The 121,896-nt window shown below is 39.9% G+C and overlaps 3 long non-coding RNA genes across 3 annotated transcripts; 2 read left to right on the top strand and 1 right to left on the bottom strand.

Moving 5' to 3' along the window:
- Nucleotides 1-3,610: 3,610 nt before the first annotated feature.
- Nucleotides 3,611-101,300, bottom strand: LOC308064999. Its single transcript, XR_013928617.1, has 2 exons — nucleotides 51,225-101,300; nucleotides 3,611-8,966 (listed from the first exon to the last, which is right to left on the bottom strand). It is a non-coding gene; the product is annotated as an uncharacterized lncRNA (long non-coding RNA).
- Nucleotides 6,982-17,208, top strand: LOC308064997. The gene is made up of 3 exons (XR_013928615.1): nucleotides 6,982-7,108; nucleotides 8,587-8,657; nucleotides 15,141-17,208. It is a non-coding gene; the product is annotated as an uncharacterized lncRNA (long non-coding RNA).
- Nucleotides 34,451-53,320, top strand: LOC308064998. Its single transcript, XR_013928616.1, has 2 exons — nucleotides 34,451-44,649; nucleotides 47,522-53,320. It is a non-coding gene; the product is annotated as an uncharacterized lncRNA (long non-coding RNA).
- Nucleotides 101,301-121,896: the final 20,596 nt, after the last annotated feature.

Genomic DNA, 121,896 nt, shown 5'->3' with positions numbered 1-121,896 from the left:
TGCCCTACAATTTTGCAGAGCATTATTGATTACTGTTAAGTATTTATTGTCTACCATCCCAGCAGTGACTTCACTAGAGATGCAGTTATTAAAGCCATCCACCAGATACGTAAAAATTAGTAGTATATTATTGTGGCATTTACCATCAAAAATACTTGTTAGTCCAAAACTTTTAGAGCAAGACATGTTTCTAACCCTGATTAGGTAGTACAATAACGTGTGACATAAATCAGCAAATGAGGAATGTTTGATGATGACTTTGATACAGCAGTATAAGAGAATCACTGTGGGCCCCCTGTACTGACACCTTCACACTGTGACCACTGTTTTGCTGTAGAAGCTGACAAGTTACGTTGGTGGGTGAATTAGGGTGTGTTTATGTAAAGAGAGGAAGAAAATGATCTGGACCATCCAGCCCACAGCTAAAATCTGGAGAGGGGGAGATGAAGGCTGCTCCCTTGGTGTGTTCACTGTAGGTATGAACTGTGCAGGCAGGAGCTGAAACAGCCCGGTACATTCTGGGGAACTTTTCCGCTTCTCCCTGATAATCACAGCATTTCACAGCTCCCTCCAGAAGTAAGTCTTTTTTTTCCCCACATTTCAGCACACTCATTCAGTAATGGCAGAATTGAGACCTGTGAAGCTAGTGTTAGAATGCTAATTTTAGCTTTTCTTTAATTTTACCATGTTACAGAAAAAAAATATCCCTTAATTTGCATGGTCCTTTTCCTGGCAGCTCTCAGCCTTTAACACATTCAGTGTAGTGATCCAAAACCACTGCTACTTGCTTCCCCTGAAATTATACCAGTTTATTTGATTTCACCCACCCAGACTATTACACCCTGGAAGGTAGCTCTGTGTCTCACATAGAGAGATGCCAGACCTGGTGATCATGTAGATGCTTTTGGGTCAAGGTTAGGTCTGAGCTGCCTTCCAGGACCACCTGCTGGCTGGCTGCAGGGGGGCTGAAGTCAGTGTGGACCCGGGGAAATCCACCCTCCATAACCGGAATTGTCATAACTTGACTAAATGACACCGAATTCCTGTCTTGGAGAAAGGGGAGAGTTTTTTTGTGGGAAAGGAAGGAAGGCAAGGCAAGGCAAGACAAGAATATTTTATTCTGTGGCTGTAGTTATGGGGAAACTGCTGAATATGTTAAGAATTTACTGCCCAGATGCAGGAAATTCAGCTAAACAAATCTAAATATGAGCTAACGCAGATGCTGGAAAACTAAAATAATGACGTATCTGACCTTATTCTGTATGTTTCCTGTAGTGGAAAATTCTTTGGTAGATCTGAAATGCAGTGGGGTGTTATCACTCAGCTGAGCAGTAATGGCACAACTGCAAAGCAGTAGAAAAGCTCAAATTGGAGTGAAAATTTGATCTTGTCTTTTATTCCCATACCAGTCTTCAGGTTTGTTTAATAGCTGGCTTGTTTTGTCTGAGATCTGATGTCATTATGTGCCCACATTTAAGTGTCATTGATGTAAACGGTTATTGTTGCTCGATGCCAGGAAAGAAACAGCAGAGCCATTGGCCTGTACTTCCATAATGAAGTCAGGTGACGGAGGAAGGTGAGGGTGCCCTCGGTGCAGAGGAAAGAAGGGACCCCAGGTCTGAACCATCCACGCTTTTAAAAGGAAGCAGAATTTTGATGGTTTTGGACTAAGAAATCTAATTGCCTCTAAATATTAAAGTCTGCTTGCTACTAGCTTAGCTGCCAGATGGTGGATGCTTATGGATACTCCATCCCTCCTGGTTGTTTTCCTTTCCTCTTCTTTTCCTTTTTTTTCCTAAGGGGATGCTAGAGCTCATATGGGCCTTCTCAGTACACTGAGGGCTTCAGGAACGAACCTGAACAGTTTTTGAACACAGAACTGAGACAATATTTTTCTAAATTACATATTCAGTTCAAAAATGTTTATGATGTTTTTGTTTATTCAATTTACAAGTCTATCTATTCTGCTATTTTGACCTGAGCAGACAAATGTTCTGCTACTTGAAACATTTTCATGTACTTTGATAATGCAGGAAAAAGAAGGTAAAAAACCATGATTTTTTTTTTTGTTTGTCTTCTTGAGATGCACCATAACTCACACAGCAAACATTCTAAGTTTGTACCGTTGCTAAGCTTCATCTACGTGTCCCTGTTTTTTAGTATTCTTTGGAAGATGTTAGCACTAATAGTTTTCACAATTCCATTGCTTCAAAATTGCTTCATATCTCATAAATCAAATGTCTTTTCAATTTTTCTCTGTTGTGGATTATAGAAATGTCCTGTAACTATCATTGTCTCTCTCTTGACAAACACCTGGAAAGATGCTATTTGTTTTGTGAAGGAAGGGTATTTCAATCAAGAAGCCAAGGAACAGCTCTCTTTTTTTGTTGTTTTTGGTTTGGTTTGGTTTGGTCTTTTTTTTCATTTAGTGCTGGTAAGAAGAACATTCTCAGCAAAATTTTTAAGTACTGTACTTTCACCAAAAGTGTGAGTACTGATTTGTCCTTTTTAATGCTTATTTTTTGCTGGTGGGCTCAGCCTGTTTTGGTCCCATTGTATGTTTATATGTATACAGGTGGATGCTGGTAATCTATTGTGAGATTTGAATTCAAGCAGAAGTCCTGTACTTTCAAGTTTTTTGTCTTTAGACACCACACCCCTGAAAGTGGAGCCCATGGGCACTGCCCGATGCAACAGACCAGGAGATTCCTCATTCTATTGATGTTGCACCAGAAGCAGAAATGTTAAAAAAGATGTAAGCAGAAAGTAGTAGAATAGGCAGTGGCTTCACAGAAGGACATGATGTAAATCTGTGAAGACCCCATTCCTACAAGGAAATGGTGGTGGTGTGATCACCAGTGTGATTAGCTGTTCCCTTAGTGACATCAGTAGAAGCCCAGAGTTATAGCACTAGCTGGTCAGCAGGCATGAAGCTTGTGCCACTGCAGTGGGAGAGGATACCACATTGTTGACTCATACTCACAGGATGCTGGGAACATCTCAAAGTCTGTTGTGGCTGTCAGCACTTGATGCCAGGGCTAATGAGGGGAAGTGGGAAGGTTGGAGAGTGAGAGAAAATGCTGAGGCAGGACTTCCAGAGGCGGCTGGCCAGCCCCACCAGGAGAAGACCCTCTACCATGTGCTTCACCCTCTGACAGTGCTACAATGTGGAGGCAAAGGAAAATAAAAAAGTAGCTCTTTTACCAGCAAAGAACTGAGAACCACTTGACTGGAGCTTAAGAGACGGAAGAGAGAAAGAGGGAGACAAGTACCTTAAGAAGCTACATCTGTGAATATTTTTCCTGTCAGTGTAATATTTCCTCTTTTGAGAGAGAGAATGTCAAACCAACAGGTTTCAGGAGCAAAGGAAAAGGCCACTCTTGTTTCCTGCTCAGGCTTGGGTCTCCCCTTCTGCATGTCCTCTCTGCCTGGGCTCTGGTCACCCTGCTGAAAGCCAGGAAGGGCAGAGCATGGCCAACAGGCCAGGATTCCTCCCAGGATGGCTTGCCTTCTTTGTGCTGGCCTGGTGCGTGACTGTTGCTTGTGCCTGCTGAAATGTTCCACATCCTTCTTAGAAGCCCCCTTTAATTATTGAAAGGCTGCAATAAGGTCTCCAGGCTGAACAACCCTGCCTTTCCTTATAGAAGAGGTGCTCCAGCCCTCTGATCATTTTTGTGGCCCTCCTCTGGACCCACTCCAACAGGTCCATGTTTTTCCTGTGCTGCTGGGACAGGAGCCCCAGAGTCAGACGCAGCACTCCAGGTGGGGTCTCAAGAGTGGAGCAGAGGTGCAGAATCACCTTGCTCAACCTGCTGGCCCTGCTGCCATCTGTTTGGCAACAATGAGCATTTCCCCTTTGTACAAAGAGAATGATTGACTTGAACTTTTGGAGAAAAGTCACATTTTCATCTAATAAATAAGGGGCCTGCAGCTGACTCAGAGATTCCCTTGTCCTGCCAGTCTCCCTCCCTGTCACTCATACACTGCTGAGCCCACCATTTAATCACTTGCAGGGGAGGGAGGAGAAATGGGATGCATGGAGTGAGCTTGGCTAATACCAGAAAAGAAAAAATTTTCTGCGCTACGCCAAAAAGGGAGAAGAAAGAAGAGTCCATACAGTAAGGTATGTTTTTTCTTCTACTACGTTATAAAGGAGAATGTAGATACACTTTAAATTTAAACAAAATAGTAGATCTTATTTTTAATGTAATTCAACTCTTTGGACAGATTAGTGCAGCAGGGCACTGTGTGCAACCCCAATAGTTTGGTCATTCTTCTGGCATCAGTGGGGCTCTGTAGGGATTTGGCCTGGACGTGGTCTATTTATTACATGGTATCCTAAGAGCTGCTGTTCCACTGATGACATCTGGGTGCACATGAATGTTTCAGAAATGGTCTGTCTGCATATGCACATGGCTGACTGGGTGCAGCTGTATGGCTACTGGCTCATTGGCCATCCTGATGCTCTGCAATGCTGCCACTGCACCAGGCTCAGCTTTCAAGAGTTCATTTGACTGCCAGGTGTCACGGCACATGGGAGACACAAGGCCAGCCCACTCTGCTCACAGGGAGGGTTACATGGGAGGTGCTAAGCACCATAGCTACATGGATTTTCTTAAGGCAAGAGGAGTCTTTTCCAGGCCCCAAAACCCTGCCATAGGACAATACCCTAGTATTATTGCACAAAGTCGTTTTCGTATAGGCAGGGCAAAACCATAGCCTCCTTGTGCTTTGCTGTTTTCAGTCCACGTGAGCCATTAGTTGCTTTCTGGTTCCCCTTTGACAGACATTTACAGACATCAGTGGAGCCATTTTTCTAAAGAGATCATTCTTCTAAAATATGCCTCACTACAATCTAAAAACCCAGATAAGGCAAAGTTTTATTAGAAGTACTGACTATGAGATGAGACCTGAGAAATTGAATTGACCTGATAATGGAATGAAAATCTTGGTTACAAAATGGAGATGGAGTGGGGGGTGGGGAGGAAGGGCAGAATTAAGTTTAGAACTTAATTCCTCCATGCTCAACAGCCTCATTTACAGGAAGAATACAACAAATCTCTTGTTTTTGCAGCACAAGGGCTTTATACAGGTAAACATGTTGAGAATGTTGCCTGTAGTGTTTGCCCAGCTAGACCATAAAGGATTGCTGTGAGCAGGGGGAGCTAGTGCCATTGCACAGCGCCGGTGAGTTCTGCTTTCCTCCTGCCTCCATCTGCCCCAGTGCCAGGGAGGGAGACCACTGGAGTCGTACTGCTCCTGTGAAGCCATCCAGCACGTTTATTCTGAGTACAGACACAGCGGTCTTCCATTTTGCAATTACAGAAGCAAGAATATCCTGTCGAGCTTTCTCTCTTTCCTTCCTTCCCCACTGCCACCGCTTGGTATGGCTGTAGGGAATATAAATGGAACAGGAAATTTGACTGCGTCCAGGATCAATGTCATTAAAGACACATCTTGTTTTAAAATCTAATTTTATATAACTGCTCTGTTATATAATATGCTTTTGTTTGTCGTCTTGATTTTTATCGAGGTAGTGTACATTCCCCTGGACCTTTTCATGAAGGAATGTTTATACCTGTGGGCAAGCGCTAATGGCAGTGAAAGGCTTGCATTCATGGGAACAGCATTTAGCAATTCATGGTTGCCAAGGTAAGCAGCAAAGGCATGCCCTCTGCCACTCCACTGCCTCTAAAAGAAACAGTCTCTAAGGTAACAGGCTAGCACCCCTTGAGGCCAAAAATCTTTAGCTTTTTAGACAGAAAAACACATTAAATAATACCAATAAAAGCATTTTTTTGTCCAGGCAGTTTTTCTTCACAGCAGAAAAGGGGCTCAAAGTGTTCTATTTTTGGTTCTGCACAGGAATTTAATTCAGATGCTGCCCAGTGCTTTGTGCACTCAACACCCCTTTGACAGTTTAGTTTCAGGGGCACATAGGACTAATGAGCCAAGGCGTGACTGCAGTTGGAGGTTGGCGTCTCCCAGGCCTGTGACTGTTGTTCAAAGTGAATAGGCAATTTCCCTGATTAGCTTGGAATTTGCAGCATTATCTGGATGGTTATTTGGCATGAGCCCTTTTTCCAGGATCATAGTCAGTGTGGGAGATTGAGTCACCTGAAGAGAAGGTCTGCAGAGGCAGCGCTTGCTAGATGCTGCTTGTCATGGGGCAGGACAATGGGCTTCTCTTCTTGACTTCATCTTGCTCTGCAGTCACTTGCCAACCTCTCTTATCTTACTGTAGCAAAAGGGAGAAGCAGGTGAGTCATCACATTTTCCCAGTGCAAGATTTTAATTAGGGGAAGAAACAAATAGTAGAGGGCTGTTTTTAAAACTGAATTCTAACAGAAAGTAAAATGCAGCAGCCAGATCACCCTTCTGGCAGTGTTGGTGCATCAGAGACCTGTTGCATACAGAAGACAACTTGTCATCTGCAGGATATTTATATGACATAACATCAGTACAGTCTGCTGGATGTGGGGAAAAGCAAAACAAGCATTTTCTGGATTTTTTTTTTTTTCCTAAATGACTCAGGCTATTACAGTTGCTTGACAATTATAAAGTGACAGTTTATAGACTGTAACTGAGTAATACAGGACCTGGTGGTAGTAATATGTCTTCTTCTATCTGGTGCAGTTCCTGCAGCTCCTGGAATTGTAACAAAAGTCTTAGAGCTCTTCACGAAAGTAGAGGTGCCTCCTGGAACCCTTTTGCAACTTCTTCAACAGACTTGTTGCCGACATTAATGTGTTTTTACTCACCCACATTTCAGTAAGCTTTTGGGAATAAACCTCATGTTACTGAGCTGATTTATAACAGTGCAGGGGGGTTAATGATTTGCTTACTTTCAGTCTGACAGAAAGGATACTGCCTTCATTGCACTCAAAGAAAGGACATGTGTCACTGACAATACACTTCTCCATTTACTTTCATTTCATGTTCTACAGGCTAAAGTAATTATGGAACAACTATGGACTTCCTAATGGTTTGAAGCATGGTAACATAAAGAACATTAAACAAGGAAATGAATTAGTTACATCATCCACCCCAGAAACACCCACAGTGTGACAATTTGTTACTATGCAAAAGATGCAAAGTCAAGGGCAAGGTAGGAAGTATCCAGACACTCTTTAAGTTCAACACCTTGGAATATCCACATTTTGATGCAACATACATTTGCATGATGTTATGCAAGAGAAGTCCTGCTCCATTTGAGAGACATATTGGCTGGGGCTTACTAAATAAGCAGCAATTTGTTATTTGTTCGTTACACATCTTGCTCTTTATTCACATCTCAGATGCACAAATGGACTTAAATGCCTCTTCAGGTAGGATGGAGACATGTAGCTGTCAGAGCAATTTGTGAGAAATGGCCTCTGCTGGGGCAGAGTCTGATGGCACCTGAGCAGCCAACACAAAACATCCTTATGCTGTCTCAGTTCTGGGGGTTTCTCTGGGTTGCCTGGAGATAATGGCCTCTTTCTGCAGTTTTGCAAGCTAAGCAACCCTGTGCCGAAGTCCCATGGGACTGAATGTTGTAAGCAATAGCTTTGCGTGCCTAGCACATGCCCACAGCACTGAATTCAGCAGTCACAGCCACCTCCATCTAAAGCATGACCAAGTTGTGAAATGAGTCTGGTCAGGAAAACAAAAGCACTGAGTCTCTTAAGTTCCTGCATATTGTCAGGAACATCCCTACAGATTTGGCTGAAACATTTCAGCAATGTTCATCTTGAGGAAGATAAACGATATGCAAAAGTTCAATTTGATACACTTTTAACTAACAGAAAGTAAGTGCTTGAAATGTGATGTTTCAGACAACAGTAGTAATAGGGAGCAGTATTAGATTCATCTATGAACTAGTAAATAATAATGACTAGGGACTGAATTACAAAACCCAGCTTTTTAAAATGCTGGCTTCAGTTAACTTCCCTGAATTTAGTGTTGATATTTTTGTTGACTCCACAAAATAGGTTAACATGAGAACTCTACTCTGTATCTATAATTATAAAATATTATTTGATGTCTAAATTCTTTTATTCTCCCCCCCCCCCCCCCCCCCCAAGAACCATTGTGCTGTTATAGTGAAAAGGCAAAACCATGGGAAAATTAAAGTAAAACTTGATTGCTCATACTTTGACCATGTGGTTTATAAAGCCTGTCTTTCAACAGCTATAAAATACTTGCATTCCCATGTTAGAAAGATGAAAATATGTAACTTCCATTTGCTTAGCACTTCTTAATTTCAGCTGGAAATTGTATTAGTTAAATCTGACTTAATCGCCATCACATTTGCCTTTCTTTCCAATCTGTATTTTTTTATCTATACTTCTGCAGATCCTAAGGCACAGTGTACACATGCATTTATATAGCATTTATATTCTAATGTACACATAAACTGACATCTGAGGGGCTGATCCAAAATTCAGCAAGGTCACTAGAAAGACTCCTAGATAAGCATCAGCCTATCCCCCTGGACCTCTGAGCAGGACTTTTCCTCATAATGTATTCCCTAGATCCCGGCTGCTGCTCTCAGAGTATGTACAGGGACTGCATTAAAGAGATTTTTCTTTTTTTCACATTCAGGTTTTATTCAACCATTTAGCAAAAAGTTGACTGATAATGGGATTTCAAACGATCAGCGTTTCATGCAGCAGGTAGGTATTGGAGCTTTTAGAATATTCTTCCTATAACATTAAAACTTACTCAGTGCCCAAATGTTTTTGTCCCAAAATGTTGGCAGCTTCACTTTAGTCTGTGTTTTCAGTTTGGGCACATGTTGGAGAGCAGACTCTTACCCAAAGCTTACCTGAATAAGTCAAACATCTTGATACTGCAGAACTGGAGAGGAAGTGATTTGAATATAAGGCTTTCTTGACAGATTTCCAATAATTCTAGTCCCAGTTGGCACTAAAAAAAGCTTTGTTTTTGTAATGTTGACATTTATTTCCATGTCTATCTCAGACCTAGAAGAACAGAAGTAAAAATATTTGTGAAAAAGAAAAACCTAACATTTCAGGAAGCAAGGCAAGCGTTGGGTAGTACTGATTCGAAGAGCAGGCAAAGATCTTTTATTTTGCTTGAACTCCTTTGCCCATCTTCACCTCAGCATTTGCCAGGAAATCTCAAGATATTAAAATGTAGACTTCTTACATGGATACAGACAAATGTAATGATGCCTAAAAATACATGTATTAGCAAAAGGAAAATAAAGGTGAATTGTGTTATCAAGAATGGATCCATTGTATTTGCTAGATAGTAGTAGATACTCCCTGAAGAGGGAGAGAAGACCTTCTAGTGTATTTATGGCTAGATTGAAGTCTAATTTCTGAAGTGTTTCTTTAAAAATACTGGTATAGGCCATGTTTTTTGTCTCCTTCTGGATTAAAAAATAATTAATCCATTTACAGATAAAATATTGTTTTTCTTTCAGTCCCATGGGTCATAAGTAGATACGATAAGTAGAAGATAATAATCTTATCCCTGTGCACTGCCCCTTACCCCACCACAAATAACATGCCTCTGCTTCATTGTTAGAAATAATTTGCACTTTGTGGTGCTTTCCTGGCATTTGGGCTTCTGAAGATCTCCCTCATTTTCTACATTAATGTCTTACTGCAACTGGGACTGGTTTAGAGGTGATGATACGTGAGCCAGGAAGAACTCCACCTTGTTTTCGAACCAACAAACAGTTCATTGACCTGACAGTTAAAACCACCAGCATCCTTTTGCTTTGAAACTAAGGAAAAGTGATGGGAAGTCACTGAAAGACAGTAAACGTGAACCACTTTTAAATGCCAACCTGGTTTTAAATAGTGTTTTGACAACACACAGAAAACTATTTTGAGACTTACGGGACTTCTGCAGGAGCTGGTGCAAATACAATGAAAATACAATGTTTACATAATCTATAAATAGAACAGTAAAGAAACCCAAGTCCCACCAGGATCACAAGTCAAAAAGGAATAGGAATAAACAAGATCATTAATACACAGATTGATTGATATTTTTTTTTTCTTGGTAAACAATGAAGTTGTTGATATACACATATCTGCAGATATTTACAAACATGCAAAACTCAGAGAAAATGAAAGTGTTTATCAAGGCCCATTTCCCAAAATACTACTTAGAGGAGGCAGTTGAAGGTATAACAGAAAGGAACCACTTTTTTTGGATTTGTAACTAACGTTTTTAAAGTGATTTAGATCCCAGAAAGACACTAAGGACACTCAGATAACATATTCTAGAGGTAAAATTAATTGTAAAATACAGCCTAGTGCAGACAGAAACACAGCCTGGCACTATATGTGGGAAACTGTCCATATCCATCCCTGGAAGTGTTCAAGGCCAGGTTGGATGGAGTTTTGAGCAACCTGGTCTAGCGGAAGGTGTTGCTGCCCATGGCAGGAGGGTTGGAACTGGTGATCTTTAAGGTCCCTTCCAACCCAAACCATTATATGATTGTATGATTCACATGTGCATGCTTGCTCACTCATCCAAAATGTAAAATCTCTAAAAAAAAGTGACTTCATTATCATATATGGTAGAAAGATAACTATTGATAAACTGGGGTGGAAAAATATCAACTTCAAGTGTTTGAGAGAGTAGAGGGAACGACGTGCTATTGTTAAGCTTTCTCAGGATTATTTTTTGACAATTCATGCAAAATCAATGGAAATGCCTCTTGGTCCTTTGGGTTCAAAGCACAAGTCTCTTTCTCTTCCTCACAAACTATCACCTATAAAAAGTCAACTTTTCCATTTCTAATCTTCAAAGTGAATTACAACTGATGGAAAGGTAATGCAATGAGCTTCATTAGTCTGATTTCCATAGTCACAGTATTAAATAAAGTCTATTTTTCTTGTAGACATACTAATATCTTTATGCTACTAGTATAAAAATAATCTTATTTTTTGTTAAATACACCAGTGAGGAAATCACCAACCGTACAGATATAGCAATGTTTGAAAAATGAAGATAATTTTAGTAGAATTAAAAAGTCTGCTCTGGGATTTAAGGAATCTAAAGTTAATGATCCAGAATCCTTAAAAGTTACTTCCACTTCCCACAACGTTGACAAAGAACAAAAATACATTTTAAAAGTTACACACACAATCCTGCTCCCCCTGTTTTCCACCACAGGGAATCACTGAGCTAACATTGAGCTGCACTGACTAATTTCCCCCTATTTCAAACAGAGGGAACAATCATTGGTATTGGGGTAACTGGCTTTATTCACTTAGATGTTAGTTAAGGATTGCGGCCACTGAATTTCTGCCACTGTCTTCCTGCAACCGCTTGTAATAGATTGCTGTGTGGATGAGTTAGAAACAATGTCCTTTAAGAGCTATTTAACCAGGTATCCCAGCTGATCCTCCTGCAGTGTCACTGAGTGCTCTTCCCTTTCTCAGCACTTCTGGCTCCTCACACTGTGCCAGACTCCAGGATGTGCCTCTGCACTCTTGGCACGTGACTGTCTCCATGCAGGCACCTCCATCCCTGGCTGGCAGAGCACAGTGTTTTCCAGGTGCAGAGACCCAAATGTAGTTTTGACACCATGCTAAGTGTGGGGACAGATATATGCCTTAGGGGTCATGTCATGGAAAAGGTGGGTGAACACCCCTCAGTTTGGGGCCAGATGAGGATATCAACCCATTAACAAGAAGTTGATTGCACTGGTATGCAATGTATGTTGGAATAAATCATCTTAGGGAAGGTGTCAGAGGACCAGTGCTACAGGAAACTAACCCACAGATACAGTGCTTCTCAAATAGGGGTGGTTTAGCTGGTACAATGCAAAACAAATATAAATATAAATATGGAACTCTTTTACAATGTCCATGAACAAAATAAAGGGTGAAAATTTGCATTTATGTTAAAAGCAATGTGATTTGTAAAACGGTAAGCTACAAGAGGGAATTCTTTTACTCTGCTGAGCTCCTAGTTACAATAGTGAAACAGCTTTTTGCGTAAGAGTTTGGAAGAGACCAATGGAAATTATAAGATTAGAAAACATGACACAGAGGAGAAAGTAAAGGAAATGGGTTTGTTTGTTCTAGAAGACAGAAGACTTGGAGGGAACACATTAACATAATCCTCCAATACAGAAAATGTTATAGAGGGGACAATGTACATCTGCTTTCCTTTTCTCTTTGGGAACAGGATGAGAAAATATCTACTTAATTTTTAGCAAACAAAGAAACTAGACTTTAGGTGAAAATACCTAATTGGGTTATTGACATATTGGAACAGGTGCTAAAGCAGCTGTGGAGCATCCTCCATGCAAGGATTTCTAAGAGCAGTTGTAGACAGCCATCTGTCAGGCAAGGCCTGTGTGTACTTAATCCTGCTTTGCTGCTGGAAGAGAGACTGGGGGCTTCCTTCTAGGCATTTTGGCAGCTTTGGATGACTTTAACACAACATCTAATATTGAGTAGCTGATGTTCAAAGTGAGTTAAGGATTAGATTTTTTAGATAGTTTGAGTTGTTTTGTGGTTATTACACTGATCTTTTCCTTCCTGCTTCATCTTTGTAATTTTTTGCGTACTTACCTAATTGAGTGTATTTAATTGAAGTCATCAGAGGTACTCAAGAACTTACTCAACTTTTTTGACAATGCAGCTATTGCACAGAAGAGTTTACAATTTAACCTCTGTTTACCTGGAAGTTCGGAAAGCAGAAAGAAACAGTATATATATTAGATATTTTGGTTTGAAATCTTAAGTCTACAGCAATAACAACTTTCTGTTATACTCCATCTTTTATTTGTTAGTCATTTAGATTTTGTCAGGGAACAGAAAATAGCTAAAAATCCTCTTCTTGTAAAAAGTTTCTAGCAAAATTATTACTAACATGCAAGTGTGTAAGGGAGTTCTCATTAAGTGTCTGCAGTTATTTAAACTCTATCTTTTTCTACGCAGTATCTGTATGGCTGAAGATTACTTCCAGTTACAGGGAGCTATGCAGAATAAGAACATTCTTCTGTGCTTCCTACTAGTATTACATGGTCAGCTTTAAGGAAGGCATACTGGGAAGGATTTGGAAAGGTGCATTTTGCTTTTCAGTGGACTGCTAGTGCTTGGGTTGGTTAGATGAGAGACAGATCCTTGAAGTCGCAGGCTGTATGCCAGGATTCACAGATTAGGCAGGAGTTACATTTGTATATGCAAGAGAGTGGCTACATTTGCAGACTTTCATAAGAATTTATATAAAAGCACCTTTTCTTAGGCTAATACCAACAGAGAAATCCAGAAGATGATGACAAGCTCTCTAATTAGCTTAAACCATTTGGTCTAGGAAGCTTACTAAGCGCTTGCCAGGTTTTTTTATTCCTTATCACTGCATTTTCTAATATCAGCGAGGAAAACTCTTAACCATTAAATAAGGATTCCAGCTTTCTAGCCTTTATCAGCATTCGCCTACTCCTGAGTAAGTGTTTAGGCTTTACACCTTCATTGGTGCTGACTTCCAAAAGCCCTGTGTGACTGCCTACTTACTTGCATGGCAGTCAGGGAAGATTACCTTCGGCTTTAATGGGCCCTGTACAAGGCTGATTTAAGTGGCCTCCTGAACCTCTTTCTGAGCCCTGATTCTCCAAATAATTTTTTGCACAAACTCAAACCACTGACTTTGCTGAACGCAGAGTCAGGCCCCTGAAGTTTTTGGAGTTGTCAGGCCAAACCTAATGTGGCTGAGACAGCTGGAGGCCTCTCAGAGCATCAGTCCCAGGCTCTCAGTCCCCTCTCACCAGAGCAGGTACTCGCTCGCACAGTAGTGATCAAGATTAGAACGACCCTACTGGGATAAATATAAAAACTGAAGGGAGGAGGTCTTTGTCACACTAAATTCTAATCAACTCATTTTTTAGGATATGGAAAAAAGTTATTTAAAAAGCCCATTAGTTCTCACTTTTGTGTTGGTAAGAAGGAATGGAGCACAGGCAGCTGCCCTCTCCCCTGAACCATCTATCTAAACTTTTGGAAACTTTCAGAAATCATGCAAAGCCTCTCAGCAGACAGGGATGTTCTCAGCTTTCATTTGCACAACCACTTATGGCTAATTAGGTGGAGGAGCTGAGAGAGGTAGGGATAAGTTAGAAATGTCAGAGTCCATGGATCTGTCCACATTGTAACTCAGGTGCTCAGCCTGTTCTCAGGCACCAGATGTCTATTCATTTTCTTCCATTGATGCAAGAGTCCTAGGCTGCCCTTTGGAATAGATCTATTTCCCTGAGATTAAATCCACATTTTTTTCTGGGGATAATTTACTACCAGAAAACACTAGTTCAGCTTGTTCAGCTCTATGTAGTTTTTCTATGTTGTTCTAGCAAACTCATGCTCTTAAGTACCTTCACGCAGCCTCATACCATGCTCCATGGTGTGCATTAATTTGAAATCATGTTATAAAGACACCGCTGCAGCAGGCTGAAATGTTCTGAAAGGTCATAACATAAAATAATTAGGTCTTAGGGCAACAGGGGCTTCCTATAGGCTCCAGAGGAGACAGCAGGTGAGGTGCTGTACAGTATAGCCCTGAGCAGTATGGATACAAGTCACCCAATACTACCTGGTGTAGGATCTCTCCCTGGGAAGAAGCCTCTAGTGATGTGGTTGTAGCTGGTGCTGCAGAGATAAAATAGAGATTTCCTAAAACAGGGAAGACATAGAGGTATTATTAAGTATTCTCAGAAGAATGAGGAATACCTAAGAGGAAAAAATATTTACAATCTAATCAGACAAGAAAAGGGATGATGGATGAAAAGCTCATTCTACTTCTGCCAGTACTTCATTGTGATATTACTCAGCCAAGCTCCCAAACAGTGATTTGCTCTACCATAATCCCTGCATTCAGTTACCACTGAAATGTATTTATTGGTGGTAGTTAGCATCCAGCCTTTGAAAAGGTACACTAAGTGCCTTGGTTTTATATTTCTTAGTCAGAAAAAGTCACAATTTAACTTTGTTTTGCAAATATTTGGACAGACCAAGGAAAGCTCTTTTTGTTTTGGTGTCCAGTGCTTGGATGAGTTCCTTGCAGAATTTTTGGCATCCAAAACCCATTAGTTAAATGCAGCATCTTTTCTCCTTGAGCAGGGTGATATACAGTGAAGGTTCACCCCTCCTTCCTTCCCCATATTCCAGATCTCTGGAAAGAGAAGAAGCAGAACAGTTCCCCAAACCAGCATGAGGCTTTGCTCCAGAGAGCTCCAGAGACACTCTAGCAACAATTGTGACATTCTGACAGGAAACAAAGAACAATTTTTCTTTCTGTTCTTGAACCTTCACTTCAGAGAAAAAGACAAAGACCTGGGAGATGAAAGATCTCAAACTCTAGACCCACTGTGGCTGGTACACAGCAGAGCCTCTCAGCATGTCACCACCTGGGTTATGCCACCAAGTATAGGAGGCATCCGCTCACAGGCTTATTGGAAAATGGCAAATATGTGACAAATGCAACAGTCTTTTTCAGGAATTTCTGCTTCCCAGAGAGCTTTGACAATCCTGCCTCAGCACCAGTTGGTGTGTGCCAGGCAATCTGGCAAGGAATATTGGCAGAAATATGGGCAAGCACCATGGCAAATCCGTTCAGTCCCATGCTTGGCCTTCCAGCAACCCACATGGAAGCGATGCAATGTGGCAGCCCATGAGAGCTCACTGCAGCAGCGATTTCCCCTGCAGGTACTGGTGCTTGGCAGCTTGCATGTCCCAGCCGGGTAATCTTGGGGTACTAAGACAGGTCTGATTGGTTTGGACAGATCTGATGGGTGCACTGGCTATTTTATTGTCCTCTTGGGCTTTCTTAGCAACAGAGTTATAAGGAAGTGAAGGATCTGTTGCACATCTAGAAGAAATCATATGCATTGATACTAAACTTTAAATCTGAAGCTATTAACATAAAAACTTAGACCTCTAGAGGAAGAGCAGTGCAAAACAAAGGAGCTGTATTTTTATATCACTTCACCCCCAGGACAGCAGACAAGAAAAGGCACAGCCTCTAGCTTCTTCTTTGTGCATTCCCTCCACTTAATAGCTTGGATATTTCTATATTGAGCAATATCAAAATGCTGGGACAGCAAAAAAAGAAAAGCCTCAAACTTTTCCAAAGACTGTTGTCTTAAAAAATTGAGTACTAGACTAAATAGTGTGCCTGCTAATTCCCTTCAGCTGTGATAAACATGTATAGTTAGGTGCGCAATGACTTTCACTAGCTATCACTTTACCTCTGAAGTAAAAAAAATCATCCATTTACTCAAAGTCCGTTTTAAACAATGGTCCTAAACTAATGATAATAAAAACCCAGTTCTACAAGCACTGTCTGCTCTGGTTTTAATTGTAGAGTTCTTAATTTATGTGCACAATTTTATTTTAAATGCTACAGTCCTTGTTCAGGAAGGCTTTTCTTCCTCTTTGGACAGCTAACTCCGTTGTAGGGTGCATGCATAAATGCATACATGTATTACACACACCAAAGATCTGTTAACTGGTTTTATGTTACCTTATTTTATTTTATTTTATTTTATTTCACTTTATTTTACTTTTATTTTTAGCTTCTTATGCTTCTACATGCAAGTAGTTCCAAATCGAGCAAAACTGGTGAGATGGCTGTCTCGTCTGGAGAAAGCAAACAGAGTTTAAACATGCATAAGTTCATTCAATGACCATCGAATGATCATTGATTGAAGGCTGAAGTCCCTACTGCTTTCTTTGCCTCGGTCTTTACTAGTAAGACCGGTTGTTCTTCAAGTACCTGGTCCCTTGAGCTGGCAGACAGGGACAGGGAGCAGAATGAAGCCCCCATAATCCAAGGGGAAATCATCGATGACCTGGTACACCACTTAGACACACACAAGTCAATGGGGCAGATGGGATCCACCCAAGGGTACTGAGGTTGCTGGTGGAAGTGCTCACCGAGCCACTTTCAATCATTTATCAGCAGTCCTGGCTAACTGGGAGATCCCAGTTGACTACAAGTCAGCAAATGTGGTACTCATGTACAAGAAGGACCAGAAGGAGGATCCAGGGAACTACTGGGCTGTCAGTCTGACCTCGGTGCTGAGGAAGGTTGTGGAGCAGATCATCTTGAGTGTCATCATGTGGCACTTACAGGACAACTAGGTGATCAGATCCAGTCAGCATGGGCTTATGAAAGGCAGGTCCTGTTTGACTAAGCTGACCTCCTTCTATGACAAGGTGATCTGCTTAGTGGATGAGGGAAGGAAGGCTCTGCAGAGGGATCTGGATAGACTGGATCGATGGGCCGAGGCCAGTTGTATGAGGTTCAACAAGGAGAAGTGCCGGGTCCTCCACTTGGGCCACAACAACCCCATGCAGCGCTACAGGTCTGGGGAAGGGTGGCTGGAAAGCTGCCCACCAGAAAAGGACCTGGGGATATTGGTCGGCAGCTGGCTGAATATGAACCAGCAGTGTGCCCAGGTGGCCAGGTCCAACAGCATCCTGTCTTGTGTTGGAAATAGTTGGCCAGCAGGACAAGGGATAAGATCATGCCCCTGTACTCGGCACTGGTGAGGCCACACTTTGAATCCTGTGTTCAGTTTTGGACCCCTCACTTCAAGAGGGACATTGAGGTGCTCAAGTGTTCAAGAGAAGGACAACAAAGCTGTTGAGGGGTCTGGAGCACAAGTCTTATGTGGAGCTGCTGAGGGAACTGAAGTTGTTTAATCTGGAGAGAAGGAAACACAGGAGGAACCTTATTTCTTTCTACAGCTACCTGAAAGGAGGTTGGAAAGAGGTGGGTGTTGGTCTCTTCTCCCAGGTAACAAGTGATAGTACAAGAGGAAATGGCCTCAAGTTGCACTAGGGCAGGTTTAGATTGGATATTAGGAAAAATTTCTTCATGGGAAGGGTTATCAAACACTGGAACAGGCTGCCCAGGGAAGTGTTTGAGTCACCATTCTTCCAGGTATTTAAAAGATGTGTAGATGTGGCACTTAGGGACATGGTTTAGTGGTGGACTTGGCAGTACTAGGTTAATGGTTGGACTTGATTATCTTAAAGGTCTTTTCCAACCTAAACAATTCTATAATTCTATGATCAGGGGATGGTCTGCGCTGCCACTGCTTTCCTTGTGCCCTCTTCCTCACCTTTCTTGAACATATACTGTGGCACATCCTGAAAGAGAAGCCTCCATCCACCATTCCCTTGACATTGATATAAAGGCAACTTCACCTCCACCCAGATTCCTCCCTTTCCCCAGTAACCATGAAAACACAACATCCATATTTCCCTCTCTCTCACTGTGTCTTTGGACTTAAAGCCAGGTAAGAGTATGAGCTATAAATCGAAGTGAAATATACAGCTGGGTAAATAAAATGAGACGAAAGGGAGAAAAAGGGAAATGTGTTTCCTATCACAGAGTTTAAAAAACAGACTTGGCACACAGGGGAAAAAACAAAACAGGAAACAAGGTTCTACATATAAATTAAACTTTTTCACCCTGAACCTTTTTAGATAGCCCAGGAGTAATAAGAACGTGTGTTTCTTGGACCAGCAAAGCAAGCATTCCAACACTAAATGGCTTCCTGTTCAACATGTTCAAAGCCAGGGACTGTTTTTGGGGGTTGGTTAGAAATATGTGTGAAGTATGCACTTTTACTTCAGGCCAAATAAAATGTTTTTAATCTTCACCCCCTCCCTCCCCACCCCCCCATCCCCTGATACCCTTCCCCCCTGGAAAAGAAAAAAAAAAAAAAAAAAAAGTCAAAATGTGACCAGAGTTTCCCTCACTGAGGAAGTTCAATGATTAGCTTTTGGTTAATCTGCAAACATTCACACTTCCCAGCAAAGATACTCAAAAAGGAACTGGTCAATGTCATTCTGCGCTGGCATTTGAGGGTGTTCAGCTATAATGAGTATATGTATATAGGAGCTCAAGAACTTTGCCCCATGCAAAGACAGGGAAACTGAATATTTGAGGGTGTGAAGTATGTTACAGCATTTTCCCCTATTGGTGTCAAACCTATAATTCACAAACTGTTGATCCATCTTCTTCTTCTACCGCATTGGCCTCAAATGTTGTTTGGTACTTTATGTTCTTTACAGATAGATCTTTAGGTTTCGTTGGTTGTTTTTTGTTAATGTTTACAAGGTTTGATTACATGGCCAAAATTCAAAATTACACACATGGGAAAAAAACATGGAGCACCATATGCCGTGAATGCTCCAAGATGAGAAGGTTTTCCAGTTCGTCACTGAAGCCACAGGCTACTATTTGCAAATAAAATCAGAAAAGTACAGACTTCCCCCCCCCCCCCCCCCCCCCCAGCTAGTGGCAATAGTTAAATATTAAATAGTTACATCTAACTAACGTAGGCCTCAATTTCTCCCTTTCAATATAATTTCAGAAGTCTAACCAATTACTGCTCTAGTAACATTTTTTCTCCCAACTCCAAACAAACAGAAACCGTATAAGTGGTAGCCAACTATTTTCTTTAAATATTTTTTTCATTCCAGTGTTTTTGAGCAAACTCGGGATCTAAACACTGTCCTGTTTCAATATTTGAAGAATGCTATGTACAGAGTACAGTCCAAGATGGTATGTTGTTGTGAGACATTGGTCTTGTCTGTTACTGTTATGCCACCTTGAATGAACTGAGGTGCATACCTTGTTTTGGTTCTTTCTGCCTAATTTTTACAAAAAAACATTAGCAGGCCCTTATAAACATATATTTTTGGGTTTTCACTTGAACAAAATGCATCCTAGGAAGATATCTGGATCTCCAGTCTCACCTAAGTCAGTAAAACTCAGCCTGCGCTGATTTGGACGAGACTAAGCAATGATTTTCTTTTGACCCAGCCAAATAGCGTACTCATTTTCAGAAGTACTGTTGAAGTTAGAACTAACAAAGACAGTGGGTCTTAATGAGTACTAGACTCCAATGATGACTCATCCCTGGACCTCCAAGTTCTTCAATATCATATCATACTTCATATCCAGAGCTATTGCTGGGGGGAGTGGGGGAAACAACCAAGGAAGGACAGATTTCCCTCTTTGAACATCCAGCTTTCCCAGGGAGAATCATAGGAGTTCAGTTTCTAGTGATTCTGTGGCAGCTGCTCAGTGATGGTCTTATGCAACCTCCTTGGTGCACCACTTAAATTCAGTTTCAGTTCAACTCCATGTCTACATTGTCTTCTGCCCTTCCTTCCCAGAGGCCCATCCAAAATAAAAGTGTCAGGTTTGTTGGCAAAGTCTGAATCCTGCAACTTCCTTTCCTCTGACTGTCACCATTAATAATTTTGAGTTTCTGTTCTAGATCCCTCACACCTGATACCATATTTCTACACACCAGCTATTTTTCTGGTGTGTTAAATCAGTATTAGCAAACTAACATGAATTCTCAGGAAGGGGAGTAGGTGTATGTATGTCCCATGGAAACTGCAGGGTCCAAATTTTCTGAAAAGTCATGCCAGCAAAACTACAGGCTCCCACCAGCAATTAGAATCAAGAGGTTAAAAACCAAAGGCATACACTTCGGGTAATCAATATGTTTTTTGTAACTCAGCCTGTTTTAAAATTGACTTTTGCAATACATCCTTTCACTTCGGATGAGGGAAAGTAACTATCTGCAAAATGCTATGAAGATACATGTGAATTTTATGAGTAAGTCATAACAGTTACTACACACACACTTTTTAGGATACAGATATAGAGCACGATAAAAAAACAACAAACACAAATGAAGGATAAAGCATGAGAAAGAGAGAGAGAAAGAAGGAAAAAAGAAAAGAGAAGATAAAAGGAAAAAAAAGAAGAGAAAAGAAAAAAGAGAAGAAAAGAGAAGAAAAAATAAAATAAAATAAAATAAAAGAAAAGAAAAAAAGAAAAGAAAAGAAAAGAAAAGAAAAGAAAAGAAAAGAAAAGAAAAGAAAAGAAAAGAAAAGAAAAAAGAAAAAAGAAAAGAAAAGAAAAGAAGAAAAGAAAAAAGAAAAGAGAAAAGAAAAAAGAAAAGGAAAGAAGGAAAAGGAAGGAAGGAAGGAAGGAAGGAAGGAAGGAAAGGTGGTTGAGAACAGAAATCCAACTAAATATGGAAAAGAAAGCCGTTGCAAAAGAAAGATTTCAGAGATAATTTATGGTAGTTTAAATCCCTATTTCTTTTGCCAGGTAGAGAAATCCTAATCCTGTTACATGATCCTAATGTCTTTCCAACTGCTTCAGTGAATCATTGCCATTACCAATATGGGCAGAAATTTACTATATCAGCTTCCCAGACACTGAACATAATGTTGGCAGAGCTGATAGGTATTAACTCAGTGAGTCAGATAGGCTGTTCTTTTTTTATCTCCAAAGCACACAGCAGCAGCTTCAGTCATGTTGCCACTGCAGCTGCTGCCGAAAGCTGGGCAGCCAATGTGTTAAGAGTGGGGTTGCTGATCTGTGGTACTGCAAGAGTTGCATGGTAAGTGCAAGCTGTCCCAGCAGGTAATGAGACTGTTATTGACATCCTGGAATACTTCCTCAAGGTCATGTCAGTCATATTCAGGAATCTAGAAAAAACCTTAACAAATAATAATGCAGCTGTCATTATAATGAGACATAGTTGCAGGCATCATTATCTCAGTCGATAAGCTTTGTCTTGAAACTATCTTTTTGAGTCTCATGATGATTCTAAGTCTCCCTCACTGGAGCTTTGTACCTATGACATTATTTACTGTGGACAATTTCACATTTTACTGTTTTTTCTTGCTTGCTTCTAGCATATACCATTTTCAGATAGAGCTGCTTAAGCAAAGTGCTATTTGTTTTGTGGAAGCAAAGTCCATACAACTGCTCTTTACATACTGGAAATAGGTTTTGTTCCTTGATAGGAAAGACTTTGGGTTTTAGCTAGGGCTGAAGGTGATCATGATAGAACAAAACAAGGAATACACTCTGCACTCAGTAGAAACACATCATGCAAGCCATCTGAAGGTGCTCTGACACAGTCACATGTGCTATGGAATCATTATATGGTTGACTTCTGCCAAATGTCATCATGGGATGAAGTAACAGCCAGAGGTTCATGTTGCTCTTCAAGGGACATTAAATGTTGTTTTCTCTGATTTTTCCATTCTTCTCTGCTTTCAGTGTTCCATCCTTTGAATCATTTAAGTCCAAATTTCAAAACTAATACTCTCTGAGAAAGTCAGGCTATGCTGATCTATAGCTAGGAAACTGCAGTCATTTCTTCCAGATGGATGCATCACTCTATGCTTGTCTTTTCCTTGTATTTTTCCCCAGTCTTAGTTGGCCACGGGTCAAGAATGAATGTAGGGAAATGGGTACATCTCTCCCTATGAGCAAACCTACCTACCAGAGTCCGTCTCTTCTCTGCTACCATACTGCATTACTCTGAAGCAATCTCCTTTGGGCCACCGCATAGTCACCTCCGATTCGACACTATGGGGGTCTGATGTTTTAAGTGCTAGCAAAATGAATACACAGGCACTGGTGTCCAGCTGCAGTTTCTTTCTGTGATATGTAAACATCAAACCTATGGGACTTGTCTGAAAGTTTAGCAGAAGGAACTCTTGGGGATTTTTTTAACAGCACTTGTGTTCATCCCATTGGTGTGTATCATTTTGATGAAGTTGCACTTCAGGGATACTCAGGACCAAAGGCTGGATTCATTAAGTGATTTAGGCATTCTTATGTACGTAGTAATTGCATTTTCAACACAGTCACAACCATATTGACCCATCACATTTCTGCTAAACAACCAGATGGGTATCAATGCACTGCAGGGAGGTCTGGGGTGTTGTTCTGTACTGTCTGAATAGAAGTTTCTGTGAAAAGTAACTGAGATACTGTTTTGTAGTTGTCTGGTGCAACTTTGAGCATTCATTCTTGCAGCAAGGTGGATAAAAGGAAGACTAGACAACCAGCTAATACAGTTGGGTAATGCTTCTGTTCACCCACCAGAAGTGTTATTTGTACAAGGCTACAGTAGCCCAACATGCACATCTTTGCTTCAGAAAGTGAAATATCTGGGTTTGACCAAATTGCTAATGCACATGATACATATTTATACATTTATGGACACCTAGTCAGCTTGATTATGTACATAATTCGCAGGTAGGACCTGCCATGACACAAACATTAAAAATATGATAAAATACAGTAGGTAGCTTTTCACTTGGCACAAAGGAGTTTGTGCTTTCTTTTGGTGTAGTCGGAAGTTCTTTCCTCTGGAAGAACTTTATTATTTGGCAGAATGCTATATAAAGCAGCCCAAGTGGTCTTCCCTCTCCTCTCCTCTCCTCTCCTCTCCTCTCCTCTCCTCTCCTCTCCTCTCCTCTCCTCTCCTCTCCTCTCCTCTCCTCTCCTCTCCTCTCCTCTCCTCTCCTCTCCTCTCCTCTCCTCTCCTCTCCTCTTGTATTGAAATGCCTTGTTTCTATAGAACAAAAATTGAATAATTGGAGAGTCCAGTTATCTTACTGGTGAAAGCAAGCTCCTTAGACAAAACACCGTTCTGATGGCAAGACAGACTCTGAATTGTACTCAGAAGAAGGTTTAAAACATGCAATTTCCAGCTGTTTTCAGCTTACAGAACATTCCAGGCTCTTTTGCAGATCACTTCAGTTTTCCTTGAGTGCTATACTGCAAGTACAACAACAGGTAGGCCAGCAATGGACTAACAGGAAACATTGCAAGCTTCAGCAGGAATCTTTCCTAGTCTGCATAAGTTACTGAAAGGCTACTCTAACATTTAAAAGAGCTTGCTTGACTATTATCCAGTGGTAGATATTAAGGCTTTGGGTGCAATGACTGCCCTGTTCCATCTGTACCAGGCAGATATTCTCTGCAGTCCTCCTCTTCCCCTCAGGGCATCCCTCAGGTGTACTAAGTGCCCTGATGGAAGATCGAACTGAGTTCGAGCACAAAGTCAATCTAAGTGATTGATTATGAATGATGTTCCGTATTTATTAGCAGTCAAGCTTTTTCAGGAACCATACTAATTGCAAAATTGCAACTCTTTCTCCCTTGTTCTCTGTCAGTATGCACACACACACATGCACACACCACACATGCAAAAGAATCCAAATTAATTTCAGGAATGCCCAGATGTCACTGAGTGTGCTGGAAGGTGACATCAATGCAGGGCTGATACCGTGAATGTTATTACATTTGAATGCTGCCATCACTACAGGAATGTTTTAACCCAGTAACTGAGAAATGGAAACTAAACCATTTTAGCCAGCTTGTTATCAAGACACAATATATTCATAGTAGACTAATTAATCAACATTTTATCAAAAACAAGGACTGGAAATTTGCCATATGACTTAGTGGTGCCTGTGAGTCCCTTACAATGCTTCTGGGCCACACAGAGCAGCTCTGTCAAAAGGTATTGAGAGTGGAAAGATGCAAGCAAGAGCAAGCAGGAGGGAAAGAAACCCCAGAACCCGACCCTTCGGTTGTGTTGGGGGTCTTTTCCCCTTTCTTTCTGTGCATGCAGAAAGCAGCTGATCAGATGCATTCTGCAAGTAGATACAAATACATGCACAAAAGCTAGGAACATCTTGTACACAGATGTGAGTCAGTACTTGGCAGGTGGCTAACTGGAGTCAGATTTCCCAGACAATAATTACATTTTCAAAAAATGAATTAAAGAGACAAGAGAAGAAGGACTCATTCCCACCAGTCGAAAGCATGAGCTGTGAAGTGAAATTCCCTTTTCTTTCCACATAGTTGATTCTACATCGTTTCATTTGTTGCCTGCATAAAACATCCAGGAAAGATGATAAATCTTATGAGAGCGTCTTTTTCTAAATGGGTACAGGTTAGACTTGAATAATTGTTTCTGTCCACCAAGCTGCCCAGCCAGTTCTGATCCGAAAGCTGTACAGACATAATAACAATGCAGTATGGTGTTCAAACATGTCCTGTGAAAAGGTCACAAGAACACCCCATTATCAGTATAGTTGGCCAAGGAGAATGGCATGTGGTACACCATTTGTTTTATTGTTGGCTGTGGGCCAGAAAAACATTTTTGTAGCAAGACATCAAATGCACCTTGAGGACTATGAACTCAGGCATGTCTGCTGCTCCTATGGCAAACAGCATTCAGCTTCCTCTTAGCCCTGCATGACTGTGTCTCAGGCTTACAGCACATTTTTTAATTTCACTGTGAACTACCAGATACGACCAGAACTGCAGAGCTGTAGGTGGGTTATGATTCTGTGTGATTGCAATTTGGTTTTTAATTGCTGCTGATTTCAGATTTTGCTTATTTTCTGATGATCAGTCTTTTTATAGATGTTTGAAAACTGCATTTTCAAAAACAACAATACATGAGAAAATGTTTGCCTTTGAAAGAAAATCTGTTTGTCTACCTACCTGCCTACCTACGATTGCTAGCTATGGAAAAGCAGAATGCCAGAAGTCAAGACAAATTAGTTTTGGGCACAGCAGTATAGTTCAACCTTTGCATTCAAATTTTCTGATGAAAAGGTACACTCCTGTGTCAACCTCTGGCTCCTGTAATAAACCAGATCTCCTCTCCAAGTGAGGAGGCTGTGGTGTGCCCTGGAAAATGTGGTTTAACCAGAGACCTGTGCCGAAAGAGGGAAATATAAGCACAGAGCCCACCAACTATAACATGTTTAAGGTATTATATTTCCAGTGAAGGACGAAATATTCTAATACTTTACTGCTTTTTGTTAATTTGTTACCAGACTTTCCGTGGAAGGTCTTTGCTGTCTTTATCCTTCTTCATCCTCAGTTCTCAGGGCAGCTCTAGATGTTTTCTCTGTTTAATGCAGGATAGGGGTGGGCGATGGAAAAGCATGATCCATGTAGGGTTGAGTCTTCTCAGAAACTACATCTGAGACAGTGTGAGCCACAGAAACACTGTTAGGCCACGTCTTCGCAGGATTTTTAAGCTCCAAGCTGCTTGGTGTTATCATTTTTGCTGTAATCATGTCCTCTAGCATGCATGCAGCAGTCCAAAGAAAGCTGACTGAGTAGGAACCGCATCTTCATGAGAGCCAGATATCACCACAAAACCAGTGGGGTGTAATACTTTCCAAGTCACAGAACTGCCCCACCTTGAGAGGGAACAATAGCTTAGAACAGGATATATTTTTAATCCATTTTAATAGGAGGGAGAGGGATTTAGTGAGAGACAAAGTGCAGAAGCTATGATAGGTTATATACAAAAAAGTCTCACAGAAGTACTTTGCTGGGAAATGTGAGATTAAATATTGCAAGAGATAATTCATCTGTTGTGCTACTTGAAGACTAAAACAAAGGGATTTTTTTGTATATATCTTCAGCTTCCTGTTCCTAAGCAAATTCCTGGGGATACTTATGGCACATAGTGTTACAGCTTCCAGTTGTTTCCCATGATTGAAAGCTTCCAGGTTACCCAGCAGCTGTTAAAGGAAATGCTGCTCTTGGCAGCGAGCATCATTGTCAGTTCAGTCCTGACTATGGCTAATGGGAATCTGCTGGCTAACTGACATGCAGCTGGATGGAGCTCTAAGGGATTTAACTTTCTGAGACTTATGAGGATGCAGAAGTTCGTAAGCATACATTTGTCTTTGGAACCATCATGTGCATGACACGTATCATAAGAAACAAGTTCCAGCTGATAACACCAGCCTAAGGCTGCACCTAGGATGTACTCGAGGGAGAAGAGGCAGTCCTTTTGCATATGGTGCTCAGGCTCCCTCATGATGCTGTGAGGACAGCTTCCTGAGGTGGTGACTCCATACTGTCCAAGCAAAGGACACCCAGGGTCCACTGACAGCCTATAGAAAGCTTCCAAAATGCTGGGTGTATTTAGCAGAAAACTCTCACACTTTGTCCGTACCAGTTCTCACTGCTGAGCAGAAGCCCAGTGTGGTGGGCTGGAAGCAACAGTCTGGCTCCTCTTGTTGCTTGCTTGCTTTTGGCCTTTCTGAGGATGCAAGCTATTTAAAGGGAATATGTACTCCAAGGCCTGAAATAGTATCTCTTTTACTGGGCCCCAGATGCAAAAAGACGTGACATAAAAAGCACGTTGTAAAAAGAATGAAATATTGATCTGTTCCTATGGTGAATGCACATGAATAGGCTCAAAGCTCTGTGTTGTTACTTTTGTGGATCTCTGAGTAGAGATCAGTGTTTACAAAAACAAACAAACAAAGAGCTAACTAAAAGTCTTTAAAATCTAATCGTCTCTGAGCTTCAGGAGTCTGGATGCCAGCTAGTTGTGAATCGGGGTGCAGTGTTCCATTCTGATTTTAAGCAATATCTTATACTTTGATGGACATTTAGGGTAGAATTTATCCTGCTTTACTTAGTCCTCAAGAAGTTACTTAATCTAATAGTACAGTTTCCCAGTCTGTGGGATGTCTGCTTTCAGATGACCTTGAAGAATTTCTTAATCATCTGGCTTTTGGAAAACTTGTTTTCCACAGCTTCTGTTAAAGAGGAAACCTTATGCAATGAGGAATCCAGCACTTACTGGGCCAGGAAGGGAAGGAGAGGGAAAACGACACTTAAGGGCTAGCAGGTTGCAGGCCAGTTTCTGTTTTACCCTATGTTTGCATAAAGTGACTCACCCTTCTTTGGGCGTTCTCTGAAAACTTGATGAAAGCAGGTACCAAGGTTCACTCTGTCCCATCTGACTGGCTCTAGGTAGCTGTGAGTGATGGGGTACAATTGCTTTAGTGTTCAAATCCCAGGCACCCAACTCTGCTGAGGCATAGTACAAAGGAAACTGAAGATTTAAGCTTTTGGGCACAGCCAGAAAAATTGAATGTTGCAATACCTGTCTTTTGAGAACTTAGTTTTGCTTTTGTACCTAATGTCCAGCTGACCCATACACACTGCATGGGTCCTGTGCCTCAGTCTGCACCTGCATCTATTTCTCTCATTCCTCGCCTCGCCATTCCTGCTCCCTTACAGGTTTATTTTTATTTTGACCTATGACCTTTAGAAAGCAAGCATTTTTGCCTGGGTTGAGTTTTGTATCAAAACACATTTTCCTTTTGGAGCAAAAACAACAGAAAAGACTATAATTCTCTCTAACGTCTTTTCCCCTTAAGTGGTCACTTGAACGATAAGATGTCCACCAGTACCAAAGTTTTGTTTGTGCGGCACAGAATAAACACTTCTGCATAGTATTCATGTACTTCAAACCACTTCTCATTAGTACTGTTTATTCTAAATTGGGCACAAAGTTATAAATGGAAGGCATACCACTAGCATCTATTAATACTGGGTCAGATTCTAAAGCACTTGCTATGTCCAAAAAGTGCTTACTTGCACCATCAAGTTCTGTTTAAAGTAATGGCGCTTTAATTCCTTTTTGGCTGCCTAATCTGGCCCACAATTAGGGATGCAACAAGATTTTTTACAGCATTGGTAAGATGATAAAGACACTTTATGGAAAAAATTCTAAGCTCTTGAAGAAAGTGATAGCTGATGTCATGTCATTGTTTCCATATCCTTCTTATAGCAGTGTAAAGTGGGGACCTTTGCTGAAATGGTTGCCAATATTTCCAGTTTCACACTCTTTTTCAAGGGGTTATGACCTTCTTACCAGTAGTTTGAGCAGGAGGTTGTTGTGAAAATGTTTTTTCCTGTCTTGGAAGAGAGACATAGGGTTTAAATTGCAAACAAATATAATTCTTTATGTTTGTTATATACTTTCCTGAGACATTCGTTCATGGATTAAAATGACATGTGGCAGCAGTTAGAAAAATCTTCACTTTAAAAAGAAGGAAGCATAGACTGGATGGAGAAGTGATGAGCAGTGTTATTTTTTCACCCCTTTAACCATTGTAAGAAATCTGTTTTCAGCAGCAGTATGTGTTGTGTCAGTACCCAAAAGGGGCTTGAGTACCATGTAATTAGATGTGTTCACAGTACCTCTTTCAAAAGACCTAGCACTCTATTCCAAGCTACTTTCTGTTGAACAGAGAGCTCTCAGCCTCCCTCCTGTTATCACACATAAAGCCAAAAGTTAATCACGCATCCAGAAAGTCACGCTGCTGCACTGCTCTGACAGTGCCATTCTGACAACTGTCCTAAATGTGTCTGCAGTCCCTGTGTTCCCATCTAGTCTTGTCAGTGCTTCTCTTTAATTTATCTTGTTTCTTGTCTTTTATTTTTATTTTTTTGTCCTGCATTGTATTTGTAAAAAATGGAAAAATACTCCCTGTGCATTGTCTTGCTGAGCAAACCAAACTGTGCTAACTCACCTTCAGTGTAAATTTTTTAGCACTCCTGATCTTTTGAGATGTCTTCTTGCACTTCATCTTCACTTGAATACAGGTCACTGTATCTACATAAGTGCACAATAAACTTGGAGTCTTACCTGGGCACACTGCAAAAAAAAGCTTTAATGAAATTTCTTCTGTCCTTAGCCTTATCACATTAGCCCTGGAGATACTTTCAAATGGTATGATAAGAATCTGTGTTGAAATTTATCATCTCTTTGCTTGAAAACACTATTTCTAGTGTAATTCTTTGCTGTTCACTGTGTGCTTAGGGATCTCAACACCTGTGACCAGAATTCAGCTTCATTTCATCTAATGACTACCACCTGAAAGCTGACACCTAGTCCATGGCAGCTGTCTAGGGTGAGGTTCTAATTTAAGGCAATTTAGCTCACTGATCTTAGGGTGGAAAGACTTGTATCTTGGCATAACATTTTCTCTCTTAACTACAGGAGAAACCAGAGGAATTGACTTGACCAGATACCCTAATTTTGGGATGGTTATGTGAGATGAATCCTACTCTAAATTTGGATAATTGAGTACTAGAGATGAGATGATGGAAAAATGTTTGAAGGAAGAGGCAATACTGTATGTCATCAGTTTTGTTTATAAGAAAGAGGGTGCATACCTAAAGCTGCTGGTACTACACAGTATATTAGCAACAAAGCGCTCTCTGTGCTAAAAAAGGTGGGGAGCAAAAGGACTCCTGAAAATTTAAGTGAAGAGGTGAACAGAGAAATATGAGCGTTATTATTAGTGGTTCAAATTTGTTTATCAAGACTCTTAAAATGAAGTCATCCAAAGATTTATAGCAAAGATTTCAGTTTTGGCCTAAAGAAGGAGAAAACTGTTAGTCTTTTTTCATTGTTAAAACACTGTTCAAAGCTCATGGTCTATCAAGATTTCCTAACCTTATCAGGAGAACCTCAAAGAAAATGAGAGTGGGTGTGCCCAGACAAAAAGAAATAAACAGGGGCTAACATAACTATGAAATTCAGCATGTGAAAAGATACTAGGCAGACAGTCAAAATTACAAGAACAAATACACAAGAGGGCAGAATTCTTACTGCCAACAATTACAGCAGTATTACATACCACTTGTGTTCTCACTTATGCTAACGTTATGCTAGTACAGCTCACTTGATCTTTCTGGAACCAGTCCCTATTTTCAGTGATGTGAAAGCAGAATCATCCCACATGTGTCTCTTGCTTTTACTTCTCCTTGGGACTAAGAGCTGAGGGAAATGGAAACTTCTTGTGACTGTTAATATTATACCCTACAGAAGGTTGGGCTGAGAAGCAGGAGTTGAATATCTTTGTATATATTCTTCTGTTACACAAGAAATTATTTTTGAATGCAATAAAAACATTGACCCTGGATCCTATTGCACTTAACAGTGGTGTAAAGAGTTCTCTGCAAGCCAGCTGAGCAAAAATAACGAAACTTTAGTGAGAGTTCAAAGCCAGGCCTCTTGCTTCTGATAGGAAAATCCAGCAGGTTCTCCAAATCTTGGCTTTCTCTGGTTCTGACTTTGATAAGTTAATATGTTATTCAGGATATTTTAGAATACTTTAATTGGATAGATAGCATTGTATCTTACAATTAATTTCTTATGTGAAATAATTTAGAAGTATTAGAATAAAAGTTTCTGAGTGTAGGGATAATTTTTACTTTTTTGTGTGTTTCAGTGCTGGTGAATAGGTCAGCTCTATGACTGGCTACTACAGTTATTACTATTGCTGCTGCAGCTACAGCTATGCAATGGAGAAACATTTCAAGAAAAGGCAGCTGCATCACTATTAACATAAAGAAATCTTAATACTTGAAGGCCTTTTTATGTAAAGTCTAGTACAAGCAATACAACCCTCTCGGTATTAGCAGGCCTTCCCAGCTGAGATTTAAGATAGGTATAGGGAAAAAATGTCAGTAGTCCAGGGAGGTTGTTTTTCTTCCTTCTGAGAACTAAGGCAAAAACCCAACTGGGCTATTTGCTGGTATCCTGAACCATTATTATTCTCCGAGTCTCATTAAAACTAAAGAAAACAAAACAAAACCCCTGCCTTTGTCTCAGGTCATTCCAGAACATTTGCCCTCCCTTGTTATGTATCCAGGCAGGAAATGTTTTTCCTCTTTTAAAATGAGCAATGCAAGGATATTGTGGAGAATGCATGTAGGGCAATATGCTATCAGCACCCTCCAGTTGTTTATTCATGGCCATTTTCAGCCCAGACAGGGACACTAAGTTCTCTTGGATTCTCACTGTGCTGGCAAAGTCCTCTGTATGTGACAACAAAAAAGCCCAACAACCACTTCCTGGTAAGTTTCAGATGATCACTTTTCCCAGCCTCACCTCACAGCTTCATTCCACTGCGGAAAAGAAATGCAGAGCTCTACAGCAGACTTGTCTCTACTGTATATTTGTCAGTGATAACCATACAGTTTTGCCTTCTCACATGTTTTGCTTCTCTCTGGAGGAGATAATAACGAGGGTTTACTCTCCTTTGCCCTGTCAGTTGATGTGGCCTGTGTCTAAGGTCACTTCAAAACAACAGGCCCTCAACTGCAGTCCTTGGCGAGGGACCTTTTCTATAAAAACGCATTGTTTTGCTGGAGGCAGCAGACTGGGTAGGGTTATGGCATGCCAGAGATGCACAGGAATGCGAGGCTACTTCATAAGCACAATTTTCAATCTCAGCATGTCTCTCCACAGCAATGTTGTGTTATGAAATTAACATGGATGTTTTATGCAGGAAGTTTTACATTCTGAAGGCCAGCCATGGTGCCACTTAGGCGAGGAGGGTTTCTCTCGGTTAAGTCATGAGATCAAGAGCCTCCTTTTTGCACACAGAAAAAGGAGAGAACTGACAGCAGTGGAAAAGTCCTCACATTTCCTCAGTCCTTTTTCTAGAGAAAGCAATTTCCAGGGTATTCAAGGTTCAGTGACATTGGCTGCTTGGTTATTTTATTCCCCAGCTTGTGACAATTCCCTCCTATGCATATTTTGCATATGTCCATAACAAATAGCAATCGTAATTGCACCTTGAACAGAAAGCAATGCTCATTTTCGAAATGTGGGTGCCAGCTGGAGATTACAGGGCTTGTTTTCTTTCTAAAACAGACTTTCTTTTTAGCCTCAGCGACTCCCTCCCACTTCCTCTCCAAATACATTTCATGCTTGGTAATGATCACTCCGGTAATAATACTGATGAGAGTTAAAAAGCTGGAGGTCTGTCAGGCTGATAGCCACAAATTTAGGAAACCTAAATTCAAATCTCTGTCACAGACTTCCTGTGTTATCTTGCAGAAATCACTGAGGCACAGAACCACAACAGGCTGCATTCGCCTCAATTTCTGTGCTACAGTTTTACATCTGTCAAATGTAAAGCATAGGATTTCTATTGCATGACTTAGTGTAAATTCAAATGGTGAAGTTCCTACCTATTTGGTGTGATGGGGGCCACAATGCTTTTTAAACTCAGACTTCTGAAAGGGATCATTAGGATACATGGCAAGAAGACTTGCTTTTACTTACTTGTTCACTCTCATCATGAGGAAGCCCAGTCTGAGCACAAGAATAAGCACTGTGGAATTGCAGAAGAGGATTTCTTCACCAGGAACAGATGAACAAATCCTTGCAACCTTGTTGGGAGAAACTGCTCCTCTCTTCTTAGGTTTTCCAGAAGAATAAGTGTAAAAGAATGGTTGAAATAATAAATTCTTCTGAAAAATTAGTGTTTCCTATTGAGTAATCCAAAGCTTCATTGTTTGTCAGGAAACAGAGAGATGCAGCTTCTTAAAAAAAAAAAAAAAAAGTCAACCCACTAGTTAGCACAGACTAATACAGTAATTGTTAACACTTCATATTCATTTCTTGACATGTCTCTGAAAGTGTATTTCTTGCCCCAAATAATTCTGCAGTGGCAGTTTTCTGACTGGTTGTGCTTATTTTGTGGGGTTGAGAGTCCATTGATATGTAGTATAACTTAGAAATACAGGAGGAAAAATCCCAGTTAATTTCATTTAAATAATTCTACTTTTTGTCCAAATCTATCAGCAAACTGGTAAATCCAAGTCTTTATCCTGGGTCTACACAGGCAGAAATAGAAATTACTGTCTCTAGTCAGAGTTAAGAGAGTGGGTTTTTGCAAACAACAAAACATACCCAGGCACTGTGGTCACGGGGATTTTTGAGTGGACCTGCATAAGGATCAGTTTTCCATTATCTAATGTAAGTAAGTGCACTGCTGTTGTGGGAAAGTAGTCCCTGTGATCTAGGGGCTGAAGGTAAACACCAGCAAGAACATAGTGTGAATAGCAGAACAGAACCGGCCGAAAGTTTTCCACAGCTTGACCCAAACTCATCAGCAACCACTAGCATGAGAGGTAATAAAGTTATTCTTCAGTTGCTTGCCTTAAAAATTAATGTTCAGTTTTGCTAGCACAGTGCATCCTAACTCTTATGCAGCAGTGATAGCTTCAGAGTGATAGCTTTTTCCTACCAATGTCACCTGAAAAGTTTTTAGTGAGCTGCTGTGGTAAGAATACTTATGACAACAGTTATTTTAATTAATGCTTTTCTTCTAAAACCTTAATGTTGCTAACTTTAAGAAGTCATTAGAATGCTGGCATGAACAGGAGACAGTGCTTATAGTTTTAATGAATGCAAATGTGGGGATGAGCCCATTTTCATCTTCTAAGAAACAGAAGGAATTAATCTAAAATGACATACTTAATTACTCCAAGCAGGCCTTCTTCAGTGAGGGGCAATAAAAATAAAAGCCTGTGATCATTTCTGTATTTCTGGATAGAAATGTTGATGCCATTAGCTAAGAAATATTTCAATGACAGTTTGAAACAAATGTCTCCAATACACTTTTAATGTAGATTTTAAATGTTCATTATTCTTGGCTGATTACATGCCAGTTGATCATTAAAAACAGATTTGCCGAGGCTTAAGAAGCAGGCATCCTTTACATGAATGTTAATTCTCAATAAACATGCTTTTAACAATCAGTTGGCTCACTCTGTATGTATAGCAGGGAATTCAAGTCACAGAAGGTTTGTAAGATGCTTACTTTAAAGTACTATCATTCCCCTGCTTATACTGTACTTTCTTCTCTAATTAAATGGAAACCCAATTATTACATAGATTTAAGACACTTTTCTAATTCGGCTTTTGCCAGATCTCCTCTTTACAGAAGTTAATTTCAGACAGATTTCACCAGTTTAATTTCACCAGAAAAAAAAGTTTGTCAGAAAGAAAAAGCACACCTCTTCAGTTCATACAAAGAATTGTTGGATGCAAATAGATTCGTATTTTCTGAAAGATATAGTTCTGCCCTGAGCCTAGTGACAATTGATTCAGGCCTGAAGGGTTCAGAATGGTCTCTCCAAAGACTGGAAGTGGATCAAAATTCATCTAGTGTCCTGTTACAGAGAAAATATTATAATGCAGATTCATTCAAAGATCCACATACCTCTGCAGCCATTTAAATTTTTTCAAAACAAAAAGCCTTGCTCCAAATTCTCTTAAACTTTGAAGACAAAAGGAGGTTAAAAATCCAGATCTCAATTGTATAGCTCAGTTGATCTCCTCTGTTATCAAAGGCATGGGTGAAAAGTGCTTTCAGGGAGAAACCCTGTAAAAACAATTGAAGTAATTTTAAAATTCAGCAAAACTTGCTATTCTAGCTTAATTTAACTTTGAGTTCTTGCCTTTATTTCAACATACAATTCAAATCAAATTAAGGTTTGATACCGTAAAGAATGAAGCAGACACAGACACTAAGCAGAACAAACCTCCTCTCATTCTAATTCCAGTCATTTTGTGAGATGGAGGATATTGAGTTTTTCCTGTTCATTCTGATATCAATGCATCATCCATGCAGCGTTGGTCATTTTTGTCTCAATTAGTCATACTTTTTCTGAAATATTTATGTTAAGCTATATATTCAGCCATACGTTTATTATTTTAAATATATTTATGTATTGACACCTTGAAAATATGTTGAAAATTTGAATGTTATTTTTTTTAAAAAATATAGCTTTTTTTTTTTTTTTCCTGGCAAGTGTAAGTAAGGCCTTAAATTCCTTCTCTACCCAACTATATCTCTAACCAGAGAGGCGATCATTGCTTGTCTTCTCTGAGCTCTTCTGTGCCTTCTTCACACGTATTCGATATAGAATTAACTGGTTTTGTTTTCAGATCTTTTGATGACATTAGATATACAAATATCTTTGTACATATGCCTTCTTATCCTTGTAGGATGGCAATGCTGTTTCCTTCTACACGCTGTTTATTCTGTTAAAGACCCGTATGGAGGAGGAAAGGAGTCTGCAGAGCCAACGTGTGAGTTGACCCAACACTGTTTGATATAATCCATCCATCTATACTGCCTGTAAAATCTGTTAACAAATGGTAGAAAAATGCCTAAAGGGTTAGAGAAAAGCTTTCTGAGAGTTGGAAGACTTATTGCAGAGAAATGACAGAACCTGTAGCTTTTGCAAGGCCAGGGAATGAAATCCAGGCAGCAAGGATTTTGCCAATGATGCTGGCAGGTCAGGCCTGGTCAGGTGAGGTGCAGGGCCCTTACTTTCAGCAAACCTTTGAGTATCAATGGCTCTAAAGAAGAGTATTTTGTTTCTTTTGGGGAAGGTAAGAACTTTTCACAGCTGAATAATCTGCAGGAAATGGGGCTAGAGAAGAAAAAAACCCACCTTTTCCTTAGACCATTTGTAAGGATCTGTGGTTATGGTGCAGACCAAGGAAAGGACATAAAATTGTTTGCCTATAGGTACACAATTTGCCTGTCAGTTTTACTACAAGGGATCACAGGCTTAGCCAGTAGTAAACTGGCTCTGCTTTGTCTTTCTTCCTTTCTCTTTCTTTTCCTCCCAGAATAGCTCAGACCTGAGATTCTCCAAGCCACAGTTACTTCACAGGGCTTTTTTCTATCCAAGCCCGTGGGTGAAACGACAGGTGCACCACGAGGTTAAGAATAAGCCTCTGGGTGAAATGCTAATGGTCAGGCTGCTGACCCACTTTGCACAGCTGGCAGGCCCATGCTTTCCTCTAAGGGTGCCCCTGCTACAGAGGTTTGGGCTCCCAGAGCGGTGTGTGTGCACAGCTGCTCACAGGAATTGGAGGAATAGACTTTTGTTGTAAGCAAGTTGTCCTGTTAGTCCCGAATCCAAGACTGACCTTTTCTTTTCGGGTGGATGCTGAAACTGGGTGGGCCTTGGCCTTTAGCAAATGGACATTTGGTTGTGAACAGGGCTCATGTGATGATATTAATGATTGGTGATTAGTACAAGGAAATAACAGGCACATGGCCTGTTCTATAGGGGGTCATCAAGCTAGCCAAGGTAGCTGTATTTCAAGAAAATGCCTAATAACCTGAAGGCTTTCTAATACCATTAGAAGTTTTATATTCTGGAGTAAGGTAATCAAATCTCATGCTTCGGGGCACACGCTGATCTCTGCAGGAACCAGGAAGGCATTTCACCCCACGAGAGCTTTATGCAGTTGTCTGGGTGGTTTCCATCTTTTCCCAAAGCAATGGTGAATGGAGGCTGTTGGAGGCAGAATGCTGAACTGCATGGAGTGACCCCCCCATATCTGTGTCCCCATGTAGCTCTTTAAGGAGTAAAGATTTTGAATCCTATAGAAATGAATGCATTATGACAGGAAAGCTCCAGCAAAATGCCTTCAAAGTGAAACCCTGGGCCAGCTTTCAGTCTCTATTAGGTAGGTACAGTGCTCATTGAATCCGGTCCCAGAACAGAGAACAATACTTGGCAAGCTCCTTCTAGTGAGGAAAAATGATTAATGCCTCGTGTCAAGTGCTCGTACAATGGTGTGGCACTTGTACACAGTGTCTTTTCTCTTCTTAGGTAGCATGCTAGTGACTGCATGAAAGCAAAGCAGAGTGTTCACAGCATCAAGTTTTTTATTCTCCAACTCCTAACACACTGTCATGCCAACCAGCTTCTCTGAATGCCCATCTGATAGAATCTGTGCCCTGATTTGGCTGCCTTCTGCTCCTCTTCTCCTTTTAATTGTCTCTGTGGCTTTTTCTCTTCCTTTTTTTTTTTTTTTGTTTCCTTTTCATTTTATTCTGCCCAGCTGAAGGAAATGATTTGTCAGTTGTTATTGAAATTTTTACTTTGATCTGACTAATGTAGAATATTTTAATCCAGCACAGAATATGATGCTGCCACTTTGTCATTGCCAAACTGTTGAGTTTTTTTTTTTTCTCACGGGAACATTTCTATACACATATATATGTACTTAACTGTAACAAGGACAAAGGCAAATTCCTCCAGCAAGGCAACTTTTGCCATCAGTTCAAGCCAAGACTTCTCACTTTTTTCTGGCTGGAACACAATGTTTAAGTTTATTTTTCTCATCATGTCACAGTCAATGTCCTTTTTGACCCCACAGTCAGTACTTTTTCCTAGAGATAACCTTGTAAAATTTGTGATGGTGCAGCCAAGGAAGACTTTTGAAATGCTGCATCTCAAACACTGGTATCTAGAAAAGTAATTGGCTCCTCAGTCACTTTGTCAGTTTAAACACCAAAACTACTCAAGATTTGGCAAAATGAAAGCTAATCCTCTATCTGAGAGAAGATGACAAAGTAGAGAAATTAATCTGTCATTTCTTTTTTATTTACTAGTTAAAAAGGGGAAAAATCCTGTCCTCTGTCCAGTGGAGCATACAGAAGTAGTAAATGAGTAGGTACAAATATAATGCAGACCATAACAGTGTTACCTTTGTCATTCAACATAGAAAGAGAGGAACAAGGCAAAATAGTTCACAGAAAGTACTACTACCGGAGAAAAGCCTCCAGCTTTCATTCTTCTTGGGATTATCCTTTCTCCTTGAATACAGAGTATCGCTGCATTTTGGGATCTACCCAGACATGCTGGGGCACATAATGTCTCAAAACTATACACCTTTGAGGAGAAGCAGGAAAACAAGGAGTGACAGCATGTTTCACATGGTGGTCCCTTGTACCTATTTCTCCAAAAGAGGCCAAGGATGGTTTGATTCTGATTTACACATCCTTGTGAAATTTTTTTACTTCTAAAAATGTCATAATCTCCTTGTTCTTCCCTAGGGTTTGATGCAGATGGCAAACTTGAGAAGAAGTCTTAAGGACATGAGGACTATGGGTTAAAAGAAGTGGTATGGGGAATGGAAAGTGATTGACCTGAAGTGGCAGAAGGCTGAAGCTGTGATTTGTGATGCAAGAGGAAAAAATTAGAAGGGACAGAGGTTTAAATGGTCTTGGAAAAAAGGACAAGATTTTTTACTGTCATGCAGGAAAAGAAGGAAATCCAGTAGAGAGATGAAAGAATATGATCAGAACTTTTTGTTAAGGGTTTTGCTTTTTGTGAACCAGAATGCTGCAATACTGAAAAGCAATGGAAGCAGAGATTATGACAAGCACAGCTGCAGAACACAGCGGCAAACAGCTTCTAGAGGATGCTTTATATGCTCCACAGCTTCAGCAGAAGGCCACCATACACTCAGCAAGAGACAGTTACAGTCATCTGTGATCATCAGCCAGTCAGACACAACTCTCCTGGGCACGGTGAGAGGGGATGCACAGCTTGCAGATTTGTTGATGGGTTTAAAGGTAGGAGGAACAGAGTATCTGGGCAGGGAGAGGAGAACACAGGAGGGAGATGTGAGAAGGTGAGCCTCTTCCACCTAGTGTGATTAAGGAGCCAGCTTTGTTGCCATTGCAACATCACTTACAAAACACGAGCCCAATCCCTAATGAGCTTAACTTTAAAAATAAGAGAAAGCCTTCTTGCCTCAGAGTACTTGTTATGTGCTCAGAATGTGCTGTTCTCTTTCCAAAAGCTTTTCATCTTAAAGTGAGTTTTTGCCAACCAGTCTGAGACAGAGTTCTGTGAAACAGTGTGTCAAAAGAACAAGACTGTGTGCCATTCAACTTTAATAAGTCATGGGAGAAGATATTGTTTAGATTTGCAGAGTTTATACTCTCAGATTTATAACTATAAGTAATTAAAAGGAAGCAAGCCATCTTGGGCCTTCCTATGCTGTAGCTCTTACAGGGCCCAGTGTCCTGCATCTGGCAAGGTTCAAGGGTCTGTGTCCTTTTTGAAAGGGAAGGAATTAATTGCGTTGGCTACTCCTTGCTAGCAATGCAGGTAGCTCTGTGGGCAGAGTTCATGGGGTCTCCAGGCTGCTTAGGGAAAAAGGAGAACATTGCTAAACTTTTTCCATCTTGCAAAGCAGATTTTTTGGTCTGTTGCCATCACAATGACTCCAGTATTTTGGACCCTTGTGTAAAACTTCGGATCCCAAAGATCTGAGCTGGTGAGTGAGTGTACAGAGCTACAGCAGAGCTGAGGTTCCACTTTGCCTTTGGGAGGCAGATGTGACAAGAAGCTGGGAGCAGGCTGGGGAGAGCTGCGAAGGTGGCAGATCTCCCTAGGATTCTGGGCTGGCTTGTGAAATGCACCAGGCAGGATCCTGGAGTCCTTGTCCACATAGACACCAAGGGCAAAAGGAGAGGCAGGACAGAGATTTGGGAGGCTGTCTAGGCACCTTAAAAACAACAAGGCTCACATGGCAGTGCTCTCTGAAAGTTTTAAAGTACTCTGCGCAGGGCTAGAGAGAGAAGCCAAAAGGCAGAGTTTAAATGTCCAGCAGAAAAGATGGTAGATGAGCAGGGACTCAGGATCATATAAATGGGAGGGAGATCCTCTGTTATACAGGAGATATAAACAGACATACGGGCTTTGTGTAGTCGTTAAAGAAAACAAACTTCTAACACTTAAAACAAGAAGGTTGTGAATGAGCTTTTAAAATGATGAACGTTAAAGGGAGCTGATGGGTATGGAAGAGCTTATGTTTTGACACTATTCTTCAGTTATGGATTCTGTATCCAAACAGGAGACAGATCAGTAGTCACATAAGAAATGGAAAACTGTCATCTAGAGTGCTAGGAACAAAATGAGTGGTATGTGTGCTTTCGGAGGATTGCAAGAAGTCTAATAAAGATGAGAAAACTGGAGTACACAGGCCTTCACAAAAATATTGACACTGGGTATGCCAGGGCCTGGGTGGAAGAAAGATCACCACAGTACATAGTGGTATAAAATATACCCAAAAATATAGTGAATTCTTCTGGCACTGCAGTAATATTAGAGGTTATTAAGGACTTATCATAAAGGTAGATTAACAAATTAATTGCCTGGGTGAGTAAGACCAAGTATGTACAGGCTGAAATTCCAGGCCTAAATAGGAAGAAAAATAAATCATCAGCTGAAAAATAAATCATCAGCTGTCTGATGAAGTAAGCAACAGTGAGTGCCATCCTAGGGAGCAGGAAATGGAGTGCAGGTAAGAAGGTAAGGAAATTTGAATAAAACAGGGAACAGCATTACAGGCTTGTTTGCCCACACCTGGAAAGCTGCATGCTACTCTAATCCTGTCACCTGAAAAAGGGTGTATGAGAACTGGAAAGAGTTCAGAGAAGAGCAACAGGGATGGCTGGACATACAGAATGCCTTCTGCATGACAAAAAAATTAAGTGAACTAAGATTTTTCAACCTGGGAAAGAGATGGCTCAGGCTGATGCAGTAGAGGTCTATTAACTCATGAGTTGCATAGAGAGAGTAAGTAGTGGTGGGTGTAATTTAAATATCCCTTCCAACAGTAAAACTACAGGACATCAAATGATGTTAGTAACAGCCATATTTGGGGAGGGGTGGGGTGGGAGGAGGTTACTAACACAGTTGTAGTAGTCCAAGCCAACCTAAGTTCAAAGGGAGACTGGATGAGTTCAGAGAAATTTGTTGAGAATTTTTAAACACACTGAAATCATATCTGCTTCAAGATGCCACTGAGATAGAAATATTCAGAGGCTATGACAGTAAAATGGGGAAACATCGTGCACGCCTGCTTTATTTTTAGTATGTTCCCTCAGCATTTGCTTGAAGACATTACTGGAGATAATCCGTTCCTGTGGTCTGATCCACTGCAAGCTCTTATGTTGTTATGTGAGAGTATTTATTCAGATCAGTGGTGGCCAGAGGACTTCCAGACTGGGCCTGACCTGTATCTCCTGATGGGGCTTAGGCCTGGGCTGGGTTCTTGTCAAGACATAGAGGAAAGCTTTGATGGCAAAGCTGGCATATGAAATCTCATGCCCACTGCCTTCCCGGTGTTGCAGCGATTGCCTCCTGTCAGTGCCAAGGCAGCTCTCCCTGGAGCAATCCATCCAGTGGTCCAGGGTGGAAATGCAACTTTTTCAGGAAAGGCAAAACCCACCCTCACCGTTTCAGTACAGAGTTTACAGGGGAACCCCAAAAAAGTTGCCCTGGTTTATCTGGGAGGACAGTTGGCCTTAGCCCTTGGGTGACATTAACCACCTGAAAGCAGTAAAGGGGAGTGGGAAATGAAAGTCTTTGCTGAGAGAAGGTAAGAACAACTGCACCCTTCAGTGCCTTGACATAATTGTGACATTGTGCTCTTATCATAGCAATAAAATAATCTGGACTAAAAAATGCGCCTTTGTTTTATAGTACCTTTTTTACACCCCCGGTATTTCATTCCTCTTAGGCAGAAAGCAACACACCCAAAACAGTTGAGTTGCCTCAGCCAAGGGCATGACAAGGACATGAACAGGTGTTGGTTGCTTTTTGCTGCCTGACAAAACATAATGTGGACCCACTTTCCAGGAAATGAAGGAGCCATAGGGTTTGGGAATGTTTTTTTTTTCAAAAGTTCCGTTTTTTCATTTAGGCACTGACAGAACTGGCTATGTGCATGGGTCTGACTCTAAGAGATGATCCTTGCAACAGGTTTTTAAGAAGCTTAATTACAATATAAACACTAAGGCAACAAACAGGAAACAATGGGAACTTAAGAAAATTTCTGCTTTTTGTAGCCTGAATTCCAACCATGTTCCTCATAAAAAAGCAAACTGATGAGGAAACAGAACAGGAGGACACACTCATGAGAGGTATTGTGACGTACAACTCAACTGCTATATCCACTGCACAATGATTTAGGTCTTGTCAAAGGTTTGTGTTGTGTTTGTCGCCCACTGTTTGAGCTTTCCATATGGTTACATGTGTAGGTATAGTCACCGGACCTGTGTACTCAAGTAGGCATGAATATTCATTGCCAGATTTTTTGTTTTATCTTAAGGGGATAATATAGTTAGAAGTGAAAATATGTCATCTGAGATTTTTTCGGTCATTCTAACTGGAAAAGCCAGGGGCAGCACACGCTACACACTTTTATCCAGATTATAGTAAATTCAGATAAAACTACAAAAGGACTCTAAATGTTTAAGAGCTGCTCTATAGCTGAACATATGTGCTAAAGCACAGTGGAAAAAATAGTAACAAAAGTGTCAGGTGTCTAGAGCAGTTTAAATACAGCAGACCAAGACTGTCTGGCTGCTGATGCATAGTCCTGCCAGCTGGCTTGGGAGATTTGGGTACCAGCAAAGCACTTGGGCTCAGAGCCACACACCTCAAACTGATGGTATCAGAGCAGAGGATGATTTATTTTTGTTAAGTCCTGAATGTGGATGTTTGCACAGTCATTTAAACAACGTAAGTACTACACCTGCAGAGGCACGTTCATTTCCTTTGGCAAATTTGGGATAATAATTAGGAACTGTGCCAAAACTACTTAAAATTCAAGGGGACCACTGAGAAAAAAAAACCCAAACAGGTTTAAATTAAAAGTTGGGAGTACAACATCAAAAGAAAGACAGGCTGCCAATAGTTCGCAAGGTGAAAAAGTCCTCACCACAAAGGAAAAGCAGGTAGTATCATCATGACAGGAAAAAAAAAAAAATCTATTTCATGTCAAATATTCTTCTTCAGAAAAGAAATAAAATAAGTGATAGAATGAAAAGAAATATTAACACATAAAGTGAAGGCTCCTTTAGTCAAGGTCATGGAGGCTTCCTTATTAGGGTTTACATCATTGGACCACTAGGCTGCTAGACTTCTGGGTGAGACCAGTGCACATTGACAGTTAGTGCCTTTGCCAGTCAGAATAGAAAAAGGGCTAAGCTGTCCTGTGGGACCCCTTTGTCACAGATGATCCACTACCAGGAAGAGTGTATGGTTTTGGCTGGCATATTCTTCCCCAAGCACTGCTGCCAGCTCTGTCTCCACGCTCTGGGGAAGACAGGACCCATTATGAGCAGATAAACAACAACAAAAAGAACAAAGTGAATACTTCTGCCCCCTCCAGGTTCATTAAAAACGGTTCACAGTCTTGCTTCTTGCTCAGAGTATTTCAGAAAGCCTCTTTACTGTCTTCCTACAGTGATGATCCCAACACCTTAGCCACAATAATGCGTTACGTCACAGATAGCTTTACTGAAGGCAACGAAACCTTTAACACCCTACATATGTAATTTAAACTGGTTTACTGGCAGGAATAGTCTGTGTCTATTCTAATAAGCTCTTTCAGCCTGCAAAACAGAAGACTTGCATGCAAAGTACCTGCTGGGAATGACACCAGCAATGTTCAGGCCCCAGACCATGTCTAGGAATTGTCTGGAGGTGCGGGCTGGCAGGGACTTAAAGCGTGGCTTGCATCCCTCCTACAGGGAACTGTATAGACAATTGCATTTCAGTGCTTGGGACTGTTCCTGGGCACTGTATGGCTTACTAGCATAGACATAATCTCATTTTCTAAAGTGGCGGAGTCCAGAGAGCTTATCAATTCCAGGATCTGGATATATGTCCACTTGCCTCCCAACCATGTTCTGATGAAGATGATCTCATGCCTTAACTGCTCTGAGAAGATTTGGATACAGAAGTGAAGAAGGGTGACTGTCCAGACAACTGTGGGACCAGAGCACTCTGGCACACATTTAATCATTGGTCCACACCCACTCCAATATGATAAGGCATTTCCTCATTTTATGAGTGTCCTAGAATATGGACCTACATAATAATGTTTGTGACAACAGGACTCAGTCTGCATCTATTTTGCTTCTGTCCCTTTTCTATGGAAAATAGCTATGTTTGCCCTTGAATTCCTTCCAGAGCACTATCTGGGCATGAACTGTTCTGTAATTAAACCGAACTATTTCAGCTCACAGGAATAACTGAGTGCAATTTATCTGAGAGAAATTATGTATGTGATCCCTATGGAAGCCTGGAAAGACTTTATCAGCATGTCAGAGTAATTTCACAGCTTAAGTAGAGAGTCCTAGAATAAACTCCACGGTCTTCTTGAAGTGCTGTGTGTTACTAAGAGCTTTGATATACTATTTGCATTGCATGTGGTTAAAAATACCCTGTATGGACACAAAGAATATTGTATTGCTAACTGCACACTGAGAAAATACATGAGAGTTATATCTTGAGACCAGCAACAAGACTGCTGCTCAGGCTGAGAGCTGCAGAACTGCTCAACTTATGGTAAGTGGAGCTTCATCTTCTGTTGCATTCATGACGTGTTTCACACTGCTAGAGACTAATGGTGTTAGAAGAGGTCAGAAGGGGTTTTGAACCTCAGAACATCTGTCCATCAAGACCCACTTCTGGTGTCATGACCCCACTTCCAATTATACTGCCAAGCTTGTGTATAAAAGTGAGGTTGTGACCCTTGTTTAGGAACTAGTGGCTTAAAATAAGCTCTGGGAAGAAGGAATAAAAAAAGTTTGCAGGGCAGTGTATACTTGGAATGCATGTCAAGTGTAGGGTACTTTCCAAAGAAAGAAGACTAGGGTGAGGTCATGCAAACATGCAATGCATTGTATTTCTATTTAGGTCACTCTTTTTCTCCATAAAAGGGGAAGAGCTAACCATTCTCAAGACAGAGAGAATCATAGCAGCTACACAGGTTCTGCAGTATTAGGTGATTTAGAACCCTGTCCTGCCTTTGAATTGCCAAAGTGCAGAAGTTACATACCTAGAAGTAAATAGCAAGATTTTCCATTGGAAACTGGGAGTTCACTTGTCAGAAATCAGGATAGAGTGTATGCTACTTTAGCTGAGGGTATTAGTCGGTCATAAGATGACTATGAAACACAGGCAGGATCGACTAGTCCTGAACAACACCCACATCATCCTAAGAATTATCAGATACAAGGTTTCTAGTATAGCCTGGAGATGTTCTCCATAAAAGGGGAAGAGCTAACCATTCTCAAGACAGAGAGAATCATAGCAGCTACACAGGTTCTGCAGACCCTGGAGATGGATCCCTGTAGCATCACTGGGGATTTTACCTCTGGTACCTGGTGTGTTTTCTCCAGCAAGGTGAATTTAAACAAAACATGTGCAGAGAGGATGATTGAAATGGTCAGTGGATGAGAGTCCTGTCTTAAAAGACAGAGACTGAGAAGGACTGGCTTGTGTAGCCTAGCACAGCGAAAGAAAGGACAGGATTGCACTCCCTAAGTACATTGATGGGTGAAGGAAAGCAGGGGAAGGAACTATCTGAGCTTAAAGACCTTGTTGCATGGGAAAAGAATGTTGTTGGTTTGTGGTTTTTTTTTAATATGACTATGAATCACCCTCAGTTAGAAAGTGAAAGAACTGGCAGTACTACAAAATTTTGGCAGAGATATGATGGGCAAGAAACCTAAGTGGTTTTAAGACACAGCTTGCTGAATGGGATTATATAGGAAGATGTATGCAGTATCATGAAACAAGGAATGATATGGACATTAAGTAGGTGACGTTCCTAGTTCACAGGGACAAGAAGAATTATCCTTCTGCCAGTAGCGCACATTGGGTATGGTACATAGCCCAAAGTTTTCCTTAGCCTCACACTGGAACATTTACAGACAACTAAGGTGGAGCTAGGTCTGCTGCTATATAGTAGATTTGTCTCAAAGTGGATTGTTTTCCAGATAGGAAGCCAACATTTTGCATTGCTCAGTGTCATATTATCACTCATAATTATATGAAATTCATCGCACTCTATGGTGTTTACAACTTTCAAATGTGGGTAGTCATTTATAATAGCATTCTTACAGTGTTAAGCAGTGTCTTCCCATCCCATTTGCTTCTTTCATGTTATGTGAAACAAATGTGATTTTCCTCAGTTCTTAACTGTTTTAATTCTGTATATTCTTTTCATCATCAATTAAGCTGTTTTTCCTGAAAAGGTCACATAGATTTCCAAGTAAATGCTTATTCCTTTTTCTCCCACTATGATTAAGATGGAAATTTGATGAGGTTTACAAAAGGGATTAAATGGTGACAGACACTGCAGCCTACCTCGCATATTTTACTGACTTTTCAAAACAGATTTACTCCCGAGAAAGGAGAGACAAATCACACTCAAATTCTTTGTAGGCAATGCAGGCCTGTTGTTCATGCAATACAGTTATGCAACAGAGAGCAGGCAACACTCAAAGTTCCAACAATCCACAACTGTAATGAAGTCCAGGTCCTGACTGAAGTCTGATCACTGGGGTTCCAGTCCGTCAGCTTTTTTTTTATATATATATATAATCAATAAAGGCAACTCTCCCACAAATATGAATAGACCTGTGGTGTGTATGCCTGTCATCTCTGTGCCTTATCTCTTTCCTTTGCTCTGTATATCTTAGTTCCCTTCTTTTTATGGGTCTTACTCCATGCTTTTGGTTTTCACATGTTATCTACTGCATGCCAAAGCTCTGGCTGGTCAGCAGAACCCTTGGTGCTCTCACTTACATGTATTTAAGGAAGAGCATCAGCTGCTGGGGGTGGTGGACACTTGGAGGGTGACACTGCTGAGGAGGTGGCTGGAGGGGCACCTTTGGGAGAAGGTGCTCTGTGTTAGAGGAGAAACCTCTGAGGGACTGCAGCTGTGGGTAACCCACACCAGAGCAATGTTAGCCCTGACAGAGTGCAGCCAAGGCTAACCCACACTGGAATAGGGGTGTCTCTGCAGTACTGCAACCATGGATGATCCACCCTGGCTCAGGGATGCCCCTGAGGGACTGTCACCAAGGATGACCCATGCCAGAGCAGAGACACCCCTAGGGGACTGCATCCCATAGATAGATGACAGAATAGAGAATTCATTTTTACAGTCCTGAGAAACCTTCCCTGACCACCGAGACCTGTCAAAGACAAATTGCAAGGACCTTTGTGGTGACCCCACCCGGCTCCCTCAGCATTCATGAGTGTAACCCATTAGGTCCCATGGAGTTTTTTGTCCAGTTTGTTTAAAACCTTCTGGGACACCTTTTCCTACTTTGACCTCTTGTATGCACCCTTTTTATGTTTGAGATAAAATTTGAGATTGTTCATCCATGCAGGCCTTCAGTCACCTTTGCTTGATTTCCTCTTTCAGGAATGACCATTCTTGAGCTTGGAGTATGTGATCCTGGAAAACCGGTAAGAAGCACCAGGGTGGCTGAAGAAAACCAGTAAGAAGCACAGTGGAGCAGAAAGAAGCCACTGAGCACAGAACAACAGGCAGAAGCTGTTATGCACACAATCTAACTTCCTGAGCCACCCACTGCTTCGCCATAGGAACTGGGATGGACTGAGTGTATCCCACAGCAAGAAGAGAACTTGAGACTAAGAAGTAAGGAGGATAGGTGCTTAACTTCAGGTGAGCCTGAGGGAGGAGGAAAAAGGATGTGTACTTAAGTGTTTAATTGTTTATGTTCTCTCTTTCCTTTTTTCTCAGTACCTGGATCAGTGACCAGAATTTCTGTTAATTGGTAATTCATTAGATTAAGTAAAATTGCTTAGTTTTTGCCTGTGACACTTACAAGTACAATAGTCAAGCTTTCGTTTCATGGCACCATGGCGACCATTTGGCATATGCTGCTTCAATAATGTAGAGATGCATTAAAATCTATGGAAGTTACAGATAAAACTCACATTAAAAGTCTTTACACTATGAGTACCCTAAAGAGAATTTTGTTATACAGTAGGGGAACGTCAGCCAAGTTGTTGAGCCTACAGCAAGCTTTGACTACATTAATACAATAATGAGTTAAAGCTGATTAACTTTGTTGCATGACATACGCTGGTTTGAGTTTAGTGCTGGACTTCTGTAGTTGCTCAGCTTACAAACTACATCTGGTTTATGTCTGTTTTGGAGCCATGGAGCAGACACACAAAGGACTGCACCAATCTCTAGATATTGTCTACTGGGTATGTCTCTACTATGCTTTGAGCATGAACTGCTGCACATTCACAGTGTGAAGTACAATTCTGCTCTCATCTGACTGTGGAACAGCTTCTGAACATGTTGCAGAGAATCCTTGGACACAGACTCTTTGTGAAGGCTCAGACACATAGCTATAGATAGTATCAGTGTGCTGCCACCATGTTTTTGTCTGTCCTGGTAGGCTCATTGCATGGCTGACATTGTGCAGACAAGGCAGCGGAGGGTTGTCTCAGGAAAGACTCCTTTATATTGTGCTAGTGGGACAAATAGATGAGATTTGGAAGTACTCTGAGTTGTCCTTGTAAAAGCACAGGCTCCCAAATCTGGAAAGCAAGTGTCCTACATTGAGGTCAGGTCTGGGAACTGTAGAATAAAGGGGTTTTATGGGTAGGACTAGAATCTTTGTTTTGTTAATGTGTATGTTTAAAAAATGCAAATTCTTAGATTAAAAAAACCAACAAAAAACACAACAAAGGAACAGGTACATGAGATGCAAGTCTTTCTTCTAATACTGTTTCTGAACATTTATTGTGAGGTGCATAACAAGCTGAAAACCCCAAAAAGGGCATGGTTGACCAGAGTTTCCCTCTACTATGTGGCCAAGAGCAGATATATACGGAGACATCCAGAATATCCATTAAAAAGAGTATTCTGGCAGACCCTTATGAGCAAAGTATTAGACAACATGTCCATGTCAGCATGTTGTACTGTCAAGAGAGGATTAATTCTCTGCTTAGCATCCTAAAATTATAGAAGTCAGTGGGAACCAGAGTAACACTAGGAGTGGGCCAATCTCTTCCCTGCTCTCAGAGAAAAGTCAGTTAGCAACCCAGGAACACCCCTGTTCCTTTTGGCTGCTTCTTTTGCCTTTTTGGCCTTTTTTTCCCCAGGTGCAGGGGAGGATGAGAACTTGCTGAGCTGGTTTTGAGATTTTAAAAATGTGAAGAAAGGGAAATTAGACCCTGGCTGTGGTTTAAATTGAAATGGAGATCAAAGTCCAACACTTTCAAGCATAAAGGGTGTGTATACATTTTGGGAGCAGCTTTCTAAGTTTGATGTGTCAGCCTGCCTGTGTAATTTTACCATACCTACCCCAGATTCCTGTCTGCAGTTACGTTTATTTTAGAAAATGTCTCTGTTGGTATCAAAAAATCAAAACAAAAATTTTCTCATTCTAGCACAGTTATTAGTAAAATCAGGACAAGAATTCTGCTTCTGAAAAACAAAGGTCTGCTAGCTGCTACACTAACACTAAGCTACTTCATCCCTTGTTACTCTCTGAACTCTTAAGTGGACCCCCTGGTTTTTTTGTGGGTTTTTTTCTCTCACTAATACAAAGCAGCATGTGAAACCAAAGGCACTGTAGAAGGCTCGGTAGCTTCAAGAGGTATCAGGTGACCTCTGTTTACAACAACAGGTGGGCATGAAGTGCCAATGTGTGCTCCTAATCCTCATGCTGAGGCTACTGCACTGTCCCATGGCTCCTACTTGAAGCAGAAGATCTGCTAGGTGCTACTTCAGGTGTATGGGGAAGAATATTTCTTGTTGCTGTCTTGTTTGTATATAGGTTAGTTATCTGTGATTAAGAGATCTCTTTTGCTTAGTGTCTATTTCCTCTGAAACTGAGCTGAATTTGAAACAAGAGCAGTCTTTTGCAGGTACTGTTGAGATCAAGAAAGAGTTCTGGGGTATTAATGGAAGAAAATACATCTCCAACATTATTTTTTTTAGTATCTGAAGGGGATGGTTTGTTATAGCAAGGAATTCAGAAAGCACTGAAAACTACAGAGTAATCTAGAAAATACTATAGTAAAGTCCTGTTTTACAGAACCCTGGGCAATGGTATTACTTTGTCCTGAATTCTCCACTTATAGCAAGTAAGTTATTGCACTAAGTTTCCTTCTGGAAAGCTTTCTCTTGTGGGTAGGTGTCTGCCAAACTCCCCTGAAGACAGGGACTGACCTGTGTGTTCTCAAAGTTTATAATCTTGGGGGTTGCAAGTCTTTCAGATACTTTGGCATTTACTTTGCCAAAACAAGCTGAGAAATATCACTCTAAAAATAGCTTTGCCTTTTGGCCCTATACATGCTTTAGGTAAGACATTCCTAAAGCTTAAAATAATGAATATTTAAAAAAAAAAAAATTATCTTGCAGAACCAAACTGCAAAGCTGAAAAGGATCATCATTCTTTTTCATTTTTTATTAATCTTTACTCCTTTTAATGTCAAATCCTGACTACGTTTTTGTTTATATATAATGGTTTGGGTGGGTTTTTTTTCTTGTTTTAATTTTGTTGTAGTCCTAAGATCATGGATGATAAAGAATGAATAGAACTTCTACTTGGGAACTCTGAATAAAGCAGGATCAGTTCAAGTTAGGTGCTTACTGTATGGAGAAATGAAAGCATAGATATAATCTCTCTACAAAGTGACAATAGTCACATTAATTTACGTCCCCTGCTCAAAAGTAAAAAACCCTGGCCCATTACCACTCATGGTTGAGCTGAACTGGCAAGAGAAATCTGATGCTTTGCTTTGTTGGAAGTACCTGCTGAAACATTAAGTACTTTCTACCACACAAGCAGAATGAATGTTCAATTATTTGACAAAAATGTTTTTGCCTGGGAGTATTCTGTCATCTCTCTTGTTATGACATTGAGTCTGTAAAGATCCGCTTGTGATACATGTGCGCTATGCATGTTTTACAAGTTATGAACTCTGAACTCTGAACAAAGAGGTGAGTTGATTTGTCAGCTGAACAAGCCTGCGAATAAAACAGTGGGTCAAAATCTACAAAAAGGTTTAAGACTGTAACTCCTTTCTAGGAACCAGTGTTCCCCCTGAAATAAATGGAAGGATAGGAACCCAAATACCTATGTAGATCTTGGTCTCTGTCTTCTTGATCCTTGTACAGTGCCTTGTCTTAATAGATTCTCTTTATGTGATCATCTCCATGTTTCCTGAAGTCCTGATTTACAGCTATTTCAAGAGTCACCAAGAATGAAGATAATTATTTCTGGGCTGTGGTTACCGAGATCCCACATTGGTAATATGATGTCTAACACACCTTGCAGTTTATATGGGAGGAGGTCCATCAATACACTGGCTTTAAAGGTGCCCTTGGACTGGTCCTTATGTGAACTTGACTGCCTGTCAGGAGCATGAGTGCATAGTTTTGGTAAGCTTGGGTAGTTCCTTTAAAGGCTTGCAAAAGGGAAAGGTCTCATTTCAGCACATTTTTACCAGTGACATAATCTCCTCTTAATATTTTTGCATATAAAACATTGTGTCATTTACCAGGTCAAACTCACTCCCAAAGAATGTATGCGTCTGACTCTAGGAGAGAGGATGTTAAAAAAAAATATCATTGTCGCCATTCAGCATCTTTCCTGGGTGTCTCATTCTGTAGCTGATCCACATTCTTTCCCAGTGAGCGAAAACATGATAAGGCACTAATGTCTATTTATAACTGGCAGGGAGAAATACTTGCTTAGTGATGCAGTACTCAGCAAAGGGAAAATGGAGGAAAAGCAGCCCTGTTCCTAACTGTTTGCCGTGAGTTCTGCTGTTGGTTACTCCTCTGTGCTGAGATCCTTACTCTTCTTTGGAGGGCACCACATGTGACTTGGCCTTTGAGAGCAAAATAAAACAATGTATTCAGGACTGCACAAAATGAGTCACCATGAAACCATGTGTGCTTTTCATCTCCTCGTATTTTTCATGTTTGATTTTCATTTCTCTGCAAATGACTATTTATACGATGGTAGTATTTAGAGGCCCTGATCCAAACTGAAGTCTTCATTGCTAGGCTGTGTGCAAGCACGTGGTGAGAGACAGGCTTTGCCCTTAAAAGTCAGTGATCAAAGTGACCCTGACAACTAAAAGATAGGATGGGAAATGGATATAATGTGACTTTCCAAAAACTACACCACAGATCAATCATTTGGTAGACAGAAGAACCATTTATTTTTCATCTTCTCCCTCCAAACAGTTAACAATGAGGTAGAAAGTAAAACAGACATCAACAGGGGAGAATTCAGCTTCAGTGAATCACTCTGGTCATTGCTTGGTATACCTTCATTCATTGCCTTGTGCTGGATGACAGAAAGAGGGACCTTGGATCTGTTTTTTACAGATGTCCTCACTACAGTGGTATGAAAATGGCAACTTTCCAGCCTTGCCAATTTGGTGACTCTTCTATTTTCAGTTGAAATGTCCCACATTGAATATATATGGCATCAGAAATAAGTCTTCATTGGCTGAGAGGTAGCCTCCATACAGAACAGCTTAACTTTTAGCATCCTGTTCAGCTGCAACTGTGTGAGAGCCAACAAGGAATATACTTCTTGTCAGCCTCGACAGCCAGGGTGCCTGTTTTCTAACCTGGCAGGGAGTGGATGGGTAAATTTATTCCCTTTCTAAGAGATGGGCAAATTTGAATATTAGGAGAGGAATATTAAGACAGACAGCACAGATTTACCAAATTTCCAGTGAACATAGATATTTTTCTTTCAGTGACGTCTGTATCCATATTGTTTCACTAGTGAGAACAAAAAACAAAACCAAGGCACAGCTTCACACACACAAGGCTCTTCCTGGATGTCATGTCATGATGTTGTCCAGTGTGCTGATAATCAATTATGTAAAAGATTTGAACGATATGATCTAAATAAGACCAATCATGTTCTAAAGACATTAGAGTTCTACTGGAATTGCTTTAAAATGTATTGCCTATATCAATGGTTAACTCCTTTTTTGAAGAGTTTGGTAGGTTGATCTTATAATTCCCTACAAACTTAGTCAAACTGTACTCTTTTCTGTAAGAAGTTTTTGAGTTTTCATCCTGGGCTTACTTAGAAAAAGCCAGTCTCTGCATGCACCTGTAAACATTGCAACTAGAAAATTGTGAGGAAACTACTGCCATACTTAATTAATTAATTAATTTATAACATTTGTTATATAGTTGAAATATATATATATATATATATATATAGCATTTGTTATATAGTTGAAAACTAAGCTGAGTTATGAATAATACTGCTCTGGAGATTTAATCATGTGACTGACAAAAGAGAAACATCCTGAATGCCTGAACCAATTGTAATGGAAAAGTGAGCTATAAAACCCCTGCCTAGTACTTTTGCTAATAATACATATTTGAGGTAATGTCTACATTGTGCCTAGGAGTGATAATCACAGACTACCAACACAAGATGGGGTATACTAGGGGGTGAGATCAAAAGGGGTTCACGCTACACAAATTTATGGTCTCTTTGAAGGAAGATGACAGAGCTGGATACCATCAGAAGATTGGTTACAGGTATGTTCAGTGATCTTGGCAGAGTCAACCCTCTGGTAGCCTAACTTTCGTTGCGATTTTTCCAGTGTCTTGTCAAAAGAGAGATTTCAGTAGGAATTTGAAGGAAACCAGTAAAATGTCTTTCCTTTCGAGACCTCATTTGAAAATTCAATTATGTGAAGTTAAGTGACTGCAAAAAGTGGAAGTCAGCTATCAGTATAAGTGAAATAGTAGGGGAGATAGGAACTGGCTGGTGAGAAGCCTTTTTTTTCTCTGATGTGAAAGACTAAAGAAACACAGTTTAAGTTGCAAGGAGAAAGGTGACAGTAGTCAAAGAGATGGACTAGGAAAATGATTGTTGCAATAACTTTCTAAATGGCTAGGAGAAGGGAAACCCTGTATTAATAAAAGCAGAGGGAAAAATGGATATATAAGGTGAAATGGTTAGGCAGCACATCTATCTGATGGTACAGCAGCTTTTCACATCCTTTTCCTGCAGAAGTGAGAGAGCTTAACACCGAGGAACTGCCCTGTGGGACAAGTGGTCCCTCGCAACCAGGACTTGAAAAATAGGGCTTTTTTTGCCAAAATTCTTTGGCTGTGAGAAGCACCTTCCAATTTGTTCCCTATAAAATAAACCTGATTCTTCTGTTGAATCTCTCTGGGTGGAAATCACAGGGAAAATATTCATTTGTGCTCTCTTTTCCCTTACTGCAGGATAAGTGTCCAGGAAAAGGTCATGACATGGGCATAGGGGATGGATGACAGAGCTCTCCCTGCAGTGTCTGAAGTGGCCAGAGACTGTCCTGGCTTGTGAAAATTCCCCAGCAGTGAATCTCTCTGCCTGGTGTATGTCTATTTTGCATAATGTAAGATGAACGAAACATGCTAGACGATTTGGCCTTGAGATGCTATAATCATGAACGAACTGCCCAGAACAAAAATGTTTAAAGACACAAACCTCACAGTCCTCCTTTACTTTTGATTTTCCTTTCCCCATGCTGAATCCATTAATTGAGATATTTTGAACCATGGCTTAAGGAAGGCCTTAACTCTGCGGGTACTGACTGTTACCAGTTCATACAATCACTCCATGGGTGGCAGTTAAAAAAATACTCTGAGGTGGACCGCAGGAGAATCCCATTTTCCTTGTCTAATTCTGTGGGTACAGGGTGGAATTTTCTTTTCCACACTCACTTATATTAATGAAGCAGGCCAGGCTGTAACAGATAACTGATGTCACCACAGTTTGGAAAGTACACACTTAAATGAAAATATAATGCAGCCTTCTCCCAAATTGTAAAACTGGACAGCCTGCAACCATCTGGCACTCAACCTCTAAATGAACATTTGTAGGGACAATGTTGTTCTTTCTGTAAGAGTACCACCCTCTAACAGTGATCATCACACAAAACTCGTTTTCAAGTTGAGCTTTATTCAACTTTCAAAGTGCATGTGAAAAAATAAATGCTATTTCCAGTGCAAGCCAAAATAGTCGCAACTATTACATCCTTAAATCACACCCTATGCCTGCCTGTGTTAGTACTGGCAACAGTAAATACCGTGCATCTCAGCCCCAGTAATACATTATGAGCAAGATTAAATATGTTGTAGACTTTAGGGGGGGAAAAAAAGTGTGGAGAGGTTGAAATCAATGCACAGTGGAGCTGCATGCCTATTACATTTCCTCTGAGCTGGCTTTGATGGTCCAGGTGAGGACCCCTACTTTAGGTATAAAAACTACTTCTTTCTAGTGACAGCTTGAGGTCAACTCCACTAATAAGTACTTCCAGTCTAAAAAATCTTGGTGGCAACTGTCAGTTTTTCTGTTCAAGGCAAGCAAAGCTGCTAATTTCATCAAAACTGAACCACAGTAGGAAATAATTAGAAATTCCTTCATGAAAACAGTATTTGTTGACAGACATGATATCACTCCTTCTCAGCCTTGTCATGTAATAACTCACAGTAGTAATATGGAATATCTGAGACAATGTGTTTGGTTATATGAGAAACATTTAGTTTTTCACTTATAGACTTACAATGCAGATCTGAAGAGGCAGAATCATCCAGAGAGTCAGTGGATAAGAGTCACAACTGAGGATATGCAAGTCCAGCTTAAATTCTGACCTTGGATCAACTGAGAAACCTGAAAGTCTTCTCTTAACACTTGGTTTTGCTGCCCCATGGTGTGACAGAACTGGTGGTGGGCAGTTCCTGCTCAGAAGATTTTCCTTTCCAGCTTTCTAAAGGTGTTTCAGTTAGTGCTGACATGTGACGGAACTGGCTGGGAAACCTTACGCGAGGATTGCTTTTACATCTATTGCTGCTCGGTAAGAAGAAGTCAAGCATGTGCCTAGTCTGAAATATGTGCTTAACCATCGATGGAAATGGAACATAGTCACATGATAAGTGTTCATCTGAATAAAGCCATTTCTTTGAAAGGGTAGTCAAGATAACTGCTCAGAGCAGCCTCCTGCATTTAAAACTGTCTAAATTTTTTCTAAGCCCAGAAAGACTAATTTCTGTCATGATTACAGCTGGGCAGAGAAAAACTCAGTTGCAACATTAGTTCCTGTGTTATCTGGTGACCAGTCAGAAGGGAAAAGACCTTGGCCATTTGGAAAACTTTCTGGCAGAAGCCAAGAAGGCTGCCTGCACGTCTTCCATGCTCCCCTGCCTGCTTGGCTTCTTGTGCTTTGGTGGCTTTTCTGCCGACAGTTCAGTTTTACAAAGAATTTCTAACTAGGTTATACTCACATTTGGAAATGGCAAAGTCCTCTGTGGGAAAGAATTGCTGTTCCTCCTCCACACCACTTTCTGGTTACTTAAATTTCTGTAATTTATATGAGTTCATGAGACTATGATTTTCTAATGTAGGGTTGAATGAGAAGATAGATACTTTTAAAACTATTTCACCTTATAGTCAGTCACCTTGTGGATTATGGAAGGCAGCTTGCATGCCAGTACAGATAGAATAGGAAGTGATAACTAGGTAAGTGTGCCTTAAAAAGATGATAGTCTATGGACATAATACAGATTGAATTTTGTTTTGCTGAGTAAGACAATTAATGTCAGTCATGTGTGACACGTAATTCTTTCTGCAGGGTCTTTCCAAAGAAAGGCTATGCTTTCACTACACAGTGAAATCTGATTTCAGAAAGTATTCAGCTGTGCAGACAAAGCATGCCCTGTTTTGGGTGCTTTTCCAGACTGCAGTAAATCTCTGGGGAACCACTCTTAATCTTAATTTTGAAATACTTTTAATAAAGTTGTTCTAAGTGCCTAGCAGAATAGGCTGACATTCAGTGTATTTTTCAAGAATCTGATGCACCTGGAATTTTTCCTTCATGGTACATCATGGTTAGAATTTTTTGCTAAGTGTCAAAGAAAATCCAGCCTTTTTGACCATATTTTAATGTGTCCAAAGAAAGGCTTTTTCTTCTTATAAAATAACTTTCTCTGGCAATATCTTTCCCATTTCTCTATAGAGGAAATTGCAGCATTATGAAGAAAACATGCCAGAAATCAAGGGTGAGAAAACAGTAGTGCACCAAAGTACTGAGAAGTAAATAGTGTGGTAGTCAAAAAGTCTGCACTTCACTCTACGGGTAAAAAGATCCCTGTTTAGTCTGTGGCTTTGTGTTTGATTGTGGGCTAGTGTCTCACTGAGAAGTTGACACAGACATGTTTTCATATCTTGATTATTTTCCTGAGACTTTTGTACTACCATCTTTACTTTCTTGAGGAAAATGGACAGATTATCCTTTTGTGTACAGGATCAGTAGGATAGTTACTCTCTGTCCATATGTAACTCTCCCTTGCAAAGCCAAGCATAGGAGTAATAGAGAATCTTCCAGAAATGACAGAGGCTTTTTAAGGCTATCCTGAACAGTACAGAATAAACATAAGTTTTGATCAGCTCATCCTTTCCTCACATTTACCTTTGTATATGAAAGCATTTCGGCCTCTAAAACTTTATGGTTGTCACTTTATCTGTGGAAGGCAGCACCCTAGACTGGGCATCGCCACAGACATTTCATATTGTCAAATGAGAGCTTTGGTTTGGCATAGGAATACAGGCAAAAAAAACAAACCAAAACAAAACACCCCCCCCCAAAAAAAAACCAAAAAAACAACCCAACCAGAAAGTAGCTGTCAAACAAGCAAAGGTAATGCAACTCTACTCCGTTTTCAGCTGTTAGTATGGAGGAAAATATTTTCCTGTTCTGGATGGATTATTCTGTATTTCAGCACTTTTAGTTCCTTTTTTGCTGCTTAGAAGTCTTTGCTTGAATAGCAACTTGACAAATAGAAACCTGTGTGAAAAGACCATATTTCATTCTGGCTTCGAATCAGACTTGTTCTGCAGAAGTTTATTTTCATGTCTGAAATGCATTTCCTATTGTTTTTGACAAGGGTGGGAACTAGATCTGGCTACCTTTGTCCATCAGGCTTGTATTACATGGCTTGGTTAATTTACTGTATGTTTTTAACATTTATTCATTTTTAAAATTCAAGGACAGGGTGAGGAAACAGGAGTTGTACACTCTGGTGAGCTGTAGTTAACTACAGAATTTATACCTCTGCCATTCCTTTGTTGTATCTTTTGCTTTAGGGATCTGACAGCCAGATTTTGCAATAACATTTAGAATTTCCTTTGCACTTCCAATAGGACAATGTTTTCCTGCACCTAAGAAAGCAATTCTGGAAAGACAGAACAGGCTCCAGTTCATCTTCAGGATTTCAGCCATCATTTAAAACAAACACATTGAAGGACAAATACCCAAATTATTTGAAAACTACAACAGTGAGCATTGTAATGCCTTGTTTTTAAACATCGAGGTTCACTGTGGATTGTGTGCCAGTTGTCACACAGGGTGGAGGACAAGCACCATCCCATGCAGGGAGTGCCTTAGTCAGCATCATCAGTAAGCAGCCAACAGGCTGACAGAAGGGACCTGCTGTGTGCTATGGCAATTTTTCAAAAGAAAATGTTTATTTTCACTGCTTTTTGTGTCAATATAGTACTGCATTAGGTATGATCTTTGCATATCCTTTTGGTCAGCGAAAAGGAAGGTCTGCTTTGTGGATACTTGTTGTAACTATGTGTGCGTTAGGCATCAAGTTCATAGGATCATGGGGTAGTTCAGGTTGGAAGGGATTTCTGGCATGTGAAGAAGCAAATTTAGACACACAGGAAACTTTAAAGTCATGAAAAGATACACATATGGGATTTACTTTATGCCAGGGTTGGATGATAGCTAAACTGAGATTTCCAGGACCATATTTCTATGATTTTGTTACCCAAAATCAGCCTAAGGTTTTACTTTGTCCAAGGATGGTCTCTTAGTTTGAGGACACTGGGGTCCATGACCAGCAGAAATTTAGAAACCTCAGTATAGTCTTTGTCATTCTGTCAAAATGGTGACATGCAATGACAGCTGAAGAAACTACAAACTTTAGACAAACTTATGACATTTAAATGTTATAGCAACTTTCCACAGAAACTTCTTTGTTTTTTTTTAATTAAAACGTAAATGTGTCAGGCATTCTTGTGTAGCCTTGTGCCTACATGGTAGCCCCCAGTGGGAATTTTGCTGCTTACTCTCAAGCTTGCAGGCACAAGACTGCAGCTAGGACTGATCGTGAAAATATAAAAAGTGCTTTAACATGCAACAGTAATATTTTCTGTCTTCAAATGTAAAAAACAAACAAACAAACAAAAGCATCTTGTTGGTTTTATATTAATGATGTATAACTTATACTGTTCTTGCTTTGTATGATGTTGTTTTCTCAAACTTCTCTTTCATTATGTGAGTGCATATGTGTGTGCAAACACTTGGACTGCAAATACAGAATGAACCAGCAGTTCTGTAATGTGAATTGTCTCATTAATTTGTAGGATGCTAACTTTAGTTCTTCCTTCTAATACTTTAAATGTCCTTTGCTAAAGATTTTAACGCTCAGAAGACTATATAGGTGCTAATTGCTTTCAAAAAATTTGGAAAATCTTGCATTAGGAGACAGGTATTTCACTCAGCAGACATGAAGAGCTCTAAAAGCACAGAAAACAGGTAGAAAATTAGTGCTTCAGAAGAACAGTCATATTAGCGGAGTATTTTGCCTGACTTAGGCAAAGGAAGTTAATGATTTCCTAAAAATACTCTTCAAAATCAGAATACTTGCACAGAAAGCTAGAAGTGAACTTACAGCTTTGGTATGTGGCACGCCTTTGAAATTCTCTCTGTTTGATCTGACAGGTACCATTATTACAGAACATGGTCTTTAGTCCAAATGACAATCACTTAATCAAAATTACACTGGGAAATGTTTATGTATCCATCATATTTTACACAGTAATAATAGGCAATATGGAGAAAGATATCCTGCAAAAGTATCATTGCATTGTAGCTGGGTAGACTCTTCCAGGACAACTTGAAAACGCATGACAGCACACAACTAAACACACCAGCTGAGCAAGGGGCAGTGGTCCCTGGGAAGCTTTCCTCTTGTGCTTTTATCGTATACAAGCAAAATTCCCCACAAAGATATCCTAAGTGTGTGCTCCAGTCCCTATCTACACATACTACTTCACAGAAAGGATGTGTGTCTCAGGGGTATTCAAATCTATGTGCTGTAAACATGCCTGCAAGGATGAGGAACAAAAACTTCCATTAAACAAGCTGCCTTTAGGAGCTCTGTCAGAGCTGTAGCCAAGCAGAACCACACCATAGCCAGTGGTTAATGCCTTTTTGCAGTGAAGTAACATTAAGACTTTCAGTGAGTGTTTTTTAATGGAAGGATGAACTGTGGACACTGTTTTAATCCAATCATATCAAAAGATTAGAAGAGTCACAGTCACAACACTTTTTCTGACAACGTATCCTCTTTCTTTATGGGAAAATAAGCCCCGCTGTTCATTTTTGTGCCATGGCTTTGAGGTTTACCATGTTGTGATTCAGACTGGGTGGCAATTCTCTCCTGACCTCATCGTAAGAAAGAAAAAGGAATGTCAGCATTGTAGATAAATAAATCTCCAGGCTTCCCCTGGGTCCGAGGGAAGAACTGAAAGATGAGCTGTATATTTATTTATATGGCTTTTCTGCACTGCATTAAGCAGAGAGATATTGGCACTTGCACGAAGGGAGTCAGTGACAGGTCTGGAAGCAATCTAGCTGTGGTCAATTCTTAACTGCTCTCTTCAGAGGAGTCCTGCCCATTCTGGCACCCAAGCAAAATTGTTTAGACATACTTATAGTCATTCCCATCTCCATCTATGTTTAAAGTCTGATTCAGCACCTCAATTCTACTCATAACTGGACATTCAAAAGGTTTTGGTCATGAAGTTCACAGTTAAAAGCAAATTAAAAAGAAAAGCTTCTACAGGAATGAATAGTACCATAGCCATCTCCTTATACCGATGCTAATGGAAGAGAGGTGAATAACACAGGAAAGAATTAGTAGTAGTTGCAAGTTACTCTTCACAGGCATGTTTAGTAGATTTACCTTTATGCAGAATCATAAAATCATAGAATCATTTAGGTTGGAAAAGATGGTTGAGACCATCATGCATAACCATTAATCCGGGACTGCACAGTCCACCACTAAAACCGTGTCCCTCAGCACCGCATCTACGCGTCTTTTAAACACCTCCAGGCACGGTGATTCCACCACCTCCCTGGGCAGCCTGTTCCAATGCTTGACCACCCTTTCTGTGAAGAAATTTTCCTGAACCTCCCCTGGTGCAACTAGAGGCCGTTTCCTCTTGTCCTGGCGCTAGTTATCTGGGAGAAGAGACCCACCCCCACCTGCCTACAACCTCCTTACAGGCAGCTGTAGAGAGCAATAAGGTCGCCCCTGAGCCTCCTCCTCTCCAGGCTGAAGAACCCCAGCGCCCTCAGCCGCTCCTCAGAAGACTTGTGCTCCAGACCCTTCGGCAGCTTCGTTGTTCTTCTGTGGACACACTCGGGTACCTCTGCGTCCCTCTTGCAGTGAGGACCCCAAAACTGAACACAGGATTCAAAGTGTGGCCTCACCAGTGCCGAGTACAGGGGGATAATCACTTTCCTAGTCGTGCTGGCCACACTATTTCAGATACAAGCCAGGATGCTGTTGGCCTTCTTGGCCACCTGGGCACACTGCGGGATCATATTCAGCCAGCTGTCGACCAACATCCCCAGGTCCTTTGCTGGAGGACAGCTTTCCAGCCACCCTTCCCCAGGCCTGTAGCATTGCCTGGGGTTGTTGTGACCCAGTTGTTGGACCCGGCACTTCTCCTTGTTGAACCTCATAGTGACATAGTTGTTTGTAGAGAGGGACAGGAGGAAAAGCAGGCCTCAGGGTAAATATTTTTTTAATGTACTCTAGGCACAGATATCTAGCTGAGAAACACTTGTACAATAAATGATATTCTGTTATTGTGGCGCTCGAAAAGAACTTCTGTTTCTGTGGTTTTCTGAGATGAGTACCAACTTACCCAATGCCAGAGTACATCAGGAATTACCTAAATTAAGTCAATAGTCAACACATCTGGTAGTGTAGACTAATGACTCTGCATGTACCTGTACTCCCCACTAAGAAAACTAGGGTAGCACTGACTATCTGAAAACTCCCCTTTTGCCTGTAACTGTAAAACTAAGATCTGCTTAGGCACTTGAATGTACAGCTCTGAATTTTAAACAGAGGAGTACTGTTTCAATCAGGGGCTTTTAAGATCAGATTTGTATTTGATCTAGCAGAACTTGAATCTGTTGACCTTGAGGCCATATTGCAGAATTGCTGTTATTATTTTAGTCTCTCTCTGGGCTGGTGGGTTAGGATGTGGGAGGAAGGGTGGGGTCAAACTCTGACTTTTATTCAAAGTTAAATATTTTTCTATGTTCATTTTAAATCAAACTAAAGTTATGGACAGTCATGTTATTGTGTCATTAAATTATTAAATAAATTATATTTGGTTTTCCCCCATTTTTTTGAGATATAATTGTATATGTGAAGAGGAATAGTAAGATAGATATGTACAGAAATAAACAGATAACTAGATAGATTGAAACTCTCCATATGTTTCTCAATTAAAAAGGTTTGAGAAGAAATAAACAGCAAGAGAAAGTAAGTCTTGAAATTTCAACTGAAGTCTTCTTTGTTAGGGAAATAAAAATATAAGTGAGGGAAGCCACAAGAGTGGCAGTATTTTAATTTTACCTGTCTCATCATCCTGGAAAAAGTCAAGCACATTTAACATTGCTGTAATAAACCATTAGAAAGCATAGCGAAGGCAACAGCACTAAGATATTCTGGACAAGAACTCTGGTTCAGGAAATCATTAAAACGTTCTTAAGTGTTTTATCGATGTATTTGAATCATCCATTATCAATCAGAGATCATTGCCTTTGATACTGTGCAAACACCAGTTATTTTTTGTCTCAGCAATAACCTAATTATCTGTTAAGTTGTGGGGGGGGGGTTGAGTCCTATAATTTGTTCTTTATTATTACCTTGCCCAATTTACTTGACTTAATTTACATTGGATTTAGGTTAACACTGTAACAATTTATGCAAACTTTTTCAAACAAAAATGTACACAGTGCAATGTCTGAGAGGAATCTGCAGACCCAGGTAAATATATTATCTGGATGCTTTATTCCTAGAGCTGTCTTGAATTCAATGTTATGAAAGTAAAATCCTTTTGTTCTATTTCTGCTTTTTTTGCTGAAGCTCAATGACATTTGAAATTTACTACAAAACAGTTCATAAAATTTGCCATAACAGCAGATGCATTGTTTACCTGTATAGTTTTCTCAATTAGAAGTTCCCTCAGGCAATTTTCAGGTTGTGGGAAACCAGGTTCATTTCCCTCACCTACTTGGAGAAATCTCCACTCCCTTTGCTAGGCTGCAGGATTAAAAATCCTGATGCTAAATGGCTATTGTGAAGAAGGGGTACTCCACATTTTCTCTTGGATAATATCCTGTTTTGCTGAAATAGTGCAGTAACAGGCACCAATGGTGACAGAGGCGGCCCAATGGCCACATCTCTATGCTCCAGCAGCCAAAGCGAGCTATCCCCCCTCATCCACACCTCACCTAAGTGCTGCAGAAGCTGGGTATCCATCCAGCAGCTCTGCAAACTGGAGAGGTGGGAACAGACCTAGAAGCTCACGCTCAACCAAAAACATAAAGTGTTTGTCATCCCCGCTTTACGTCAGATGATGTTTTTGGCAAAAAAACCCCAAAACATCTGGGAGTCTTCCAGCTGTCCACAGGCACAGGAAAAGACTGTGCTTGTGTAGGAAATATATTCTCCTAGAAATGTGTTCAGCCAGTGGTCATGATCTCAATGGATAAGATGATGGGCCTCATTTCTACAGTCTGCAGCATTCACCAGTGTAAGGTCATGCCTGGGACTGATCACACAGCAGTCAAACAAATACTAGGTTGACCAAGTGAGAATGTGTGTCTACTGGTGCATGAGCCAGGAAAAAGAACCAAAACATCAGACACCAACATCCAGAAGGTTACAAAATGCAATTGCTATTTTAGACTTGCTTTTTCCTGTAAGGACTGATTATATGAAACAAATTCAGGATATTTAAAGGTAAAATGCTGAATTCCTTCTACCAAAAAGTGATCCTCATAGATGTGTTTATTCACACTGAATTTAGGTGGAAAACCCTAAGTGAGATAGGATTCTTACCTAGATCAGCAAAACACTTAAGAATTTATGTTTATTGTTAAGTATGCTTTGACTGCTGACTACCATCAAGTTGTTCAAGGGTGTTTCTGAACTGAAATTTTATATATTTTGCACTGGATAATTAAACAATGGTTAAACGTCTACTTGTCATGGTATCAAGGAACAAATTTGTGATGTGTCACTTAAATTTCGCTATCCTAAGTATGCATCTAACTCGAAATGCTTTGCTGGATTAGTTCTTAAGCACCAATAGCTCTTTAAGGCCATTGTAACTCTTACAGGAAAAGTTTCATTCTCTCTCCTGTATTGTTGCATTCATTGTTTGTCCAGACTGGGCAAAACATGCTGTCCAGGAAAAAGGCAAGGTCAAAGACAAACAACTGCAGTATAAGATGGCTGTAATGATCTCCCTTATCACTACTGCTATAATGAAACAAAAGTTGATTTCCTTTCCTGATAGTGTTTATTTGAGAAAGTTATTTTCCCCTTATCTTGATGAAATTTTAATTTAATTTTCACTCACTTTAAAACAACTTTTTTTTTTTACCTTCTTGATCTTATGGAAAGGTCTTCAAGGATTTATAGGACTTCCACCTACATAAATTGAACCAAGATTGCGTTAGAGGCAGTATTCTGAAATTTATAAGGTTCCACTTCAGGAAAAAAACCCTGTGGGATGGTTCAGAACTCTCTGGAACAGTCCATTAATCTCTGCAGGAGATCTTCATAACTGTGCAGCTGCATACTGATTGACTACATTACTTTGTATACTTGTTTTAATATCTGTTATATCAATCTTTGCCCCCTACCTTTGGCCATGTTATCCACTTCTTTTTTCTTCTTCTTCTTTTTTTTTTTTTTTTGGTAGTTTGAGAATGTTCTTAATGGCCCAAATTGAAATACATTAATATCTGCATGAATGCTGCTGTTGATATGTGAAACTTACTATGATGGCTTAATTTTACTGCAGTGACCAAATCTTTTATGTGTGTTCCCATAATTAATAATATATGCCCTCCATCTTTTACTCCTTTTACAAGAGAAGGATTTCGGGCAAGACCTAACCACAATGGGTACTCTGAAAATGAGCCATTTACATTTTTTCAAAGTAAAGCTAGTAATTATTATTTTTTTTTGTTATTATCATTACTAGAATTAGGACTGCAAAATGCCATAATAAGCAAGCTAAAAGCATAGGTCTTCCTATAACAATGCAACATCGACTCCAAGAGGATTTAGATCAAAGTGCTTACCAGGCACTGCCAGCTTTAACCAAATAATTGTGAAAAAGATTTAAATAGCATGGCAGATCGGCAAGATGGGAACTGTGTTGAGTAGCAAAACAATATTTGTTATTGTAAGTTTCTTTCCAACATAACAGATAAGAAATATGCTAATGATCACTCCAATAAAACTATTGCTCCCTTCCACACATAAAACTTCCATTTATAGAGCACTTGGATTTTAGAGTAACCTCCTCTTATTTAGTTTAAATAAGCATGTCTCCTTAGCAACAAATGTCACCTAATTAAGGTCTGTCATTCAGCTTAGCATCTCAATGAAAGATTGAAGTAGAAAGGGGACTAGGAAGCAGCTGAAAGCAAAAGGGAAAAAATGCGAGGAATGCCAAGGGCCCTCCAGGAATATCAGATAAGAAAAGTCACTGAAAAATGAGCTCATTAAAGGAATAAAAATATATTGAAGTGACACTTGTTTAGAATTGCATATAAGCCTGGACTTTTCATTCTCTGCAGGTTTTTTGGTGTATCATTAGGTGTATTTTTTAGGGTTTTTTTTTCCTCTCAGTGAGGAAGAAGAGTATATAACCTTTTTAAGTAACTAGCTTAAAACCATGCCAAAACGTTGAGGTAAGAAACCTTCTTAATATTGTTCACTATTCACAAAACAGTTGGGAAAGTTCAAGATTTATGAAGAAAAATGCCTTATCCTGTCATCACAAAAGTGGGATCGAAGAAAGACTTTTGAAAATGCCCTGCAGTTTCTTGAGCATTGCTTAAATTTCTTTGAATAAACCCAGATCTAGGGGAGTGCTGAGGACTCCTTCTTAATCCCATTTTCCTTAGGCCTCTCTGCAGCAAATGGGTTGAAGACCAAAGCCACGAACCACTGAAATCCCTGTGGAACATGGCTTAGTCGCAATGACTTCAGAGGCTTTGAAAGGGCCCTTGTAAAGTTTCCTGTACTAGAAATGGGTGTCACCTCTAGATTGTCCTCTGCTGGGGCAAGTGAAGCTTTCACACCTGAGACTATCTGAACCTGTTTATGTGAAGCCACACAAAATATGAGGTGCTCTCCAGCCTCAAGGCTAGGCCAGCTGGCTGAGTCTGGCCACAGACTATTCTCATGGCAAGGGCTTATCAGAAGCAGAGGCACACCTGGGAGAGAGAACCTGCAAAGTCGGGTGAGACTGAGAGTCTTACAGGAGATCTCAAATACCTGGCTCTAGGGCACTTGCTTAGTCACAAATGACAGTAGAGCACCAGGAGTGAAAGCAGTTTGTGACTTTCTCCACAGGTGAAATGACCTGTCAGCCTCTTCACTCCTTAGGTATCCCTAATGCTCAGGAGGAGCTAAAACCTTTGCAGTCTGAAAGTGGGCTAAAGCTGGTTGCTCTATGATCTCTTCTCCCTAAACCTTGCCTTGCTCACAGGTTTCCTTCTGCAGACGTTGGTTATTTTACCAGCCTATATCTTCAGCTACTCTCCCCTTGGCTTGAACACCTCCTTGCATTAGTGTCAGCCACTGGGAGATTCGGGACCAGCAAAGAACCTCTACTTTAGCCTAGCAGCAACTCAAAACCTCTCATCTCTGCGTTGCTTCTTTCTTAATGCCAGTTTTCTTGAATTCTTGGAAACCTGGGTGTTAGGATCAGAACTGATCCTGTTTAAAGGGCCAGGTTAGGTAAAGTTGCTGTTGGACCCTCAGAGGTTGGGAAATTCAGGCAGTACCCTACAACAGTGATGGTGTCATTCTGATGTTCTGCAATTTTCACTATGAATTCTAACACTAGGTGATTCAATTCAGGCTAAAACTCAGGAGGGCAGAGGCAGACAAACAGGGAAAAGCCTAAGAAGAATGCAATGATTCTCTTGGGCCTCCAGAAATGTTTGAATTGAGCTCAGGTGTTGACCAAAGACATTTGGGGAAGGATTTCTTACCTGAAGATGGTATTTACATTGTATCATCAGCCTATTGCCTGGATTGGTTAATAATATCCCTGCTGAGCTCACTTCCATCACAGCTTTTCCTCTGACCTCATTTTACTTCCTGATGTTTTTGTAGACAAACCTTTTTAAAGTTTTTTATAAATTTGGGAGGCCCCTATATACAGGCAATGAAGAGGTTTGCTTTTTAAAGAGGACCACTCTTGACACTTGTTCTGCGGCTCTCAATACCACAATGGTTGTTTGTGAGCTTGGTCCTTTTGAAAACCATGTGGGTAAACTTCACTGAATCAGGCTTTCATATGCAATTTGATTGTAAAAGGAAGCTTCCAAAATAAAAGGTTTTGCAAATGCCATAGTATATTAAAATAGGTAACAGCACAAACTTGCAACTGAGGCTTAGTAATAGAACACAATGTATTTTGATCATAGGGTCCACAACTTACAAACTGGTACAGAAGGTTGAAATAAAAATAAAAAAATTGTTATGGATAGAAGGCTTTCATATTCAAAGAAGACATATTTGCCTCACTGAACATAATGACAAAATTCCCATTCCTTTTTGTGGATCCCAGAGCAGATTAGGCTCTGTTCTCATTTTCCCTCTGTATACCCTATGAAGATCTAGAGATAGGACCAATTTATAATGCTGTGGAATTATGTAATTTTCCATGGAGTATCAAAACATCTATGCACGTTTCCCTTATCAACCATACGTAACAGGATGGATAACATCAATGAGCCAGGTGAGACTTCCAATGTAAATCTCTGTATATCTGTTTAGGTAATGAAACTACTCCAGGTTTTGTCTCATGAAACTTCCCAGTAATGCCTGCTTCTCTGTATCCCTGCCTGCACCAGGATTTCTGGACTGTACTGAAAGAACTTACATGTTACTCACCTGCAGCAGGATGGCAGGGGGCTCACATTGCCAAAACCTGGTAGGACAACACATGCAGAGTGCTTTCCAGCACGTTTAGACAGCAGAGAAAACAGTTGCACTCCTCACTTGAGGATTTTAGAACCATTACACCTCAGTAAGCAGACTGTACTATGTAAATAACTTGGTCCACAGTTCCTCTCAGCTCACTTAGCTTTGGATTTACGTGCAAGACGATAGTATAAACCTGCTACTTGAAATAGAAGAGGACGGGTGCACACACATGCACCCACACCCAAACTCTGAAGGCCAAATACAGTCTGGCCTCACTGACATTGCTCAGGGTGCAGAAGCTTGGAGTACTTGTTTTGGATTTACTGCTTGAATGCAGTGATTACTGGCTCTTCCCATTCCTGACTGGTAAGTAGAGGTCTGTGATTCATCTGGCATATGAAGATCCCTGGGGTTTTTGGTAGACTCGCAGTTTGGATGCTAGAATCTTATCTACACATAAATGACTACTGACTTCATGGTTACTGGATTAGAGATTTTTTGGGGAATTAGTTCTTCTTTCCTGATTCTTTGTAGAAAACAACCAATTCCTAAAAGCCATTCCTATATAAAACAGCATTATCATTGTGTACATTATTAATACCTTTCACTATCAATGTTATTAGACTATATAGATTTAGGTGGGAAAAAAGTCGAAGTATTTGTAAATCAGGAGTTTCTGATATGATATCGAGCCCAACACAAACAAATCAGGCTAATATTGCATCCTGGTAAGTGGGAAGCACACTGAAGGTGAGTCCAGTGCCAGATTCTCCAGTTTTCTCTTCTCCCTCTTCTTTTCACAGAGCTCATATGAAGGAGACTCTCCTAGAAAACTCATGAGAGACATAATTCATCTCTGCACGCTATTCATGCTTTTCTCCTGAACATGGTGGTAACCCCTGCTAGCAAATGGAGGCATTTTGTTTTAGTGGAGGAGTAACTAAAATTTACTCCTATGCTTGTAATAACTGGTTGGCAGATGAGAGAGTTAAAAAAATTATAATTAATTTATAACACATAAACGTCATTAACAATATGTCTGAGGTCCTGTTGCACAGCTCAAATCAAAATACCAGCCTTTTGCAATATTCAGAAGTGTTTGTCCCCTCAAACTAACAGAAACCTCTCACCTTCTGCATGGCACAGGGAATCATGCAATATTTTCTTTTGAAGAATGAGAAGCTGTTGACATGCTAACAGCCATACTTGTTTAGGAAGACACAAAAGTCTTTTAAAAGAGCATTTAGAAATTTTTAAAACAGTTGTTTCAGGCTGTTATATTTTTAATAAGCTCTATTGCTTAGTCAAGAGGTTTGCAAAAAAACCCCAAAACAAACAAAAATAACCACCAACCCAAAACCAAACAACTAAACAGATAAGCATAGTAAAGTGTCTGTAGTTAAATTCAGCTATGTCTGTGTATTTATATTTAAAGCTGTATTTCTTCACTGGGGAAAGGAACAGGAGTACACAGATGTTCTGGATACCCATTGCTACTTGTCTTAACTCTTCATCACAGCTCCCTCTTTCATGGCCTGTGAAGTATCTGTTGGTCTAAGAATCTCTGTTGACAAATGCAGGAAGAAAGACTGTGAATACCTTCCACTTAAACACAAACAAAAAGGCATAGATACCTCTTCAAAGGTCAAGTCACTTCCTGTTAGATGGCTGTGAGGAGGATGAGAGGCATTAAGTTCTGGAAGTGCTGATTTCTTTCCCATTGCTAAAAGGGGTAGCTGGGCCTATTTGTTTAAATTTGCATAACTTATTTTAAATCTTTCAGTTCTGTGAATGGAAAATCACTGTAGTTTTGGTGACATCCCTATGAACAAACTCATAAAGGAAACTTCAAATTTATAAGCTCCTGACCTGATCCCATTATTCAGCAAAAGCTTCTTTCCGTCAATTCCTTTTACAGGACAATTGCAGTAAACAATGATTTTTCTTAGCTTGACCTCAAGATACCTGAAAAGCTGTGTTACTGAGAAAGGGAAAAGTTTGTTTTCCAACTATGGACTCAAAGTAGGTAGAAGGCAAGATGTGCCACAAAGCTGGAATCATGCAGCACTAGCTCCCCCCTGACCATGCCTTTTTTGTCTATAGGATTGTCTCTCCACTTGCACAGAGGGGACAATATGTGATACCAATGATTTTATGATTTGATCCTTGTATGTAGCGCCTATATGTGTACTGTAAAGGTCCCTTGCTTCTCCCTCCCTGCCCTTGATAAGAAAGCTACCCAATTTCCTCTGCACACTAGCTAAGGCTCCTGTACTGACCTACTCCACAACCCAGGTTACATCATGTTGAAAGGCTTCCTTTTTTTTTCTTTTTTTTTTTCTTAATCTTCCATTTTACCTTCCAAGCTAATGAGTTATATGGATCTTGAAAGAAAAAATCTGAGCTGAGAAATGTGGAATGCAATGTGGAAAACAGCCTTTCTTGGGTTTTGTTTAGCTGTAGTTCAGAAAGGGACAAACAGCAAATGCTTGAGCACAGGCCAGATGGAAATTACTTCAAGTACTATTTCAAGTGTAATGGAACTGAGGTGCTTTTAGCATACCGTACTCATTAGGTACTTGTAACATCCAGCACTTCTAAGTGCTGTAGTCTGACAACTCTTTTACACAGTGCTCTGAAAAAAATCTATAGTGCATTTTGACTCAATGAAGTTTTAGCAGAAATTAACTTGGGCTTTTTGGACATTCATCGCATTCACAGGAGAATGAAATACTGCTGAGGCACTAACTCAGATTTAAGAACAGAGGAATATTTTCTATAGCCACATTTTAGCTCTGCAAGAATGTGCTTTCACAGGGCTGCTTTCTCACAGTCAAATTAAACAAGTAAAAAGGCATTTGTTTCGTATTGCAAACCAAATCATATCAGCTGCAAGGCTTTTGTAGCTTGTTGGTCATAGTAAACACTACACCTGTTGATGAAAGGCAGAAGTTGTCTTAGTTTTGTCATGAATATCAGTAAGTTTTCTACATTTTGCCTGTGAATTTGTACAAGTTAAAAATGTGAATGACTGTGTGCTGGAACACTTTAAAAAGTATGGTGCTTGTCTATGAGATAAGAAAGTTTCATTCTGTGTATTCTTAGCTTAAAGTACCTGAGAATCTCCACCTCACTGAGGTGGGGGTATATTAACATCTATTTCCAAATAAAAAAAATACATATTTTAAACCTGCAATATCACATTCAATTTATAGAAAATGCAGAAAAAAAACCCCAGCAAATTGGAAGGAATTAAAAGAAGACTAGTAAAAAAAATAAATTAAATCAAGGAAAAATTGATTTTTGAGGGATCTGTGTTAGTAGATCACTGGTTTGGAACCAATTTATTAAATCCAAGATAATGCTAGGCAGGCATAAGAACCCATTGATACATATCTTATTCAGGACCAACACATAATTGCGGGAACATACATACATGCATTACAGCAACTATCTGTAAGGGTTTTGAGAGTGTAAACACCACAAAGATATGATTTAAGCATGAGTGAAATTAACAATATGAGCTACACAAAGATACAATAATGTTATGAAAAAATTTGTGATTACATCTAGGGAGAAATTTTTGGCTCTGGAATAACCTCCTGAGAAAACAATAGGAGCCCCTATTGTCTGATTCCTTTAAACAGAACTGACAAAAAACACTGGAAAAACATCGCTCAGAGAACAATCGTTTACCAGGAGAGGAATGGAAAAATGAGTTTATCATCTTAGATCATTTAATCTGACCATGACTTTTGTGATTCTGTGAAACCGTACAGCTGCCTTAAAAAGATGTTACTGGAGGCCTAATTCATTGCATAATAGACACCCAGCTACTTGCAGTTATTAAGAAACATGCTGAAAAATATCTAGAGAGTTTTTCCTGCGGAAAACAACAATGTCCTTCACTTTCTTAGATGTTTCATTCCTTCACAGTTTATGTAGATGGTTTTTTTTGTGGGAAAGTAAGAGACAGTAGGGTTTTCCACACTATACAAATCTTTGCTGATTGAGGAGCCTGACATGGCTTTTAGTATTCTGTTCATACTGCAGGTAAGTATCTCTCCAGTATTTGGGATCTTAAGAAACTTTACTGCTGAGTAGGACGATGTTAGATGAAAATTCAAGGGAAGAGGCAATTCAAAACTTATCTCCTTGTACGAAGGAAGCCTAAGAAAGGGACACAAGATACTGTGTTGACAGGGAAAAGGTCTCAGTATTGGAGTTCAGGTGCTACTCAGCCACTTGCCTTCAGAAAGCAGCTTGAAAGGCAGCAAGCAGAAGATGCTTATTATTTAGTTGGCATATGAGGTCAAATTCAGACAGGAATTGAGTCTGCTGTCATCATGGCATGGGTGTAGCCTTGCCAACTGAAAATATGTCACATCTCCATCTGTGCTAAAATATATGTGGAAATAAAAGTAAGAGAGCATGATGCCCTAGGGTCTTGAGTGAGGCCAAAGTCCCAGAGAAAGTAGAGGGATGCCAAGACCTCACAGAGGGCTTTGGTAACGGAGAAGACCCACAGGGACTGGGAGGTGGTGCACTGACCCCCAGAGCCCTGGAGTGGGTGAGCAGTCAGTCCCTTGAAATACCATTTGCTGAACTATGGACTCCCAAATGCTGGCACACGGTAATAGTAAGTCTAGCATGAGGGGAAGGTGCCAGCGTGTTCACCAGCCTCCTTCCCTCTCCTGCTTCACCGTCACCTACCCTTCACCCACCCTCCAGGACTGCTCATGGCCCTTTGCATTCACTCGCAGTTCAGTATGCAGCTGCTGCTGCAGTAAGGTTTTAGCTTGAGCAGACTTTAAGATGTGTCACACCTTGGACTGGTGCCATGGGAAATAATACAAAACAATAATAGGCTATTGCTTGTCGCATGGTAACTAACATTCCTAACAAATACAGATTAAAAGAAATTAATGATGATAACTGCAATCAATGCTATTGTACTAGCTATTGAAATACTTAAGATGAGCAGTATATGTATCCCTAAGGAGAGCTTACCAGATATTTTATTTTAGGCTGCAACCATCTATCTAAAGAAAAGATTCACATTAGTATTTTGCATTTTAATCTAGCAGAAAGAAGTGTGATATAAGTCAGTGGTTATAACTAAGACAGGATAAATTCCAGCTAGAAAAAAAAGTGTATTTTTTACAGTGGAAAATTAATCACTTCTACAGCCTGTCTGTATGTGTGTGTGCATACACAGGTGTATATATACATACACAAACATGTGTTAACACACAGCGAGTTGTATATACATAAATGCATATATTATCTATAATAATATACCAATGTATATAATTAATATAACAATAATTACATTAACATAGCAATATTAGGGTATATATTCTATATAGGTATTAAGTATATATTATATAGAATCAATTATAATATGCAACATACATAATAATATACAGCTTATAATACTACATAATATATTGTTATAGTATAACACAATAGTAATATAATATGATTAATAAATGTTATATATGTTTAAAGTGGTAGTGAGCACTGCAGCAGCCTTTGAGTAAGGCAAGGTCTCTTTTTATGAAAGGCAATTTTGAAGAATCTCAACCTTTTGAAAAGATGTTAAGAGCCTGATGGAGTAATCTCTGTGCGATACTTTATAACCTGATTTTTGGAAATTAATTCAGGTGATCAGGATGCAGTTCTGACACCATTACAGATGTGAGCTACAGTTCAAGGAGCAATTGCCAAAAGTAATGAGCAACTGACAGCTGTGCAGTGGAGCAGGCTGGTCCTCCCAAGCTAGTCAAAGTGTCTAAACATCCAGATATGAAAGCAAGACAGCAAATCAAAACTGACATTCACCAGAGGACAAGAATAGGATGTGTAAGGAGCTGAAATCACATTTATCCCGTGCAATGCCTCTCAGTATTTCTGATGCATGTGACAAAGAGCTATGCTGATGATTTATTGGTCCTATGGTTATCAATTTGTCTCATATAAAGGATAGTAAACCAACTTACATAAAGGGTAAAGGAGCTGGTGGGAAGTGGATGGAGTCACCACCTGTTTCAACAGAAACAGAATTGGGCACTGAAAGAGTAATGAATCTTTTATTGTTTGCAAACAATTAACTTCTGAAGTTAAAGCACTTCCCTCAGCAGAAACAAGTGAACTTTCTAGATGGTTAAGGAGTGTCATCAGGATTTGGCAGCTGGTAATGGAATGACCAGGAACACAGCACGAACAAAGCTCCACATTACCCTCACAAAACCTTTATTTCTGCTTGTATGAGGTCAAGGCGAAGATTATTCTTACAAAAAAAAAAAAATTAGAAGCAAATGAATTACTATGGTTACTTCCATTTGTGCGTAGACACTTTTATCCCATCTAATAATACCTATGCAGGCTTCAGTTTATTTTTTTCTCTATTGAATCACCCTGCCTGAAAACATCAGGAAATATGTGAACATAAGCCTGAGTTATTCTATGTTTTCTGCTATGTAGCTGAAGCCATTAACTCAGTTTGTGAAGTGTACTTACAATGTCACATGCAATGATGAGGTTTACAAGAACAGACTTGGACAAAAAGTCAGCAGAAACGGTGAATAGTTCCATAAAGCAGCAGCCTGCAATGTCTTTACTAAACACATCACAGGATCATCTCCAGTCCTTAGAACCTACACCAATGGTTCAAGACCTGATGAAACAAAAAGTATCTCATGCACCTTGATTTGTAGTGGTATGGATAAGATTTTGTAGACTTCTTAAATATTGTACAAGATAGATTTTATAAAGTAATATTTTTACTCCTTTTTATGTAGCAGTGCTGAAAAAAAAGCCAGAGGAGTCACACTGCAACAGATTCTTTTTGTCTAAATTACAACATATAGTATACATATTATACATATTACAAAAGCCTCAAACAGAGCACTTGACTTTGAGCCTTAAAATTCTGTTATATACTTGTGTGCAAAAAAATATTTTTACCTGTACATGTCCAAAACAGGAAAATATTTATATTTCTTTGCAAACTCATTGCTACAGTGGTAAACTGCAGCCTTTGTAGTGCTCTACAAATACATAGGCAGAGACCTGTTCCCTTTTCAGTGCACCAGTTAGTGTGCTGCCAATACAGCCAATGCCAATTCATATAGAATGAAATAATGCAGTATATGATGGTAGTATGTTGTAGAAAATAAATACTTAAATAAAAGGAAAGAAATACATGCCCAAAGCTTGAAAAACAGAATGCTTGAGACCTTAAACCTTGGTTTCAGACTACTGGTGGAATTTAACATGGTTCAGTACAGTATGAAACTGTTAGCTCTCCAGCATCTGAACTCGTGTCTCATCCTCTTTCTGTAGGACTTCTACCTACCTTGTAAGAAGAAATGAGAAGTGCCTGGAAGACTTGTTCTGTTTTTCAATTTTTTTAATGCTGAAAGTATTTGTTTCTCTGATGCTTGGGAAATACACACTTTGACTGAACTTCCTTTCTTATAAGAGACCTCAGTGTACAATTATCCTTTCCTTCCTGTTGCAAAATATTTTGACTTGTGATGATTAGAGTGGATCAGAGAAAGCAACAAAATATTTGCCAGCATTATATCTTTCTTCCTTTCCTCCCTTTTCTACCCTTAAGAAAAGGAGCTTACCTTTCATTTATTGTTGACATTGAAAACTTGGAAGTCTGGCAATTTTTCCAAGGTATGTTGAATACTCAAGATACCATCAATATAATCTGAACCTTTAGAAAGATCTCATATACTAAGTACTATCTTCAACTGTGTATGTTATATTCATGCTTCAATACCTGTCCTGATCTTCCCCTGGATTTCCGATGGAGCTTGATCTATGAAAGGCATAAATCCTCCCACTAGAAAAAGGCTTTCCTTCCCACCCTGTTTGCACAGCTGTGCTTAGCAGAGTCTTTTGAACAGGAGTTCCCTGCCTGTAAGGAAAACGTGCTCACTGCAGCAGCCTGCTGGAGATCACTGGTTTCCTGGTCCCCCAAACCCTTAAAATGTTGCTAATAAGGGCTATCAGGGGTAGCCCACCTTAATGAGTTGGCATGTGTAGAAGGTTTGTGACTGGTACTGAAATTTAATCATCCTGTAGGTACTGCATTTTCATCATTTCACTTTATTCCAGGAAGGTCAGACACCCTTATTTACCTAGACCTTTAAGCTCTCACACAGGTGACAGGCAGTTTGGGACCCATCTATGTGCCTGAGCAAGTTGCTTGTGCCATTTTAGATGTCCTGTGGTACCTGAGAGATGGCACAGCTCCTATCTGTGGGAGGCCCATGTTATTCTGAAGCAAGAGTTGGATACAAGGTGGGATGCCTGTGTACCCTCCTGCTATTTCGGACATTGATATTCAGATACCTGAGTCCAAATCTTTTATTTTCCCTTTTTCAGCATGCAGTAGTTTTGATTCAACTTCCTCCTTTGGTGATCTTTTTTCCCTCTGGAACATTCTACTGAGCTCTCAAAATGCTTGCTCGCCCTTGTACTGAGTTCCAAGTTTTCTCGTCCACTCCTCTCTAAGTAAGGACCACAAAGACTTCGGGAACACTGCTACATAGGCCTAGACTTTAGATATTTTCCTTTAACTGTTTTATTTTACATCTGCATGTGTAAAACAGCAGCTGTATCTATCTCACCCAGCATATCTTCCCAGAACCCATGAGGAAATTGTCGAAGTATTACACAAGGCCTGTTGCTTTTCCATCCTAACCTATGGCTTTAGTCAATGTCATGGTGTGCCCTGACTCTGTGTATGTGTTACTAAATGGATAGGTCTCAGCAGTGGGTTCTGAGCCCTGAAAGAAGACCTCTAAATAGTATCCAGACCTCAGCACTTTCTCTGAAAAGGCAAGGGCTCCCAGATGTTCCCAGTCAGAGCTGCCAGCCCAGCCCAGTCCCCTTAGAGACCACAGAGTGTTTAAAAGTGTGTGAAAACTGGTTGCTTATGTACCTGCTTGGATAACATTTGACTTCTTTCACCTTAATCCATTCCCTTGAGGGGATGAGTAACTCAGTAACCTGCATCGCTTCTTCTCCAGTGTCTGAGGTGATTTAAGGTTTTATACCTGAATGGTTTGCACGGCTTTGCACACTCAGCACTGGCCATGAGAGCTAGTCTTCTATTCTGTACTCTGAAGAGCATTGCTTAACTCCACAGCTCAGGTCTTCTGGGCAACTTTATTTTTGCTGGACATTTCCTTCTGTGACTGGCTGTTGGGGTTTTGTCTTTGTTATGCATGGTAAAGTTGTTTATTTATTTAATACTGAATTCTTGGGCTCCAGTACTGTTGGTTGCCTTTGTTCTTTGTGAGCCAAAATACTCCTTACTGCCGATGGACAAGGGTCATTCAGTGACTGCGTCAGGAGTGGGAGAGAGCTTAGTGGGAGAAGGTCAGAAGCTGAGTTATTTAGAGTGATTTCCTCCCTATTCCTCTGTTTCTTCCAGCAGTGGCTCCACATGGGAACGCGTGTACACATTACACATAAGAGCACGCTGGCACGTGGGACCAACACTTTCCAGGAACAATGTCAGAGTGGGGCTACCTGAGGGGGGCTGGTTTTTCCAGCCTTCATTCTGATTCATAGCAGTTTGGGTAAGGGTAAATAGGATGCTGTTTGTAATTAAATATGTGCAACAGTATGCACCTCCTCAGAGCTCCTCTGCTGCCCACATGGTGAGCCCCAGGCAGTGCCATCTAGCTCAGAAGAATAAACAAACCATTCAAGACCTTTGTTTGCCCGTGAGTCATGAGGGGGCTGCTCACTGGAGTATTAAGAAAGATAAACATATGGCAAAACTCTAAAGACTATTTCTGGAAACCTTGACTGGAGGGAACAGCTAATCCATTGTTCAGAGTCTGCAGAGTATTAAACGACTGGCGAGAGGAATGGGAGCAGGAAAAAAGAAAAAAACCCCAAAAATCTGAGAGATCAAAAATTCAGAATGGTTGTAATTACCCATGTAGGCACAAGGGCTTTGTGGAAAATGGAGGATGAGTGACACAGGGGACTTGCGGGAGGGGTTGGATCTGTGTGCAGTCATAACAGGAGGCAGTTGCTATCCGTCTCCTCAGGAAGTAAACAGGGAGTATCGTGCATTATTTGGCTGTTATTCCAAAGGGAAAGAATATTGGTTGGAGATGATTAATAATTATTTGCTGATTGCAGTTAGTAGAAAACCAGTGAATCATTTTCCCCATGCACTTCATCTGAAGGGCCAGAGGGAATATTATACCTGAAAATGCAAGGGCCTCCATTTTTGTGATTGGCATGTTTTTTTGTTGAAAAGGAACATCTCTTTCCTCTTCATTACCCATTTTATTTTCTGCTGTTTTAGTAGTTTCATTTATTACTGCAAATTAAAACATCACAGATGTATGCAGAATCTTGTGGTGTTTCATGAGGTGCTGCTCAGGAGAAGCAATGCAGTGACCGCAACATTTCCTGAGGCACAGACCTTTGCACCTCGCATAGCCTGGTGCAAGTGAGTCCCTGTGCTTTCTTCTGTTATACTGAAGAATAATGTGCAGCAACAGATATTTAATAAAATAATTGCAGGTGTTCAGTGGAGAAATATGGCTTCCTCCTTTATTTTAGTTACATTGGTTAAGCTGTTTGGAGTGAAACTTACCTATGAAGACCTTAACAACATACCAATCTGGTATTGAGCTACAGACAGCAACTATAACTGAGTAAAAAGGACAGTACCTCTTAGTATCTCTTGATGTAGACAGGCACTTGTGAGTTGGATTAGGATTTAAACCAATAGGTAACACTGAATCAGATTATGATTGTTTCCTCTAAATAAATTTGAGTGAGTTAAGAGTTCAGGATGATAAGTAGTCTCGGGTACTGGTATAAATGTGGCTTGAGTTTGAATAGAGGACTAGTAGACAGCAGCCTAGAGATAAAGGTGGGTCTTTTGAGGGGTGCAGTTTGCAGATTAATCCTCTGGATTTAGTCTTAATCCTAGCTCCAAAATGCTGGCTGCCCTGGGCCTGAGCACTATTCCCAAGACACTGACTGACTCCTAACCTACCCCTTGACCACAGCCACCTACTGCCTCTAATCCTATTTTAGCAAAAATATCACATATAATCTTAATCTACCCAGTGCCTGCAGTTTAACCAAAACCACCACTGAGGCCTGAACCTCAGATCACTTACTGTGGCCTACCACTGCACTGTGCCCACTGTGCCAGGTCCTAACCCGATGCTGAGACCTCCGCTCCCCTGTGCTCTGCCTGGTCTGCACCACAAGCAACCTTTGATGGCGGCCCTGGCACAAAGCCACGTGCTGACCTGCAGCTCCGCCAGCCCTGAGGCTGCCCTCTGAAAACATTGCCTGCCAGCCACAGCCACAGCCCTGCCTGAAGTCCTGCACGTTAGCATGTACCCATAGCACTATAACCTTACCCACTTTCTGCTAGCCTGAAGTCACCCCTTGGCCCAAGACCTAATGTGTGGCTGGGTGCAGTAGGAGGCCTCATTTTCAGCCCTGCCAGCTAGATCTAAGAAAAATCAGGTATGGTCTGTTGTCTTCAAACTTCTTATTACTTCAAGACTTCCAAATGATCTCTTCTTTCATGCCAGAGCCACGTTACTCCCCCGTCCCACCTACAGCACTGTTTTGACTCAACAACTCCTGCAGTGCAATGCTACCTGACTCACAGAATCCTGACTGTATGCTGCATGTTGGATTCATCCTCAGGCCCATTCCGAAGCCATCTACTAGTCCAAATCCTAAAGCCATTCTGGCATGGTTTTGGACCTAGCCCAGCTACCTTCCTAGCTTCAAATCTACCCTCAGCCCTGTGCTTCCTTCTAGTTCTTATCTAATCTAACACAGATATGGGCAGTAGGTATTTACTAAAACTGACCAAAAATATCATGTGATGTCCCCCTACCAGTTTCAAACTGGTTTACATCTAATTTTAGGTCTCATAGTGGTCATAACCTAAGAGCCAAATGGTTCTTACCATTGGTTCTTACAAATGGTTCTTACCAAAAGGTGACTTACCAGTAGGTCACCTATGGCTTATCTCTTTGCTAGCCTGCTATCACCAGATGAGACACATCATAAACCTGCTGCTCAGCCACATACTGCTTCTGCCTGAAACTCTACATGGAGACTACCTACTGCCTCCAAGCCCCAGGCCAATGTTATTGTTAGACATAACTTTATTCCTAACTCTTTGCTCTTTATTTGTCCCAATCCCATCTGCAGCTTTTTCTGTTAACTCCAACAAAAAGTTGCCTACCAGCTGAGTCCAAACTCTGTCTCAACACAGCTTCTTGGGCTGTGAAAGTATAATGTCACTCCAGCTCTTTGTGAAGAATAAGATTTCACAATTCTCACTTGATTTGAATTATATTTCAACACAATGGCACAAAAAGCCAGTACAGAAAGCAGACCAAAAATCTGTATTCAAAATGGAATTTGCAGATGAGCACTTAGGGGAAGCTTGCTCCCCTAATAATCCCGATTTATTCCTATTCTGAAATAGAATAGTCACAATTTCAAGGTGTTATCCCTATCTACAAGAAAGGTTTAGAAATGTATCTGTCAATTTTCCTAAGTAAAATGGCTTATCATATTATTGACCTGGCCTATCTATTTGATCACCTCTGGTATCTTCTGAATGCATTCACTAATTTCAACCTGACTTGTCACAAAGACTAAATTTTCAAGTTCTTTGAAATGTGGTTAGAAGCAAGGAAGCTGGATGGGTTCCTTCCAGAAGGAGAGGAAGGCAGAGCTAAGCCTTAGGAGGTTTTGCCTGGCAGAAGCTGCCCACTCAGTCAGAAGACATGGTTCAGACAAGAAACCATCATTTATGTGGTTCTAGATGAACCATAGCCTGTACTATCTCGTGGCTCACATAGGACACAGAAAGTGGGGAGTCGAGAGTAGCAGGGATAAAGATTATTACTTGGGAGGTTTGATTTCATTTGTGTTAAAGCAGTAACATTTTGGGGAAAAGGGAGAGGAGTTTCAGCACATGTAAATCAGGACTCTTAAGTAACTGTGACTCCAGAGGCTAGGATATTTTTTGTGGGGATCATGAAAATATTGTAGGTGTGGGCAGCAATGAACAGGACTGCAAACCATTTGGGGTAAGAACTGTTTTTATTTTAAGCATCCTAGAACAATGCAGACCCTCCTTACTCAGGGCTTCTACATGGAGCTGTTATTAGGAACAACATTGTGTGTATCAGAAAATTAATAGCAGTAGAAAGGAACAAGTAGCTCTTGCTCCACTCTCATTCTATGATTACCTAAATCTTTGGAAATGCAGAGGGAGGAGGTGATTATGTAGCTGTACTTGCAGCTGAGGTTCTGGCAGGAAGCATTAATGGCACAGGGCTCAGTTATTCTGCTTTTGTGAGTAGTGTCCCCTGACAAAAATAGACAGACACTGCTGTCTGTAGTTTGTGAAGAGCAGCTGAGGGAAGCAAAACAATCTTTGGAGGTGGTCGGCCAGGAGTGGCCAAGGGCAGCTGGAAGGGAAGGAAGCACTGAGTAAAACCTTTGCAAAACTGGCAGAAATGTCAAGGTGACAGTGTCTTCTTTACGAATGAAGACGTTTACCTTCAGCTGCTTCCCGTCTGCAAGCAGGGCTGCAGGCAGAGCTTATCCTTCTCATCCAGTGACGGCGGCTGCTCCTGCCTTGCCATTGGTCTGCCTGTGCCTGTGTCCATTTCCTGTGGAAACAGAAGATATGGGCAGGAGAAAAGACATATTTGGTAATGTTTCTCTTCAAAGCGCCTTTTTCACAAGGCTGCCTCAGCTGCAAAATGTTAAGGAAAAAAAAAGATCTTGGAACCAACTCCAGACAGACCCTAATGCCTACAAATTTGTCTAAGTAAGCCAAGTACAGAAAGGCAAAACATGAAGAAGGCTCATTATTTGACTGCTAGGGACACTCAAATAACCAGACATGCCAGTACTTAAGATCTTCATATTTCAGACGGCTTACCTTTCATATCCTCCCTCATCCTGCACTCCCACCCTTCTCACTTCTTATATTTCCCTTCATCCCCCAGTAACTCCACTGCATTTAAAATTGTTTATAGAACATATAAAATACAAAAATATTCTTTAAAATACCTATGGGGAAACAGTCTGTTCATCCAACCGTCTGTTTGGTGGAGCCATTCACAGGTTCCCAAATTGCTTCAGCTAGTTGCTTCCACGATCATTTTTTTCCTCTCCAGAAAGTCCAAAAGAGCTTGGCAGATCAATTTCTATTTTGTTTTAAAAAGACTTGACTGAGGAGGTGCTATGGAGCTTAGAGCATTGGGCGAATATCTCTGATTCACTGTTCTGCCAGAGCTGTGCTCAGGGCAGGAGTGGAGTGCCTGTGCTCAATTTTGACATTTCCTGGGCAGTTAATTCTCTCCAAGAAATTTTAGAGCATCACAGGACTGCTAAATGGAGAGCCACCATCGCTGGCCGGGAGGGGCAATTTGCATTCCCTTGGTTTAGTACACATCCAAGATACCCCCTGGAGACCTGTGCAGGGCAAAAATACTCACAAGTTGTAAATTAATCAATAAAACCAATGTTTTAGCTATTGCCAAAACAACTTCACAAATTCAACCAAAATCCATGACTAGTTTTAGCAGGACAAGGATTGTTCTTCAGCTGTTCACAAAAGTACAGGAATAAAGGCAAAGGGGATATTCTCAATCTAACTAGTATTTTTTCAGTATTATCTATCAAATTCAGTTGGTCCTCACATGATTTATGAAAATTACCAACTTTAATTTCTCATTCTAAAGTGGATTTAACACTCTGAAATGGTCTATCAGTGGATATTCAAATATAATGGTCCTTTCCCTTATTTTGTTCTTCAAGACTAGATTGATCACCTGTGGGATACAAATTGAATACAGTAGTGAACAGAAACTGATATTTGCTTTTAAACCTGAATGAAGACTACAAGTTTTTTTTCGCCACAGCTTCCTCAAATCTAGTTTTGTGGCTCATGGATTCTTATTAGTATGTGTTGGTTATCATCCACAGCCTCCTCCAGCCTCTGTGAAGCTTGAATTTGTCCCCAAACCATAAACTGCATTCAGTTTGATGAGTGACTCCAATACAACATAAAAACTTTAAGGGGTGGTTAGCGTGCAGACACTTTGCATTTGTATTTAATAATGTTGCTTATGATACTGAAATAATAATTGTTTTCATAGCTTGTAATGCCAAAATTGGCTATTCAAACAACTAGTCTGACCTCCCATATAATCCCGGCCATAGAATTGAACTGTTTGGCTAACAAATGGTAGACTTTTACAGCACAACCAAGTAACTGCCTGCAGCTGCTAAGTTGCATAAAACATAGGGTTTTTTCCTTCCTCCTCCAGTGGACTGATGAAGAAACTGTAGTCTAGAAATTATTTTGTAAGAATACTGTTTATAGTATGAGTAGGACAGACAGAAATACGAGAAAAGCTCTGGAGCTGCCAAAAATCTCATTTTTTGGAAGAGCAGCCCTTGGGCTTTGAGAAAGTACTGTAGGAAAAATGTTATTTAAATGAGATAATTTCTGTCTCACTACAAAATAATTATTCCCTGACATAAAAAATATTTTGCAGACCCCCTCCAGCCTTCCTTGCTAGGGACAGGCAGTGTAGCATCACCTCTTCTTTCTGGTTCTGCAGAGTTTGGGGAGCAGCTGAAAAACTTAGGTTATTAAAAAAAATTGGCAGGTTATGGTTAGGCTTAAATTGTTCATTTAATATTCATTTTGCCTTATAGGACAAGCAAAATATATAGCATTTTTTTTTCTTTTTCTGGCCTGAGGTTGCAAAAGGACCTTTTAATTCATACAGAAAGCTTTCTATGACTGTTACACTAAGTGATGCTAATGACAGCTATGCTTTACACAGCAGTGGCTGTGACATATCTTCCTGCTTGTTCACTGTATAGTTTGGCAACGGATCTGTGGAATTAGTATTGTTGAAGTCAGAGGCAAAATTCTCCTTTTCTTCAGAGGTAAGAAGTCTGGACCAGCCCTGATTCCTCCTTGCAGCTAAAATGTTCCCAAAACAATGATACTTTTATAAAAAAAGAACTAGTCTAATGGGAATAAATGTTAATACCTTTCATTTTGTTGTTTCATGAATCATTGTGTTGCACTTCTGTTATCTTACTCTTTGCATCCCAGGCTCTCTCACACATCATACTGCGTTTTTCAGACAACCCATCCCACTGAAGGAAAGAGGATCAGCCAGCATTTACAGGGGTGACAAACACTCAACATATATTAGTGGTGTGTACAGAAAGTAAACTTCAGTGTGTACAGGATGTGATCTGGCTCACATATATCCACATACTAACACCAGCACAGGAAGAGTTCATATGAAAAGGGTGAGGGACTGTCAAGACCTTGTCATTTGGTGGCCCTTTAAGGTTATAGCAGCAAGCTGGGAGAAGTGATTATTACCCTTCACACAGCACTTGTGAGGCTGCACCTGGAGTGATGAGTCCAGTTTTGGGCTCCTCAGTACAAGACAGACATGAACATTCTGGAGAGAGTCCAGTGTAGTTTCACCAAACTGGTCAGGGGCCTGGACCACATGATGTGCAAAGAGTGACTGAGGGAGATGTATTTGCTCAACCTAAAGGGTAGAAAGGGCTCAGGAGTGTCTGACTGATATCTACAACTACTTAAAAGGTGGTTGGAGAGAAGATGGAGCCAAAGTCTCCCTGGAGCTCCACTGTGACAGAGTGATAAGCAGCAGGCACACGTTGAAACAAATAATCAAATTTACAACGCACGTGAGATATTATAGTATGAAGAGTATTTATTCAGTTAAATACTTCTTTGGGACAGGAAATGGTGGTGTCTGGAGACATATCTTGGGCTCTCATAAGACTTTAGGGCCTTTCAGTCTAGATTCAGTTGAGATCAAGAGATCTGGAGATATGTGAGGTCTGTCAGAGGACTGAATCTTTGTGCTAGCCTTAGACCAATACAAGAGCCTTCCTGCTTGGGTGAGAAGATAGGGTTGGCTGAATTTGAGGTAACCACAGGGTTTGTAAATGATACTCTGTAAAGGCAGAGTGAAAGGTTTTGAAGTTTGACCATATTTAGTCTGAGTGAAAGAAGAAAATGTGAGGTTTTTCCTGAACAGCATTAAAGGTGATTGATACTTACCTTAGGAGAGTGTGTGATTCGTATTATTCATATTGTCAAGTGATAGAAGACAGGTTCCAGCTCATGTCCTGCTTGCCTCACCCCCATCCTTTCCCAGGCCAATTGAGGAGATGGTTCAGCCCCACAAGGTGTGTGGTAGGGCCATGCCTGTTGCAGCTGTGGAAGGTCCATAGGAACCATGCCAAGTGGAGGGGGTATCCCAGCTCCTCAGGAGTGCTCCCACAGACGGGCAGAGATATGGCTGTTCGCACAGCATGCCCGTGCTCTGCTGTACAGTGCATTCATTTAGTGAACTTCAGAAGAATCATCAGCTCAGGTACTTCTTAAAAACCATGAATGGTTGATTTATTTCTGCAAACCTGCTTCCATCGAATTTCAGTCTTGACATTTCTTACCCAGAAACCTATGACATTTTAGACAATAAGTTATACTTCTAAAATGTACAAATCAAAAGACATGTAGTTCAAAGATTTCCTTAAGAAGAGGTATCTTAGAAGGAAATGCAAGCTTGATGAGCAAAGAGTTCTAAGGATCTAAGGATCATCTATAATTCAGAAAATTTTTTCTCAAAATATTAGTGAATGTGAGATACAGGTGTTCTTTAGGGCCGATCTGTGGATACCACAGTGGAGCAATCTATATGGCTGCATCCATCAAACTGATTAATGTTTACAAACATTACTAAGGCACAAGTTTTGAGATGCCTTACCTCACATGTATTTCCTGAGACTGTATCAGAAATTGTGGGTCCTGGAAACAAAACTGGTATCTGCACCTGACTGAGTGTTTTATTCATGTTTCCATGCTAGGATGAGGATGAGAAGGTTATTGTCCCTTATTAAGCCCCATGTTCCCTACAGGGAGGAAATAGAAGCTTGCAGTCCAGATGAGAGTCACTGGCCAGGCCCCAAATCCAGTTGATGAGGGAGCAGGATCGTGGGGAGTTGTAGAGTAAACCTGCCCAGCAGGCCAGTTATGTATATGGCTTATCCAATTTTATCTGTAGTGCATAGACATAAGTAGAGCTCACCATCAAATGATGCATCCTACTCTGGACTTTCCAAGTCACTGGAGAATAGGTTACATCATTGAATGATAACTGCTCTGTGTTAAAAAATATTTGTAGTGACAAATATTCTTAAAAGTAATTCACGCAGGTCAAAACATCTGTCTGACTGATGCTATACCTGTGTGAGACAATAACACATGAGTCTGGGGGGTCTATTTGAAGACTGTAGATAGTATCCAGATAGTTCAGATAATCTGGGGACACCAGACATCTTCTGAAAAGGAAATACAAGAGATTCTCTCATCTGGTATTTGTTTACTTGAATAAGGAAATTTTTAAAACTTTATACCTTTATTCCACAGTCTGGCAGCTGGCAGCAGTGGGCACAAAAACTGGAATGAACTGACCTTTCCAACTTTTATCAGACAAAGACAACCTCTGTGCCTTTCTCTGCGTCTCACCCCAACTCCCTAGAGAACAGGACAGGACTGGTCTTCTTCATTTTTCCTTAAATTTTTTCCCTTCCTTCAGTTTGTTTCCTTTACCACTTTGCACCTGTTTTTAAAATGCAAGTTACTACTGAAGTTATTCCTTGTTTCTGGAAGAGACAGATGGACTCTGGGAATCAAAGTCATGGCATCTTCCTTGTGCAGGTTGACAGAAATAGCTCCCCTGAAATACGCTGTTTAACTAAACACAGATGGTCTCTTCATGATGGGACATGGTGAGTTAAGAAGACAGGCAATACCACAGACACACATAAAGCAAGTAAATCTGAGAATGACGATTCTCCTGCAGGCTGTAAAGCAAGCTGTGCAGGCAGCATCTCAAGGATGCAGTGTAACTATGAATCATGCTCTTTGCAAACTTCCATTAAGTAAATTTGGGAAAAGACACAGAACTGTTGCAGACCTTGACCTGATGCTTTGGCTTCCTAAAGGCAGGCCTTATTCCTACCTGAACTCCATCATCACACATAGCTGTGAAATTGAACCTGGGGTCATAACCTAGCATAGTAATTGTCAGTAATACCATGTAGGAATCTCACCTATCTCTGGTGTGTTGTCTGCTAAAGGAGACCATGTGGCATTTCAGCAGGGCTGTACATAGCCTGTCTTCTACTAGGCACACTGTCTCACTTCTGCAAATATGTGTTACAAATTCAAATATTCACAGCACTAAAGAGATGTTAGCTACCTGGTTAAAGTGATGAGCAGTATACTTGGAAGTATCTGGGCATTATTTCTGCCTAATTCTGTAGCATCCAGTAGTCACTATGACTTAGCAGTCAAATTGACTGGTTTTTAAATAAAATTATATGACTAGTTTTAATGAATTTGTTATCAAACCTGATGAAGTGTCCCTCTGTGTTTGTATAACTTTAACATATAATGATGTTCAGAGTTTTTAGCTCTCACACGTTGTCCTATCAGCAAAGTTTAAGTTGCTGGGAAGGCTATTGAGATCTTATTAGCTGCTACCAACAAGCTAAATAGTGCAGTGTCAGTTCATGGTTAATTAACTACTAACCTTAAAAAGGGTATTGGGCAACAGAGAACACAGTAGGTTGAAAAGACTTTTTAATTGGCTTGTTGTCTGTTTGATTATTATCTGCAAAAAATACACGGAGGGAAAAATAGCAACATCATTATATGTACCCAAGTAGTTTATAGACAGCAGAGGCATCTGGAAGAATTTCATCTCCCAGACCTATTTTGTTACACTGGCTCAAGTGTTAATAGTCCACAATAAGAATTTTTGAACCAGCAGAAAATATCTTTATGCATGCAGATTTTGCTTCAGAGACTGGAAACCTATCAAAAAAGTTTTGGTTTAAAAATTGTTGATACAGAATGATGCTACTACATGCTACAGAGTATTGTTAGAAATTCAATTTTCTGCATAGTTTTAAAATATTGCAAGAACACATGATCATGGTGGTAGAATGGAGGACTTGATTTTTTCCTGGTTTTTAGATTACATCCCTTTCGGATGTAACCTAGATTAAATCAGTCTATTTTCCCATGTTGCTTGTGATCATTCAATAAGGAAAATTATATCTAAAATTACGTTTAGAGCAGGTAAATGAGGATCACAATTTGGCTTTTTCTCAGATTGAATATTCAGAATGGTTCATCTATCTATGTCTCATTTTTATGTGAATTAAAAAAGCTTCAGATACCCACAAACATGCTGTGAAAGGTAATGTAAGTTTATAAAATGTGTTGGGATCCTCAGATGAAAGGCATTATAAAAACACAAAGTATTCTTTCATAGTACAATTTATTGATGTGGTTTCTTTTCCACCTGCCAGATTCAAATGCTATGGTATGCAATAGTTACAATGTAAAAGAATAAAATTAATTCTAATTTATTGTATTATAACATGTATTTATTGTATTACTACAAAAATCTCAAACATGATACAGCTTTCTCAAGTGTAAGCTAAGAAGCACAGCTAGCTGAGAAAACTGTTTTTCTGGTGTCTCCAGAAAAGCCTCTTTCATCAAGGGGAGAAAAAATCTGATTATATTTTCAGTACAAATTATATCTGACACAGGGCACACACATCCTGAGGTAAAGGTCATTTTGTGGTGTAATACACGAGTCTTGCATATACACCTCTTGAACTTGTGGACAAATGTTTCTTTCACAATGAGATAATCCTATTAAACCATCCTGAGCATAGAAAGAGAGTCTAAGTATCCTGATAAAATATCAGCAAAATGATTGCACAATGTTATAGCGTTGCTCTTTATATAAATAGAATACAGTTGTCACATCCCAAAACTCAGCATTAATTCAGTCAGAACATGGAATTGTGGCCTTTGAGTAGTGATTAGAATATTAATAAACTTGGCTGCATTTGTTACACATGGAAAACAGATGGAAATGTAGGCGCCAAGACAGTTGCTTACATTCCTATTTACAGCTTTTCTGCAATACACTATAATTTGTCAGTGTTTGAACTTTTGACCCTTGGTCATCTTGAAAAGATACCAATAGGCTTTGGAATAAGCTGAGTCAAAGGGGCAGAAGGAGCCAGGTGTGGAGGGAAAATCCCAAAGCAGATGGCTACATGGCCTTGAAGAGTTCCAGCTGTGGGAACTCTTGACTCAGCAAGCAATGAAGAAATGGCAGGGGTAGCAGCTTCTGCAAGCAAGCAAAAAAGCCAAGGAAACAACAGATAAAATTCCCTGGGAAAAAGATCTATTTGCCCCAAACTTACCAATGACCTACATTATACTTTGTTGTCTATATAATAAATAACATGCTACCTTTTTCAAGTGCTTGAGTCTCTGCTCAGAATTATTCTACAGCAGAACACACCAAATTCCTGGACCTTATTTGAACAAAATCCTTAACTGGGGGGAGCCATGCATGTTGAATACAGTGTCCCTATGGAGTGGGCAGCTGGTGCAGCTGTGCTATTGCCCAAAAGCCAGATGAGGGCATGGTCTAACCTGTGACTAGTGAGGACGGCTCATAGTTGGCCAGACATGTGGCATTTCATTGCATGTAACATGGGCCAGACCAGCCACCCCAGCTCACTGACAAAATCAGAAAATGGTGCACGAGTATATTTTCAGTACTACTGTGATTGATTCTCTTTACAGCTAAATTACAAAAATTCCTTTATAACAATGGGACTGTGAAGGAAAAGGAGTTTTGCTACTTGCACTTCATACATTTTTTGTTCTTGCTATCAGGAAATCATAGACAGGAGCAATGGAAAAAGTCTGCATGGCTTTTCACAATGCTGGAAGCTAAATTCCCAGAAGACAGGCTTTAATGTGTATATTAATTATACAATGTATAGTAATTAATATAATGTAAGGTATGGGATAGCATTTGCACTGTTTGGGAGTGACATCCTTCAGTAGCCCAACTTACCTCTGCCTTCACATTGTACTGGAAAACCTAATACATGCTTAACAAAGATGAAAACGTTTGAAGGTACTTAATTGCTGAATCCAACACACACTGTGGTTCCTACTGCTACCCTCACTTCAGAATAAATCACATGGATCAATGTTTGTATTCTTTGTCAAAATTACTGAAGACATCATTCCAACCTTTGACTGAACACAATGTCGTTAGTTATGTGAGTTATCCTCAGGAAGCAGTTGACATCTTTAAATTCCTTTTGCAAGGTGCCAAGTTAGCTGGTCTGAGGACTTAAATCCACAGCTCACCCACAGATGAGACACAGTTCTTCATCTTGGCAGTCAATACTTCCCATATTGCCTTCAGATGTATGCATGCCATTCCTGGAAGAAGCAATTCCATAAATAACTCTAGCACATGTTTAAATCCCTAGCACATGTTTAAATGCATCCCTTTTGAGGAAAGCACATGCTTAAAATTAAGCATGTGGCCCAAGTACTTTGATGAATAGCAATGCTTTCCTAAACTGGGGACAGTAGGAAGGAGACTCTGAGATATCCATGCCCAAACTCCAGCTGAGATGCTTTCAGTGATGTGGGCACCACTTGGTGCTGTACCAAAACCAACAAGCTGTCTCCTGTAAATCACTAAGCAACTGTCAATTAGTGATGTGTGCTGCTTGTTTGAAATATGCCTTACATTTACTTTCCTAACTGAAATTTTGCTTTTGGACCAGGTCCTTTTTTCTTTTTTTTCTTTATAGTACAGGGTTGGTCAAAAGCGGGTGGAATGAAAGGAAGTCCTAGCTCTTTGCAAGAGCCTCAATAAGGTTATAGAAGTTTCAGGGGAAGTTTTAGTTTGCTTTTTGTTTAAGGTTGTTTTCCTAAATGTTTCTGAGACTCAGGAAAATGAACCTCAATCCTTTAATGAGCACGGGCTTCCTGAGGTTTCCCCCTTCCCTGCATTTGAAATACCTTTGCCTACCTCTAGCCAAAAGGGGAACTGTTTCGCTTTTTGTGGTTTCACGATCATTTCAAGATTTTATTCATGGACTGATGTTTATAGTGTCCCACCAAAGGTCTAAAGGAATCTTTTTTTCTTTTTTTTCCTGTCTGTCTTTTCTGGTTTTGTTTTCAGAAACACAAAATAGGAAATTATTTTAGCAGAAAAATGACTTCTTAAATTAATCAAACTATTATGATTGACCCTGCTTGTTTGTTCATTAAAAAATGAAGCAGAATGGTCAGTTTCTGCCAAATAAAACACTCTCGGCTATTTCAATTACTGTTTTAATTGGCCAAGCCTGCCTGTCAGATTATCCTCTAATCTGTACAAGAATGTTGTTTGGAAAAGATGAGGCATGCCTGACTTGGAGGCCACATGCATCGCTCCAGCACATTCTGCTCCAAATATTGTGGTGTTAGCACAGTGGAGCTACACGGCACTGAAGATGGTAGGTTCTGTGTTTGCTTCCTTCTAGAGATCCCACGCAAGACACATTGCCCATATCATTATGTGGAAATGTCTGAAAACACTGATGGGAGAGAAAGAAGTGAAAGTGAAAACTCCAAAGCTCTAGCGCATTCGAGTGTGTTTACATATCATCAGAGCTGTCATTAGGCTGAGTTTAATAACTGTTACCAGAAAAATTGTGGAAAATCAGTCTTGGGACCTGTGAACCCTCACAGAGAGGCTTCTCCATAGTTTTGACTCAGGATCTACCAATTCAGTGAATCTGTGTCTTCTATAGACATCAATATTCTGTAAGAACAAATTGTAACTATGCTGTACTGTCCTAAGACCTAACATTCATATCTACATTAGACTGCTCTGCTTTTCAATCTAGGAAGCCTGGCTTCCTTACCATATGCCCAGTGTAGTCATTTAAGCCTGAGAAAGCAACTGAGATTAAGGAAAAAGAAAGCCCAACCACATAATTGCATTTTACACAAACAGAATTGTTTTAAAATGAGGCACAAAAATAGGAATCTTAAAATATATGGGTTTAATTGCATCAGACTTCACTTGACACAGACTTCTTGTGTCACCTTGGACAATCTTCTATAGTTAGCTCCATGCCTCCATTTCCCGCTCCAGCAGAGTGGGAACACTGCCCAAGTTTTATGAACCTTGTCTCCATGCTCCTGAAGACAAAGATCCTTATTATGCATACAATGCCCAGCAGAGTGTAGACCTGATTTCAGTAGAAATGCTGAGATCCCACTGAAATACCAAGTGTTTTCAGATTGATTTTTACATAAGACCCGTGTACGTGGACAAATGCTATTCTTGAATAAAGTGAGAGGAATGGCATGGAAAATTGTAACATTTGTACAGGAGTTTTATTGTGTTGTCTCAAGTTCTAGTGTTATACATAACCATCATTGCCACACTGATTTGCTGAGGATAGTGTGATATTTTTTTTTTTAATTTTTTTTTTCTTCTTTGTGTATTTGCTTCTTTCTTAGATGACTACAGCTGTTTTCCCTTTGTACACCAGAGCTGTCCTTCTCGCAGCTCCCTATGCACACGAGTTGCTAATCGCTCCTTAGGCAAAGCCAAAGTGGAAAAGTCAGGAAGGAGATCACATACAACACATACAAGTCCCTGAAGGGGTCAGGGGAAGACCTGTTTTTTAAAAGTGTTTTGATATAATGGTAGAAAGGGACATATCACAGAGAAACTAGTCTGAGGTTAAGCTCTGCACAGAAGTGACTTCTATTTTGGAAGAAGTATTCTTTTATGTTTTATGTATGAAGAGGTGCACATCATGTTTACAAATATTTCATCATGTGCAAGTTCAGAATCAAGCTATGGTGACAATGATGACATGTTTTATCATAAGAATGCAACACATTTAACCTTTTCAATAGTAGTACTAAGCAGACGCGATGGTAAGAACCACTGAAAAAGATAAATCAGCCCTTCATACAAACACATCAGCTGCATTTAACCAACAGCAGATGAGCTTGTGTCTGTTCCTCTTCCTGACTATACATACCCACACAACCTTTTCACGGAGTGTAGCGTTGCTCTTTGTTGTGTCAGTTACAAGATTAACATGACAATCCTGTTCAGCACATTTATGCCCCTGTGCAATTTTATTCAGTTCTGATCAGAAGGTTATTAAAAACTGGTTTTTGGAAGCAAAGGGAAAGTTCACCATGTATTTTCCTGCTTCTTGCATCCTTCCGATAAACTACCACCTTCTGCTGGAGAGGATACTGGTCTTGGCAGGTCTTTGTTCTAAAACAACATGTATCTACTTTAAAGTTTGACCGAACCAGAACTGTACTTTGGAAGTGGATATGACAGTCCTACTTGTTTCCTGTGCTTTAGTTTGCATCATGGAGCAGGTTTAGGATTAACTTGATTGCTCCTGTAGCTAGATAATGGGACCGCAGCTGACACCCTCCAGCTCAACTTGGATCTTTAGTTCCTCATGCTAGGCAAGGGTTAGTCTGAAGTCTGAAAAATGCTGAAATGTAGATGATTTTGGATGTGAGGTCCTTAGCACCAATTACTTAGCTCTGCAAGTTCTCCTCTGTTGGTATGAAGTACATGTTGATGCAGATACATATATGGATCGCAACCCACGTACAATCAAGTCATCTACATGGGATAACACAAAATGGAGCAATGGCAAAATACAGCTTATAAAGTGGAATCAATAGAAGATCTAGCATGATTTTTTCTTCTTTGGCCTTTTGGGACAGTGCAACTCAAGAATCAGTGAGCAGCTCATAATGCGCCAGCAACACATAAAGCAGATACAGTTCCTATTTTTGCCATAAGCAATTAGTGCAATCTCACAAATCAGGGAAATGATGATGCTAAAGCAGAACTGGTAATACACCAATAGATTAAGCCATTAAAAGGCCAACACTTTATGTTCAACTTTGACCTTGATAATTTGCATATTTAATTGCTAAATTACAGCATGAAAATATACCTACAACCCAATAAACTATGGAAAGGCAGCCCTATTTTTCTACAGTTTATACAACCTGGACAAACTAAATCTGAAATCTCTTTGAGGAGACCTGCTTTTAGAACAAGTTTTCACTTGGCTGGTTAAACTTTTATGACAGGGCCTGTGTTTTAAGGCTTTCATTTTTTTTCTTCTATTTATGTAATGTAGAAAAACAGGAGAACCTTTCAGAGGGAAACAAACTTCATGCCCTAGAGCCTTGTTTTTTAAGAGTCTTATGGTTAAACTGCATAGCACTTTTTCATATCTGTACAACCGGCACAAGTCTAATGAGGATGATCATGGAGGCAGAGTAACAGCTCAAAGATAAATGCAGCTTAATGCACTTAATGATTTTTCAGTGTTTAAGCATTGCTCAGGGTTTAAACTGGTTGAGCATTTTTAAATAGTAAATGAAATCCCTTTTTCTGGTTCTTAAGATGCAAAGTACAAGGCAGATAGCAGCTAATGCTGCCCAAACAGTGATATTGTTATTTATACATCTCTGTTTATATTGATTTATGTTGATATTTGACATCAACAGCAGGTGGTGGAGCAAACATACATGGGACAATCATGTTCTGTAACTTTGTTTGGTGGTTGTCCTAAGTATTTTGTCGAAGGCCATATTTTATCTGCCTGGGGTTATCATACAACTGTGTACTGATAGCTATCATGGTTGGATTGGAGGGACATTCACATGAAATCACGAGCAGTATCAGAACTCATACTGGGCATCTGGGACTTGCCAGAGCTTTTTTCTTTTTCAGAGGAAGAACTTCTTGCAGAAGACTGTTAAGTTTGTGCCTTAATTTTTGAGGCAGGGTGGGGTGGATATTTTATTTCATAACGTTTTAGTCTGGTTTCTTGCCTGAGGCACTAGGGATTTGGAGATTGTGTTGTGTGTATCTCTGTCTGTCAGACATTTCAGGGCAGTTACATTTGAACCCATCAGCCAAGTTCAACCAAGCTCAGCAGACCTGAAAAGAGATATGATATACAGGTAGGAGAGAGATGAGTGCTCACTGGGGGGAGGCTGTAGCAAGTGAAACACCAGATAAGCCACACAAAAGGAAGGTGTGTTGAAAGCCCTGCTTCTGGCAGAAGCATCAGTCAGTTTTGTACCTTGTTTTGTACCAGAAACCTCACTTCTTGGTCAAGGTTTCTTTTCTGTGTGGGACTAGGACTGCAGAAAAGCGGATGCTGAAGCCTTAATAATGTGAATCACGTATTCAGTCCAGAATGACTTCCATTAGAGAAGCAGCAATGTTTCGTACTGACTTTGGTTTTATACCCTTGGATAGAAAAAGGTATACTTGAAAAGTAACATGAAACTTAGTTTGCATTTAATTTCAAGAAAGGTTAGGTCCAAACTGAGTTGTGGCTTTTTACCTCAAGAAATGTGGATTTAAGAAAAAAACCAAAACAAACCCAATGAATTGTTACAAATAAAATTGCAGTGAGCTACCATCCATCCCCTGACACCCCTTGTTGTTATCCCTGCCATTGAGAGCAGGTTTGATCACACAACACTTTCTCAGCTGAGCAGCCCTGGGGAATCGTGCAGGCAGATATTCTACGCAAAGTCTATCAATCAGAGTCTGAAATTGTTGCAGTTTAACCTTTTGACCTGTTCAATCTGACAATAAAAAACCCTATTTCTTTCATGAATCTTTGCAACACATTTTTTAAAGCCAGTTCAAAGGGTTTTTTCCCTCCAAAACAAAGAAGCATTATGAAGTCAACAAAACTGTTTCCACATCAAGGACAGATTCCCTTGGCATAGAGTCAGCTCCAAAGAAAGATGCTAACCACTGAAACCTAGCTGCCAAAGAGTTTCATATATTGTTTGTATTTTCACATGTGCACATGTTACCAGAACTTTGCTGAACAAAAAGAAAGACAATGTACCTGACCTGAACCTTCAACAATCTGTGTTTACAAATACTTATTATGTGAAATATAATAATAATAGAAGGGAATGTGGGAGGAAGAAAAGGAATTACAAAGATGGGTTTGGAATTGCTATATATCGATTCCATTACTATTGGTATCGTTATTACAGTTGCTGTTGTAGTAAACTTCTTAAACATGACACAAAAAATAATTATATGAGGAATTTTACTTAAAAGTGAGCTATTAAGTTAAACACAAGGCTAAAGGAGATGCTTTTAAAATATAAGCAGGACAGAGGTTTGTAACGTTTTGAATTTCAAGAAAATATATTTGCACCCTGTGCAAAGATGGACAAAATAATTTCTGTGTGGCTGACTGTTCACTTATAGTCAGAGTCCGAGGAGAGAAGTCAAAAGAAGAATCAAAGATTGTGTGTTTGGATGACAAGGAGAATGGTGTTCTTGGCAGCCATAGAAAATGGGAGTGGAAAGGGTTTTGGAGGTAAGATAAAAAGCATTGGTTTTAGTTAGACTACGCCTGAGTTGATCTTGAGCCATTCAGGATGCAGTCCGAAAAAAAAAAAAAAAAAAACCAACCCAAAAAACCCCACCAAACTCAAAGAAGCTGGAGACAGAAAAGGGGAGACATTTTCTGAAGCAGACTTTCTGTCTCAGAGTTAATAGGTAAATCTGTACAAACGATGAACGGGGAGGGGGGGAAGAAGAGGTGAGTGACAAAAGCCTTGGAAAAAGCATGAGCTTCACAGCTGACAACTATATACAATGGGCAGGCATTCCACTGAGGTACAGAAATACCATATGACTGCAGCAAACCATTTAATTTAGGAAGTAGCTGAATTTAGGACCTAGACTATCAAGAAATGTGGTGAAGATTTACCCAGTTCAGAGTAAATTTAGAGTACTTTCAAATAACTAATTTGAGAGAATGGAGATTCAATCACTACAATTTTTCAAAGATAAAAGAAATTTAATGTACTCTCTGTTAAGAATATTAAGAACGTAGTGTTAATAGTTATTAATTTCAGAGGAATATTTAGTAGCTTAATTCACACACTTTTAAAATATATTTTTAGATTATCAAATGAAAGATACTAAAGTAATAAAACAGTTAATTGTATATGCAATTATTGTAATAAAACAATAATTGTCTCTTCAGAAAGATAAATAAGAACATGATTAACTAAGCATACTTTAAAAATTCATTGGATTAAATTAACTGCTTGAAGTTGATCATTTGGGGCTATATTCAAACCTGAATTCAGCCTGAATTCTCCTGAAGTCTCCATGTCTAGCAGAACTAAGCATGCTTTAAAGAATAATTCAAAGAGCTTAAACTACATCTTCAGCAAAGTAGTAATTAGAATTAGCTAATAGGAAAAAACAGGCACAGATACTTAGCTAAAATACAGCATGTATTTATATGCTGTGTTGAAGTGAAACTGGCTTATGTGTTCCTCCAAGTGCTTTCCTGAATCTAGACCTATGCTCATAATTAGGTATGAAATTGGTGATGAATAAGCACCATATTGCATCAACCACACTCTCCCCAAGTATTATTTTTATTAGCAAATAGTCCTGTTTGACCTAACAGGGCGCACTCTGGTGCATTTTTAAAGCAGCAGATGAGAAAAGTGTTTAAGGAATGGTCGGTTTATTGGCACAGTGTTTGCTGTCCATACTACATGTGCTTTTGGGGGAATACATTTGTGGGGGTTTAGTTTTATTTTTTTTTCTTTTTAAACTAGAGTTGAATATTTTAACACTATTTATAAAGCTGCACATTTTAGTATGCAAAGCAGTCAGGAACATTCCATAGGCATCTGCTGGGACATGGACTACTGCTCTGCCAACTTTCTGTGGGCAATATTTTTTTTACTGCAATGAAGAGAATTCCTTTGAAAAGAACAGGCAAATATATGTGTGTAGTTTACATACTTTTGCGGTTCACATATTTTGTGGCTAAAAATATCCAGAGTCCATATCCCACCTTCAGATTCAGACTTGGAAGCAAATCCAGCTGCAGAGTACAGCTCTTGTGTGTGGCTCATCTTGTCTTGTGTGTGAAAATAATTTATTAAAAAAAACAAACCAAAACAAAAAAACAACAACCAAACTAGAAACCTTAAACCTTGGAATCTGACTTGGCATGACTATTCCTTTCATAATTTCATTTCAGAAGATGATTGGTCCAGCTGCCTATATATAAGGATAAACATGCAAAGCTTGGACAGCAGCTGAAAAACTAAAATCTGAAGACTTCCTAAAATCTGATATTTGGACTGACCTGGCTAAAAGGAAGATATATAACTTCTCTTTAAAGATTGCAACATCATAGCAACAGACTCTCGCAGGTTTCTGGCAGGTTGACTTGCTTGTTCATACTGTAACAATGACTTTCTCAATATAAAGCAAAGAAAACTACTTTTACTATTCAGGTTAAGAAGGATGTTTATTATGCTCTGCAGTACTACAAATGGACATGAGTTACATGGAAGGGACAAGACCCCAGTTCTTTTTCTGCCTCTAGACAAGATGGGAAGAATGTGAACTACTGTTAAATTTCTGAAGTTAAAGACTGTAATTTTAAGCTGATAACACTGTATTATTCTATTATTCCTTACCAGTTTAAGGTCTATAGAACATTTATTCTGACTAGTTCTCTTTAAAAACAGCTAATTAACAAAATGATACTCCAAAGAAAACCAATGATGCATGATTTATCTGGCCATTTTTGTGATGTTGTGAACATGGGGATTTTATTATTATTTTTTTTGCTCTGAAACATGTGATGGTTAATTATTCTGTAGGCTGAAACACATATAGCTAAGCAGGAAATCAGACCCCCCTTTTTTTTTTCTTTGACTAGGGCAACTAGTTATCCTGCTTTCTCTTACATGTCCCCTCTTTCAATTCAGCCCAAAATGTAATTTAATTCAGAAAAAGGGATGTGGTCATTGTCCAGAGGGTCTTAGGGGTGTCCTGCTGCCAGACCAGACAATGGCAGTATCTCTTAATGGGTTGCTGTGTCTCCAGAGGTCTTGCACCAGTGGCCAGAGCTCTAGTGTGAGCTGACTTTACAGACACCCTGGGCTCATTCCATGTACTCACAGGAAACAATTTTTGCATCTACTCTGATGCACCCAAAACTTTTCTGATTGGATGTATTAAATGTCTGTGCAGTGCATGCATAAATATATTCCAGTCCAGGATTTCCCAGATGGAAACATGGAAGCACCTTCTGTACCCACACTGAAGTAGTCATTGTTATGAGTGACTTGAATCCATGTTTGCCCTTCTCAGTACATGAAGAGGGAACCAAATCGGCTTTCACTAACATGGCTGCATGTGTTTATCCAAACACATAGCAAAATGTTGCATAACTTCAATACTGCAAAAACTTCCTATCTTTTTCACAGAAATTTACTGTCAGCTAACAAATTTGTTGGCTCTGAGAAAAGGGTAAAAAAATCCCAGCTTTGCTAAACCAAAAATGTGATTTAAGTTGTTCTTGATTTACTTTTTGTACTGTTCACTCTCAAGAAGTACCTTTTTTGACCTGAGATTCAGTTTCCAGAGTGCAATTCACATCTGTTGATTTCATCATGGGAAATAACTTTCCTTTGCTTTGACAGATAAGTAACATCAGGAGATTACTGTTTAACTGGCCACAGTTGCCACCAACAAATTCCAAACAAACTGAAAAAAAAAAAAAAAAAAAAAAAAAGGAAGCAAAACATTTCTTGTTCTCTTTGAGCTATCTTATTCTCTATTCCTTTGCCATCATTCATTTTTAGTCGGGAAAAATGCGTACATGTTTCCCTTGAAACATTGTCTCTGATGGCTTAGGAAGTGGATCAGCATCATGTGTTTCACATCCACAGGCTACAGGGAGGTCCAAATTAATTTTTGAAATGCAAATATGTATGTAACCATGAGAATGCTGAAAGCACAGTGATGCTTTTTTAACCAGGAGAAACTGAGTTAAGATGGAAGACTAGTTTTGATAAGAAAATGATTAGAGAAAGCTCTGCTGTTTGATTAAAGATATGAGGTATTTTAAGCTATATGCCTACCATTAAACAATGCAGACTATGTAAAAACTCATTCAGTACTGAGGTTAAAAAAAAGCCACAGCATCACAGAAGCATAGGAAGAGAAATCACCTGGTCCAGCCTATGCCTCAAGGGAGGATCAGGTATGCCTGGGTCCCACCTGGAAAATGACTGAGTGTTATGTTGTCTAAGACCTCCAGCAATGGAGACTCCTAAAACTTCCCAGATAATCTGTCTCAGTCCTTCATTACCCTTACTGAAAGAATATTTATTATGTCTCCAATATGAACTCCCTTGCTGCATTTTAAGTTGGTTTTTTTTTTTTTCTTCAGCCTAACAATAGCATGGAGAATTAAATATCCCCATCATCTCCGCAGCAAATTGCCATTTGTTTTTAAGATGTTATCATGTCTCCTCTCAGTCTTCTCTTCTGCAAGCTAAATGATTATGAATTTTCATCCTTTTCACCTTTGGCATTTGTAAAGGACCCTGAATCACCCTCACTATGGACTTTCCTCAGCTGGTCTACATATTAAAGAATAGGTCAGACTTCCTCAGCAAGGTAGCACCACAGGTTTATTGATTATATGCCACCAGCTAAACATCCTCCGCTCTCACTAGCCTCCTTGCTTTCACTAACTCAGAAAGATATTATTGATACCTTCTGATTTCCATTATTTAGACTAGGTCAGATTTCTCCATGGGGATCTGAGGAGTGCCAGGGCATAGAGCAGGGGTACTCAAACTACAGCCCACAGGCTGGATACGGCCCCCCAGGATCCTCAATCCGGCCCCCGGTATTTACAGACACACACACACACCCCCGCCGGGGGTTGGGGGGGGGAAACCAAGCAGCCGCAGATGACTGCCTGACACTGCATCCGCGCACCGGCCCCCTGGTTAAAAACTTTGAGGACCCCTGGCATAGAGCCTCTCTTACGTGAATTTAAAAGGAGAATAGACTCTCTAGGAACATCCACGTGCTTCAGCAGCACCTTCAGCGTGAAAGAGGTCTCTTTCTGCTTCCCAGCTGGACTTTCACACTTCTCTTCCCAAAGAAGCAAGTCAGATTGTCATGGAAATAGGAAACAAAGAGGAGAAAGCACAAGGATAATATTTGTGATCACAGATTTAATTCTGGTTGGCATTTGTTAACTAGAGGATTCCTTTCTTTCCTAACTATATGTAGTGGACCATGGAAAACTTGAAGGAAGACAGATAGTTACTGAGAGCCCTTGATTATAAACTCCAATGCTGTCCTCATTTTGGGCAACAGTTTCTCTATATGTATACCATCCATTGTCTTCCTTTAGACTTGTTTCATCTCGGAGAGACTGGGTCTTTCAAAAAGGAAAATCAGTAATTTTGATGGGAACACCTTTAGAAAGAGTTAACACCCAGAGCTAACACATCATAGAGGCAGCCAAAGACCAGGTCACTATCATGGATCCATCACAGGAGTTTTGGAAATGCTTTGGAAATGCATCATTTTCTTCTGAAGCTGTATGCAAATGCTGAAGAAAATGTTCAAAGAATAATATTAAAAATTTCTTTTGGGTTCTAGTACAACAGTTCCAGATTTTTTAGCATTTGGACATTGTCATTTGTAGAAATCAGTAGTATTGCAGTCACAGTAACTCTGAGTCCTGATGCCTATCTTCTGTATGAAAGAGCATTAGACCAGGAACTATCTTATGTCTTCCACTTCTCTATTTTTAGTATGTTCTTATTAATACTTATCTACGTGCACAAGAGGTACTGATCTGTGAGACTAAGGTCACTGTTCTATTACACTGAAATTAGTAACGTTATTGAAGAAAAGGAGCTCCAACATATTTTTTCTTACTTCTAACAGGTCTTTTTATTTCTTTTCTAAATCCTCACTGTGAATTACTTGACAAAGTTTCCTGGGAAAAGCCACAGAAATTTTTTTACAGCTGTGGACACTTCATTTACCTACCCAAATCTGCCTTGAGCATTACTTGATGCCTTTCAATAAGTATAAAAGAATCTGATAGACATTCAAACACAATTTCGTGTATAGAACAGGTTGTCCAGGGAGGTGGTGGAATCACCATCCCTGGAGGTGTTTAAAAGACATGCAGGCGTGATGCTTAGGGACGTGCTTTAATGCTGAACTTGGCAGTCCTGGGTTAATGGTTAGACTTGATGATCTCAAAGGCCTTTTCCAATCTAAATGTTTTTATGATTCTATGATTCTAATTAAGTAGATCTTAAACAGAACTGAAATTAATACACAGGATTTACACAAAACTAACAGGGGATGAGAAAGGGAATTCCACAGACAATGAGGAGCAGACCTATCTTTAGCATGAAAGGATATTTGTTCCCTACACACACTGGAAGTAGAGGTAATTGAAATATGACCACTGCGGATTCAGAACTGAGCTCTGCAGCTATGCATCAGCACCCATCTAATATTGTACTGCTGAAATGAGGTGCCTTTAGACTGAGGCTGATGCATGTCTGGCCATAACAAATCCTCAGCAGGGTGTGAAAAACCAGTATAGACATACCCAATGTCATAAATGCAGCGAGCCCTGTTTTCAGTGTTGATTCATCTTGGTCCACTCTTTCAGTTTCAACCCTTCCCCAACACATGTATGTGTGATTTACACTGAAGCCATTTATTTTGCTGATTCTAAGACCCATTGCCAACAGCAGTGCTGTAAAAGAAGGGTCTTCAAGCAACGTTTTTCTAACGGTTGATTGCTGGCATTTTCAGTGGGTTTTTGCATGTGTGTTTGGCATGCTGGAGGCTGAGCGCATCGCTCCTCCAAGCACCTTGATGCACACCTGGACTAGCAGACCAGCATCTGCACTTAAATAGTGAAATGCTGTTCAGTGGAGAATTGCCTTGGAGAAAATCCCAGCTAGTGCCATTCATGGTTACCTATAACCTTCACTGCCAGAGGAGGCCATCAGTTCAGTCACGTTGTGGCAGCATTTATACTGTCATAGGGTAATTTCAGAGTAACAAGTGATTGCTGCAAAAGATGAGATGCTCCCTAACTCAAGATGTGAGAGACTCATTTTTATCCACAGAATCCACAACATAAAAGATGCTCCACAGCTGTGGCAAACCTTCCAAAACTCTGCTTATGTTCTTCATTGCTTGGAATAATCAGAATTGGTGCAGCTAATATATAAATCCAATAAGCTCTGTATGTAAATTAGTTCAGTCACACAAAGGACATTAAATAAAAAATATCTAACAAAGGATCTTCACAGTTTATAGCTTGCCAAGCTTTCAAGTTCTGACAGTGAGGTTTCTTGTTTTCTCTTGGATGGTCCCATAGATTATTACCCAATGAGAACTGCACCCCATTCAGGAATGCTTGCCTGGAAATCTCAGACAATAAAATGTCATATTTCTTGCCTGAGCTATAACAGAAATGAACACTTCAGCAGAGGGTCAAGGGAATGACATGCCATTACTGCAAAAATTTTCTCCTATGGCTACTCTTTATTCTCCCAGTGGGATTCTTCCCAGGATAATGATGGAAAGCTGTTTGCACATGAACTGCTTCCCTTTTAGATGTTGCAGGCTGACAGGAATCATTCCTGCTCTAAAGACCTCGAAGTCAAGTGAGTTGAACTCTTTTGGAGTGGGGCTCCAGTGCTCACAGCTTTTCTATTGAAAAGCAGTTCTTTATAGGGTGAAAGAATGGAATTTTCATAAAATCTGTTCGTCTTAGATACAGCAAAACAGAACTAGAACACAATTCACACACATGGGAAAGAAAATGCAGGCATAAGGTGCTCTGTTTTTAAAGGATTGTGAATGAGCAGCTTAATAATATTGGTGTAATAGTGGACAGAAAATGGATGTTTACACTATGCAGATTAGAAATGGATGTACCACTTCCAAAAGGCAGCATGTAGACAGCCTAGCAAGTCACATGCATTACATGTAGCACCTGTAATGCAAGTTTGGCCTATATAAGTTTGAAATGCAGACTTGGAAAAACAGTCATTTCTTGTAATGAATATGTTGACAAACAAAATAAGGGAGATACTGTTTTGTCACAGAGATACGCTGAGGAGAGGAGTGGTTCACTGACTCCTCAGTGGTTTCCCCTATCTGGAAGCATGTAGGAGGAAAGGATGGGAGTTGCAGAGGCAGACATTATGCACCCCTGTTTTTCTTGTAGAAAGTCTTTGCTGCTGAGGTCTGGAGGGGGAGGGTGGAAGGAGGAATGCTTTCCAACTCTATCACTGTGCACCAAACCCTGGTCAGCGGCATCTGCACAAAAGTCAGAAAATGCCAACCCATCAGTAAGGTGTGCAGGCACCGTGGTTAAAGGCAGCCTCTCCTCTATGCCAAGCATGTTGTACTCCCCCACTTGCAGCTATTAGACATACCATCTGCAAGAGAGGCGGTGGCTGTGCCTGTTCCTACCCGTCCTGATCTTTCCTATACACATACCTCTCAAAAGTCTCAAAACCATCTATCTCAAAACCATCTATCTCACTTCTCCGCCCTACTGTCACAGAGGTTTCTCCTTCATTCGTCCTGGCTGCTCCACTTCACCTACAAAACACGCTCCACCCAGCTTACAACAGGCTGTTAATGACTGTACTCCCTGTGCTGACGTGTCCCTGATCTCACAGCCTGAGCAAGAAGTGCCAGACCTGAGAGGTCCTTGCAACAGGTTCCAGTAGTGGAGCAGCCAGGGAGCTGGCTGGCAGCAGATGATCACCAATGGATTTCAAAGTCGAAAAATAGAGAAAGAAGCTCGATACTGTCAAATACAATAAAACATTGATAGTTTTCTTCAGTGACAAAATCTGTATCTCCACACAGAGAACTACATATCTCGTTATTTCTAATCTTTTATATCTCGTAATATCACTATTATCCAGTGAATCACTGATTGTTTTACATGAGAAGAATGCATCAGCCCTCTTCTTTAGAATATACCTCACAGAACAGTGAAAAACACAGAAATCGCCAATATATTGTGTTACCTACAGACACCCTGAGCTCTAATCCCCACTAAAACCCACTTTGAAAACAGCCACATGATGACTGCGGCCCCTGAGCAAAGAGATGGGCTTTGGGAGGGGAGAGCAGCAGGGTGGGAGGCTGCGCTGCCACTGATGAGCAGCCTTTTGCACAATGGACAATTGTCTTCCAGGTGTATGCATTTGTCTCCACAGAACAACATTCCCCAGAGCACAAAAGCCTTCAGTGTGGGGACAGCTAAGCATAACAAATGACATACCAGACTTTCCCGAGGTCTTTGATGATTATAAGAGGTCTCTGTTCCACTGTTATTGACTTTGCTGTCTTTGTGTTACTCCTTTAAAATGGACTTAGTGTGTTGCATCATTTCAAGTTCTGGTGCAGGGTTTGCACTGGAAGGTAGGGAAACCGGAGAAGGAAGAGGGACTGTGAAATAATTCTTAAGCTGGCACTTTCTAAAATAGTCTCCTAGTTTGTTGTCTTTCTGACTGCTGGTTTTGTTGTCTCCACACTTTTTTCACAAGGCAAAGGTTTTTAGAGAGTGAACGATCTTCATGCAGCTCCAAATAACCACTTATTTTGGTAAAATTTATAACACCAGATTCTACTTTTAGCCAGGAAATGCAAACAAAGCTTGGAGACAGCTTGTTCCCTGACCCCAAATTCATTCCATGTTGCTATAGCATCACCCCCTGAGAAAATGGGACCAGCTCTTTTCCTCTCCTTAGACCTGCTCAATGGGCTTTTGTCAGCTGTTGAATTATAGCATTAAAATTCAAATACTAAGGATTTAATGGAGGATTATTATGACACCCTGGTGCATTCTTTGTGTTGCTCTTGGCAACAAACCCAAGGAATGAGTGAAAGAAATGAAAACGAAGAACTGTCTTGTTAAAATCATGCTGGTGCTGCAACATATTTAAGAGGGAGAAAAATGGTTCCCTAACTTTAACTATTATTGTTGTACCAAATGGACTGAAAACTCTTTTCAGTCGGTAAGCATGACTTGCAGCTGAACTCTAATCCAAAGCTGTTATCATGTTCTGAAAACAGGTTTCTTTCTACCTTGTGCACAAAATAAATGGGATCAACAGTTAGGAGAAGGGCATTGCATCCATTTACCACTTTCCATTGCTCATCAGAAAATAACAACACTTTTTAACATTCTGGCATGTCAAAAGTATCAGAGATTATTTTAAAGCAGAAGGCACAATCTGTCACTCAGAATACATGCATAGTATTTTGTGTATACATATTGCACATGCATGACTGCATGGTAAATGCTTAAATTGCTCATGTTTTCCACTAATGTCTCTAGATTTAGGAATGTTTTGAAAAAAACCTCAACTTTTTCATAGATGAGAATAGGATTTGGTGTTAGTCTCTGAATAGGAGTTGCATTCTGGACCATGTAGCCAGACTATGCAGTGAAACACTCTTTGCTGATGGCCAGCTTTTCTTGGATTTTTCCAAGATTAACGTCCAAATTAATCTCTGGTATAACTGTTTTAAACTCTCCAGGGGCTTATTTTCACTCTTTTTTTTTTTTTCTGGTGTGTGCTAATTGCATTACATATATTACAACCCCCCACCCCCAATTATCTGGAAATATTAAATTTATATAATTTTGAACAAGCTAATACAACAGCAGTTTGAAATTTCAGAAGGTTCTCAGCAAATGAATATTAGCACAATATATTTAACATGGTGAAATTAAGATCATGACCTGAAGCAGAAATATGTAGCCAGTTCCTGTTGGGATCCATCACAGAGCAGTTATCCGAACTCCTTTTCCTGGGTAATGAGAAGCAGACCAGGACAAGCATATTAAACATAACCCTGCACACCTCTGCTTGTGTTGGCTGAGAAGACACCACTAAGAGTGAATCTGACTGGTGAGCACGGTTGGGGCGGAAGAAAACTGGACAGGGGTTATAGACAGAATGAAGTGATAGTCAGCTAATGACGACAGAAAAACCTGATCTCAGACCCATTCACCTTGGCATTTAAGTACAAAGAAAAAAAAAATCTTGCGGTGAGGAAGAATGGAGGAAGAGCGGAGGAAGAGCTGCGTCAGTATTTTGTTTTCATTAGTAAAAACCTGAAAACATTATATTAAACTTGCTCTGTAGACTACAATCTCAAAAAAAAAAAATCATGCAAAGAAAGATACCTGGATTTTGACAGCCATACAGAAACAGGGAAAAGTTTTTCTTATATCCCAAAGAAATCCATGAGTGTGGTGATATGTTCCTACAGTTTTTTTTGTGTGCTTGCTTTGCACAAAAAACTGTCTTTCTATTTTAGGAGAGCTTCACATGCAGGATTCATCCATCCTAGACTGAGGATCAGAGCAACGGACATTTTGAGGTGATTCATCAACATGCTTTGTCCTCTTGAGGGCTTCAAATAGGGAACTGATTAAGTCCCAGGTGCTTCAGGAACCATTACAAGTTTAAATTCACTTGAGGCATGCCCATTATGTCTGTAACCAGAGAGCAGAATAGCTGTCAAGTGAAATCAGTGGCAGGAATTGTGCCAAATAATAAGTCAGCTGCTAGGAACTTTTGGAGAAAAGCTACCTTGCTCACAGGAAGGACAAAGGGAGTAGAGGGGCCTCCAAGGAGGGGTAAAAGCATCTGAGACAGGGCTTTAAGACAGTGCAGAGAAGCCCAAGGCTTTTCCCATGCATGGGGTATCTTATTTTCACAATAAAAACATGCCTTCCAGATTACTGATATCATCCAATGACTAACAAAAAATATGTCAAATGTGTATTAGTCTAAAATGTATGATAACGTGTCCCAAATAACATCTTGCCTAGCTGTCACAGCACTATCATAACTAGGCAGCTGCAACAAGGCTTTTACCATCCCATACCAGGTTAACTTCAGTAAGCAGTTCCCATGCCTTGCCCCGGCACAGCCACCAATCCCCAGAAGGTTTCAACAGTTCATCTACTGTCTGTGTCGTTTCTTCATCCTCTTCAGGCCAGTCCACCCTGCTTCTTGCTTCCGCTGAGTCTGGATTCTTCTTTCTCCAGTTACTCTTCCAGCCAGCCTCCCCTCATCGAAGCCCCCTTCTTGTCTCTCCTACATGCAGGACACACACTCTCCTCCCTCTGCTTCCCCCAGGTCTCGCTTCATCCAGTGCTCCTCCATACCCCTTAGAGCCATTTAACTACTTAGCAGGAACCAGCCACAGCTGCACATTATCCACGTCAGCCAACCCACTGCCCCTGATGCCAGCCCACAGCTGTGTATTATCAATGCTAATTAACCTGCCCTCACTCTTCTATAATTCCTCTACGCCTAGCCACCTTGAAAAAAAAATGCAATGTGTAATGCAAATAATGACTGTGTAGAATGAAAGTAATTACTAGCATAACAGGTAGAAGAAAATATAAAATCACCAGGTGCAGCAGTCCAAAAGGAGGTTTGTTTTTTCAATTGATCTGTTTGCTCCAGTGGACATGACATCTCTGCTAAAGAAAGTACTACATCTGGGAACGTGAATGTTTCTATTATGCCCATTTTAGCACCTGGGATCTTTCTTTTGTGTTTCTGTAGAGTTCAGTAGCTCCTCTATGGACTGCTGCTGGCTTCACTCATTGGAAACTGGATATGTGCAGTAAAGACAATTTAAAAAAGAATCAAACCAGCAGCTATCCCATTGTTGCACAAATACCTTCCTGTTTGTTTCCAGACTGTCAGGAAAGATGTTTTCAGCTCATTGCATGGCTGGAATACCTGAGACATTTTCTTGACCCATTCCCACTAAAAGATGAGACTGTAACTTTTCTTATAAACAGTGCTGGTTAGACAGACATCAAGGACAGTAGCTGGCTGGTTCTGGGAAAGCATTGGCTTTTTATGCTATGAAGTCTTTATTAAATCCTGATAAATCCTGATAAATCTAGTGGCAGTATTTTGTTTCCTTGTTTTGAACATGATTACTTACTGATACTTATAGAACCTGTATTTTAAATGTGCATTTAGTCTATGGAGATGGTGAATATTTTAGAGCCTCTATACCATCAAGATTACTAAACTACAGTTTTAATAAGTACTATTTACTCTTGAAAAAGTACTGTTTGCTCTTGACTTCTATCTCAGGTCACTGCACAGGACTTATCTACTGCACATAATTAACAAATATTGAAGTGAGACTTCCAAATTGTAGCAAATATGTTTTTCTCTGTAATTTTTTTCAGCCTTTTATTTCTGGGATTATTCCAGTTTTACACCATTTCAAACAAAAACTGATTCAGGGCACTAGTTACATTACAATTTCCAAAACAAGTGGTATTCCTACTACAAAACTTAACACTTCCTGCCAAGGGAAGCAAATCACAATACTGTGGGAAAGCCAAAAAGTCCCACATACCTGGCTGACCTCAGAGAATATCACCTACTGAGAGGAAAAAAATATTATTTTCCTTCAGTAGGAGTCCTTTTTTTATTTCTCATATTTTTTTTCTGATGGTGATACATGGCTACACTGAATAGCACCTGTAGAACAAGCAAACAAGTCAATAAATAAAAAAACCCTTTCTTGATGACAGGCCTTTGCTCTTTTTTGCTCTTTTGTCTTCAAGACAGACAGCTAGAAGTACGAGATACAAGCTTCCCTGTCTTTTCTGGACTGGATTCAGCTAAACTTGGCAGGGAAGCCAAAATGACAAAGCAAACGGGATTATTCTTTAGATAAATACTAGACTACAAAAAGCTCTCAGGGTCTGCTGTGTATTAAGTATTTTCAATTGCTTTTGGCTATTTTCTGTCCTTTCACTGGCAATGGAGAGAGCAGCACCCAGCCTCCTGTCTCTTGCTGTCTAGAAGCTTATCCTCCGCAAATTGCTTTCTGCATGTGCCCTGCAGAAAATGCAGCGAAATGTCTGTTTTCTCTTGTAATCTCATTTTGCTGCCCACTCTGACATCCTACTCTAAAAGCTACTTTTTTCCAGCTGCCTTGGTAAATCCTGAAGAAATGTCACTTCATGGCTAGGTGTTTTGATGTTCTTCTGCAATGCCAGTTGTGAGAAACACATCTGCTTTTCACAAATGGAAGTGTTTACACCGAGTTATTTACTAAGGCACTGGCTGTTTTCTACTTATTCTACAGGGATTTCAGAAATTTGTCATGAGGAGAACTGTGATACAATGATAGCGAATGGAAATATATTATTATAATGTTTGTCATTGAACACCTGACATTTAGTATATGGAAGAAGTGCACATTAAAAGGTCTTTTTATCCCTCTTCATTGCTCTGGTGTTTTTAGATTGCACTTAATATTTGAGGTTTTCTGTGACGTTATAGAAATTCATAAGGATCAAATCCTGTCTCAGACAACATGATCCATACTGAGAACACAGACAAGAGGTAGGAGAAGTAGTAGTCACAAAGTGATGATTTGACTTACTGAAACTTCGGGAACGAAGTGGTATTTTTGGAATAGAATACACCTCCTGTTTGTCTGCTAGGGGTCCTTGAATATTTCATGGAAAACAGCAGTCTTAAAGTTGTTCCTAATTTTCTACTGCTTGAATGACCCATTTTATTTCCCTGTAACATTGTATGAAATATTTGTCTACATAGCTCCTGAAACTATCTCCAAGATTCTTTTGCATTTTTCCAGCTAAAAATTATTTTTCCAAGGTGAAAACTACTCTTTCCATAAACAATTTCACATTCCTAAAACCATTAAATTAAAGGAAAAATTTAAATAATGTTTAAAATGTCAGTGGCTATTTTATGAAAAAAGAAATATAAAATGGATGTGAAAACTAGTTATTTTTTTAAATGGCCCATTGTTGGACTGTTTCCATTCCAAATCGTGTAACCCATAGCCTACAATGTTCATCAGTATCGCTCAGAAACTTGTCGATTATTTTGGTCTTTCCCATCTTTCCTGGCAATAGTAACACAATCTCTGTAGATCTTCATTTCAATAAAGTTGCAAGTTTCACTTCTCTGTAGAAAATGTGCCAAAAATCAAGTGGAAAAATCTCTCTCTGTGTTGTATTCAAATGTAGCATCATTTGATTTTTGTTCCATTACCGGCTCTTTCTCTAATTCAGCATCTCTTTCTCTAAAATACTGAAGTACGTGTCAAACCCAACCTTTGCTTTCTCAGGTTTTGTAACCATTTTGTGATGTTCTGAGTTTTTTCAATGGTTTTAATCAGTTGCATATTTACATATATTTTCTTTTTAGTAATGACATTTCCTTTTTATATATTTATTTTCATTTTTTCAGCTTTTGCTCCAAGGTCATCTCCAAATTTGGTAGCAATGTCAATGGGATGCTTCCTGGCAAATGCATTGCTTGCATTTTTGTTCTGTGATTGCATTCACTAAACCCCTGCTAATATCCCAAGACCTTGGGGGAGCAATAAAAGCCTGTTTTCTGTTGCAATAATGGTTTTGTGCAATCCATTTCCTTCTGCTGAATTAAGAATGACTTTATCTGTAAAAAGTTCTCTGCTATTTTTACAATTTGAGGCTGATGTAATGGTAGCAATTTAAATAGTTCTGGGCAATGTTTTTCCTCCATGTGAGCATATGGTCTAATCTACAAACACCATGAAATGGTGATTTATCAAAAGGGCTTTATTTTCATAGTCTTTTATGTTGTACTAGGCATTCATTTTATTTAGAATAAAATGAATTCTCCAGTCAGCTCATATCTGAGTGTACTTTCAGAAGGACAGCTCCCACTGTTGCACTGGCTGTGCAACTACTCCCTGTCTCCTTTTGTTTGACTTGGTGACAATCACAATAATTCCATATTTCAAAGCCATTTGCTATGTAGGGTTTTCTTCCCTTTCCAGTGTGGCTAATTTATTCCGCCCCTTATTTGTTCTTGCTTTACAAACTGTAGCAACATTCTTCTATTGTCACAGGTCAGGCATTTCTGTTCCTGCACTCTGTGTTGGTTTTGTCATTTGACCTACAACATGTTAAATCGTTTTTCACAAACATTTCATTGATCGTTATTACTGAGAGTTTTATTACACTACTCCTTTGACTATGAGATCATAGCATTAAAAAGAAGACATTTCCCTTCCTTTCTTCCTTTTCTGTTTAATGCACTTTTACATTTGCTAACATTTTCACAATTTATTGGAATGCTTCATATCAGCCTGTAATCTTTACTGAATAATATACTGATTTGCAGTTATTGGGGTGTATTTCCTTGCAGTTTCATGTACTGTGAGCATCAAAAATGAATTCTTTATCATGTTAATTGGACTTTTTTGAGACCAATCTGTTACTCAAGCCTAGCTAAGGGGTACACTTGACAGAAGTATCTGTTGCGTCAACTTGCTTTACAAAGAACTTTCCCTTCTGTGTACATAAAACTGGGGTTTTACATGCAGTATGTTTTTAACTACCTCTGATGTATCCAAATATTTTCAGTACACTGTGGACTTAACATATAGATTTGGCCTAATCAAGTTGTTCTGGTACATAAATCCAGATAAACTGCACAGAACTCACCTGTTTGGTCATATATATCTTTCATTTCAGGCTGATGCCAAATGTTTCAGTTAAGTCAGCACCTGTGCTCCTTCTGCATTGGTTCTAACATTGTTCAGTGCTATCTGCTTCAGATGGTTCTCTGCTAACAGGTCCTTTTAAAAGAAACTAGTAAAGATCCTTCTGATGGAGCAAGCACCTCCAATGGGAAGTTTCAGCAGCAAACAGCACCTCAAATAAACATATACCTAATCTTAGGGCAGTGCCTGCTCACCATGATCTGGAGGCCCAGATTGCACTGAAACACAGCCCCCTGTTCCATTTTGCAGCCAGGTGTTATTTATATTGACTTTTGGACACTAGTACTTGTTTTCATTTCCTTTGATATGAGTTTTTGGATTTAAAAAAACAGTTGGGGAGGCATCAACTGTCTCTTGTGTTCATAAAGCCAGCACCAATTAAGACATTCAAAAGAAAAAAATGGTGGTCAAAATCTTATCCTTATTTATATCCACTTCAAATCATTTTCTGGAAGGGATGGCATGGGTACAACTGCTTTTAAAAAGTAGTTCCCAGAGAAAACAACAGCAGGGAAATTGGATTTTTGCTGGAATCATACTAAAGCTTTACTGGAATCAGATTCAGTACTCAGAGTAACTCCAGATTTTAAACTTTGTTCTTGCCCAGCTGGTTTTCAGCCAGACTTCATTATTTTTGGTGAGCTCATTTAAATTTTTACTTTATTCTTCAATCTGCAGACAGCTGGAACATTAAACATAGATTGCAGCTCTTGTTTTTCTTAAGATTTTAGTAAACGTCTGTGCAGTTAGCCAGCCTGTTAACGTAGACACACACAAGGGGCAGCAGAAGCATTCCTCCTCTACCTGAATTCCAACAGCATAGGAAGGCAAGGGCTGCCCTAGGAAATCAAAATAAAGTTTCCAACAGCAATTTCCAATGAATGTTTGACTGCAAAGTGCTGCAAACAGTCATCACAGATAATTTTGCCATTTTTATAACAATTTTTAAAGTGAGTTTTTAATCCTACTTGAAGATGACCTTGCTTACTCTTATTACAAGGAGTATCTTAACTGATTTGCTGTTCAAATACTAAGTGGAACAGATACATTCTGCAGAATGGGGAATCCCTGGAGACAGACATGAGAGTAGCTACCAGGGTTTTCACTTTTTTTTTTAATTTGCCTGGGTTTAAGTTGTTGACCTCAGTGATGTCAAGTTTCAGTGAGTTCCTCAAGTTAATCAGGAACTCTGAGAATATTTCCATTTTTTCACATCTGCTGCCTTTCGATTTTATTGGCACACCATCTTTCTTGTATCATGAAAAAGGTTAAATATAACAAGCCACACGCTTTTTCTATAACTTCCCATATTTTGAAAACCACCATCACATCTGCTCAACACTCCTGCTCTCTTCACTGTTCCATATGGAAGATGCTGCCTCTAACAACTGCTGTCATCGGTTGTGGACTCCTTTCTATGTTTTTGTCTTCCCAAGAACCGATGTGGCACTTTGTGTGAGAAGGTACTGACAGGTCTCAAAAGGAACCATTTGCAATTTGCAGGTACTTCCTGTGCACTTCCCATGTGCTCTTGGCTCTCTCTTGGGTTGTTGATACAGATGGAGGCTTCCTGTGGCTGGCCTCAGAGGAATTCTTCTGATCGGCAAGAAGGCTGGCATGTTTGCCTGATGACTCATCTTTATACCCTCTTTTCCTGCCCTTGCCTCTTATATTTGAGTGATACCAGATAACAGCTATTAAAAACAAAGCCAACAAAAAAAGGGGTCTTAAACTTAGCAATGGCTTTCTCTCTTTTTTGGGCAGCTGGTCACTAAAAGAAACCATTAATGAAAGGGTTTGATCAGGGCAACTCTTTGCTGGCTTTTCTTCCCCTGCTTCTATGCCGTGTCCACCTCCTAACAGCCCTTGCTGTTCTGCCATTATTGCACAACCGAAGATAGCTCTGATATACAGTTGCTGAACTCAGAGTGTTTTAAGGGTAAATATTGTGAAGTCAATTATGGAAAAAATACGTGACACTTTCACCAGGAGAAAAAAAGCTGTTATTTATATTTAGATCCTGATGTTGGGTTCTAAGAATCCCAAATGTCGAAACACTAACGTCAAGGAAAATCATAACAGCCCTATTGACAGTTCAACCACGTGATAATACGAGGTTTCAAGTAGTTACTTGTGAGTTAATGAGTGATTAACAAGTCACTCTTCTTAATTACTTTTCCAGAAGGACTTCAAAGATGGAATTGCAGCTGGTTTGGGTAAGCACTGGCAAAAGCTAGTCTGCAAAATTGGTTGGGCAATGGACAGGCATTTTGGTGAGATTTCTAGTTCTTCCATCTGGTCACTTGGAATTCTCAGGACTAGGCTCTATCTTAAACCATTTCTGGCATTTTAAATGCAATTTAAAACTAAGAAATGGAACAGCTAATGAAAATAAAGACAAAGGCAAATTGGAATGCTGCTGAATTTTGATCCTTGTTCTTATAAAAAAGATTTTGCTACCCCTACAAAATAAATAATTTCCAAAATGTGGTAGATTTTAAAGAAAGTACCATTGCTATTTCAGTAACTGAGCAAAGAAATAGAATGTACCTTATTAAGGTCATGAAGCAGATGGAATAGCTTCAGATTTTTTTCCTTAATGATGTGTATTAAAAAACATATGCAAATTCTTTATTTCCTAGAGTGAAAGTCCCAAAATAGCAAAAAACCACCACCAAAACTTGAATTTGGTCATGGATAGTCCAATAACTGCAAAACTGTGACATTTAATAATAAGTGAACAAGACTCTAGCTGTGTTTCTTTTGGCAACCAACAGTTTGAATCGGTACACACTGTTACAGACAGAAGTAGTTTGAGTGGACCACTAAATTCTCAATTTTAGAGTGTGGATTAGGCTATGCAAAAAAGAAGAATATTAGATGTAGTTTCCCCAATAAATATTGACTCTATGGCAGGTTTGAAACCCATAATGCTAAATAAAATATTCAGTTTCTTAGTGACACTTGACTCCAGTCAACTCAAATAATGTTATAATACATTGGAATAAGAACGAAAAACAAATTAATGTCTCCTGCAGCCAAATCATTACAAGTTTAAACTAACTTTCTTCACTTCACTTCTCCCCTTGATATTTGTCACTTAGCACTCAAAACTCATTTCTTATGTTATGAATGCCTAATTTTCCTTTTTCTGTAAATTTACAGAATATTAAGAGTAAACATGCATAGCAGTTAAATAATTGCAGTAAGAAAGATCTAATTAATAAAACATTTTGCAACGTCATGGAGGGATATAATACGACACTATTACACAAGTATATTTGAAAGCATAATGATCCTATAAATAATCCTTTACATGTTTTTTGTGAAGATAATGGTTATAAATTTATGCAACTCATATAAATATGAAACCTCCATAATCTGATTTAGGATAACCCTCCAGCACCACATAATCTTCCCCTGCATACTGTGATATTCAGTAGTCATGTTTACAAAGCTCATTTTGTTTTCTCAAGGACCAGGGTTAAAACTGAGAATACAATTAGGGATTCCAACTCATCTGAAACATTGTATGTACATTTATGATCTCTAATTACAACCCCATCTTGGAACCACTGCCATAGAGGCACTACGGTCCCACTCTGTATGTCTCCTGAAAAAAGTGCTGCTGAATTTAACAAGGCTATCTGAGAAAGGGGAGAAAAGTCTTAACTTCTTTGCATTAGACTGATAAATATTTGTGTTTCCATGTTTTTCAAGCATTTTCCATGCAGTTCCATAGGTTAGAGAAAAAATAGTATTAATGAGCCATGTTTTTGGTCTTCATTTCCTGTGTCCAGGTCTATGGCTAATTCGAGAAGAGCAGCACAAAGCATCCCTTAGCCTATGCCTTGACTACACCTGATCATCCCAAATGTTGCAGAAATGGGGTAGAAAGAGGTTAAAACTTTGGTTTCCAGCTGCTACAGTGTTACGCTGTGGTAGATCTGTTATAATGAGGTATGTGTTGTGTGCCCACAAGATACTGCACCCTTCCTCTGGGGGCAAGCTGTGGAGCACACCACCCCATAAACCTCCTCTGCAACTGTGCAGCTTTGCTCAGGACCACAGACTGTGTGTAATCAGTCTGAATTAAGCAATTATCTTATGTATCCAGTGCTGTCAACTTAATCAAACATTCTGTTGCATGTCGGGTGGTTTTTTTTGCTTTACACTAGATTGTCAAATCCAGGAAAGTTCCTGTTTTTACTGTTGGCTAGATGCCACAGGGTTAAATGATAAAATAATAAAGTAATTTGTAAGAATTATAAATGTATAAATTATAAAGTAATAAAATAATTTATAAGAATGCATTATATACAGAAATTCAGTTGGGGCTCAAATTAAGCCTTTCCATGTACTTGGAATTTTTACAATTTCACTATAGGAAAAACCTCTAGACAGATGACAATTAAAAAATAAAAAAATTTGCTGCAATGTAATGTTTAATGCTACTAACAAAATAAACTGAATGGAAAATACTCTGTAGAACAAGAAAGAAAAAATCAGTCTTAGAAAGCAAAATAATTTAGTGCTTCTTTCAGATGTTCCATTATTATTTCTCGAGAACCAGAACTAATGTATCAGATTAAATATAAATTAATGGGGTGTAAATTAAATGTATGTTAGGCAGAGCAGTAGACAGACTGCAAAGGAAAAGGCTTCCAGTATGGTGACTGACTTAATGTATGCTTTGAGATATAAATTGTAGCTTTGTTAAGTGAGGAAAATACAAGTCTAAAACCAACGAGTGCCTTTCACTGTTTTTAATGGTCTAGATATAAATTAATGATAGCAATAGTTATAGTTATATTCTATTTTCATTGTTATCTAATTAATTTAAGCTTTCAAAGTGGGGGGGTGGGGGGTGGGAAAAGTGTGTATGCCAAGCTTTAGCCTGCTGTGAATTAAAGTGGATTCTAAATTAGCTGCAAAACAAGGTTCTTAATGGGAACAGCAATTGACCCTTGGCAGTCACAGTGTTAAGAATTGCTGCTGTAGTATTAAGTTACATCCCTGTTCCCTGGGAACAGTCTCACCAGTTATATAACAGCAACCATTGCAGGATTACTCAATCCCTTTACCTAACCCTAATTGCATGCTGGATTTGTGGCTCCTGTAATAGTTCTCCTCTATTGCCATGCTCAGAGAGGATGTCAGTGACACCACCAAACCCAGATCCTGCTGCCTGGAGAGACCAATAATGTTCTGCTTACTAGTACCACCCACCCTAAGGAACATTATTTTGTTTTTCCTTCTCTCCTTTCCTAGTTGGCAACTAATTCCTGCCCAAAATTATCTACTCCTGGAAAACGTCTGCACAAATAATAGATGTATAAACTACAGGTACAGTACGTACTGTACTTCATTTCTTGGCATTTGTGTGAGACAACCACCCAGCTGGAGAAGGACAAAACAAGACATATTAAAATGTGTGATACAAGGCTATATTTTTACTTGGGTTTTCTGGAAATTATGTGCATGATAGCAGCAGATCTTGAGTGGTTTTTGTATCTGACATAGTCTTTAACATGCAGAACTTGACAGTACTCAGGCCAACATTTTCAAACCTGTCAGCCTGCAGTTAGGCAAGCAAAAATCTGGTTTAAACTATGGCAGTGCTGTGATTTTTCAGAAAGCAAATCATCTGATAGATCCCTTTTTGCTTGGTCAACATTTGCTTGGTACCATCTTTCAAAGATAACATCTTACCAGCTTCTCAAATATATGGGGCAGCTGTGTCTCACTGTTTTCATAACTGTGGGACTGTGTGATACTGATTACTAGTAGTCTTCCTCCAAAGTCCTTGATTTGGCTCAGAGTCCTCTTTTACCAGATGATGGGCAAGCAAGTATTGAAAGGTAGCTTTCTCCTGAAGAAAGAAGAAAAATAATTGTTTCTGTTCGAGGGAATCTGGCTCACGACTTTTAACTCTTCCAGTTCATCTTGTAAAACTTTTCCCGGAGAGGTAAGTTTTGCTTTTTCTGCTGCCAGACTTCCCAGTGCAAAGACAAGGATTCAAGGAGGAACAGAGTATCTGCCATCCCATGGACCCATGTTCATCTAAAAGCAACTGCCTTTCAGTGGAAATGTGCCTGCAGGAGAAATCCAGCCCACACAGTTTCACATCTTGTCTGCAGAGTCATCTCACTGGCAAGTCAGACTGCATAAATGATTTAGCTACCTCGTGGTGTCCAGCATGTCATACAACAGATGGAGATTTCTCAGAAATCTCTCTGGCATGCTTTCAGCATGGAAAACATCTGCGTGAAAGGCAATGGATATGTTAAGAAGCTAAAAGGTCTCCTAAGCCGTGTGTTCTAACAGATTTGGTTGCTAATGAGGCAAAAGGCAGAAAAGGATGCGGCATGCTGAGAACATACTGTTACCTCTCCTGACTTGAAAAGTTAACCTAACTTAGAAGTTCCTCCTAACTTGCAGATGGATCCCAGCAGAAGGAAAATTTGATATGGGGGTGGGCAAAGCAGGATAAAACAGCATTTTCTCACTGTTCAAAAGTTTCTTTCCCAAAAGGCTTTTGCCCCAAAACACACTCCTTTCTTCTCAATTTTCCTCCTTCCTAACGTTACCCCTAATTTTGATACTTCCATGTACGTTTGGCCACATTTATTGTTTTCTTCCTCCCTCTTACCATTTCCTGCACAATGTGCTGTGCAGGTGGCAAGACCCAGAAGAAGCTGCTGGATATATATTGCATAGTGTTGAACCTGTAAGGCAAGTCACTTGTTCAATTTTTCCTCTGGTACTGCTGGCAGGAAAAGGCTTCTTGTTCCTAGGTACTCCATGCATCAAACAAGCAGTTGGTACAGCACAGTGATGATAGCTGTGCACTCCTACACTAATCAAAAAATGACAACTAAAAAATAAGAAGTAGATTTTAGGGAGGTGAGATTGACTGTAGGGGAACAAAGTGGTAATTGGGAAAAGCTGAGCCAAACAAGTATCCTCTGGTTTTTATTCCTAATAACAGTGTTAGTAATTCTAAAGAATAATTCCACATTTCATCAATTTTTTTAGAACAGTGTCATAATGCAGAGCTACAGGATATTCATAGCTTGCGGTTGTATCAACAACCTTATGGCTTACTCTCAACACTTTGACTATTTTGGGGGGATACGTATACCTGGGCTGCATATATTGTAGTCAGCTGTAACCTGCATCAGTAAGCATGTTAAAGGGACAGCCTGTATCTGGAGCAAGAGGATCTACATTGTCTCTGCTTCCGTGGTCAGCTGGTTGCACAAGGTGCTCAGGATTACAGTTGCCTCAGTGGGTAGCTGGAGTCAGAGCAGCACACTCTGTTCTTGTTGAAGTATAATATGGTATAGTAGTATAATTGTGTAATAGCAGTACAATTGACTACAACTTAAGTTAGGCAAATATAACCACTTGAAAAAAGAATATTGTCCCTTCCCTGTGTCTTTAATAATTTTCCTCAGTGGCTGGACAAATTATTGATCTATTTGATCTAATCTTATTGTCTGCTCACAAATTGCCTAAGGCAGGCTTCCATTTCATCAGCAAGCCCATTACTTAAACTACAAGATACATTTTTAGGTTACACAATATATTCCCTGGAAATACATTGCTTTCAGCATTTGCTATTCCTAAATATCCTCTTGGTTAGCTAAATCCTGCAATATTACTTCAGTTGCTGCAGTGAGCAACTTCTAGAAACAAGATGAAACTGGAGTAAGTCAGCTTTAATTTCTTCACAAAGTAGAACACAAGCCTTTACATGGAAATATGGCTGTACGTTAGTTACAAGGCTTTCATTCCCTATAAAAAGTTACAGAAGTATACTTTTTGTGGAGTGGTGATAGTTTCAATAAGGCAAAGGTTTTTATCACTTCAACTACTCCAACACAAAGTAACGGCAGTAAGCTACTCAGTGACTGAGAAAAATATGGTGAGTGGGAAATGGATAGTAACCACAAATTAGAGTAACCTCTGCAGTATAAAGAATGGGACCACATGCCTCGCTGCAACAGAGCAGGGCCTGGATCCCAGATGAGACCTTCAGGAGATACACCAAAATACATGTAAGACACAGAGGACAGAGAAATCTGGCTTGGTACCAATGAGCGATGCTGAACAAGCACCGAGTGACATCTGCCTGAGGGCTGCTGATGTAAGTTGGGTGCTGCAAAAAACCCCGCACCTGCCATCACAGTAACTCGTGCTTGCTCTGCCACTGGCTGCATGATGCACAGCCCAGTACGTCAATGAGAGCAGGGGCTAATGGGAAAAGCAGCTGAGTTGGAAAAGGAGAGGTGTTTTGAACTTAAGCTGTCTGCCATCAGTGACATTATGGTCACTCACAGGTGCTGGTGGTGACAGCCCCCAGATAAGTAAAGCAAGATACTAAGATTCTTTGTTCTCATTCAGACAAAACCGTCTTGGCTCCAAAGGAAGTTTGAGTGGAAACTGGATAAGGTGCCTGGTATTTTGCTTAAAGCTATTAGAGCTGGGAATAGCCAGAAAGCTATTAGAGCTGGAAATAACTGGAAATCATGTTGTTGGGGAACACTATAACATGTCTATGAAGTTTTTATCAAAACTACACAGAAGCAAAGGAGCTACAGGAAGATACTCATCCCCCATCTAAGATTAATCATAAACAAATCTTCCAGAGCTTGCTCCTTCGGCTGATTTCATGTTTCCTGTCTCTGACTGTGCTGCAAAAGGATTAGTAAACTCCTGTGAGACAGCACCAATCTCCATGCCTATATGCTGCTTCTCAGCAGCATTATTTCATAGCTGAGATATCTACTGTCAACCAAAAGTACTGGCCAGCCCATGAGACAAACACAGTATTCAGTCAATAGCTGATTGCAGACATGTCCCATG

The sequence above is a fragment of the Falco punctatus genome (assembly GCF_963210335.1).
Source record: "Falco punctatus genome assembly, chromosome: 5".
Classification (NCBI taxonomy): Eukaryota; Metazoa; Chordata; class Aves; order Falconiformes; family Falconidae; genus Falco; species Falco punctatus.
The sequence above is the reverse complement of the archived record's forward strand: the minus strand, read 5'-3'. Positions and strand labels throughout refer to the sequence as shown.